We start from the raw sequence: 105,918 nt of genomic DNA on the forward strand, positions 1-105,918 counted from the left end.
ACCTGTATTATAGTGCTTAGGCTGATTGCAAAGTGAACTAATTATCTAAAAAAGTTTTCACATGTGAAAGTGTGCCAGACAGTTGGCAAATTAGTGTTAATGATAGCCATACATGTGTATACTTTTGCTAGGAGTGTGTTGGAAATTTGGTAATTGAGTGTTGTGCAGTGAATTGTGCCTACAGTTTTGCAAAGTGTGTGTTACAAAATTGCAAACTGAGTGCAAAGCAGTTTTTGTGCTTTTAGTTTTGCAAACTCAGTGAGTGGTTTTGCTATAAGTCTGAATAGTTTTAGAGATTGTGCTACAGGAATCACAGTTAGGGTTTAAGCATTCAGAAAAAACTGTAAAAAGTCACAGGTTTGATCAAAGTGTCATGGATTAATTGACGTATTGATCGGCTGAGGCAGCACTTCGGTTTGTGAAGGGAGGATTTATTCAGGCTCAGTCACGGTTGACTTGACTGACCTGTTTATTGAAGCCAGAGCTATTTTTAGCCTGGCTCACGGTGTGGAACTTAAGATTGGCCAGAATCTATCAGTCAGTAATCGAGGCAGCGACGTGCAGTACAGATGTCATGGTCTGTCACAGGCTGGCAGAGATAAAGTTAGAGATACAGAAAGGTCCTCGAGTTCCTGACATGCTGTGTGTTATTTCTCAGAAATGGCTCACTGGGGAGTTAACAACTAGTCTCACATTCACACAGAAATAGGCTTTATATAGCTAAAAATCAGAAGAAATACAACCACTTTGTTCCCTGAGAAAAAAAAGCTGTGTTCCTGTGTTAAAACATTTATTTGAGGCAGCGACGTGCAGTACAGTAATTTGTAAGTAAAAATGAGCATTATCAAGATTGCTCGATATCCCTAAACAGTGGCTGCATCTCCCGCTGACGTACAGCCTGTCAGAGAACCACTTACTGGAAACCAGTGACTCTGGAGGTCATCAAGTTTGGCCCAAGTGGACTTTTCACTTGACATTTTGTCCGTTTGTGTTTGCGTTATTGCCGTCATGATTTCTGTCTCAGCTTAAACATTATTTACTTCTCGCACACCTCTTGCGGCTAAATTACCCCTCAGTCTAAACATGGAATATTTCAGTAATGCTGAAAACTCTGAGGAGCAGCTTCTGGTTTTGCCTTGGCGAGCTGGGAAAAGCTGGGGTCAAAGAGCAGACTTTTGAGTCTTTATTGGAGCCGAAGAAACAGCTGGATACTGTGGAAATGTTCTGGTGAGTCATGTTGAAAGCATCGGTTATAGATGGACATGAATCCTTGATGCAATAAAACCATCTCACAGCTCCCAGCAGTGAATGTGAATGAAAAAGTTTGTTTGTTTTTTTTAAACCCCCAGCTGCTCTGCTGAAGTAGGTCAGTAGTCAACAAAAGCAGCTGTAGTCTGTCAGGAATTCACCTGATTCCATCTTAAAAGAAAATGGGCTGCACTATGTTTCTATGTCCGATGTCTTTTTTCTGGAATTGAAGTTTTTTTTTCAAATTGTAGTTTGAGCGTGGAACTTCATTATATGGCTAAACTAACAATTATTGTCCATTATTAATGAACCTGATCATTACTGCCTGTATAATTCAGGTAATAGACGATACAATTGTGATACGTGTTCATCAAAGCTGAAAACTGAACAAAAAAAAAAAGTTTGGTGAAGAAAACAGCTTGGATTTTTTTTAATGCTCTCCATGGTTCCCCCTTTTTAAATCTTGCCGGCTTAAAATTTAAGTTTCTACACAACTTTAATATCCCCCCCCCTTTAAAAAATGTAGTGGAGTAGTTTTACATACAATATTTTAAGCCAGGCCTCTGCAGCAGCCTTCAGGTATGTGGGTCCAGTGAGATATACCATTTCTTGGTTACTTTAGAGTGACATAATTAGCAAGGAGACAGGCAAAAAGATGTTGGCACTGAAGTACTGCTTTTATAATCTGTATTTTTTCCATGAATAGTTAGTGTAGCTATGAAACCTGGAAGCAGAGTACTTGCAAGATTACAAAAACAGAGAGAGAGGCGATACGTTGCAATGAGTGCACAGCATGCTGCTACAAGTGCACGAGATATAATTAGTTCTTTATTGTTTTATGCAATAAAGATAACTTCCCTTTTACTTTTGGCCTAAACCAGCCAAGCAGAGGTTTTAAAAATAAAAACAATAAAATAAAACGACACTCTTTTTGTTCATGTTCAGAGGATATTATGACTTGTATCCTAAAAGTTTTGCAGGGGTAAGGGGTTGCTTTAGGTAACAAAACCCACATTGTTTAAAGATCATTATATGGTACTTTCAGCTTCTCTGGTATTTCCCAATTGGTTGCGCCAGTGGATGGATCAGCATGTTGACTTTTGATCAGGACTTGGAACTGGCACAAGGAGTACACTAGCTTGTGGCTCCTGAGGCTGTGTTTGCGTATTCCTCTCTGTCACATTTAAGGTGAAAGTGCAAATAAACAAACTCATCTCAAGCCAATGCAGAGCTTTTCAGTATTCATCACAAATTCACTGGCTGACGTTTTAAATCCTTCATATATGCTTTTGTGGTTAGATTTCAGCATGTACAGAGAGATTTTCAGATTTATAGTAAATCAGGTAATAGATCATACTATACATTTCTTCTTTTAGCTGCTCTCTTTAGAAGTTGCCTGAGTTATTCATTCACCCTATCCCAAACATCCTCTGTCCAGCCAATGCTCTGCATGTCCTCCTTTACTACACCCATGAACCTTCTCTGTGGTTTTCCTCTTTTCCTCTTTTTTTTGCAGCTTCATCTTAAACACCCTTTGTCCAATATTTCCATCATCCCTCAACTGTGCATGACCAAGCCACCTTAGGCCTGCCTCTCTAACTTCGTCTCTAATCCGTTTGACCTGAGCTGTCCCCCTGGTGTGTTCATTTCTAATCTTGTCATTCCTAGTCACTCCCACCTAAAATCTTAGTATCTTCAGCGCTGCCTCCTGTCTTTGTGTCGGTGCCACTACTTCCAAACTACACATCATAGCAGGTCTCACGTCCATCTTGTAAACCTTTCCTTTCACTCTCGCTGCTGTCCTTCTGTCACAGATCCCCCCCTAACACTCGTCTCCTCTGACTCCACAAGGCAAACAGATAATTCTCTAAATATTTCCAAACTGTTATTGATTGTTAAGTAGCATTTTTTTTACATTTCATTTGTATCTCATTAAAAATTATTTTCTATAAGAGGTTTTTCTTTACTGAGAAGTAAACTCTTCACCTCTCTAATAGTGCCTGTAAATCCTGTAAAAACATTTTGCATGTGGATGTCTTGGGTTATTTATATTTTTTTATGATAAACAAAGTAAAAGGAAAAATTAAATAGTCAAAATCAAGTTTTTTTTCGTTTTTCCTTTTTTCTTGGTTCGCATGTAACGTTTTTTTTCTTGTAACTTAAATACCTGAAAGGTTTTTTTTTTAAAGTGAGATTATTTATCCTCCATTTCTTTTTCCCTAATGTGGGCATACATTTTTTCGCTGTGCTTCATTAAAGGCTGACGTTTTTTTTTTTGTAGCATTGGGGCTCAGTGTTCTCAGTTTCTCAGTGAGTCCACAGTATTTCATAAGGAGAATTAAAATGGGATTCATGCAGTCGGAGAGAGAGTGTGTGTGAGAGAGAGGTGGGATGGATGCGTGGAGGGGGGTGGGTTGGTGGGTGAGGGAGGCGTGGTGCTGAATGAACAGCTCCTCGGCTCATAAAGTAATCAGAGAGCTCCTCTGCTCCGTCAGAGCAGCACAGCCATGAGCCAGCCGAGTTCCCCGTCCTCAAGACCCGCTCTGACACTCCGCCTGTCCCCCTAACACACACCACACCACCATGAAGAGGCAAAACGTGAGGACCCTCGCCCTCATCATCTGCACCTTCACCTACCTGCTCGTGGGAGCCGCGATCTTCGACGCCCTGGAATCTCAGGAGGAGACGACCCAGAGGATGGAGCTGCACCTGAAGAAAGGGGAGCTGCTCCAGACATTCAACTTGTCCTCGGAGGACTTTGACGAGCTGGAAAAAGTGGTGCTGCAGCTGAAGCCGCACAAAGCCGGCATGCAGTGGAAATTCGCCGGCTCCTTTTACTTCGCCATCACTGTGATCACGACAATAGGTAAGAGAGCAACTTCTTAGATACTCTGCGGAAACTCGGACTTTAGTTTGACTCTCGGTTATTGCACAAAACGAAGAAAATTCGTCTCGACTATCAAATAAACCTGTGGAGCAGTTTTAGATTATTGGGAGTATAAAGACAAAACGCGATTGAATATGAGGGAGGAGGTACCCCGATTTAAGTAATTTTTGTCCAACACTGCTGATCACATTAAAATATGATCACTGCACAATGTCCTGGTCTAATCAGTGATAGCACAGATGAAAGAAACAGAGCATAAAATATCATGTTATTTAAAAACATATCAATGCAACAGGTTTATAATAAAATAGATACAGCCAAATCTGCCAGGAGACATGAAAACCGAGTATTTTAAGAGTATATGAAGGTAGCATGTGTGTGTGTGTGTGGGGTGGGTGTCTTTAACCATAAGGGTTTAAATAATTTATATTTGTTTTATTCATAGTTAGGGAAATATACTTAATGTGATTGCTACATTTCTGGAAGACTACTGAGGGGCAGGCTCATCCGAGAGTTGTGCCTCAATATCACCAGTCCTTATGAATACGTGTGTGAGGAAGGTGGGAGAACATTTGGAAAACTTCTGCTGTCAGGAAATACCAAAGGTAACGTAGGAGTGCTGTGCCTGAATCAAAAAAACAAAAACAAAAAAGTAACCAAAAAGTCAGGTTAGAGCTCACTGGGAAAGCAAGCTTTGGATGTTACATCAGCTGGAAGTGGCCACATTTATTTTGAGTTCCAGCATTATAGAGGATCATTTAAAAGTCAGATTTGAAGCCAATGAGTGCGTAAACGTTAAGTGCAAACTTCTCGCCAAAGAATTCTTTTGCTCACAACTTTGTCATTAGACATGAGCTTCAAAAATCTGAAAATCTCTCTGTACATGTTGAGACACAATATGAAGGATTTAAAACTTCAGCCAGTGAATTTGTGATGAATACTGAAAAGCTCTGCATTATTGGGACCTTCATTTGCATCTTCATTTGTGCTCAAATGCATTTCTCCTGTTCCGAAGGGTCCAAGGACAACACCACAAGCCTGGCAGCTCTTTACTCAATTTTTATCAGGCTTGAAAATTAGCCTGTTTGCTTTAGTGGTTTCACTGGAGGTCAGCTTTACTCATTTTCCTCCATAGCACTCTCCGTGCTTTACTCAGTCTGACATCATATCAGAAAAATGGAACTAAAAAAAAACAACTTTAATTACTGTAATGAATCAAATTGTCTTGTGATCTGAGGCCAGGTTTACATCAGCTCATTTTGCTTTTAAAAGAGTTATAACCATTTGTTTTATCATTATGCTCATAATAGCCATGAGAAAGTGCATCAGAGTGAAAGGAGGGGTGGTATTGATGCAAATACAGAGAATTATCACCAAATTTGCAGCTCCCTGCAGCTTTAGCACATCCTTCACTGTAAATCTGTCTATACAGTAGATTACGGCTGCAACAGGTAGCTCTACTCAGTGTAGGTTCTTTAAAATGCAATTATACCCATTGAGAATGATTGAATTCCCATTGAGATCACAATGACATCTTTTACAGGAGAGAAAAGTCGAGGTGGAAGTTGCATACAATCACAATCACTCTACAAAGTCTGGATTTCCAGGTTGTCAGTTCAGACAAAATATCCTCTGTACAAGGGGGAAAGTGAGAAAATGCTGGTTTCCCCACATAATTCACGCCATAAAACACACAGTTAGTAACTTGTGGATGACTATGGTAGGTCATTTAGCAGCTGATGAGTCACATACTTCCCCAGTGATTTGGTAGAGACATAAAACAATGATAAAAAGCAGGGAATGTTAAATAAGTTAAATATTTAGAAAAGTTAAAGCACTGTGCAACAAATTGTTGATCTTTTTTGATATTGCCTGAATTTTCAAAGAGTCTTTAAACAGTCCACTGTTCACAGACTTAATGCTTTTCCCTGACATACTGAAATAGCAGAAGTAATGGAGCAATTGATTAGCTTCTGTGTGAACCATGCGTGCACTTAAAGGCTGTTTTAAAACTGCACATTTTGCAATTAAGAAAAACAATTGTACTACCATAGTAAAAAATGGTTTGCATATTAATATATACCAATAAAATGTTTCATTAGATACTAATAATTCAAAAACCATATCCAATATAAGTCATAAACCATAGTTCTTAAACAGATAAGCTACCTCTGTTACTAGACAGCGAAAGTGGCAAATTCAGATTGTTTGCTCATAAAGTCATATTTTTATAGATTACACCACCTCATTTATTTCTATACATTTTTTAAAAAGGCTTCACTGTCTCCCTACATCACATTGTCCTTATCTGTCAGAAGCTGTTCTTATCTTCATCTCCTATCTGAGTCTTCCTCCTGTATTTAGTGGCCGGGGCAGCAATGACTATTGATCTGTGACTTGTAACCCTATCAGATGCAGGCAACTAATTGCACACTACCCCAGCCCCCGGGTGGCTGTAACTGCATTCTGTAATTGCGAGCCTCGAGGCTGCTACAAATACAGTGATTGGCGTTTCAGTCTGCCATTAAGTATTAATGACAACACCAGAGCCTCGCTGTTCCACTGGACTCCTGGCACATGAAATCAACAGTACGGACACTGTACTGTACACATAATATCACGCAGCCGTGGCTTATAGCAAAGTCCAAATATTGCTTCAGGATATGAGAGTGGAACGCCTAATTTGTTAAGCTGAAGCGTAAAAATAGACAAGAACCTCTTAATTCCTCGCTTATTCTTTGAATCTATAATTAAAGTCATTTTCAGAATGAGGCCTCAGGACTTTCCGCTCCAATGCAGGACACCCCCAAGGACCAGAGAGCTCAGTATGATGTGCAAACAGCTCAGTATCAAGAATAAAATGGGGAATTTTCCATGTCAACTGCCAGCTAGCACATGACAGAATCAGTCCCTGCAAGCCATAATGATAATTTAAGATAAATCAATGAGCCACAATATTAAAATCACTGAAAGGAGAAGGTAATAACAGGGATCATCTTGATACAATGTAATGTTGTGCTAAATACCCCAAATGACTTAAAAACATTTCAAAGACTTTGAGTAATTGACTCGTCTGTGAGATACACCTTTAAAAGCCCAGTACATTAAGTTCCCACCCTGACCTTCAGGAAAAAAAGGCCCTACAGTCAGAACACTCTTCAAGGTCCTACATCCAAGCCATGATTTAGCATCACAAGGGGGAATTGCACAGTATTAGACAGGTGGTTTTAATGTTTTGGCCGATCCATGTAACTGACAAAGGCAGGAGAAGCTACAGCCAGTAAGCACACATCGTTTTCTAAAAGAGAAAAGGGAAGGAAGAGGTTGGGGTGTATATTTACTAACCCAACTGTGGGAGTAATATGGAATCAATGTGGGATACACCTCTAAGGAAAAAAATTAATGAGCTTTGGGCAAGAAAATGCTCTCTAAATGCCACCTGGGGAGCGCCTCTGCACGATTTCGAACTGAGTATTATAAAATGTGGGGGTTCGCGGGGATCTGAAACAGAGTCATCTTCCCTGTATCCTCACCCCAGGGGTGAACTTCTTATCACTGCCACACCACAGGGCAAACCTTGAACTCTACCAGGCAGAGGACTGTTACATAACAGAAAGAAGGACAGGGGCATACAATTGGAGGTCATGAGAAGCAGTCGTGGGCAGATGGCCATCATATAATATGTTGACTTACACTATAGAAGTCTTTGTGTAACAAGCAATATGATATCACTGTATGATTACACAAGCCAAATTAAACGGTTGGTTCCCCGGAATTACGCTCACACATTCACTGAATTGACTTTCACTGAATCCAGACAGAATTCTGCAGAAAGAAAACAAATGATATTTATTGTTCTCACAAGTTTGAAAAACACATTTAAAAAGCAAAAATAAAAAACTAAGAATTTTTCTATTAGTGTTGTATGGAAGGCCATTTCCGCCACAAAAATAAAAGTATCCATAACTCGAAATTTTGACTTACTAATTAAAATTTTGAGAAAAGTAACTAGAAATTTCGAGTTAGCTCTGCCAATCAGTAATCTACGTGAATGACGTCATTTTCCTGTAACCCGGCAGGGTATGGTGCAGAGGAATGCACACTCAAAACCAGATCGCAACAAGTTGGCCCTTTCAAGAGTACATTTGCTGATAGTAACACCATGTGATTCAGCTAATAACACAAGGATTTCATTATTTGTGAAGCCCCGCTGAAAATACTCAGCAACTTGTGCATTCATGACTGGCTATAATACTGGTAGCTTAGCTGTAGCATTTGTAGCTGAGGGCTTCAGCTTCCAGGTACCAAGGAAATGACATCATTCACGTAGATTACTGATTGGCAGCGCTGAATCGAAATTTCAAGTAACTTTTCTCAACATTGATGTTTTTGGATGTTTGATAGAAATCACATTTGGTGTCACATATACAGTGAAAGCTGCTCACATCGCAGATGCACAAGATGTTCTTCAACACTGGTCCTGTGATGCACAGCAACAGACAGAGACCAATTTCTGCAAACTACAATCTTTTAATCAGCCTAATCAGGATGTTGTAGTGTCTAAATGGAACAGAAATGAAATCATCTGGCACCGAACCACAACAGCAGTCGCATCAAGGCACTTCATTCTGTAAGATAGTTCTCCTACAATAATAGAGAGAAAACCCAACAATCAGACAACCCACTTTGAGCAAACACCAGGCGACAGTGGGAATGAAAAAATACCTTTTAACAGAAAGAAATCTCCAGCAAAACCAGGTCCAGGTAGGTACTTTGCTGTGACTGGTCGTGGTAAAAAAGACAGCAAAAGTAAACAAAAAATCAACTGACCACACAGCTGAGTAAAAGCTGAGTAAAACAGGACGCATCTGACCCATCACTAGGTTCAGATTTTGTGACATCACTGGCACCTCACCCCTACTTATATGGTCTTTGAAACACCGTAATAAACTTTATAATAACTTCCCAAATAATGTTTATAGGTGCACAAAATACCATTAAGCTGCAATTTTTTTAAGTTTTAGAAGATTTTGTTTTTGTAAATTTGTAGCTTTACAAAGATCTAATATTTTCATGCAAACTAAATATTAACCAACTGATCAACATTATTTACCACAATTCCTTTTTAACACTATAAAACAAGCTGGTGCATTTTAATTTAATGCAGTTCTGAGTGTCAAGACAAACCTACAATTGAAATGAGACTTTTTTCCCCTTTGTTTTAACAACCCTAACACTAGCAACACCTTGGTGACATCACAGCCTGGAAACGCATCAGGCCCAGCTTTAAGGGCTTTCATTGCAGGAAGTAGTCATGCTGCTCTTTGCACCAGTCAGTGTTTATAAATCCAGACAGCTTCACAAAAGCTAACGCAAAGCTGGATAGCATAGTGGCGTGGACTGGGTTTAACTGGGGCCTTTCTGTGTGGAGTTTGCCCCATGACAGCTGGGATAGACCCTGATAAGGATAAGTGGAAGAGAATGAATGGATAATACAAGGCTAAATTGTAATTAGATTACATCCAAGATGTATTACAAAACTGCATTTTTTCACCTTCTTGTTCAGTTACATCCACCTAAAGCCTGCATAAAAGTGACTGGTCAGTGGAAGTGGAGCTACAGGCAAACTGCAAGGCTTCTTTTACCTCTACTTCCTGTCCTTTAAAATCTTGTCTCCTACCTACATATTCACGTGCATGACTTTATAGAGATTAACGGTATTGTTAATTCACCAATAACAATAACTTTTCTCTAGCCACTCTTTAACTACATACTGAAAAGAAAAATGTTGTTTTATATGTTCATAGAATAATTATTACAATATATTTAGATTAGCTGTCTTAAACACTTGGACCACCTAAAAGAAAAAGAAACAAGCCTTTTCTAAAACATGTCCTATAATGGTGTGCCGTCTCTGACCCAATGACAGCTTGGACAAGCTCAAGCCTTCTCATAAGCCTGAATTTAATCAGCAATCAGTGGAAGAAATCTTTCTTTGCAGTTGCTGCTTCCTCTCTCCAACACCATCATATAAATAACTACAATTTTCTGAGGTGATATAATCATGCAAAAAGTCTCATAAAAGACGGAAAATTCAACAGGAACATGTCCCAGTAACTCTGAATAAACCGCAGACCTCACTGTGAGTTATGGAGCTGGTTCTTACAGATGTAATACTCTCATTAAAAGCACACTCTTCAGTAGATCACTCACTAGAATGAGGAAAACATAACTGGAAAGAGAAGAAAAAAATATGCAGGACAGAAGAAAAATGCATGAACGAGCTAATTGAAAATGAATAAATAAAAACCATTTCAACTTCAAATTCTTGTTGATTGAAGTTTTTTTCCTCCCACATGTGTAATATCATATCATGTACCTCAAAAAAATAAAATAAAATAAAAAACCAAAACCTTGTTTGTACTGCTATGACTCACTTGGTCAAGCAGGCAACCCATACACCGTAAGGCTAGGTTTGAATCTCCACTGTCCTATCTCAAAAATAGTTAAAAAGACCCCCCCAAAATCAACATCTGTATTTTCTTTTCATGTCTTTCATTGGGCTATGTCCACTTCGGTCTGCAAACTATTTTCTGCAACTGTATTATTTAGGTGAATGATGCAAAAAGTTAGTTTTTATTTTGCATTTTCAGCAGAAAATTCAATATTTCAAAAGAGGAAAAAAACTAATAAAAAAATAAGCATCTCTTTTCCTCAGGATCATCTAATATCTAATCCCTGATGTCATTAACCTTCGCTTTGGGCTCATAAAAACATTTTTCTTTTGAATAGGATCTAAACCCACATGTTTATAGTTAGAAAACCATTACTTCAAAAAAAAAAGAGCATGTTTTGCTTGGACTTTTATGACAGTGAATCACCTCTTGTTAAATAGTTCTTGTATAAAGATCATTTGGCTGTTTGCCTATTGTTGATTCAGTAGACGTGAGCTCATTGTCTCAATAGAGACACATCATCATCTGTATTCTTTAAATCTTTAATCTTCTGAGGAGAAAGAAACTGAATCCAAATGTGTGCGGGACATGCTGTCTCTACTAGTCATTATAATCCCAAGATAAAGCCTTGGAGTGTTAAGGAGAATCCCCTAGTTTGTTTGCAGGACATACTCTGCCATCACATTAAAAGTGGCTTGGATCACAGTGCTGAAAGCCCTTCCAGCGCTGGTTTAGTTACTCTGTCACCAGCAGTACATCAGTTCTTGATGTGCTGGGCAGTTACCAAGTGCGTAAGCACATTAGTGTATGCATGTGACGTATGCTGCTGCTTAAAATGAGCAGGCGTGCTCAGCAAATCCTCTCTGGGTCAATGACTCTAATGTTTCTATATGTGGGCTGGAACTGAATAAAATATCGGATCATTTCTCTATCTCCATTGCTGGCAGCAGTTTGATTTGGCAGCAGGCACGAACCCGTCTTTTAGCTGTTGCATAATTACGCACGAGGGCACGTGTTGAATTATTAATACAATTAATTACTTACATTAGAATCACCATTATTATTCAGTCAGCTTAAGAGGTTAGTGCAGTAAGTGGTTGAGTGCACAAAGAACGTAACTCTCAGTGGATGTTCCTCGTGGGCGCACCGAGACGAATACTTCAGCTCTTCTCAGAGGAGAGCGGAGAAAGTGTCGGCTCTGGGAAGATAAAAGAAGGTGAAGAGACAAGTGAAAAGACATCAGCAAAGATAAAAACAATTATTTATGTATTTATTTATTTATTTTTGTTTGACAAATAGTAAACTTTAAAACAAATTTTTTTGTTAATTTTGAATTTTACTCCACGTTTCAGTCCAGAGGTGTTACCAAGAAATCATTTTCCACCTGTTTTCTTCCGGTTTTCTTATTCAGTGACAGTGGCTGGAGCCTGCCTACATGAGGCGCACAAATACCTACAACTTAAAAAAAATGATTGTACCATCTGCAAGGCTAATGACTCAAAAAGTCATTGGTGTTATGGCCGATGTGATCCCATCTTAGTGTTTGACATGTGCAGTTCCCACTCATTTTGTAGTGAAAGTTTTAACTGAATTCCTAAAACATCAATATGAGAATAGAAAACTGGATGCATATCTCCGTCCACTAGTGTTATGCAAGCTCCTTAAGGTCCAAACTCTCTGTGGGTGCCACTCATGGATGAATTAAGGAGAACTGGATACTAAAAATGGTGTCTGCTTGCTTGAATGAAAATTGTTCGCCTGGAGCCCAAAAAGTTTCCAGCTTTGAGGTTTGCTTGTGCAGCAAACTGCACATATGCATTAGTGTTTTCCCTCAGTGGCCCTGAGTGTGGGTTTCTGCTTCCTCTGCTGGCTTTACGTTATGACGCACTAGCATTTATATAGTGCTTTTGTAGTCTTACTGCCCACTAAAAGTGCTTTAGAATACAGGCCACATTTAGTCATACATTTCATTCATACTTTATTCTATAGTCATTAATGACTTCATCTACCTCACGTACTTAATGAAGTTAGTATGTGAGCTAATGATATCGTGAAAGAAACAACGTTTATGGGGGGAGAAAAAGAAGAGTAAAGATGCATACTGTATGAGTGTGAGGGAGGCTATACGGTAGTTGCCACATTACACCCTTCTGGTGTTTTCACTGGCCACAATTTTTACCCATGTCAACTAAACCAAGTCATAGAAATTCCTGGCCTGCATCTGCACATACCTGCAGACTTAGACATAGACAAAATTCAGGCAGTCCTGCTGCAGCAGATGTACAGTATAACATCCAACACCATGCAGGCTTTCTTTACGAACATTTGTGAAAGAAACGCTCATTCTAAACAACAACTAACTTCCAGTGTAGTACTGTAATAGGATGCCACCAGTGCAACAAGTCAGTTTGTGAAATTCTTCCATATCAGACATGAGTTTCCGACCTCCTTTGGCATTAACATCAGCACAAAAACTGTGCATCAGGAGCTTCATGGCATGGGCCGAGCAGCTGCTGTAGATGGCAACCATAGAAAATGGTTTGTGCAATTAAAAATAGGATGAATTATGAGTAATAACTTAATGACAAATATGCACAAGATGAGTATCTGCTATGCTTTTCTAGCACATGTGCATGTCGCACCAATTCAAATTCAAATTCAAATTCAAATTTTATTTGTCACGTACACAGTCATACACAGTACGATATGCAGTGAAATGCTTAGACAACTGGTTATGAATAAGATAGGAAATAAATATGAAAAATTAAAAAGGGTAAATTTAACTAGGAAGGAATAAAATATAAAAAATTAAGGTTAAAAATGAAATAACTGTACAACACAAATTAGAATGAAGGGTAAATTTAACTGGGAAAGAATAAGATAAAATATATAAGTTGAAAATAAAATAACTGTACAACAAAATACACAATACACAGTATAGAACTATATAAGAATGTATGATTTACCAATTTACCAGATGCCCATGACAAACTAACAAAATAACTCAATGACAAAATAAAGAATTTATTTTAAGTGTCAAAATTTATGCAAAATTCATTTTCATATGGATTTATATGCACAAACTGAATGCTTGACAAAAACACAATAAACATGTAGAGCACACAGTCTTCTGTGACAAGTCACGTGTCTAATCAGATTCAAGAAATCTGCAGCCTTTTTCATCCTTCAGGTCGCTTTGCACTTTATTAATAACTAATCAAGATCATGTGTTTTCTCTAAATTAAGGGGAAGAAGACACGTAAGATGACAGCTGTATTCCATATTAACACTTGAATTATTTTTAATGCTGTTGATACATAAATGATTTTTAATGAATCCTTGTTTTTTTTATTATTTCAAAATATCAACGTTGCTCTTATAATGAGAACTCCCGAAACACAGTTTTCAAATGAAAAATAGTCAAATATTATAAAACTCATTTACAGCAAATAAAGAAAGAATAGTTATAATCAACCAGAGTGGTTTTAGTTTACAGTTTAATTGAATTAGCGGTGAACTGATCCCGATGCTGCTGGGGAACAGCTGCTATCTTTTCGGAGATTTCGGGGATAAGGTAACTTTAACTCTTCTGTGCTTCTACAGAAGGTCCCCCAAACAGAACAAATTACCTTACATAACCCAGTGTTGCACTCTGAATGTTGGGCTCTGCCCTCCAAACCTATCATGCAGACACACTTGGATGTAATGTGACATACACCTTGAAAAAAAAAGACAACCCTTTCCACTTCTCATTTTTACAGGAGTGACATAATACCAGTGTGTTTCCATAGCACATACCAGTTCCAAGCCATAAAGATCACAGCAAAAAGTGTGTATATGCATGTTAGTAATAAAACAAATGATTAGACTGAGAGTCAGTCAGACAGTGTGTTCACAGGGTCGTCTTTGAAAGCCTGAAGAGTTGAACGGATGACTAAGCTTTCTTTGTTTTATTCGTCCAGCTCTGTGTCACTGAGGTTACAAGCAGATCACAAATCTGGAAAGGAAGACAGCTGAATAAGGCACACTGGTTAATGCAGATGATGGGGTCACTGAGGGAGACATCATCAAAAAAGGAGAAATATTACATAGAAGCCTCTGTGTAGGTTTTCAAATTGATATAATGTCAACTTTTGAGTCCTCCCACCTGATGGGTCTTTGTTTTCCAGTTTGTTTCAAGCAAAATCAGTTAAATAATCTCTATTATCTTAATTGGCCATGTTCTGATGCCTCCGTAAAGTCCCAATCACTGTGAACAGTGAGTTTAGCTGAAAAATACATTTTACTCTCACTTCCAGTCAAGCAAAGTTATGTAATATACTCCCAGACTCATACTTCCAGTAGTCTTAGTATGAACATATGATTAGAAACTGTAGTATCTCATTGAGCGGATGTGGCTCACTAATGCCGAGCTCATGTGACATACTGCAATGCACATAAAAATCCCACTGAAAGAGAGATAGCTCCTTTTAAATCCCCTCGTCTCCTTGTGGTGATGCTAAATATTGTTGTATTGATCTATAATGGACTTATGGTAATGATCGATGTTTTTCCTCAGGAAGCCGCAAACAATTGTGAGCTATAATAACATAAAGCTTGACTTCACTTTGTGGTCGCTGCTAATTATCTGCAATTACACGGTTATAAGTAAAGGGGTAGCTTCCCAAACAGGTTTTCTAAATAGAGATGAATGTAATGTTTTCCCTTTTGTCATGTGCTGGTGGAAGTGATGAATTGTCTGAACTCCCACAGAGTTGGTGTTCTTTTGGTTTACATCTGATGCCACCCATTGTTTGGATGGAAAGCTTTTAGAAGCCAGAGTGGCGGGCTGGTATTTATAATTCCGTTTCAATGATTTCATGTTGTTCTTTGCGTTACCATGTGACTTTTCCCCAAAATTCGCCCTGTAATTTATGATAGTGTATTTTGCATCCATGTTTAAAGCAAATCTGTCCTAACATTCTGCAGATTAAAGTGCACACTTTCTACTCATTTTCAGTTCCATGTTTTTTATTTGTGAACTCTACTGGAGTACAGTCAAGCGCTGTTCAGCATCTGTTTGTAACAAACTGTTTAACCTGTTCTCATTCTAAGCCAACCTTCTTCTGATTTGTCACCCTTTCAAAGAAAACATTTAAGCAGGATGTGGGTGGGGCTTCTGTGCTTACAGAAAGGACTGTGTTCCTCAGCCATGTGCCTGAAATCCATAATAGGAATACATACATATATATTATATATAATATAATATATGCGTTTTAGAGGAGCCTGAAGCCTGAGCCCTTTGGCTCACAGGGGCTTCTTGCACATATGTGTTTTGACCCACTCTTCTTCACAAGACTGCTTCAGCTCATTGAGGTTTGTGGCTAGTTTTTTATGCACAGTGCTCTTAAGGTCACACTACAGAATTTCAGTCAGGTCGAATTCTTTGACTTGGGCTAATGATATTGCAAAATCTATTGCTTCTTTTCTGTTTTTAGCCATTCTCTTGTACATTTGCTGTTGTGTTCGGGATCATTCTGATTTTCCATGACTCACTACTGGCTAAGTTTTGGCTGCGCGAAAGATGGCCTTTTTGACTCTTGAATACTTTGGTATACAGAGGAGTTTGTGGTTCCTTCAATGACTGCAAGGTGCCCTGGTCCTGTGGCTGCTATGCTATGTTTGGTTTTCCCAACATGTGATGCTGTGCATTATGGCCAACTATCTCCACTTTGGCTTGGTCTGTCTAAAGGACCTTTTTCCAGAAGTACTGTGATTTGTTTAGATGAGACTTTGGAAACTTAAGATGTGTTGCCATGTTCTTTTCAGAGAGGCAATCCTTCCAAACAAGCCGTACTTGTTGAGTCTTTTTCTAATTGTGCTGTTATGAACTTAAACATTTAAAATGCTAACTGCCCGTGGAGTCTGAGATGTAGCTTGTGGAGTTGTTGAAGAGTCTCTGAGCTTTGTAAAGTAAGACCTTGGGGTGAATTTACAGCAGTCCACTCCTGGGAAGAGTGGACTGCTGATACCAGCAAAGTCCGCAAAACTTCTGCCTTTATAGAGGTTATTAACTGCATCTGATTCGCAGCACCTGTCTGCTACTTGCCCACTTAATTCCTGTGGTCACAGTAAGTTTTCACTCGGCTCTATATACTCTCTTCTGTTTCATATGACTGTAGGTCTGTTTGACTGTTAGCTGACTTCTTTACTATTAAAGGTAAACCAACAATCAGTTGTCAGTCAAAGATCTCTTTTCTGCCTTCGCGATATTATTGGCTGATGTAACTTTAAATTAAATACGAAATATTCAGAAATTTTAGTCAAAGTGTTTGAAAGTTGGCCAAACTTTCTCTGTTATGAATTGGGTTAAGCAAGTAACCAGCTTTTTAATTATGATGGCAGCACGCCACATAAACGAACTTTTACAAGACATTTTGCATCTAAATTTCAATGTTTCAAATTAAAAATACAGCACTGTATGTTCTTTGCATTAGTAATGAAGATGCAAACCTTTACACTCAACCACAGGCACAAACTAAGTGCATAAATACTGAAAGATGCGCAGCTGTTACTGGCTGAGGCAGGTTGTTGCTGGTTTGGATCTGAAGGAGTTAGGTCTGAGAAAGTTGATAGAAGTCACTCTCATTGCTGTTGCTGCTGCTTCGTTCACATGACCAGCCAATGTTTACCTATTGTGCGTCTGCTTTATGCTCCACTGCCTCTATGGAAAGTTGAGTACTTGCCTGACTCTCTAAACAAAACATGACATTGTATTTTTTAGACTTTATATCCCAGCAGGAGCTGGCTGGAGTTTAACCAAATAAAATAGTACACAGTAGTGAGATCTCCCACTGATTCTGTTCCAGAGTATAAATATACAGGATACAGCATGAAATCTTTTCTATATTGGGGTAAACTGGCTGTGTTATGGTTTATTTGATCAGAAATATGAACTCTTTCCTGTGTTTTTTCTCCAAATGTAAGAATGCCTATAATCTCATATCCTGCAATATTGAATTATGAGCCTCTTTCACAACCCAGAGCTTTTAGTGAGCGCTGGGCACTGCTGCTCGATTAATGTCCTAATCCTTCCATTGGAAATTTGAGATTAACTGAGATGTGTCCTAGCTTCATCAGACACTAAATATGTATTACAACTCAACACTGTAACAATGTAAAGAAATATTTCAGGGTGCATTGGAAAGAATTTGTGGGATTATACTGTTTGTCTGTGACAGTTTTTAAAATAAATTCTAAATGTAAAATATTGTTGTTAGATTTGCTAATTAACTCTGTTGGGAATGTGATTTATTTTAGTTTGTCTGTTTTTTTGTTTCTTAAAGTCAGGGACATGAGAAAAGCCTAACTCAGACCTTTGTGGGGAAATCTACATTATAACTTAGGATGTCACCGGAAAACCCTCCAACCTTATGCTTTAATCTTCCACGTAGTCAGATCTGTACCTTCTCAGAACTCTAACTATACATCGGGTCCACGCAAGCTACAATGACTAAATGGCATGGAAGGTAACAGCGTAGGGTTAAAAAGTGTTTCGACTTATGTTGTAAAATATAATATGGATTTCCTGCAGAAGTCTAAATCAGGTTAAATGCCTGGAGTCAGTCTTGATCCAGATTTGCTCTGAATTCATGGTCAGATTCTTTACCATTGCGGGATAGAGCAAAAGTGGGCATGTGTATGTACCATATATCTTCAAATACACATGAAATTAAAATGAGAACTATAAGCAGAAATTTGTGTTTAATTAGTTTAAATCAAACTGTGATTTATCAGAGCCTCCATGTGGTTCTGAACGTAATAATCGGGTGAGGATCAAAACAACTGCTCCAAGACTATTTTGAGATTCCAGAGACACTCCAAAGCAGTTTGTTTATGGTAAGAATGCCATCTGACCTCAGTCAAACCCAACTACTAGCTGTACGCAGGAAGTTTGAGCTAAACACCTTCCCATAGCCAGGTGTGCTTAGCACGTGTGCTGCCTCCTCTGCACTTCACTGTCTTAGACTCAGTGTATCACAGTTTCTTAAATTTCATATCAAATTCATTGTCCACAACACATCACCTGGTTTCTAGGCTTTCATTAAGCTGAAGGACACAACAGCACTTTAGTCTTTGTCAGATTTGTTATCCCAACCTCTGGTCAGGCCCATGGCGCATCTGTTTATTGAAAACATATATCTGTGTTCCTGCGAGTCAGCTGTCTTCAAAAAGTGATGCATTTGTGTTATAATATTTCCTCTGAATGTCTTAAATATACCCCTGACAAATACTCTCCATATTAGAATTTACCCTTTTTAATTTTTCATATTTATTTCCTTTCTTATTCATAGCCTTTTCCTTTTTTGTTTTCTTTAGGTCACGAGCAGTTGTCCAAGCATTTCACTACATATCGTACTGTGTATGACTGTGTACGTGACAAATAAAAATTTGAATTTGAATTTGAATTTGAATAATTAAGGAAAGGAAAGCTAACGGTGAAATCAATAAAAACTAGAACGAAACGAAATCATTTCAAACCACAGAAACTAAACTGAACTAAAAACAAAACTGAAAGTCAAAACAACATAAGAATAAAAAGTAATTAGGAACTATAAAACTATAATAACTCTGGTTTTGCCAATGTTTGAATTCAATTACAGACCATAATGGCTTCTAGGAACAAGATACATCAGGCTTTGAATACACAGTCTGTGTTTGTCAGCTGGACCAATTCATTTTTTTGTCTTTTGGTCTTTCATGTTACTTAATGACAGTATTAAGAACTTGTCTTTTTTTCGTTATAAAAGACAGGGCTGCTGTTGGAAGATGAGATGTGTGAATCTCTGCACAGAGCAGACTGACTGCTTGTTAAAACTGTCACTGGGCTGCGTTCGCCGTGTTTCTCTTCTCGTGACCTGAAAAGGAAAGGTATTGGGAACTTGTGCAGACAGTTGGGTCGTAACTCCAGGTGCAATGCTGGCAATAATGCTGTGAATATTACACCTCTTTGTTTTTCTGACTGGGTATGCAATGTACAGTAGAGGCAAAATGTGTGTATTACAGTGTGCCCCCCACCCACCCAGCTGGGCTGGTTTTATTTGACCGATTGATTTGGTTTTAGGTTGTAGCACAATGTGATAAGATGCCTCTGCTTCTCTAACTTCTGTAACTGAATGCAATCATTTCAGCCAAGAAGACATCTCTGTGGTTTACTTTCTATACAACAGACAAACTTTGTCTGTTCTGGTCATCGAAGTTTGTGGATTTTTTGTTTTCGTAATCACTGATGTCCGAAAGCCATTAAAACGTTCAGTCACATATTTCCAGGTGGTATAACAGACATGTCTGAGCTAGCTGCAACCACACTCACTCATCGCTTCTGCCAGAACATGATAACGGTCCTTACATGACATAGAGATGGATGCACACTGCATACTGTTGAAAGAATCTGCATTTCTAGGTATCTGTGCAGTTATATAGACTTCATAAAAATTACTTGTAGGACAAATCTGCTATGTTCTGGTAGCATAATTTGTGCCATTTGGGCAGTTTAAACTTCAGATTTTTTTATTTGCTCTGCTACCCTTCTCTTAATGATTCTATAAGTGAGATTTAAAAATTTAATATGGCAGCACAGATCTATTGGGTATTAAAAAATAAAGCGGGGTAATGGGGTCTTTAGCAGAGAATGAATTCGTACTCCCTTTGTGTTTATAGTTATCCACAACATCATGCCAGGTTTATTCACATAAGTCTCTCAGTTTGAGCCTGTTTATAAAAAGTGTGAACATAAAACTGAACGCTTGATGAAAGGCTCCAGCCAAGAGAGTTTAGATTGCAATATAAAAAAAGAACAAAAACAGTATTTTATTCGTGTCATTTACCTCATTTATATGAAATCTTTTCATGTAGCTCTGTCTCTGCAGCTGTTCCACTGCCTTTTGTTTCTCCATCCGAGCTACTAAAAGCTATAAGCGAAGGGCAAAATATGGAGATTGTAGAAGACTTATAAGAAAAACAAATGTATTTAAGAACAAAAGAAATGAGATACATAATCAGCAAATCGGTGATGCAGTTAGTTTGTAGACTTACGTATGCTGTATAAGTAAACCAAGAAATAGAGTTCAAACAAAAAGTACATGGGACAGGGAGAGTAGTTGAATGCTTAGGACAGGATGTACTGGCGGTAAACCAGTGACAAAATTTACTCTCAACCAGGGGTGGGGCAACTCCAGACCTCAAGGGCTGGTGTCCTGCAGGTTTTAGATGTGTACTTGATCCAACACAGCTGATTTAAATGGCTAAATGACCTCATCAACATGTCTTGAAGTTCTTCAGAGGCCTGCTAATCATTTGATTCAGGTGTGTTGACCCAGGGTGAGATCTAAAACCTGCAGGACACCGGCCCTTGATGCCTGGAGTTCCCCAGTCCTGCTCTAATCCATCCACTCTCCTCATCTAGCCACAAAACTTAGGTTAATCTAGAGGCCTGGGAGCCATGCACAGTTAAACAAAGAGCAGAGGAGCGCAGCAAAACAGCCGTAAATACATATGATGATGGTTTGCTCAAGAATTAAATTTTAACCTTGCAACCTGAAAGTAATGATAAGCAGGGAGCTGGTAGAAGAGAATCTGGAGAGGTGGAGGTATGATCTGGAGAGAAGATTGAAAGTTAGTAGAAATAAACGCATATATGTGAATGAGAGGGATACGGGCATAACAGTCACAAGGAGTAGAGGTAGTGAAAATAGATAAGTTTAAAATACACTATATTGCCAAAAGTATTTGGGTGTACTTGAGTAACGTCCATCCATCCATCCATCCATCCATCCATCCATCCATCCATCCATCCATCCATCCATCCATCCATCCATCGTTTTCCGCTCTATCCGGGGCCGGGTTGCGGGGGCAGCAGCCTAAGCAGTCTAAGCAGTGAAGCCCAGACCTCCCTCTCCCCAGCCACCTCCTCTAGCTTATCCGGGGGAACACCTCGGCATTCCCAGGCCATCCGAGAGATATAATCTCTCCAGCGTGTCCTGGGTCTGCCCTGGGGTCTCCTCCAGGTGGGACATGTCCGGAACACCTCACCCAGGAGGCGCCAAGGAGGCATCCTTGTCAGATGCCCGAACCACCTCAACTGGCTCCTTTCGATGTGGAGCAGCAGCGGCTCTACTCCGAGCCCCTCCCGGATGGCTGAACTTCTCACCCTATCTCTAAGGGAGAGGCCAGCTACCCTTTGGAGGAAACTCATTTCCGCCGCTTCTATCCGCAATCTCGTTCTTTTGGTCACTACCCACAGCTCGTGGCCATAGGTGAGGTTAGGGACGTAGATCGACCGGTAAATTGAGAGCTTCGCTTTTGCGCTCAGCTCCCTCTTCACCACGACAGGTTGGTGCAGTGTCCGCATCACTGCGGCCGCAGCAACAATCCGTCTGTTGATCTCCGGCTCCCTTCTCCCATCACTCGCGAACAAGACCCTGAGATACTTGAACTCCTCCACTTGGGGCAGGAACTCATCCCCGACCCGGAGTGGGCGCTCCACCCTTTCCCATTCTTAATCCATAAGGTTTAATACGATGTTGGCCCAGCCTTTACAGCTACATCAGCTTCAACTTTTGTGGGAAAGTTTTCCACAAGGTTTAGCAGTGTGTTTATGGGAATTTTTGAACATTCTTCCAAAAGCACATTTGTGAGATGAGGTCAGATACTGATGTTGAACAAGAAAGTCTCTGCTCTAATTCATCCCAAAAGTGTTCTATTTGGTTAAAGTCAGAACGTTATTTCTTGACTGGACTTGTTGTGCAGGTGGCATCCTGTCACGGTACCACGCTGGAATTTATTGAGCTCCAGAGAGCAACCCAAGCACCGCTCCATTTTTTTAATCTGCCGCATCGCATTGAAGACACAAGTGTATGATTGTGTTGGTTTTTTAACACCATTTTAATTATATTCCAGCACAAACTTTGCAAATAACACTTGACAAAGTCTTGGCTTCCGATTTTGACGACTTCTCTTCCTGTGTCAGCGCTTATGCGGCAATATTGTCTGAGTGGCGATACCTATTGTTCAGGAGAATACCGCAGCAGCGGGTATAAATACATGTGACTGTGAGATCGAGGTTGCAGTGGTGAGCGAAGCGAACATTTGTGAGTATATTGGCACCTTAATAAGAAGACAGGACAAGACTTGAAATGAGCACATCAGAGGAACAGCTCAGGTTGAGCAGTCAGGAGAAAAAGGTCAGTGAGGCAAGATAGTAGGTTCATGGATGTAGTGAAGGAGGACATGTGGAGGGTATGTGTAACAGAGGATGTTGCTCGGGTTAGGGTGAGATGTAGGCAGATGATCTGCTGTGGAGATCTATGATGGAAGCAGCTGAAAGAAGACTATGATGGGAAAGTGGTGGCAAAAGCTGAGCTGATGTTATTGTCTTCAATTAATATAACCTTTCTAGCTGTTAATGAAATACAAAGGGAGGGAAAGATGCAGCTTGTTTGGTTTGAAATGCCAGAACTCTGTGGTGGCTGCTCTCTGCACCTTTAAATCTACTGTCATGTCGCTCAAAAGGGACACTCATTCATAAATTATGTAATGGGCACACAGAAAAAAATGGATGGATGTTATGTTTATTGTCTCTGTCACATGGTTAAATTCAAGGACAAAAATTATCTGATGCAATTGTAACCATAGATTTGGATTAAAAATGCATCGCAAAGAGCATGTCTGCCAACTCTCAAGCACATTACAAGCAAATGTTCCCTTTTCATTCCCACATCTGTCACGTAAAAACAAGCCTGGATACACACATCTGCAAGATGGTTTTTACAAAATCAGATATTAGCTCTACGGCATATTTTCAACCAAGCTACACGTTCATTATTTTAAGGGACCTTAAAAATAAAGATTTGTTGTTGTTGACTATTTTTAATTGGTGAGTTCTAGCAGGAGTCCCCACAGGCTACAAATTCAATTCAACAATACTGTATATCTTACAAAAGATTTGACCTCTCAGAAATTTGAATGCGGATGACGTCCAAGCTTTTGCAGTTCATAGGTTATGAGCATTAATTTCAGAAATCCATGCAAAGCATTTCACATGAGTTGTCTGATAGGACTTGCATTGTGTTTATTAAATTTTGCAGAAATGTGATGGATAGCACTGACAAAACGTTTGGACAGACACTTTCTCTCAACCATGCAGAAGAAGCAAAATATTACAGCTCGCGTTCGGCTGCAAATTGCCTGTTTATTTAGGACAGAAATGACTAAAATGCTGATGAGAAAATTTCATCCCATAGCTCATAATGGCCACTCTGGTATGAGTGTGCTGCGCGTGAACCCTCTATAACCCATTCCATAAACATTACTGTACAGAGCCATAGCTAGATGTAGGATATGATGCATGCAAAGCTAATTCAATCAAGAAATCAGGAGCAAAACAACATCAGAAAACCAGAAATGATCTACATCTAAACAAATATTTCACCATATCATTTGTAATTACCCTCTATAGCTCTAAAAGGTCTACATCACTATCACACGACCGCACTATAAATCTCCCAGAGAAACACAGTGCCATAAAATGCACCCCTCACACAGATTTCTCTGTGTAATGGTGGGAGTGTTCATGCCAGCTGAGCCCTGATTGTGTGCCCAAAGCAGTGAGCTGTCTCTCCCGGCACCCAGCGATGGTGGAGCCCAAGTAGCCTTAGCTATTTTTTCCCCCCTGGCCTCAGAACATACATGTGGCAAAAAAAGAAAGCTCTGTCCATATCACACATAGTAGGCTTCTCAGCTGTGCGCAGTGCGTCCAAACACTGATGTGAGCGCTGAGAAGTTAATACTGCATGTTTATGGTTCACACTAAAAATGAGAGCCATCCACGCCGTTCTTATCATAACAACCTGAAGTGATTTTTCTCACAATTCACTGGCTCCTGACGGCTCCAACTTCTCTGCATCCAGAGAGGGGGATTGTGTTGAACGCTTTGGTAACCCGGGTGTTGTATTAGTTTTACGCTACTCCAACTGGCTTTGAGCGCTGGAATGATTCAGTCCGACAGAGCCGAGCGACTGGAGCTCGCCTGGCTTATATACCGTCTCCCAGGGGAATTTGTTTTCCAATTTGTTTCCAGCATCTGTTTAATCTCTCAACAAGCCAACCTGGATGAAGTGGACTGTCACACACCGGGGCGTAATGATAATAACAATAACAGTGATAGGTGAGTCATGTTTACCCCCGAGGGCTGCGAATGAAACATGAGAATATGAGTACACATTTAATTTCCATTCAAACAAAAAAAACCAACGAGAAAAGAAAAAAAAAAAACCACAAAAGAAAACAAGTGTCCTGTGAGAACCGTGGGCTAAAACAACAGACTGCTATTTTCTCTGGACTAATCCTAATATCACAGCTGTCAGAGTGTTTGCTCCTTATCTACATGCTGGTTTGTGCTGGTGGAAAATGGTGCCAGGGCATTTACACCTTTGAACTATCAAGTTACCTGATTGGTGGACGACATGCACACTGACAACAGCGACATTCATACCAGCTTCTTAGCAGGTTGCTGTTCACCTGTCACAGTTTTCAGGCATTTTCACACCTATAGTTTGATAGCTCTGGTCTGGATCAGTTGATGAATTTCTAAAGCTTTTCCTATGGTTTGGTTTGTTTTCACACGGAGAAACAGCCAAGTGAAGTCCCTTCAAACCAATATGTCGCTAAAAAACCACATGAGAATAATCTGTCCGCTTATTGACCAAAGCGTGTCTGGAGCAGGAGCAACAAAAGTAAACACAATAAGAAGGTGCTGTGTTCTGGACTATTGGAGAGCATGGAGAATTTACATTCATTTCAATGCTAGTTGTTATAACTTCTGCTCTTCTATTCTACTTCTGTCAGTGCGCCCCAGGGCAGCTGTGGCTACAATGTAGCTTGCCATCCCCAGTGTGTGAATGGGTGGATGACTGAAAGTGTAAAGCGCTTTGGGTTCCTTAGGGACCAAGTAAAGCGCTATACAAATACAGGCCATTTACCATATATAGTCTGGGATACCTTGCTGCATCCCAGAATACAAAGCAAAGTTGTTTTTGTTTAGCTCAAACCCCTGACAGTTGGTCTGGACTGCGGTCAGACCACAAATGAAACACTCTGCAGTTTATTTGAAACCACACTTAAAGCACCTCCTCCAAAGAGCCTCCGTGTGGTCGTCTTGGTATGCGCCCAATCAAATATGGTGTTCACATCTGCGCAAACGAATCACACCAAGGGGGAAAATGAGCCAGAGTTTGGGTTAAATGGACTAAACACATCCTTAGACTGTTTTTGAGTCATCGCTTGTAGAATAACAAACACGAAAAGGTTTCAAATAAAGAATAAATAAATAAAATATAATAAATTGTTATTTAAAAAATGCATTTTGGCAGCACAGTTCTTCTGTTAAAAACAGTTTCAGAAGTATATCAAATAAGTGAAAATTCCTACACGTAATCCTAATCCTTGATAACTGTCTATATTATAATATTAATACAATATATTATAATATAGACAGTACAAACAGGGACGTTTTTTTTTTCATTTGCTGCTGAATTAGTTTTTTTTTGCAGTCTATTTTGCAATCATGTCTACAGGGTTTGGTTTTTGTATTTCTTTTTGAGCCTCTGCTTTAGTTTTATTACTTGGGTATTTCTTATCAGTTGTGATCACCTTTAGGTTGTTCCAGTGTTTCCTGTGTATTACATTGGGGTTTCTTTGCCTCTGTGTTTAGGGGCTTCCCTTTTATTTCCTGTTTTATTTTGATAGTCTGTCATGCTTGAGGTTTACTTCTTCATTGTGATTGTCCTGATTAGGTTCAGCTGTGTCTTGTTTCCCTTCTGTTTCCAATTGCCAATGAGGCATCAGTAATGCCCATTCCCCTTTGTCTTTGTAATAGTGTCTCTTTAGCCACCCCAGTGAAAGCTTTTTTCCTCCTCCAGCTGAAAAAAACTAAACATTTTTTGCAGTCAATAAGTGAAAATGTTGGGTTATATTTTTTAAAGTCTTAGATGAACCCTAACCATAACCCTCCTAAGGCAATATTTCAAGATAACTCTCTAACCAATTTTGAGACAATAACCTGAAATTTTGACTTATGGACAGCAAAAAAATAAAAGATTTTAGTGGTGTTAACAGCTTCCATATTCGCCTATATGCTACCTGTTCATTTCTGGAGTTTTGGTTTTCAATTAACTTGCATTATGGCTTTCAGTGATGTGGACTTTGCAGTCAGTCTAAGTAAAGTTCAGTTGTGTGTGACCAGTCTGTCTTTAAATTTGCAAACTCTGACAGCTTCTTTATTTTTGTTTCAGTATTGGACATGACTGCATTCTCAGTTTCTCATGGCTGCAGGGCACAGAAAAGTTGATAACAAATATTTTGTCATATTGTGTGGCGCAAATCAAAAACAGAAGCTGCTGTGTAGGTGCAGCGCTCACTGATCTTTTGTTCTAATAGAGAAGAAGCACGATAGACACATACCTGGGAGTTTATCACTACATTCAAAACAACAGTCTACTACAAAGCAAGTTTAACATTGTCAGAGTTTCTTTGTGTTAGCTTGCTTGACAGAATCCCAGTCAGAGATAACAGGTATCAAGTTGGTGGTTATCAACTTTCTTTGTTAACCCAGGTTTCCTGCTCGGGCTCTGTGTGTCCTCACATAAAATGACGCATTCTCCTTTTAAGCAAAATGCCAGAGGTGACAAAATTACAGACATTCTGTGCTTAAGTAGAAGTACAGATACCAGTGTTGAAAAATACTCCAGTGAAAGTTGAAGTGCTGATTCAAATTTTTTACTAAAGTAAACGTGAAAAAGTACAAGTTCTGAAATGTACTCACAGCAAGAAAGTAAAAAGTAGCTCTTTGGAGGATGTTTCTAACAGCTATTTTTGTGCAAAGCTTGCTGAACCTTGTTCTATGTTAATGTAATAATTAAATAATATCAGTAGAAGGGCATAAAGAATTTGAATACATTTGCTTAGCTTGAATTATTTATGTTGAACATGAGCAGAGAAAAAGAAGGAGAGTAAAAAAGCTGTATTTTCTTTGCCCCTAAACAGGAAAACAAGTACAGTCAGGAGTTAGAGTGGAATTCAGGGAGTGGGGGAACCCTAAAAACAGTTTTAATGGCTCAGCGTGGGGGAAGGAAGCACAGCTCACAATAATTTCTATTGAGAGCTCCAGTAGATTTTCTTAAGGTACAGACCTGCTGCCCTTTGCAGATTTAAACACCTGAATTCAACCAGATGTAAACAGATGTTTCATGAGTTGTCCTGGCTGGTTTCCATTCTCAATACCGACAGTACACTGTTTATGCTGTCTTTATACTAGATGGCCACTGTGCACCAGTCACACACTGGCCTTTACTTTAAATCCATCACAGTACTGCAATCTGTTTATCCTTCACTAACCTGCAGAGGATTTTTATGCATCCTTATAATAACACAGTTAGTCTACCTCAATTTGTTTTGCAGCACATTTCACAATATGAAAAAGACATGTCACATGTTTACACCCAAGATCTGATTTAAAAACCTCAAGCTTTAAATTTCCAGTTTATCAAATACGAGTCCTCACCACCTCTTCTTCCTTTACTGCCCTGTCTTTCTTATCTTTCTCCATCTCTGAATGAATTTAGCTGTTTCTTTTCTCTCCCTGTGAAATACAGCTAGCAACACACTGTGCGACAATCTTCACACAAGCAGTTTGTGTGTTTGCTGATGTTTGTTAAACTGGTAGAAACGTTGCATTTGGAATTACCTGCCAGTTAAAAAATATTACTCCCTTTATCTTTGCAGCTCCTTTTTCTTGCAAGATACTGAAGTACCTGAAACATAACTTAAAGACATTTGCCGTTTTTCTGCTGTGGTGCCAAATAAATAAAAGGAAAGAAAGCGGGTCTAATGGTAATTAATTAATATTAATAATTTTAATTTGATTAAATTTGATCATCACTGCTAAGTGGTGAAATAAACATATTTACACAAGGCAGTAAAACATATGAATGCATTTATATGATCGCTCAGTGCAGTCTGTTTATTTCTAAACTCTAAACTGCATACACATTGACATTAAAAATTACTCAGTGTTCAGCTCTTTTGCTATTGGATGGATAGCTATTCTTGGTGATAAATAACAAAGACTTGGGAGTAAATTATGATTAAACATAAAAAATGTATCCATTTTCTGCATCACCATCTGAATGCAAATTCCAGTAACAGTACAAAGCACAGTTTGCACTGCTGTAACTTTACGTCTGTGCTTCATTTGGTGGTCGCTTTCAACTGATAAACTACACTCTGAACATAGCCTGCTTATGTGTTTTTAAAGTGCTATATAAATAATCTATGATGATGATGATGCTTAGGATCAGGTTGTTCAGCATAAATTATCCTGGTGATTTTACCACGTAAAACGACACTCAGCTTGTGACAATAAAATGTAGAATTTAGGCTCAACGTACCTCCCTAATGCTTTAATCTCACTTTGTTGACACACTTCTTCTGGATGGTCTGCTTAGACCTGGTAGGGTCTAGGCTCGTAATACACTCTTTTGCATTCGTATTAGATAACAGCGATGCATGACTTTGTCGCACTAATGATTAACAAAGTCGGCCTTGCAACAAAAAATATAGCTGTTTTAAACATGGATGGTGCTGTGAGATGAAATTCAGCCCAACAAGACTGATTTCACTATCTAGTGACATGAAGAAGTATTCAGATTTAGTTGAATATTGCTATCTTTCAACACCAATACAACTCAGGATGACAGAAATATTTTCTGTTCTCTTCAAAACATTTACAAATCCGTGCTGAAAATCTAAACATAAGACTATGGTATGACTAAGTATTGGTAACTTTTAGCATAAACTTGTTAGAGATCAAAAAGATCATCATAAAATGACTGAAGGACTTTATTAAGGTGAAAAATCATAGTTTGTGGCACAGTGAATACTCTCTTACAGTTTTAGATGCTGTGCTGTCATCGTTGGATAAAACAAACAGTTATAGTTGCGTAGCAGATCAAACTAATTTTCTGTGATGGATTGAAATAAGAAAGAGGAACTGTTCTCGTGTGTGTAATGTTTAAATAATTCATTCATCAGCACTGGCTGTTTACTTTTTAATTCATTTTGTTCACATAATATATGCCCATTCTTGCTGTATCAGCCAAATATTTTATCAGCTGGACAGTTTGATTCTAATAAATATAAAGTGTAAACTGGAGTGAAAACTGGTTTTTGTTTAACGCACTGAGTTTGTTACAGTATAAGAATATAAGTCAAGACAGGATTTAAACCAAAAGTGGTGTTTTCTTCAAACTAGGATTCACGATAAGTAGTATTGACTGCCTGATGTATGGTATCAGGCAAAACATATTAAATGAAACACATGAAGTCTGGAGTCCAGCTCTCCAAGTAGGTTATCATGAATGCCACGGAGCGATTTGCAGATATTATGTGATCCAGCAGATTGAGAGGGGGTGGGGCACCCTGTCTCTTTGCTCCAGCCATATGGGCTGCCCGAGGCAGCAGTTACCTCACCAAGGTGACAAAGAGACCTGACAGTGAAAACTGGATAGTCATTCTGTAGCAGTTTTCCAAAGTTACTACACTTGCAGGATTTGATTAGGAACATTTATTGACATGTGATGCATTAGTGTACATTTTGCAAAGGCAGGTCAGTTCAAAGGGCTGAACACCCTTCTTGTTATAAGACCAGAAAACCTGGACGAGCAGGGACACTCGAGTGTATAAAATGATTGAATAATAAAGAAAAAACAACCAGAGCTGCCCCATTAGCACACTGTCAGCCTGACTTGACTTGATATTGAAAACCTGTGATATTAAAAGGTACACCTAACCTCTAACACACACATTATATTTGCCTGTCATCTTTAACTTAACAAGAACAAGTATAAAGAAATGCAGTACAAGCTCAGAAAATCCAATAAACATGCTGCACTTGAAAAAGACATTTGTTGCTGATAAAGACTTTTGTGCTCCCACAATTTTTATTGTTTGGCTTTTCCAGCCATTTCAATCGAGGTATTGAATCCCTGCTGCGAATGACAGCATGACTCTCTTATGAAAAACCATTAAGCCAAATGCTTTTTGCTCTTTTGTTCAGATTTATCTGTCAGTTTTGCACAAGAAATATAAAATAATCACAAGATAAACAGAACAACATACTGTCTTTGCAGAGGCACACAAGGAATAGTTAATTCTTTTTAGGGTTCATATAACACCTTAATAAGATCCATTACATGATTTAATTGCCTCTGGTCATTAAGTCAGGTGCCAGCATTAGTCTTGTGCATCACATGACACGACATATGATAGTTTTACAATGTGGCAATGAGCCTGGTCGACGGCTCAGCCAGGATGTTGATGGGCAATTGTGTCTCCAGCCGTTGTCTGACGACCACACATGCTCCTATCTCTGCGAGAGTGCTGTGATGCACCCACACATTCTCTCATGTGGGCTTGTGTTTGGAAATGCCTTTATCAAATTCCATTTTAAAAATGCCTCTTGAACTGCTGAGATCATCAGAGGACAGCAAATGGAAACCTGCTTACCTCTGACAAGTTAGTTTAACACAGGAGTCCTTTTCTCAAACTGCACCTTGTAAGTCACAAGAATGAAAAGTCAGACTCTTTTGCCATTGAACTGTACTGAAAATTAAAATAAAACGCAGCTAATGTTTGTTCTGATGCGTGCTTAATAAGGAAATCCTATAAGGTTGAGTCTGTTCAGCTGGATGTATGCTTTTCACTTGAATGAAAGATTTTTCTCCCAGTATAAACGCATCAGATGAACAGGATCAACTTTCTGGTAATTAAACTTTCTTTCCATCTGATATCGCTATTTATGTATATAGAGCGGCTTCTGAGTTGCACACATCATTGGGTGCCATTAAATTCTTGCAGAAGAAGTAAAGTTAACGACATGATGTGACTGTAGGGGCACCGGTTCTGTCTTAATCAATAAATCAAGCGTGTGGCATGGATATGTGTTTGGCATTTTTTCCTTGTGCCTATTAATCCTGTATCAAGCCCCCACACTACTGTTCTGGTCTTGGCTACTCGCATAAACTAAAAAAAAAAAACCCAAAAAGCACACTTTGAGACTTGACTAATCAATAGTTATAAACAGTGTATGGTTTAGGCATTAAAACTACTTGGGAAAGCCCACTGTGCAGGGTGGACCCCGACTCTCACTCTGTGGTAGCTGGGATAGGCTCAAGCCACCCTGCATATGGATAACTGGAAGAGAATGGATGGAACTAGCTTCTGTTCAGTATTCTTGTAAATCATAATAATGGTTCTGGAAAGACGACAGAGAGGTGGCCTACATAACCAAAAAAGGTTCACAATCCTTTAAAAAAGCCACCGGTCGGGACTGGGTCCGATGAACATGGGCACAGTTTAAGTTGTTTACGTAGCGAGACACGTGTCATTGCACCTCCTCGTGTTTCTATGGCCTCTTATTTAGTTCTGAGTTTTTCCATATTATCTTTTTGCTTTGAGTAAATTGATCTTTCTGTGTTATGTTCCAGACCGCCCCCCTCTCCGTCTGTCAGTTTAGGACAGCATCTGCTCCCTTTGAACAACTGAACCAGTTGAACATGAGCCAGAGCGAGCACGCGTATATCACTGGAATCAGGTGACAGAGGCAGGTACAGGCTGTAAAGACAGAGCAAATACAAGACTGAATTAACAGCTGAGGGGTCAGAATAAATAGATACAGAAGAGGATAAAGGAAAGTCATAAATGCAGAGTAAATAAATGTGAAAGGGTAAGCAATAGTCATGGAAACATGATCGCAAGACAAACAGCAGCTATTTTCTAACAGGGCATTCAGCTGAATAAAATAATACTGCTGTTCAAATAAACATAAATCGAAAGAAAAGTCAAATCATAGCAGTCTTGTTATGTATTTTGTTTAACACGCTGGACTAGACAAAGCCCCTCCAGTGTGTCAGGATCAACAACCATACAGTGTTGCTCAGGTTCTGCGGTACATCTGCTGCTTTAGCTGTCATCGCACGTGACAAACACAAAACACTTTTGGAGTCCAAATGGATCAAAAGGCATTTCATAGTGTGTGGATTATAGCAGTCATCTCCTCATTCACACTTGACCTAGTTCCTAGCCTAGATGTAAGTGTGTCTGTGCTTTTTATATATTCCACAGAAAATTGTCCTCGTCATCCTCGCCATCGACACCTGTGAGTAAATGTACCAAACCTGTGATTCCCAACCTTATTTGCATGTCAGGACAGTATATTGAACTAAAGTTTGTATTTCTGACCTGATGCGACCGCTTTAGAGGGGGATTTGATTATTTCAAAATATTATACCTCAACTGTTTGTGCATTATTGGTAGGTGTACTAGCGAATCCAGCTCAACCATTGCAGGGGATGGTCTTTCTTAATTAATACTGTATGAGCTATACTTAATGGCTTATGCCAAAGATCCAGTTACACAGGTCTAAAGACCAATCAGTGCCTGCAGTTTGTATGGAAGATCCTGACATGTTTGCATACAGTTACCAACTACTTTGCAACCAGTTTTACTGAAGCGGCAGCCAGAAACCTCCAGCAACCAGCCGGGGGATACTAATTGTTTTCCTATTAAACGGTGGCTCCACTGGAGTTTCTAAAACCCTGTTCTTACCTAAAATTGTGCCTCCTTGTGTTTTTTGCTGTCCTTTTATTAAATCTTATTTAGTTAAATTACATATTTGTTTATTTCACTAAAGCATTCAAAAAGGTTATAATCACATATTACTCTTTTTAAACATTACTAATTCATTATTCATTACTTTTATCTTTCCGGCTAGCCAATTATCCACTGCTCTTACTGCCCACTGAAAGTCACACTCTTAATTGCTACATATAAATCTACTTTCCAAGCCTTGAATAAAGCCTAGTCCTAGACTGAAGAAAACTGATGAAGACTGCCATTGAGCTCTAGGATTCGGCTAAATCTATGCCCGGGAAACTGAGCCATAACACTGAGGCATACCTCTCAATGTAAAGCTATTTTTACAGTTCTAATTGATATTTTATCAAATGGGTCGAGCTTTTCGACATTCTTCACTTCCTGGCTATGACTCGGCCCAGACTCATTCAGCAGTCAGATCGTGTCATTATTGTGTAAATCTCTGCTTGTTTTGGCTTAATGCGTCATTATTACCGGCATCGATGCTTTGCACGACCCAGAGAATTTGTATCTATTCCCAAAAGAAACTCTTTGAAATTCCCGTATCATATTACACAACATATTCTCCCTTTCTCCTGATTTTTTCACTCTCCCTGCCCACACAGGCACACTTTTAAAGCAGATAGCCCAAGTGGAGCACTTGAAACAGATGCGTCTGTTATTTGAGTTGACCTCCTAAAAGCGTAGAAAAGAAATCCCAACTCGAGCTCCTACATTAGCCACGACTACAAATTAGAGACTTCCTCCCACCTAAATTAAGACTTGAATGCGTCTGTACTTCTTTAATAGCCCTTTTTAAATTCACAACAATGCTTCAGAGGACACGATACAGGATAAAGTCATAATCTGTCTTACTTTTAAGTGATATTTCTTAACCTTGAATTTCTTCACTTCCCGTCATATTTCATCCCTACTGTCCTCTTCTGTCCTCCTCTCCGCTCTTACCTCCGTGTTGTGTACAGTGTTAGTGTATGTGAACCCATTTAAATACAGCTGTGTTGTGAGATTTAAACAAGTCCATATCCACTGTGTATCAGGTACATAAATCACATGATTTTTTTAATTAGCTAAGCCTCCCAGAGATCTCACACTCTGCTTGGAATGCCTTGCTTACTGACCTCATGGAAAACTGTGGCCTGCCAAGGTTTCCTCTCATATCCCCTAAAAAGGAACCTAAGGAGTACGTTTGGAAATAGACGCTGATAGGGGTTTTTTTTTCACAGTGAAAGCAAAACATATGACTTGGATGTTTGGACACACACAGACACAGCCACAGTGCTTTCTATTGTGGACAAAGGCGATTTGGCAGATAGCGGATGCTGCGGCTGTATGGCATGATAGTGAAAGGGTTTTACTACGAGACAGGTATATTTGGGGCACTGGCAGCCGAGTCGCAGCTCTCACATCTGACGCCTGGTCGCTTTGGTCTGAACGCTTGTGTTTGGGCCTCAGCTGTGTGCTGGATGAAAGCACATGCTCCCAGGCCCACACAGGGGTAACCAAGTTAAAGTGAACCCAGACAGACGCTCTGCCAATGCGCTGTCTCCTCTGGCGTTACATCAGATTGCCTGTGATGAATACATCCCGCATCACCCACTTTTTCTCGCTCGCTCTCAGCGGCTGGACAGGCTCCTCGTTCACTGTTGAAGCATGTAATGACAGCCTGATTGAAGAGATTATTCTCACTATTTCACAGTCAGCTGACAGCATCATCTGAATAATGTAGAAGCTGACAAATCTGACATCATTATCAGTATGTCAAAGTACAGCCTTGCAAAGAAATCTCAGTTAAAAGGCCAGTTCATTATGTTGTTGGGTGTTCTGAGATCTGACGCTACTACCAGTCAAAAAAGGCTATGATTTTTACAGCAATGGGGAACTATCGTCACCCGGGCAGGCGGGTGAGCATTAACTCAAGAACAAGGTGACATAGGAATTTCAAGTTGATGCCATAGGTGCACCAACAAGTAATCTTGGATGTTTTCAAATCTCAGTGACCCTGACTTCAAGATCAGAGGTCCAGTATTCTGAAAATCTTGACTTGAGGCCAGGGCAACGTAGGATTTTGAAACTGATACCATAAGTGTGTCTGCTAGGAAGCTGAGGGGTTCCAGTGGCTATCGCCAGTATTTTAATTTATTAGCTAGAGAAATACACTTGTTCATTCACACACTGACGGCAGTGATTTACACGACTAGTCATGTGTTGTACTGTACAAAGGAGCCAGGGACTCTATAGCTGCCAGTCAAAACTGTTATTTCCTGCTCTGCCTCTCCCATTTGCAGGATAGTGTTGGTTTTTTTTTTTGTTTTGTTTTTATAGGCACCTTTTTAAGCTCTCTTCATTGAGCATGTCCAGACAAATAACACCTGTTGATATGTTTTGGCTTGAGTTAAGGTTTATTTAAGGTTTAATGGGAACCCATCTATCGTCTGATGACTTTGCCTTGAGATGACAAACAGTGTTTTGAGGCTGTGGCCAGCAGATATCAGGGCCAAGACTTCATGTTCTCAGTTTACAAATTTTAAAAAGCTAATTAAAAACAAACAAACATTGAATTACTTTATTATTATTAATTAATTTTTTTAAACCAAGATTTCATTAATACAATTTTTAAACCAATAAATAAAGTGAAAAATGAAAATGTTGCATTTTTAGTTCTATAATTTCTTAAATACAAATGAAAAAGAAAAGTTTAATTACCAAAAAAATAACAAACGTTAGTACAGATTTAAATTATACAGTTGTTCATGATGTCGATTTGAGCTCAAAAATGTCTCTTTTTATAGTAAAATTTAGCGACCCCTAATTTAAGCTAACTAGTATTGAAAGCAAAGGAAATGTTTGTGGTCATTGGTAAAAAGAAACATTGAAAGAAATGATGTCACCACCCAATTCTCGTTGGGTTCTCATTGGCTCTGCTTTGCGAGTGACCATGATTGCTAAGCGGCATATCAAAGACTACGTTTGCGCAAATTAATTTCATGTTGTGTGGTCAAATGTTTGTGCATGTTGAATGTTTTTCCCCTTTTTTGTTGTGGTCAGTGCAGTACTCCTGACATTACTTTGATTTTTTCTTTAATATGACCTAAAATACACTGCCTCGTAATTATCATTGAACAATAAAAAACTTTAGACCACACATCAGCACAAATCCCTGTCCTAATGAGGACACACATACACATCTTTCTCTTAGTATTTAGGTATGAACACAAAGCTGACAACACAAGGCAAAGATGAAAACCAAGAGAGAGATACTTTAAAGTGATTGCCTAAGGGAGTCTACTTTAGGAACATGAACAAATAGAAATGGAGGATGCAGCCAGACTTCTCATCACTGACTTTGTTACCTGTTGAAGTTCAAGGTCTGGCTCCCGGGCTGGGGTCGGTATTCACTCAGCTTTAATATCACTCCAGGTTCTTGGCTAGCCTACAGCCAGCATGCTGTGCAGGTGCTTGCAAAGAGCTGAAGTTGTGTTAGCAGCATAAAGCAGTTGTTTCTGTCCTGGATGCAGTTTGCACTTTACCATCATGCTCTCTTCCTTTTGTGCAATAAATTAAAAGCATTGTCCATATCCACGTTGTAGACCGAACCACTATCCAGTTCCCAGTTCCCGTCTCTTGCGACTCCTGACTTAACACTGCGTGCATTAAATCAATATTGTTTGTGTGGAATACTACTTTTAAGTACTTGAGTTCAGCATTTAACTGTTGCTGTCATTATCTTTGGACAAGAGGGTTGGGATAATCAGCTGAAGCCAGTGCTAAAACCCTAGGTTGGTTAGCAAGATGGGTCTCTCATATAAATTGGGATGCTTTTTGGTCAAGATAAAGCACCCTAAAAAGCAAATATAGCCTTTTTGGAAAGACTGAACAGGTGATTTGGTTGACAATTAGTCCAATTATTAAATGCTTGACAAGTGAGAGATGTATGTGTCTGAGACGCCAATTTCACTGCAATTGTAACCCAACGCTCAGAATATCTGCTCCATTGTCTGTTTTACCAACACTCTCACTTGCAATTTGTCACATAAGGATGCCTGGTCAGAAACTCTTTTTTGTCACCCTTTAAAAGTTGACCCATGAAATTGCAAGAGAATTCCCTTTAACAAACAAACAAACAAACAAACCAATCATCAGGCATTTTTGTTTTTCAGGAAAAGTAAGTCCCACTGATAATGTAGAGGTCAAAAATCTAAGACATATGACACATGTGACACATTCACAATAACACTACTCGAAGCATTAATATCTGACAGCTATGGCTGCTGATCAAAGATTGGTATGTGAAACAATAATTTGCTAAATTAACATCAAGAAGTTTTTCAGAGGGTTTGAAGCAAATGATTAACACCATAAACCCATCAGGAGTTCATGAATCTTACTTGATTCATGATCTCAGTAAACATTTTCCTTCTGGACTCTTTATCATCAGAGGAGCCACCACTGAAGGCTATTAATACAATTAATGCAGGTTTTCTTCAGACCTTCTCTAAAGTCACTAGTCACTTTATTAGGTGCTCAACTGCTTGATAACATGAATATTCAATCAGCTGAACACATGGCAGCAAATTAATGCATTTATGTATGTTCAAATAGATCATCAAAGGTGATAAGGAGACTGTAATATGGCATAGTTGTTGGTGCCAGATGAATGGTCTGAGTATTTCTATTGGGATTTTCCCCACACAACCCTATTTTCTCCTAACTGTCTAAAAAGGAGAAAATATTCAGTGAGGAGCAGTTCTCTGGGTGAAAATGCCTTGTTGATGTCAGATGACAGAGGCTGATAACCAGACTGGTTCAAGCTGTTAGGAAGAAGATGGTAATTGGAATAACTACTTATTAAACCAAAGTATGCAGAAGAGCATGTCTGAATGTACCTGTTTAACCCTGAAGTTGCTGTTGTCTACTAAAAACAGGTAACTGAGGCTACGACTCAAACCGGCTCATCAAAATTGGACAACAGAAGACAGAAAAAAACATTCTGAAAACATTTCTGCTTTGACATTTGGATGGTAGGGTAAAAATTTGGTGTAAACAACATGAAAGCACAGTTCAGGCTGCTGCTGGTGGTATAATGATGTCAAGGATATTTTCTTGCCACACTTTGTACCATAGTACCAGCCAAACATCATTTTAACAGAATATTAGTCTTGTTGGTGACCATGTCCTTCCCGTGACCATGGCCACAGTGTACTCATCTTCTGGAATAAGGCACCATGTCACAAACACATTAGGTGAACATGACATTGAGTTCACTGTACTCAAATTGCCTTTATGGTCACCAGATCTCAATCCAATGGAGCACTTTTGGGATATGGAATGGGGTTAGGATTGGGACGATCAGGAAACGAATCTGTGTAATGCTATCGTGTCGTCCTTCTTGAGTCTGTGCTACAAAGAATTAAGACAGTTCTGACAGCAAAAGGCGGTTCAACTCAGTAATAGCAAGGTGTACATGATGTGTATAGCGTATATAATTTACTGTATGGGAGGAACAAATGGAATCTTAGAAACTGCGTCCACTTCACATCTTTATCTTGGCAATCAGGTTGGAGCTTAGAGGTGAATTTCTCCTCATTTTGTATAAAATTAAACATTTTCAGCATATGAGAACTCTAATTTTTCAGGTCACTGGAGTTACTTGAAGTCATCAACATGCCTGAATGTATTTCTTTGAAATCCATAACTCATTTCAAATAAATCAAGCAAGCGTGTTTCTGTTTTCCCAGTTCGTGATTACACTCACTCACTCACTGTAAATATTCCACTAAAACTGGTCTTAGAATTCCTGCCTTTCACACACACACGGACATTACGCAGCAGCTGTCAGCAAGGCCTTGTGGGTCAAAAGCCAAACGGAGTACTGGAGGGAGGTGGGAGGACCAGTGCTGAGCTGGAGTGCTTGTACTGTATAAACAATCGTGAGGTCGTCTGGAGTTTGAAGTGTCTGTGAATGACAATTAATGGGGGGGCTTTAGGTCCACATTTTAGATAAGAGTGGAATTGTATTTGTGGGAAATACAATGTCATAATGGCCTTTTAATGTGCCATCTTTAGGTGTTATTCTTCGAAAAGTTTGATGCTTACAAGTGGAGAAGACTTACAGTTTGTTGGGTCATACAATGATGTCTTTGGCCAGAGTCAACGAGAGATGAAAGCGGGCTGCGGGGAAGGCAAGCAGATTGGGCTGCTGCTCAAATACAGTCTGTACCAAGAGGATGACATGATGATGATGTGTTTATTTGCACACTTGTACAGAACATTCCCCAATCTGCTCAGCATTTCAGGGATGGTGTAAACGCAGATAAGGGTGACGTCACGCTGGGATGCCTCCTCTGGCCACCTGTACATTGAAGAACTAGGATGGCCATATACGGCTGAATATTGTGATTGTGTCCAACACCTCAGAGCACACTTCAGCTTTGCAGAAGGAATTTGTTTACAGATCACGACCGCATTACACACTGACAGCCATTCCCTCTCAGCGCAAATTATTACAACTCTTCTAGGTATGCTGCTTCAGTAGGTCTATAGAAACAGGTGGTTTTTGTATGCACATCCAAAGCTTTTTGCAGTTTTTTCCACTCATTCACTTTTGGGTAGTTCAACACATAGCTAGATAAGAGGCACTTCCTCCCCCCAGGACTCATGGGCTGGGTGTCAAACTACTCAGCCTTTTATGGTGCAACATGACACACGAGATAGGCGGGGCTAGAGTAATGCAAGGCATGTCAGGATATCATACTTGTAGCTAGCCCTCTGAGCATCTGCTGTGTTTAGCATGTTAGTCTATATATTTACAGCATGTTTCAAACTCCTTCCAAAATGCGCATCTTGTATAAATACTGTAATAGAATAGAATAGAATAGAATAGCCTTTATTGTCATTGTACAGAGTACAACGAAATTGGAGTGCCACTCCCTTGGTGCAAGTTTCAATAATAAATATAAATGTAAAATATAAAAAGTACAAAAAAAACAATCGTAAGTACTCAAACAATAGTATGTACAATATATACAGGATAGCAGCATTAATATAATGACAGTATGAATAGCAGCATAATATAATGACAGTGACGGTATGGAATAGGTTCAATTGTTTTTATGCTTATTTACTACGGTGATAGCTCTGGGAAAGAAGCTATCCCTGAATCTGTTTGTCCTGGTTTTATGTGACCTGTACCGTCAGCCTGACGGTAATAGTTCAAACAGTTGGTTGCTGGGGTGAGAGTGGTCCTTGATGATATTGCCAGCTCTGCTGAGGTACCGAGAGTTTGCAGTGACCTCCAGGCTGGGCAGAGAGCAGCCAGTGATCTTCTGGGCTGTGTTGATGACCCTCTGCACTTTCCTGTCTGCAGCTGAGCACCCTGCATACCATGTTGTTATGCCGTACGTTAGGATGCTCTCTATGGTGTAAAATGTCACCAGCAGCCTCTCCTCCAGGTTGTTCCTCCTGAGCACTCTCAGAAAGTGGAGACGCTGCTGGGCCTTTTTAACCACCGCTGTAGTATTTGCAGTCCAGGAGAGGTCATCAGATATCTGCACGCCCAGAAACCTCATGGAGTGTACCCTCTCCACACAGCTCCCGTGAATGTAAAGTGGGGCCGGGTCTGCTCTGCCCTTCCTGAAGTCCAAGATAAGTTCTTTAGTTTTCGTGGTGTTCAGTTGGAGGTTGTTAACTGAACACCACTCAGTCAGTCTGTTGACCTCATCTCTGTAGTCCGACTCATCCCCCCTTGAGATGAGTCCAACCACTGTGGTGTCATCCGCGAACTTTATGATGGTGTTTGAGAGATGGGTAGGGGAGCAGTCGGATGTGTAGAGCGTAAACAGGAGGGGACTCAAAACACATCCTTGTGGAGACCCGGTGCTGAGTGTGATGGTGCTGGACCGGTGGGGGCCGAGTCTGACAGACTGTGGTCTATTTGTCAGGAAGTCCTTGATCCAGAGGCAGATGGGGGTGGAGAGTCCCAGGTGAGACAGTTTCTGGACCAGGATCTCCGGGATGATATGATTGAATGCTGAGCTGAAGTCCAGAAAGAGCATTCTCACATAGCTTCCTCGGTGCTCCAGGTGACTCAGCGCAGTGTGGAGTGCTATGGTGATGGCGTCCTCGGTGGAACGATTTGTCCTGTAGGCAAATTGGTGGGGGTCCAGAGTGGGAGGCAGACCGGCCCTGATGTGCTGACAGACCAGTCTCTCAAAGCACTTCATCACTACAGGCGTAAGTGCAACAGGCCTGTAGTCATTTGGGCTGGCCACAGCTGTCTTCTTGGCGATGGGGATGATGGTGGAGGTTTTGAGGCAGGGCGGGACGGTGTTTGATGACAAGGAAAGGTTGAAGATTTTAGTGAAGACTCCGGTCAGTTCGTCAGCACATGCTCTGAGAACCTTTCCATGTATTCCATCAGGACCTGCCGCCTTCCTGGGATTCACTGACCTTAGAACACACCTCACTTGGTGCTCCCTAAGTGTTAGTGTGCCAGTGCTGGGGGCGGGTGGAAGTGGTGTGGCAGCTGAGGGCCTGGTCGTCTCAAAGCGGGCGAAGAAACGGTTTAGATCCTCAGCCAGTGAGGCATCAGTCCTAGATGTTGCCTGGTTATTGCTTCTGTAGTTGGTAATGTGATTGATCCCCTGCCACATTTTTCTGGGGTCGTTATCAGCAAAGTGATCTTCAATCCTCCTCCTATAGGCAGCCTTAGCTTTCCTGATGCCTCTACTCAGGTCTGCCCTGGCCGCCCTATACGCAGCCCTGTCCCCTGACTTGAAGGCATTGTTGCGGCTTTTTAGGAGGGATTGCACTTCGCTATTCATCCAGGGTTTTTGATTTGGAAACACCCTGACCCTTTTGTTGACGGTGACATTGTCAACACAGTTCCTGATGTACGAGAGTACAGTGTCCGTGTACTCCTGGAGGTTGTGGCTGGAGAATAAATCCCATACAGTTGTTGAGTTGTTAAGGCTTTGGTGTTACACTGTAAGTGTTTCCTCTCAGCCTCTTGTTCCCCCAAAAAATTAATTAAAAAAATATTTAATTTTGACTACAGTTATATAACCACACCTCATCTTTAAGAAGTAATTTTGGAAACCCTAGTAATCATTTTTCTTTTGGGAGGTGAAACAGAACCGAGATGACAGAAGACGATCTTAAAAGGGATCGTGTTGGCAGAATCTGACCGATCACAAACATGGGCGGGTCTGTTGGTAGCAGAGCAGCTAAATTTCACAAATGATTTTAAATTAGAGAAATATAATAGTAAAAAATATGAAAAAGTTAAACATACATACCGCTGCTGCAGCCAGATCAGCAGTTTTTATTATTTTACCTGCAGCCGCGCTAGTTTCATAACCTGAGAGTAATGAATAAATATAAAAGACAGAATTAAACTTTAGGCTTAAGGTAAATGCAAATTCAATACAAGGCTCAAAAGCACAAATCGCTGCTTTAGGATCATGTGTTTATACAACACAACAAATTGTTGTAAAACTGTTTGGAACCAACAAGAAAAAAACAACAACAATAATAAAGTTGCTTCTAATAACTTATATTTATTACTGAACCTGTTCTGGGAAGCACAAAGACTTTTAGATGCCCTTGATGGGTCTTTCAGGATCAGTGATGCCATTTTCCAGAGACCTGATTGCTCAGTAGGCAGTGATTTCATACCTGCTGATTTCTAATCGAGAGGGTGACCGCATCTAGAGCAGATTAGGTCTGCAGCATAAGTTACTATGACAATATACCCTGGCAGGAAGTGAACTGCTGTTGTAATACTAAAAATTGGATAGACAGAAATCATGCATCGTAGCGCGGGCCTCTGTGTACTCACAGTCTGTGAATGACATCGTCTTTTACATGACAGACATTAATGTTTTATTTTGGTTTCTGACCTTTGTTTATTTATTGTTACATATTTTACTAAATAGTTGTTTTAAATTTTATTTAAGTAAGATTTTTCTAACTTTTTAGATAACAATCTTTTATGCCACACAGTAAATAGGATAATATGCTAATTTTGTCAAAAATATTAGCTTAAAATCTGAAATAATTCTCATCACACTTATTAAATAGACCATTCAAATGCTGCACATGCCTCTAGAACACCTTAACATGCTACCCAGCAAACAGCATCGTTTCCTCACACTGAGAGCTTCTAATTTATTCAGTAATACAAAGAAAAGAAAACCAAACCCTCCAATCATTTCACCTTTGTCCCTCAGTCTTGTGTGAAACCATACACACACATACACAGAGAGAGACTGATGAGTGCACTACCAAGTTTGGTGCTGCCTGGGCTTCAGGATGCAGAGATGTTTAAGGACGTTATCAGTTGCCTACCCTAGAGAGTGTAGTGCTGCCACCAGCATCTAAGTTACAGACTCCATATCCTGAGATTTTGGATCTTTTTACATATATGGTCGCATATTGTGAATACACGTTACCTCTGTGGTGTATGCTGTGGATTAGTTGCATGCAGCCTATCCTTACAAATTACTGACAAAGAGCCCCTGATAAATGCACCACCTCTTTGAGAATCCCTTCCCATTAGGTGAGCTGATGAATAGGTTGTGCTCCTCGTCTTGCTGGCGAGAACAAATTGTGCCTGGTAATCAATGAAAATTTAATTGAGTGACAGAGAACTGGAGCCCTGGGAGCTGCATTTATGCCATTCTTTGATGTATTTTCAAAGCCCGTTTTGCCCCTGCCTAATTAATCAGCGTAATGAAGACTTTAGATGCAGTTGGGAAAGCGGTTAATGTTTTGTTTAAGGAGCAGGAAGGAACTGTATACACTGAATTGTTATCTGTAAAGGCAAACTAGAGTCATAAATGAGATATGACAACCAGCACCAGTTTTGTATTTGCATTGCTACAGATGAGCAGTGTTGGAAGGTATCAAACATTTAATTTGGAAAATCTGATCGAGGGTTAATATGGCACAGCACTGAATAAAGCTGTGCTCCCATCTGCTAAAGTGAATACGGATTAAAAACTGTGAAATGAATTACAGGGTAAAAAAAAGCCCAAAAGTATTACAGGCCAGGATTGAAATCTTGAAATGAAACCTCCAAATTACAAAATTTTGGCAAGGCTATCACAGGGGAATATTTCTCTCTGCAGAATGATTTGTTTTGCAGCACTTAAATTAGCACTATCCTGTTGCTAGAGGCATTAGCTTAAGCGACTGGCTGTAAATCCTGATTCTGCAATCAGAGGCAGCAGCGAGGAGGGTCTGAGTGTATGGTGCACCTGTGTTCTGCTGAAATTCATTAGCCTCCCATGCCAAATAAGTATTTAGAAAACTCTTATCTCCTTCCACAGTTATGCAATTTTCAGATTTTCTTTCACATGATAATTACAGGAATTGGGTTACGAGACAATCAGCCTCGGGATACGGCAAAAACCTTCAGTGCTGGTTTTCTATCATGCAACAATCCCAACACAAATTGAGAATCTGAGATAATTTTAGCGGGGGATTAGTGTCCCACCTCCCCCATGATCAATCCATCAAATATGCATAAACATTTGTGGCAATATCTTCATGACGACACTGCCAATTTGGTAAATGGCCTGTATTTGTATAGCGCTTTACTATCCCTAAGGACCCCAAAGCGCTTTACACATTCTGTCATCCACCCATTCACACACACATTCACACACTGGTGATGGCAAGCTACATTGTAGCCACAGCTGCCCTGGGGCGCACTGACAGAGGCGAATATGAAACTAGATCTTTTCTGGATTAATACTTCAGTTTCAGACAGTCAGGGGTTGTTCAAACAAAACCTCTTTATCTTCTATTGTTTTGTGACGGATGAGGCTGCACCTTTCCTCTGCCAGTCACTATAATCCATGCAAACAGAGCGAACAGCCCTGCTGCCTTCCCCTGCATGCCAGCACAAGCCGTGGAGACATCCTGTCTCATGATAACTTTGTCACTGTTTGGGGGCCTTTTCGAAGATGATTTTGTCATGTGCGACTCTTCACTCTCTCACATGGTGATAGGACTGCTGGCGGTGTTGCCTCCAGCTCCCGTGTGCGCCGGTGACGAGTGCCACTGTCACTCTGGTCATCCTCCTGTCTCGACAGGCCACATGCTCTTTGTGACAGCTCCAAACAGGCCTACAGCTCAACTTCTGTGCTCACCTGAGCATACACTGCCCTGCTTACTCCATGATGAATGATTAATCAGTGCATTTATTTATTTTTACTTACAGGTAAAAATCTTAAAAATCTTTCCCATTTTAAATTTGGCCATTCCTTTCACCGTCATCTCCCTAATGAGTTCTGCAGCATGTTCCAGTACTCCTATTTTTAGATCCCATCTTTTGGGAGTCCCAAATGTGACTGCTGCACGTGCATATTTGCGACATGTACGTCTATTATGTCAAAACAACAACCCTTCAACTGAAATTATATTTTGAGGAAAAAGAAAGAAGTCACATGGAGCCAAATGTTGTGAGCTAGTTGGATGGTGAGAAACCTACCCTACTCAGAATGCAGAAGTCAAGGAAGAATTTTAAGTGTAGAATATTTAAAATAACAAAAACTAAAAGCACGCAATGCTAACTGCCAGTCTACAGTAATAACATGTCCACAGGCATCACCGTCTTAAACGAAATGCTCAAGAAGCCATCGTAACAATGACTTTCTTGTCACTTTCCGCACTATTATTGCCTTTAACTGGATTTCCCAGTCCATTTTGCCACTTCCTCCTTGTTCCATTGGGGCTCCACCCTGGTGAGTCTCTGTGATGTATCGATCCCACTGTGCCAACTGCTACGCTGGACTCCTTTTATATTGGGTGACTGAGCAGGTGTAGGTCATTCGTTGAATTATGGAGATGCAGGTTGGAAGTAGTACAATTTCTTTTAATAAAAGCATGCAAATAAAAGAATAAGATAACCTTTATTCGTTCCACATGTGGGAAATTTGTTGTGTCGCAGCAGAAAGTGGACAGTGCAAAGACACAGTAGCAAAAATTAAGAAAAACACTGGAATAGGATAAGATAATAAGAATAAACAGAACAGAATAAAATACAACATTGTCAGAAAAAGACAACTGCGCTTAGGTTTTACTGCACATGTGTGGATGCGTGTATACAAAATATAAATAATCAAAATCAATATTAACGAAACCCACAACATAACATCACAGACAAGATAAAATATTAAAGTTCCTTCCACACTATGACAACACTCCTGACTTTTTCAGTGTGCTGTGAGTGACCACATAGTGACACGATGGCACAAGGCACAGCTAAGGTCATTCACAGCATATGGATGATACAAAACGCACATTCACAGTCTCACCTACAGGGATGCATTTTACCCTGCACAACCCTATCAATGTAAAAACAACAAACACGCTCCTGGTCAAAGCTGTGACCTGATGGCGCCTTCGCCAGGCTTGGACATTCCAGACTTTTCCACTGAAGACTGATGGTTGGTTAGTTTGTTGAAATCACATATGCACATGTGCTATGCTGCAGCACCTCAAAGAGGCTAGTGGCCACATTTAAATCAGGAATTATTTTTTATTTTTACGGGGAGAGCCACAAAACCCTGTGTGTCGCTAACACTTTAGAAAAAGAAACACACTCAGGGATTTCACCCCAACATCTTTTCTTGCACTGTGACTAATTATGTTAACTTTCAATGACTTCTTCTTCTTTTCTTCTCTACTAGCAGTGTGCGGGGCCTGAGGGGACAGTAATAAATAATTTCAAATGCAGAAGTAAGTTTGAGCTGCACCTTCTGAAATGAAAGTAATAATGAAAAATTTCCTTAGAAGGTTATGACTTTAATATATATGCATAAAAAGTAACACTGAGATGGAAGTTCGGAGGGATGGACTGACCATATGCATTTCTGATTAGCAGCATTTGTTGGAGAAAAAGCAAGTCAGTAGTCAGTTATTATAATAATGACAAATGCACATGACTGATTACAAAACTGTACAAACGTCTCATTTCATTACATTTTGATAGGAAGATGAGCCCGGGGATCGAACCGGCGACCTTCCGGTTACAGATACGCTTCCCAACCCCCTGAGCCACGGTCGCCCCTTTGTCAAAATTATCCCATACTACTTCAATAATGTTGAGGTCTGTGCTTTGGGGAGGCCAATCCATGACTGATAGTGTTACGTTGTGTGTGTTTTTTGTCCAGGGATCCTTTCACGGCACTGGCAGTGTGTTTGGGTTCATTACCATTTGACAAATGACAGATGTTTTCCACACAGTGCTGCATGGTGGATCAAAATCTGACAGTACTTTTCCGTGTTCATAATTTCAGAAATTTTCACATATGTCCAACACCACCAGCTGAAATGCAGCCAAAAATCCAAGACAAACTTCCACCGTATTTTAAAGATGGCTGTAGACCCTCACTGTTGTATCCTCCTTCATTGTTAACTAGAACTTTCACATTTCGTTTCATCACTACATAAGAAATGTTGCCACAGATTTTCAGTCCAGTTCTCTTGTATTTTGTCGGGTCTCTGCTGGACTTTCCTATTTATTCATAAGGTCCTAATTTTTAGATACTGTTCATCTGTTGTCAATAGTTTTTTGGGCCTCCCACTTTCACTGCCACGTCACTTTTCCAGTTTCCTCTGATTTCTAAGGACACATTGCACAGCAAGTGTGCCAAGTTTAGCTAGAAGCTCCCCAGCTCTTTGGGAATCACCCAAGGGGATTCCCAAAGAGCCGGGGAATCAGCTGGGTTATTGTTGTCATTTTTCATAGATTCAGCTAAAGCAATGGGAACAAATTGTGTTTTTACAGGTACAAAGATTGGGCTGAAAATGTAAAAAAAGAAAAAAAAGGAGCCAGTGTGCAAAGAAAAACTTTGAAAGACTTGACAGGAAAGCCTGGCTTCATGGAAGCAAAGTGTAAAGAAATTAAAGCTGACTCAAGACTTTTGAACAGTATATTGTAAGAACTGAATACAGCATGCAGGTATAGCAGTAAGGTTGAAACATGTTAGTGAAAAGAAAGATTTAAATATCCTCAAAGGAATGGAGCGTGACTGGAACAGAGAGTTAACAACTTACGTTGTGTCCTTTAAATGGTTTATAAAACAGCAACCAGTTTGCTTAGTTAGCTCTGTAATCGCTTACAGAAAGCAAGAGAAAAATGGTTCTAATAGGTAACATTACAAACTTAGTTTTTAAAAGATTAACATTATAGACGGCTGAAATAGAGAGCTAAATGTACTGAATAAATAGCTGGCCAGATAACATGGATAAACAGCTAAAAGTGCTGATTAAATGTTTAAAATCGTTAATTCAAATTATTAAACTGTTTAAGCAGTTTGCTAGAAGTAATGGCTGAAAGCAAATAACAGTCACGGAGAACAGCTGGAAAAATTATTGCAGGCCTAATGGATAAACTGTTGAAAGACCTAAAAGTAAATTATTTAACCATCCCAACCAATAAGTGATGGAATAATAGTACGTGTGCTGCACCAGGAATGCTAATTTTATTCAAGTTTAAAAGCACTCCCGTGCAGATATTAAGCTCAACCTAAGGTCATCATTTGTCCCGAGACTCAGTCTCTTACTTAGAAAAGACTGCAGTCAGAGGTAATTTCTCTGTCTTTGGAAAATGTGATAAATGTCTTTGTGGGGATGAGATTAAAAATAGGCAAAGCCACAAAGAAGCAAGATGTCCTCGCACTCGGAGAACAGGTCAGGTTTTTCCTTCTACTGAGAGATCCATCAGTCGTAATGACTCTCATTTTGGCGGCACAACTGGGAAAGCTTTAAACATATTTGGCACCAGACAGACAGATGGTTCAAACGCACGGATCAGCACGGCAAAAGAACCAGAGCCAGAAGAATTAAATCAACCCAGGAGTAATTACATTCAACTATTGGTCAGCCCGTTCCACTTCCCCAGCCTGTTGTTATCGGGGACGTCATCTTTCCGTCCCGGCGCGCAACAGGTCCTCGTATTGGGAACATATTTCACGCTGTAATGATGTTGCTTGCGAGGGAGTCATATCCTGCTGGGCAATAATAATGAGAAGATGATGTTATGACACAAAAGGCTGACAATTAACCTGAAAATACATCCTGAAATTTGGGAGCTCCATGCTCTGTATCTTTACAAAATCTCTGAGTCAGGCCATAAAGTAGGAGGTAGTGTGTGCTTGCAGGTCATTTCAGTGAGTACACATCTCCCTGACAGTATGTTTTTACAGTAAGTGGTTTATCAGCTGCTCTCTGTTTTATGGGGGATAAATTACAGGAAAATTTTCTCCCACTTTTTGATATATTTTGTGCCATAGATACTTTTTTGGGGGGCTTTGACTGTTAACGGCCACAATGCTAACGAGTTTCTATACCATGTGGGGCAAAAAGTGGTGTTATAGAAACAAACAAAAAGACCGGTATGTTCACACTACCCTACGGTGTCCTGTTTATTTGATCTGGAAAATGTTGAGTCCTAATTAGGTGCAAATGTACTCATTAGTTGAAGCCACTCTGCGGACACCGATTGTCAATGAATTATTCAAGCTCTCTCTCTCTCCTGTACACGACATCAATACTCGGCTCTTCCCGCCACACCGCTGTGCATTCTCATCTCCAATTGCATACTGCCGCTGTGAAATGAAGGGTTTTTGAATTCATCAGAAGAGCTGCTCAGAGAATACAAATCATTCATATCTTTCCTGCCTCCAGCCTTCTCTTCTCAGACCCCTGTCCTCTGCACTGCAGATTTAATTAGTTCTGCCCCAGTAACCCTGCTTCTTTCTCCCTTCTTCCCTCAGGTTATGGCCATGCAGCCCCGAGCACAGATGGAGGGAAGATGTTCTGCATGCTTTACGCCCTCCTGGGCATCCCTCTCACCTTGGTCATGTTCCAGAGCGTGGGTGAGCGGATCAACACCTTTGTCAGGTACCTGCTCCACCGCCTGAAGAAGTGCCTTGGAATGAGGCGCACTGAGGTCTCCATGGTCAACATGGTGACCATCGGTTTCATATCCTGCATGAGCACGTTATGTGTGGGCGCAGTGGCATTCTCCCACTTTGAGGGGTGGAGTTTCTTTCACGCCTTCTACTACTGCTTCATCACGCTCACTACCATCGGCTTTGGGGACTATGTGGCGCTGCAAAATGAGCACGCTCTGCAGAAGAAGCCGCAGTACGTGGCCTTCAGCTTCATCTACATCTTGACAGGTCTGGCCGTGATTGGAGCGTTCCTCAACTTAGCAGTGCTGCGCTTCATGACCATGAACGCCGAGGACGAGAAGAGGGATGCTGAACAGAGGGCTCTACTGGCACATAACGGTCAGGCAGGCGGACACATCAACTGCTCCGTAGATCCGGCCTCTCCTTCTTCCACGCATTCTGGGTTTGTCGGCGGAGGGAGTGCGATCGGAGGAAGCGGGGGAGGCGGAGCGGCAAGCCGGGGTCTGCGTAACGTTTACGCTGAGGTGCTTCATTTCCAGTCCATGTGCTCCTGTCTTTGGTACAAAAGTAGAGAGAAGCTGCAGTACTCCATACCTATGATCATCCCCCGCGACCTCTCCACTTCAGACACCTACATGGAGCAGGGAGAGGCTTTTTCCAATCCCCTTCACTCTAACGGCTGTGTATGCTGTCTGCAGCGCCACTCGGGCATCAGCTCAGTGTCCACGGGGTTGCACAGCATCAACACCTACAGAAGACTCAATAAACGCAGATGTTCCATCTAGAAACCCAGAGGACTTTGTGCATTTAGATGAAGTCCCACTTGAAGTGAGGGAGAGCCCTCCTACTGTGGTGCGAGATTAGTTGTGGACACCAAGGGAACTCTATTTGCATCCTGAAGAGATGTTGGACTCTAGACGTTTGCCTCTTTCTGGCACTGAAGAGGATGCATCCTTCAGACTCCAGCCATGTATTTAACTTCCATTAATTAAGCACAAACCATTTAGCGCTAACATTGTTACTGATGTTACAGAGAAATGACGCTAATGGTTGTTTTAGAAGCATTCGTTACACAACTATTGCTGTTAGAAGACAGGGGGGAAAAACCACGTGCATCTCTCTGCACCTCTGAATATCGAGTATCTTAATATTGAACTCAGTATTTTCTGTGCTCATGAGGTGGAACTTTGTTTGAATATGAAAAGGGACAAAATACACTGTGAGACACACTTAAGTAGGGTGTACTAACTGTATAAAATCCCTGCCAAGATATATTTTATTGAAACAAAAAACAACTTAAATCCACATTTTCCAAAATAAATCTTTGGTTGTAAGGAGTATGGTCACTTCAGTGAAATTAAAGCTTGTATATATTTGGACACTAGTAGGTGTTATTGAGGGAAAACCTATTTTTTCAGTGAACGTTTAAAAGATAATTGATCTCAGTGTCTCCTGTGTGTCTACAGTTCAAGTTTAAACCAAACTTTCTGCTCTGCTAACTACTTTATTTTCTCCATCCATGAGATTAAACCACCGTGTAGGTGCTTAAATGACTGAGAATGATTGAGCAGGTTTGCTGAAGAACATTTTGGGGATCAAACCTGCGACAGTGTCTTCAACCACTAAGGCCTCCCTGACAGCCCATTCAGACTTCACTGCAAAGCGCTGTGAATTTCTTTTGCAAAGTTTCTTCGTGTGCATCAAACTATCATGTACATGTTGCTTGTCATATGTTTTCATATAGAACAACTGTATTCCCATAGTCTAAATCAGAGCATGCAAGCTCACTTACGTGTAGTGGAAAGGCATTACTCAAAGCACCTTAGAGGACTGTCGTACACGCTTTCATACACTGGAGAACCATTTTTTTAATGGAGTCACATTATGTTGGCGATACACCCCAATTAACTCCTCCCACTTTACTACACAGAAATGTTGAATTCAGTACCGATGGCTGAGAATATCAGGCGTCCACCTCACTTACTGATGGCCTCACAGTTTGCACCTCATGCACTTATGGAGTCTTTGCTCCAGCCCCGTCTAAACGCACTTGGCTCAGCTAGCTGAGGCCTTTATGCAGTGCTCACTTTTGCTTCAGTCCTCTCTGAAAGAGTTTTCTTACATAATCTTTAGCTTATCATATTTTAGTTTAGTAGTTTTACTTTACAGAGTGTCACATTTCATCCTTTTTTTGTACTGGAATGTTCTCATTAACTGCAATATGCCTGTTAACATTGTTCAGCATCTCTTTTGAACCGAGTGATGAACAGTCAGCTTTGTGTGTTACTATACATTAACATTATGTTTTTTCTTTAACTATAATAAAACATGATTTAATTAACATGGCTCTCATTTATTACTCTTGGACAGTGTCTTAAATTTGATCTTGATGCTTTTGGTGTATTATTTTAATTTTTAATCATGATATTGGTGTCGATCCAATACCAAGTAAATATAGATAGTAGTGTTGATACCAGTACTGATACCTTTAACCTATAAAGGCAGCTTATATATGGGAGAGCAGTGTCTCGTGATTTTTGAGATGAATCATCATCACTTGAAAATTCTGCTAACACATTTCAATTACCAATAAATCCACACAACAAAACATACTTTCCAGCTTTACATTTATTTTGAAAATACATGTAACGCAATTTTTTTGTGTACAGCAGTAGAGGTATATTTTTTCATTGTATGGACTACACAGTCGCATCATCTCCATTCACTCCAATGAACCTTTTTCTATTTTTTGTTGCAGTAATGGCGGATCATGGAGCCTCATAATAGTTCAAATCAATGCATTCTATTCAAGAGCTCTGGTTAAGTGTCCAGACAAATCCTCACATATTTTACTGTATGTATACATATTGATGTAATCACATATACAGTTGTATCTGGTATGGTAATATAATAAATCAATATAGTTATAGATTTATAATTATCAAAATTTGACAGTTTGTTGTTTGCTGTTAAATACTGCCGTGACAAACCCAATTCTGAACGCTCGCTGACACAAGTGACTTACTCAGTGGCTCTGGGTGTAGCACCATATACCATTCTGACACCAAATTCACCATGTAACTGCCAGTGGCATCATTCAACAACCAATCACAACCAATTGGGGAATATATATTTGGTCACACCAGTGTCTAGGTTTGCGTTACTTTGGCCGAATAAAATGTAGTAGTTGAATATATTTATGTTGAAAAATATACCTTCATGAAAGGAAACAGAAAACTACATGAAAAATCAAGAAAGAGCAAGTTAGCAACAATGCTTTTATTCTAAATGACACCCATAGGATGGAAACGCGCTTAGAAAGACGTAAAAAAAATTGTTTAGCAGTTAAACATAAATGTAAACAACGTGGGATTTTAAATATTTAAAAATATGTAAATATTTTATAAGTGAGGAAACACATTCAGCATATTATTTTACAATTAAAGGATGGCGGTCTGTGTAAACATAATCTTTGTTTGTTTACAGGAAATCTCCCGCGATAATGTTAAATAATTTACCAGTTCAGATGATTTGTCTAAATGAAAACATAACCAAACCCTTTCCACCCTCTGAAGACAGATGTTACGTGTTGCTTTTCTTTGCTTTTGTATCAAGTTTTATAAAGTTGCTTAGAAATGTGCCCCTAACAATGCCACATAGTGACTTTTTTTTTTTTAGTTTTAAACATGACAAGCTGTCTTTTATTTTGAAAAATTAAAGCACTTTACCCAAAAAATATTACCCAATTTTTCTGCAATAAAAAAAAATTCTACACCCATCTGTGTGCATATGGTTAAATGTAACTCATAGCAAATGCTCAAATCATCCAGCATTAGAGCAACAAGAGACTCTGCTACACATACTCTGGTACAGCCTCCTGGGCAGCTACTGTATGCATGTTTTTCTACATTTATTCAGTATTCAGTGTGTTATAGATTGCAGGGGAAGTCAACACTCATTGTTCTTTGTACCTTCCAGGGATTTAATAATGAATGAGATGCCCTCAACAGTCACAGTGCAGATATTCATTGAGCTGAAAATTCCTAACAGCCCAACAGCCGTTTTTTCTAAACCCAAAGAGAAAATATTTTACATATTAAAGTTGCTTCAATGCAGAATGGCTTTAATAAAATATGTATTTAATGCATCATAAACAAAATGCATTAGCTTCAGGAAAAAAAAGGCCTTTAGTTCCTGTTTAAGTTAAAGAAATTATCTTTTTCTATCTTAATTTGTTTTCTAGTATTTTTGGTTGTCAAAGATTTTCCTACTTTTGTTTCTACTTTGTGTTTTATCTCAATTTTGGCTTTATGGGTATTCAGAAAATAAGAGTACATCCAGATTTTTTTAAACACCCTATGTAGACAAAGCCTCAAATTTTTAGACAAATCCATTATGTTTAATGAATAATAAATCTATGTGACCCATGTTGCAAAAACTCCCTGAAACTGTATTTGACTGCCACCAGTCCTTTCATCACGACTAACTTTTCAGCCGTGCAGGCTTCAGTGACATGTTACATAACCAAAGTTAGGATGGGGTGACTTGCAGTGTATTCATCCGTTTTGAAAATTATTATATAACTGTCACAGTCACACCTTCACAGCTGCAAACCGTAAACTCTTCCGCTCCACTTCCAAGGAGAAAGTGCACAGATGATCAGCCGAGATCTTCTTGTTGTTCGTTACTTTCCATCCTTTAACCCTGCAAGTACTGACCTGCAGCACTGCACTCAGCACCACTCTGCAGTTCAGCAGTTTCTCTATACCTTGTCTTTATGTTTACATCACAGCATAAAAACACAATCAAGAAGCTGCAGCTAATTTAGAGATGTAGAGGTTTTCTTTTCCTTGTTACATTCTTTTAAGATAATCTAAAGGGTATATAAAGGGGTTAACGTTTACTAAGCTGCTTTTAAGTCTCAATTTCTGGGTTCTTCCCTTCCCTCCACCTTCCATGTCACTGGTTGTGGTTCAAGTCCTGCAGGCAATGGATGCCTTCCAGGGCCTACATACATTGGCTCTCCATCCAGTATTATGTTACTGTCCTCACCCATAGACCACTTTGAGAATGCAACATTCTTTAAGACATAAGTAATACATTCAGATTATAGATACAGTGGGGCAAAAAAGTATTTAGTCAGCCACCGATTGTGCAAGTTCCCCCACCTAAAATGATCAAATCAAATCAAATCAAAATTTATTTATATAGCACATATTAAAAACAACAGTGTTGACCATAGTGCTTCACAGTCAATAAAAACATGAGACAGTTAAAACAAACAATAGAAGAGGACAACAAACAATAGGTAACAACGCAACAAGCTAAAACAGCCAACTAGACAGAATCAAAAGCCAAAGTAAAAAAATAAGTTTTAAGACGTAATTTAAAAGACTGGATAGACTCGGCAGTGCGAATATGAACGGGGAGGTTATTCCAGAGTCTGGGTGCCACGGATGCAAAGGCCCGGTCGCCTCTCGACTTCATTCGAGTCCTAGGTTGTGCTAGGAGCCTATGGTTGGATGATCTAAGTGCCCTGTTGGGATTGTATGAATTGAGTAAATCAGAAAGATAACTGGGTGCTAAATTATTCAAAATATTAAAAGTGAACAAAAGAATTTTAAAATCTATACGATATTTAACAGGGAGCCAATGTAATTTGGCTAAAATTGGAGTTATGTGTTCATGAATTCTCGTACCTGTTAAAAGACGCGCAGCTGCATTTTGAATTAACTGGAGCCGGCAAAGAGAGGAGTGTTGGAGGCCCAAGTAGAGGGAGTTACAGTAGTCCAATCTGGATGTAATAAATGCGTGGATAAGCTTTTCAAGATCTTTTAAATGATGACAGAGGTCAGTAATTTGCACCAGAGGTACACTTCAACTGTGAGAGACAGAATGTGAAAAAAAAAATCCATGAATCCACATGGTAGGATTTGTAAAGAATTTATTCGTAAATCAGGGTGGAAAATAAGTATTTGGTCAATAACAAAAATACAACTCAATACTTTGTAACATAACCTTTGTTGGCAATAACAGAGGTCAAACGTTTACTATAGGTCTTTACCAGGTTTGCACACACAGTAGCTGGTATTTTGGCCCATTCCTCCATGCAGATCTTCTCGAGAGCAGTGATGTTCTGGGGCTGTCGCCGAGCAACACGGACTTTCAACTCCCGCCACAGATTTTCTATGGGGTTGAGGTCTGGAGACTGGCTAGGCCACTCCAGGACTTTCAAATGCTTCTTACGGAGCCACTCCTTTGTTGCCCGGGCGGTGTGTTTTGGATCATTGTCATGTTGGAAGACCCAGCCTTGTTTCATCTTCAAAGTTCTCACTGATGGAAGGAGGTTTTGGCTCAAAATCTCACGATACATGGCCCCATTCATTCTGTCCTTAACACGGATCAGTCGTCCTGTCCCCTTGGCAGAAAAACAGCCCCATAGCATGATGTTTCCACCCCCATGCTTCACAGTAGGTATGGTGTTCTTGGGATGCAACTCAGTATTCTTCTCCCTCCAAACACGACGAGTTGAGTTTATACCAAAAAGTTCTACTTTGGTTTCATCTGACCACATGACATTCTCCCAATCCTCTGCTGTATCATCCACGTGCTCTCTGGCAAACTTCAGACGGGCCTGGACATGCACTGGCTTCAGCAGCGGAACACGTCTGGCACTGCGGGATTTGATTCCCTGCCGTTGTAGTGTGTTACTGATGGTGACCTTTGTTACTTTGGTCCCAGCTCTCTGCAGGTCATTCACCAGGTCCCCCCGTGTGGTTCTGGGATCTTTGCTCACCGTTCTCATGATCATTTTGACCCCACGGGATGAGATCTTGCGTGGAGCCCCAGATCGAGGGAGATTATCAGTGGTCTTGTATGTCTTCCATTTTCTGATGATTGCTCCCACAGTTGATTTTTTCACACCAAGCTGTTTGTCTATTGTAGATTCACTCTTCCCAGTCTGGTGCAGGTCTACAATACTTTTCCTGGTGTCCTTCGAAAGCTCTTTGGTCTTGGCCATGGCGGAGTTTGGAGTCTGACTGTTTGAGGCTGTGGACAGGTGTCTTTTATACAGATGATGAGTTCAAACAGGTGCCATTCATACAGGTAACGAGTGGGGGACAGAAAAGCTTCTTACAGAAGACGTTACAGGTCTGTGAGAGCCAGAGATTTTCCTTGTTTGAGGTGACCAAATACTTATTTTCCACCCTGATTTACGAATAAATTCTTTACAAATCCTACCATGTGGATTCATGGATTTTTTTTTCACATTCTGTCTCTCACAGTTGGAGTGTACCTCTGGTGCAAATTACTGACCTCTGTCATCATTTTAAGTGGGGGAACTTGCACAATCGGTGGCTGACTAAATACTTTTTTGCCCCACTGTACATTATGTAATTTTAAAAAAAGCTTGCAAAAAGAAACAATTTAAATAATAATTAATCCTGAGAATGTGTTAATGGTTCTCTTTCTTTTGGCTTCTCCCTTGAGGGGTCGCCACAGCAGATCATCTTCCTCCATCTCACCCTATTATTAGCATCCTCCTCTGTTACACCAACCCTCTGCATGCCCTCCTTCACTAGACCCATGGAAGTCCCGTTTCCTCCTGGCTGGCACCTCCATATTTACTATCCTTTGCCCATTACATCCACCATTCCTCCTCTCCGCATGTTCAAACCATCTCATCCTTGCCTACTTAAGTTTGTCTCCAAACTGCGTCATTGTGGACCCTTTTAAATTTGGGCAGATAACTGAATTTATGCCACGCTGACTCATACAACTCTTGGGGAAACGTGGATGTGGAAAGCATGAATTGGGAATAAAGTGAGAGCTTTTTCAACACCTTTTTTTGTGTATGTGTTTTCATTGTGTATTTGAGGCTCTTCATGAGATCATGGAACCATACTTGCTGGTCCTAGGTGTTCTCCACTCTTTGGGTGTAATTTATTTGTTTATCCAAGTGTTACGTCTCCTTGAGGGCAGGAGGTGATAACACAACAACTCTGGAAACCCGGTACAGGTGTTATAAAAAGTTTAATAGCAGTGCTCTCACAAAATAAGTAACCCAAATTCAAACAACAAATGTGGGGGAGAAAGGGACACCAAAAAGACAAAAACAAAACTTAGCTGAGGTATTATCCTACAAAAACAAAAACAGGGGGGAAAGACCCTAAACCTCAACTCAAAACCAGCTCAAAATTACATGGGTGGCACCAACCTACTTACCTAGTGTTTCTAACAAAAAGACTCTACGTGAGTAAGTGTATGGGGTCCCCAAACTTAGTCCACTTTACTCCCACCACAACTATCAAACAAAAGAAATACAGCCGAGGCACTTTACACATGTGCCAAACAATTCGAAGGAGGGAAGAGAGCCACGCCCAGCCACAGGTGAGTCTCCTTATCAAGGTGTGCCCTCCTGGTTTGTCCAATCAGGGTCTCCCTCATCTAATTAGTTGGAGATCCCCAAATTGACATCAGCCTGCAGTCTGCGTACCTAAGGGAATGGCAAACAAAAGGAGAGGAAAAGAAAACATGCAGCCTGCAGACACGTAACACCAAGCAAACAAAAAATATACATAATAAGGATTTAGATGTTTGTTTTTTTTAAATTACACCGATGATGTCTAGGTCTCAAAAACTCATGTAGGAGATATGATAGACTTGGCACAAACTGTGTTCTCTTAATAGGTGTGCAGGGATTTAATTACAATTGAGTTGACTGGCTGTACCAGAAACTGTACTGTACAGCCACTAAACTTTAACTGTGTTGTTTATTATAGACTGTACTTTCCGTCCATCATGTTTTATGGCTCAGCCCCACCAAGATAAGGTGGTTGCCAAGTGATTGCATTTAACTTTTTTGCTTTTAGCACCAATTACAAATAGTTGTGGTGACCAGCTGGTCACTCGGAGTCTGGGTGTGCAACAACCTTATCTTCTGTGAATTCAGCACAGATAATCACTGTATTATTACAAACTGATTGGGCATATTCATCAACTTGACTGATAGTGGACTGAGTCTACCTTATTGGAGTTTTATCGCTGTTTGACACACCAAAGTAGGTTTGAAGATGGCAGATAACTCAAAGGGATTGCAGCCCTGGTCCTCGTGTTTGAATCAAATATTTCAAGGGTAACAAGATCACAATTTCACTGCACACAGTTGCATTAATTTTATTTGTGTTGTTGGTCTCCAACCACTGTTTCCTGCTGTGACTGTAGCATTAATAATGAGCTCAGCTGGCCTTTCATAATTGCTTCATTTATTTCTCACAGTGCTGTGGTTGGGTCCATCATTGCTTCTTGAAGAATAAACAAGCAAAAATGTGCTACTGACGAGACAGTTTCTTAGCCTATCGTTTTCCATTTCCTCGTGTTTATCGTCCTCTATCATTCTTTATTGGCAACTGCTGCCTGACTGATTCATCTGAGAGAAGTCCAGCCCTCTTTATTTTTCCCCAAAAGTAATCATTTGTATTAATGATAAGATCCTATTACATATACAATTTGGAACGATGTGTCCTCCTTTTCGATTGAACTGTAAAATTTTCTTTTTCCCCCACACTGCTTCATAGGAATGTTTCTGGTTTGAAATCATTGTTAAAAAAGAAAGTCTAGCATAGGTTTACAAAATCTGCATGTAATGTTTGTGGTAATTTCCAAATTAACAAAAGAAATACTGACATTATGTCATTATGTTTTTGCTATGTATTTAATCATTGATGCATTTAACTAATTTATTTCTGCACTATTTGGTGAAATGGACCAACGCAATTCGGAGACAAATTTATGAACAAAACCCAATGAGTATTTTTGGGACTGTGGACACAATCAAAGAAAACTACAGAATATGACAGGAAGCGTCCACAGAGTTATGAGCTTTTCGAGGACACAAATACCATCTGACAGGCTGCAGTTCTTCATGGTTGGACGGCCAAGCTTCACAAAAAGAGCACAAGAAGACTTCAATCTGAGGTGATGCTAACATCAAGCCATTACTTACTTTCCATTACTTACGTTCATACTTTTGTGTTACATGAACATAACAAAAGGACGTATCCTTCTCACCTCAGATAACATTAACATTGTTAGAAATGAGCAGCATGTTAAGACAATACAGGTGGACTAAATATGTTACAGTGTAATTAGACAGTAGGTACAGAACAGTAATGGCCTTCTCTGCAAGGCTGCTCTACGCTGCACTCAAGAATATAATCGGCATGCTGTGAAATCCAGGCGCTGATTTTTGAAAGGAGCTGTCAGCAGAGAAAAAAACCATCAAACTGAAGCCATTTCTCAAAACATCTGAAGGCATTTGTACCTGAAAATTGGTCACGTTTTATATATTTTGTTGTCCAGCATTTATAAAAACGCTATTCCACATTATCACCTCCTTCCTTGTTCTCCCGCATTTGCTGTCACTATTGTCTCCTGAGATTGGCAACTTGTAGAATAAACTAAAATTATTCCAAAGAATAGCATCTGGATGAGTCCTTTTCAGGCATGGCAGAGCATATTCAAAGAAATAAATAAAAATGAAGAGGGCGTACGTTCACCACTAAATGTCTAGCATTCAGTTCCTCTCACATCTCAGTCGCATTGCATTGCACGAGGCCAACTCATTTTCACAGGAAGCTGAAAATACAGCCGTCTGCCAGGACCCTTATCTCACAAGTGGAAAATGCCATTAATGTCCTACTCCGCTCCCTGCTGTTAATCACATAGAGAGGAAATGTCTTCTTATGTGCAGAAAACCATCTCCTTTGACAAAAGCAGTAAGCTGTTGTGCATTACTGAATGACATGTCAACATTACAAATTACAGACACTTTCCTGTCCTTTTTAAATTTCTTGTCAGCCAGCGTGTGGTATTTAATGTTTTAAACACTTACAACTTTGGTGTCAGCTACCAAACAAGTTGACGGCTATATAGTACATGCATGGCATATGTTCAAGAGGACAGTGGGTGGTTAAAAGGATTTCAAGCTGAACCTGTTGGTGATAGTTTTTGTGCTCAAGCTGTTTATTTATTTAACAGTTGTTCATTTAATGGTCTAATTAGTATGTTGATGTGACATTTGACTTTTGATTGCCTCTTCTTTAAGAGGATGCAACCAGCTGCAAGGTGGCTTAGCTCAGTTTGGCATAAAAAACTGAAATAATGACATGCTCGTCATTGTCGTGAGTAAACAAGATAACTCTGGCTTGCTATTTCTCTTTCCTCCTTTCCTGATGAATCGTTGTTTCTTGGCAAATAAATAATTCTAAGAATCCATGTACAGATGTGCATGTGTGACCTATCTGTCAAAATCAGTCACAAGTAAGTGCCTCAAAAATCGCAGACAGAATTTAATGCTACACATTTTCAAAAAAGAAGAAAAAAAAAGAACTTTCTCTTTGAAGTCAAAACACATTGGCCAGTTTCATGCTCATTTTACACCTGAATCAGCAGGACAGCAGGGCTGGTTTGAAGCGGCTGTGATGTGATTTTTAGGTAAAGGGAAAATGGCATTCAGCTACAGGGATGCTAGGGAGGGTCACATCTTATGTGAAGGTCTGACATTAGTGCTGTTATATAACTATGACCCCTGGCTCTGCCACTGCTGAGTCTGGTACAGTCAACCCCCAACCTTCCTATCTTTGCAGAAATAATTCTGCTTGCACGACTTCTGTCATGAGCCCAGCTTTCTGTCCAGTCAAGCTCTTGGCACTATCTGGGATGTTCTTCTGATCGGTTGAAGCTGCAACTGAAACGGGAACAAGCAGGAGAATGGGGCAGAGCTTTCAGAGCAATATTACTGATTTCACTGCAGTGAAACCATAAAAGCTGCATGAACTATGATGCCTAGTCTGCACCCAGCATGGAGTGGTTACACTTTATGTAGGCTTGTTTAAGCGATTATGCCTAAAAGGATTACTTTTTGGAAAAATATTGCAAGGAAAAATATCCATCACAAACAAAAATACAACATACATTATAAATAAGTTCAGTTTGCTCATACAACATATGTGGTTGCCTGCACAATTCATTTTCTGGTCAGATTTCCTTGCATTACGTGTTAAGTTATTTTGTCTAATGTATCAACTTCCTTGTATGGACGCCAAAATTTGGATTTTCATCTTTGTTTTTGTCCAAAATATTCTGAGTGACAGCTATCGAACTTCCTGCTAACTAACCACTTAAATCCTCTTTTCTGTCGAACCCTGGATGGTACTCTTGATTGCATCACCTGGGAGAACAGCTATACTGATCACTTTATTAGAGTTAAACGAAGCTGGACTCGAGGTGCCTCTGCGGTTGTTTGCTTTTGGGAGCTGAAGGAGCATTTAGATCCGTGCTTGGCTAATTATATCATTCTTAACAAGCAGACAAGCCTATGTGTGTAGTCACAAATGAGACTTTTGCTGATTAAAGTATCTGGTGTCAGTGGCTCTGTGTGAAGTCAGACATAATATATGACTAATGAGGAGGTTTGCCAGAATGATTTGATAGAAGAGCTCTGCAGCAGCACGATCAAAAGAGACATTCACAGCCATGAAACATCAAAAACCATGCATCCGAGGAGACAGAAGGCTTTGCAATTAATAATATACCCTTATACCTGAAGCTAATAACTCAATGTCTCAATTCAAGACTGTGGCAGCAGGAAGAATTTTAAATCGGTTTTAGAGCATCTCATGTTTGTATGTTCTTCTCTAATTCGTTTTTGCAGGAGTCTGTGATTGGGACAGGTAGCGCCGGTTTCACTACTAATATTGTTAGAATTAATATCCAGCTTAATTTAAATTGGTCTTGATGTATGTTTTGTTCTCCTTACCTATTCTAATCTTTCTCCAGTGTCACAGTGCATTGAGATCAAAACTGAAAAAGCAACACCAGCTTTTACAACAGTGGACAACAGAGCTGCAGGGAATCTCTGTCATATGTCAACCTTGGAAACTCAACTCCACTTTGACAGCCAAAAATAAATAAATAAAAAGTTTGTGTATGTGTGTTTAACATCCTTGCCACATTTGATCACAGTTCTAATTTACACATTTTTGAATTAGGAGATAACTTCTGGTGTGGAAACCGAGAGAGTGCCAAGTAGGGACTTAACATCTAGCACATTCTTCAAGGTCAACAAAATCTGACATTCAGTGACAAGCGGAGCACCACATGCTAGAGCAACAGGGAAAACCTGCATGCAAACAAGCTGCTCTCAGCTCTGCCCTCAGGGAGATTGGTATAAATTCAGTCTTTTTTCCACTTTTGCTCTTTTTCACTTTTACCGTATGTAAATGGGTGAAATGGGTGTCATATCACAGCCTTCATAACATCATTTCAGTTGCGCCCTTTTCTCTAGAAAGCTCCACTGAGAGCCTTGGAAATGTTTCTGACTTCAGGATGGATTAAGATCAAATTTGCAGTGCTGCTCTTGTGTCACTTGTGATTAGGTGTCCTCCAAGAAGATCTGCAGGAAAATTGGCCAGGCCCTTCTGTACACTGAACAGCCCAGCCATGTTGTGAAGCACCTCATTGGTTAGATAATCAGTCCAGATATGAGCTGATGTGACTGAAATCCATACGCAGTGCTGATTTAATATCAGGAACAAAGAAAATATAACCTATTTCTAGGCAGTGAATAATGATGTACTAACTGCAATCACACATAATCCTGTTTTACAGCACTGTTAAGGATTACGAATAAAAACATCAAACCCATATGACACAATCATATTTTTATTACTTCATCAAAATGTCACAGTGTTAAATGGACACTCTGAGCCTTCAGCGTTTTTTATAAGGATTCAGATTTTGATGAAGCTTCCTATGACCATAGATATGAAACTTTTGCATTCAAAAAAGAGGATCTAAGCATCACCCTTTCAGCCACTGAAAACTCCCCCCCCCAAAAAAAAAAAAACAAACAAACAGAAAAACAAAAACAATCAGCAATATTAAAACTACTGAGAGGCATTGCACCCTAATCCCCGATAAGCCCCCACCAGTCACAAACCGATCATGACAAACAGGGGAGGCAACTTCATATTAAATTTTAAAAAAGAAGTGTGAGTTTATGAGTTTGAAATTGGTGAAATCGTGCAAAATCACAGTCCAAATATCAAACAAAATACCATGGCTGCCAAGCACCAGAAACTGGGCTCTTTTACTTTACTTTACTTTACTTTACTTTACTTTACTTTACTTTACTTTAAAATAATTGCCCAAGTGTTGCTGAAGTATGAAGTAGTCAAATTTACTTTAAAATGCACAAACAGCAGACAGACAGGGAGGAAGTTAGTAATTGAATTTTCTAATTTCCCACTGCAGATCAGAGAGGACTGTCAAGTGTTCTCATAAGAAGAGCCAATTAAAATCAAATAATGGATTCATAATACATGATTAGCCCAAAACAGCACCACACCTCTGAGTTCTTAATGTGAAGTGGATCTGATGCAAAATAAAGGCGAATAATACAAATCCAATCCCTCACGTGGAAACCAAAGGGTGGATTTTCTTCAAGTACTATTTGCTCAAGGGCCTCTTCAGGTCACTCAGGGACTTGAGAGAGCCCCGGTTCTGGCTACTAGAACAATGAGTACTGCTGGAGAGAGATTGCATAACCAGTGACATCTCTCAGTGGCTGATACATAATCACGACAACTGTCCTGCTGTGCTGCTGATACAACAGATATTAGAGAAGACGAGTGGACAGGCGAGACAGAGGGTCGCAGGTCAGGACTGTCTGTGTCAGAGATTTGGGGGTTTTTATTGTTATTTTAAAATATGCAGCATTTTATTAAAAAATGGCAAATGGCATTTTTTGCCATTAAAAATGTGCAAACCAAACAGTAAATTTGCTGTGAGAGAGGAAATGACACAACCTTTAGTTTGTGTGCCATTACAAAAACCATGAAATTACGTAAAGATTTTACTTCTAATTTGCATTGAACACACTTTAATGTAATCTGTCAGAACAGATAATATTAAAGCCTGTCCTCTATGATTTAGTCCTGGTTATGAAAGTGGCCAACTCAGATTATCGCAACTCGCCTTCAGACAAAGAATCTGTACCCACGGCCAAATATGGACGAATTTCTGATCTCACATGTGTTGCTGTTAGCCCTGCTCTAACATGCAAAAGCAGTGAATAATGCTTCAGACATTTAAGTAGGTTTAAATAGGCTTCCTAGAGTTCCAAAGTGGAAACTTAACCTTTGTTCTTGAATTAACTTCTGTGTTTATTTGACCTTTCACTCACTCATAAGATTTCTCATATGGAAAGAATGATATTTAAAAGCATGGCTCTGTCTGGAAGTCTTCTTCTGCACAATTCGAGGTATCTGTTGTATTTTCCATTCTCAGTATTCAACGCTCATGCAATAAATTTCAGTCCAATAAACTGATGTTTAAACAATGTCAGACTCTACAACACAACTAAAGCACAAGCCTAAACCCTTTTTTAGCGCAACTAACTACACTCAATAATAAGGAAAATGACACTGACATTTTTCTGAAAATAACTTAAATATGTTGAATTTAATTGGCCCAATCAGAATCATATATCATTTGTGGAAAACACCGAGTGAAACTTTGATGCTGATGTGCAGTCTTGTGCCTCCGTACAGATGGTACTTCATGAAAAGAGGAACCAACTGCATCAAATACAGTATCAAATACAAAAGTGGAAAAGTATTTTAGACCCACTACTAAAGAATAAACTCCATTGAAGTAGAAGTAGAAACACTGGCATGGTCTTTAGCTATTTAACCTAAAGTGAAAGTATGACTTTTACTAAGTAACTGAATCATAATTATTTATCACTGCTGGGAAGAGGATTTATTCTGGAAAACCTACTTTCAGTCTTTTTAAAATTGTACTTGAACTTTAGCATTTACAGTTTTTTCTGAATGCTTAAACCCTAACTGTGATTCCTGTAGCACAATCTCTAAAACTATTCAGACTTATAGCAAAACCACTCACTGAGTTTGCAAAACTAAAAGCACAAAAACTGCTTTGCACTCAGTTTGCAATTTTGTAACACACACTTTGCACAACTGTAGGCACAATTCACTGCACAACACTCAATTACCAAATTTCCAACACACTCCTAGCAAAAGTATACACATGTATGGCTATCATTAACACTAATTTGCCAACTGTCTGGCACACTTTCACATGTGAAAGCTTTTTTAGATAATTAGTTCACTTTGCAATCAGCCTAAGCACTATAATACAGGTAAGCTGTGTGTGCGGAGTACAATGGAGGGAGCAGAAAGAGTGAGAAGTAGAGGAGGCCGAGGAAGAGGACGTGGAGGTGAAGAAGTAGGATGAAGAGGACGACAAGGACAAGGAGGAGCAAGAGGATAATGAGGAGGGGGGAGAGGAAGATGAGGAGGGGGGAGAGGAAGGGTAGGAAGAGTAAGAAATAGAATTGCTGATGACATCAGAGCTACAATAGTGGACCATGTAATCAACCGTGGAATGACCCTGAGGGTAGCTGGCCAACGGGTCCAGCCTAACTCGAGCCGCTACACTGTAGCAAGTACCATAAGGACATCTTGAAATGAGAATCGGTTAGTACAGTCACTTCGCACAAAGATTTGTAGCACTGCCATATGCCAATGAGAAACACACCAATACCATTGATGTAAAAATACTGAAATTGTTACTTTACAGAATTGCTCGATGACCAGATGCTGGGGGCAGAGGCAGCATGTTCACTGCAGACCAAGTAACCCATATAGTCATTATGGCGATTGCAAATAATCCTATACTTGGAAATAAACACTTGTGTTTGTTTTGATGTGTTTGAATAAACACCAGTACTTGAAGTTTGGATCCCTCTATGCTTATGGATCTATGACAGAAGTATGAGCTCAAACTGACATAGCCTACCTTGTGCACAGAGAAAGCAAAAGCCAGATGTGTTTTGTATTCATACCATCAGTGTGCAGTTGGCGCATTGTGTGCTTAGTAGATGATGGCTTGTGTGTACTGTTTGATACGGAAACACCATTTTTACGAAGGTGTGAAGAGTTAATCTAGCTGTGTTTGCTTTTGCAAGAGAACTACAATGTTTTGATTATTGGGTGACAGGTTTTCTTATTTGTGTGAAGAGTTTTGCAAAATTAGCCAATAGTTACAAAAAATGTGCTTAAGCAATCAGAAAAAACTGTAACTGAGGCCTGTGAACATTGCACAGCCTGACCTTGATGTGAATTTGCTGGAAAGATTGTTCCATCATGTTAACGTGCACCTAAATCCAGACCAGACTGCCAAAACTTCTGCTTTCATAGAGGTGCTCACACTTCCTGATTATCAGTTTTTCAAGTGGAATTGATTAACATGGCGGCGAGATGGTATGGCGTGGACATTCTAAAACTGCCACAGCGTCTACAAAAAAGCATCGACTGAAATGGTGATTATGTAGAAAAATAAATAATTCTTCAACCTTTTAAATTATGTAAGTATTATAGAAAATAAATGTTTTTTTGAATTTCTAAATAAAAAATAGGAGACTTTACTTTTGGGATTGTCCCCGTAGTTTGTCACAAGGCTTTGTAGAGCAAAAACACAATACCTCAGTAAATTTATATTTTATTATCTTCAATTCTAGGTCCAGTACATCTCAACAACTGACTCAAGGCACTTTATATTGTAAACACCCTACAATGGCAAGAAAAAAACTCCAAACATCAGACAATCTCTAATGAGCAAGGACTGGGCAACAGGGGGAGGAAGAGCTCCCTTTTAGGAAGGAGAAGAGGAGAAGACACCTCCTGCAGAAAACTGCAAAAAGAAGAAGAAGAAAGAAATAAGTTGCTGAAGTTTTAAAGCTATTAGCAGAAAGTGGAGCAGAAGTAGAAAGCAGAACGATGTAGAAATAGTTAAAGTATCAATACATTCACATTACTTGAGTAAATGAAGTGAGAGGTGATGGACAAACAATAAAGTTTCATTATTGAAAAGTTAAAAAAATACTAAAGTAGTTTGTAGTTTACCAAGTGAATGTAGAGATGGTCTGAGTGGTAGTAATACTAATAATAAGAGAGGCATCCACTTTAACAGATCAAGTGATATTAAAAAAAAACACTAGCAGTTTCTATTTAATCTAAAAGTTTTAAAAGTATGTGTCAGGGTACCACTGCTCAGTAATTAAAAACAACAACTTGCAGTTCAGTCCACAATGACACATTTTTGCCTCATTTACATGTTTTAAACTGTGAAAGAGATGAAGAGGTCTGTCCTTTCCATCAAGCGTCATACAACAGGCTCTTCATGACTAAAGCTGAGTTAGTACTGTATGTCAGCAGCACACGAGTCGTGATGGTTTCCAGCTGATGTTCTTTCTAGTTCCACCTTACACTGAAAAAAAGGCCATGTTGGATTTACTTGATTCAATAGTGGACATTGGTTGCACACAAATGTTTTGCTTTGGCAGAAACTTAAACAACTGAGTTAAGCCAACACAACTTTTTCATATTCAGTAAACCTGTGCATTTTGTGTTCATAAAACGCGATTGAAACATGTTCAGATGAAGTAAGTTGAGCTCTTGGAATATTTTAATCCTTCACAATTATGTCATTTTATTTCAACACTATTCAATAACTTTTACCCCAATACTACTTGGTCACTTAAATACTACATGCTGTCTTCATATTACATAATGTTCAACAAAGTCTAAATCCTGGTTACCATAAAAATTGAATGGGTCTTCAACAACTACCATCCTTCTATCTTTATCCTGGTTGCAGGAGGGCTGGGAAATAACCCTGAAGTGATGGGTTACAAGGCAGGGTACACCATGGACAGCTGACCAGTCTATCACATAGAAACAAACAACCATTTACACTTACATTTACAGGTAATTTAGAATCACCAGTTAACCCTAACTCTAATAACTGCGGGAGGAAACCAGAATAGCCAGAGAGAAACCTGCAAACTAGCCAGAATGCGGATTTGAACACAGAACCTTCTTACTGTGAAGCAACAGCACTAACCACCATGCCAACAATCTAGGAAATGTAGGAAAGCTATGATTTCCTGTATTTGATGCAGAATTTTTTTGTTTTTGTAATAATACACAATAAATAGCAATAGCATGCGCGTGGTGTGTGTGTAGTTGCCTGCCTTTTATAACTCCAGTGATTTTCCTGCAGTTTGAAATCTTGTGCGATCTTGTGAATTTCATGAGTTTAGCAACTAACCACTCTTCCTAGATTGTATCAGGTCGTCTCAACAAGAACAAATTAAGTTGTTGAATTTCGTACAGATTCTTCATGATTTAATTACATTCATAGAAACATGAAATTATTGTGTTCAAATTACAAGTTAGACTTTTTTAATGTAACAACCACCCAATTTACTTTTTTGGTATACTAAAAAAAGTAGAGGTGGCTGCTCGACTTGACTGAGATGGATGCCTTCCTGAAACCACGATCTAAAGAGCGCGAGTCTGAAACCCGTGCAGTGTTGCGGGATTTAACATTGATATATTATTGACTTACTTCACTTCAACATGATATGAACAATTTAATCTAGCCTCTCTGCATATCATGTAGTTTCTACACTATGTAGTTACACTTAACTTTAAAGCATGAGGCAATTGTGTTAAATACACGCAAGATGCTTACGTAAATCCAAGTGCTGGCCAATCCCTTTTTTTCAGTGTAACAAACCGTTCATCCCAGACAGCGAGAGGACCCTGTGGGAATATCTCTGTCTGTGTTGGGAATAGCAGCTATTGTTGTTTTTAATGATTCACAATGATTCCTGGCCTGTTCCACGAAGGTCGAGAAAGAGCTGTCTAAGCCATTATGTTCAGCCGCACAGAAAGCAGTGCACATGCAGGGTTGTGTTTACACTTCATTCATCCAGGTGAGCTTTGTTTGAGGACTGTAAATGGATTCCAAGAGAGGCTGCGTAGATCCACTTCACCTGAGCCCACTGCATGTGAAGGAAGGCTCAAAGTTTAAACTACTTTCACCTGGGGAGGGCTCAGTCATTGCTTTATTTTTCCTGTTATAATTATTGGATTAGGTAACAGACAATAAAAACGATTGATACTGTCCCAGTAGACAAAATGACCTGGAGATAAATATAGCGTTTAATCTTTCTATTTCTGGTTTATTTCTGTCTCTTAAATGAGGTCACAGCCTGCATCACAACATATTCCTATAGCTCCATAAAGTAATGAGACCACTTATATATTCTGTCGGGCCCCTGATCAAACTAGTTCATTAGTCTACTTATTGACTGTGGCAAAATTGGTATGGATTTCCACAAGGTGATAGGGTTAAGGGATTGATTAAGTGATAGTGCTGAAAGAAAATGAAAACACAGACAAAAGCAAATAAATTCATTCATTCTGTTTCTGTATTGGATAATACACAAACAGTGGTACTGCTGATCCAATCTGTTGATTCAGTTAATTTAATCAATATGGCTCCAGCAGTCAATCTTTACAGTGTAAGTGCAGATACAATGCAAGTTGTTTTTTTCTGTGTTTTACATAAAAAGTTAAGACTTTTCTGTCCTTAAAACAACTGAAAAAGACACATTAGGCAGAAGATTACGCCTCCAGTCGCTTATTTTAAACAGCCAGCCCTTATCGTGTGCTAGGCCTTTTTCTTTTCCCGTTACAGTTCACAAAGACTTCAAAGAAACAGATTTTGCTGCCCTAAACTGTACATAGGAAACACCATAAACCAGCAGTGGGCGACGTTTTTCCTCAGAGGCCTGTACTTACTAAGATAAGGTAAGTGAAGGCCCAAGCTTTAAAACAACTTAAGTGAAACGTGATGCACATAGTGCTGAATTATGCTGAACTCCATGAATTTTGGCAGGTATAGCAGGTAAACCTGGGTCTTGGGGTTCTGTTTTCATTAGAGATACAGCTATATGCTTTTAGTGATATGCTTATTAATACATGAATAAATATATTCAAATATTACCCACTGGGCAGTTTTACTTAAATCTAGTTTAAGTTCTTGTTACAGTTTTTTTTAGCATCACTTTAAAACTAATGTGTTTAAGTGGGAAGTAGATTTTGTTTCTGCTGCAAATATGTTGTCCAGAGAGGATTTACCTCACCATGGCAACCAAGAAAAAAGTTTAGAAGAATGTGGAAAAGTGATTTTTCTGAACCCGAGTAGTTTTTATTGCCGAACCCTGACCAGGTAGCTGGGAGGTAGTATGATCATTGCTAACCCCATCTGCCTCCAAATACAGAACTTTTTACCCCCTTAAACGTAAAATGTATTAATTTCATGTGCATTGGCACAGATTAGTACATTATAGTCCATTCACATGAGAAACTATGTCCAAGGACATGAAAAAAATTTTATATTCATTCCCAGAACGATGAAAGAGTAGAGTAAAAGTCATGAAACTGCCATATCAGTTTGTGGTTTGAACCCTGCCATAAGCAGCTTCTTTGGTTTGTTTGTATTCAAGAAGTTTCCGTATTTGGATAACAGAGCGGAGTGGTGAATTCTCTCTAGCTTGGTTATCAAAGTGCATTCACAGAGTGTGGGTGTCACACAGTGACGCAGATTTCTCTGCTTTGAGTCCAGTTCAGAGAGTTGAACTTCTGAGATGTAGCAAAGACCTAGCGGGTACAGTCAGCTGTGTCTGCACCAACCTGTTGCCATCCTTATAGAAGCTACACCCTTAATCATTCATAATTTTAAGCCTTCATAGAATTTAAACAGGTGAATGACTTAAAGCTCATTCCCTGTAAAGTTGTTATGAAGATGTAATTTAGTTTTTTAGTTTATGTCTTGTACTACACTGTAAATACTGTAAATTTAGTTAAATTAAGTTTAGAACCAGCCTCAAGTGGTGAATCTAGGAAATTAAGTTTTTAGTGAGCTTCATCTTCAACCCTGCAGATTATTATTTTCAAGGTCAAGTTAGATTTTGTGACCTTTTGCAGTCAGGTATAGTGAGCAGTAAAACAGAGCACAGCCTAATTAATGGTTTGAAGATGTTAACATATTCTATGTTATAAAAAAGAAAGCCAAAAAGTTACAAAGAAAAGCAGCCGAACACCCAGGAAAAAGCAGGCAGATGAGAGATTACAGATCTTCCTTACTGAACTTTTGCGTAAGATTTCTAACAGAAATCAAAGTAAACACTGAACAGAAACAAATAACAATTACAGGCTGGAAAAACTCAAACATGTCCAGCATGGCATAATTTAATAACAGCATGGTGTAGGTTAAAGTAATTGCTTATATGTTTATTCATTTACTGTTAATTAATTTATGGCTGCCGAGTGCAAGGCTGTAACAGCTGCAAACTTGGACTCTGAAAGAGAGACACTTGTAGGACTTTTCGACCAGGCCACAGTAAGTTTTGAAAAATCAGCTACAACTCTAATACATTTGACGTAATAGAAATAAAGCAGTACAAATGCTATGCTCACGCATCGGGGCATGACAAAGCTCCATCACTACAGCGCGTGCCCCATTCAGTAAGCTTCTCAAAATAGCATCAGATTGGATTTTATTACCTGATCCAGCTACAGCGACCTCCAGGGTAGAAGAGGTTTAAGGGCAGGGACAGTTGTGACAGCCAATTTTGATTGCCTTGTTAACGAAGCGATGTTTTATGGTTAGTTATTTAGAAGGAAATACAATATCTGCTTCCATTGCTCCATTCATCGCTTTGCTACAATCAATGTGATGTTTTCAAATAAGGCATTAACAATGAAAAGCATCTGTGAGGTTTGCCACAGCTAGTACAGGAAGAGTATAAAACAACAGAGCCAGCCTCGCAAAGCATCAATTGAGTGTTTACATACAGTACATTAGGTGAACAACCAAGGTTGATACTGATTGATTTGTATCAAGACTTTTTTAAGTCAATAAATATTTCAGATAATTTAATGTAATTTAATATTAAGTTTGTTAGTAAGTATAAAGACTTTTTGGGTGATTTAAGTGATTCTAAACAGAGGTTAAAGTGACTTTCATGCTGTTTCCAAATTACAAGAATAATTTTATTACTTATTTTTGATTGCAAGATTAAAAGTCATCTTGTCACATAAAGCCTTATTATCATGCAACATAATTTTTTTTAAGTAAAAGGAAGACACATTGTCAACCTTGGACTCATCACAAACCTCATTAAAGAGGTTTATTACTTATTATGCTTCTTGAGATTCATACAAGTAATTATGGTTTCACTATATTAAATATCACATACACATCACAAAGCAAAGAAACCAACAATGTAATAAAATTATTGAAACGAAGGAGAAGAAAAGAACCGAACAAGAGTGAAACTAAAAGCAGTCACATCCTAATGATGGCAAGCCAGAGAAAAGATCAGGAAGTAAAGCTGAAGCAGGACACATGAGAAAGTTATCCTTCAAAGTAAAACAGGAAGTGACCAAAGTCAAAAACGCTAACAGTGAGACATGAAGACTAACACTGAATATGATGACAGAGAGAAGAAAACACAGAAGCTGTCAGAAGTTTTATTCATTTGAAAAAGTGATTTAAAATGAAATTTTGATATTTTATTTTATTTTTTATTTAAAATAATGCAAACTTTTTTCTTTTTTTCTTTCTTTTTTTTTTTTTTACAGTTTTTTTGTTTTGGCTTCAAATTCATTTTTTTTATTATTATTTTTTATATCTAATTTGCCATTTCACTATATTGACAGGTGAACATTGGTAATATACTGATATACATTAAGGTTAAAGCTCTATTAAGGTGCAATGGCATTTTAAGGTAGGGGATCCCATTTCAATAGAATATACAGTAATGACTGGGCGATTCTTAGATTTCTTTACAGAGTTCAGAGATCTTGCTGCTTTGCGAACTACCATCCAATCAGATAACACTCTTCGCTGTTGGTGGGGTAATTTTTCCCCCACCTTAGTGTATATCAATATGTTACAAACTTATTTGTTCTATAGTCCATCATGGGGTAATCAGAAACCATTTTTCTTAACTGTTGGTGCTAGCTCCTTCACGGGATCGGTGGCCATCTTCAAACAAAATGCTGATTTTTAACTTGTAACGAACGTGACACAGGAGCTGTCAATAATTAGTCTACACCCCTCCCCCTTGATGTACACCCACAGCACAAAGTTAGGGTCAAAAGACTGAAACTGAAAAAAAGGACCTGAAAATGTAACAAAGAGTTTGAACCCCCCCCCCCCCCCCCCCAATACTGAAACTAAAAAAAAAAAAAGAAAAGAAAGAAAGATAAATAATTTATTATGAAATACTTCATTTGAATAACATTTTTAGATGTTTTATTTTTAAATATCAAAACGCTGAATTTCACTTGCAAAAAACTTTTTCAAATTAAGAAAACTTGACGCTGATTATTTCCATTTTTGGGTGCTTCCCTTCTGTTGGGTCCTCAAGTTTCCACCTTTCATGTCATTGGCTGAGATCTAAGTCCTGCAGCTAATAGATGCCCTCCAGGGCCTATATAAGTGTCGTGTGTTTTGAAAGTGAGCTGTTAGCCTTTTGCTTTGTTTGTTTGTTAAGGTTCATGTTCCCGATTACCTTGCTTTTACTCATCACACTTGATCAATTTGCCCTTTGTTCCTCTGTCTTCTGTTACATTGACCAAAGGACGCTTGTAGGAGAGCTGCCAATCATTTTTCTCCTGTACTTTACTGGTTTCTTAGGGATTTGAGGTATATGTTTGTAGCTTTTCTTTTGCCTCAGTTAATCATTTGATGGTGTTGTATTTCAAGTTGGGTCTGTTTATGTATGTGTGCGTTGGCCTTGGCTCTCCTTGAAGCTAACTTGTACTTCATTGATAACATCCTGGCAATAAATCTTTTCAGACTCAAACAACCTCCTCATGTTTCTCCATCTAATACTATGCTACTCCCCTTATCCCTAGATCAATTTGTGGATGTAACACTCAGATTGACTTATTAATTAAATAAGAGTAATCAAATCAACAAATCAAACTGACAAATGAGGGCCTCTTTGACTCAGAGTTGATTTCCAATTAATGGACAACGGGGTTATTCGTTAATTGGGAGATTGAATGTTCGATCCCCAGCTCCTCCAGTTTGCACTGCAGTGCCCTGGGAACGATACTGAACCCCGGGCTGCCCTCATTTGCATTGCATAAATGTTAGATTCTTTTTAAAGTGCTAGGGTGAATGAGGCACATAGTGGAAAGTGCTCTGAGTGTTCAAATACAGCAGAAGCTCTGTATACAGTGGTGTGAAAAACTGTTTTCCCTGTTCCTTTATTACAGGTATGTTCTCATTGCCCAAGCAGTATAAAGAACTCTTTATTTTTTTCATTCACGGCAGCACTTGAGCAAATTTACGATAACTAAATGTTAAGTGGTAAGAGCCAAGAGGTTTTACTGCTGTCTGCAGAGAGAGGAGAGATGAGACACTTCACAGGGAGTCACTGAGGCGATGACTCCTTGTTCTCATCAGCTGTCTGGGAAGTCACCAAGAATTCTGTTTAGCACCCTTTAACACCGGAGGAGTGAAAGTATACCGAAAATATCCCTGCAGCAAATAGAAGCTGTGAAAGCTTGATTTTCTCAGGCTTTTGGTGTGAGTCATTCCAGTGAGGATTGTCCAAGTAACATTAAAAATGTGAATCTAGAGCCTCAAATGCTTAACTTTACTGTAAGTATTTTTTTTATTAAATGACACTGATCTTTTATTCAGAGGTTTAGAAAAGCCATAGATTGACCTAATATGGGACAGCATCCTCATGGAAAGTGGAATGCCTGTTCTAATTTTAATCAATGTGAGGCCACAAAGGGGGGGACACACTCTGGTCCCAGTTTGAGTTCTTAGATGGTCTGTCTGGTCTTTGACTCCACCTGCTGGTTATCCATGGTGCCTGCTCTGCTATGTTTAGGGACCCTAGAAAGCATTTGCCTTAAGTGCATTAGCTGGAAAGCAATGATGAATCAGATATGGTAACATGAGTGAAAAGAGGGGTTTTAGTTCAAATGATATGCTGCTTCACCACTATGTGATAAAGCTGCAGATATCAAGGACACTAGACTAGTATTTAACTCAAATATAGTATACTGGATGTGTTTAATGACTCAGCAGGATACTGTCTTTATAATAAATTGAGTTACCTTATACAGTTCCTCAAACTTTACACACAGTGCACTAAAATCTAGGAATGCACCACATGTTCTTATTTTTTATTGGTTTATTCTGGCTTTAGCAACAGGGAAACAGCAAAAACACTATGAAAAAAATGAGAAAAATGTTTTAAAGGTCACATTATATGCCTGTTAACAATCAGAGTGATAGACCAGATAAACACTGGTCACAGTTTTCAGTAAATGCCATATGAGTAGAAGTTAGTAACTGACAACAGTGAAAAGCTAATGTGTCAGTCCAGACTTGAGCCTAGAGATATGAAAATTCAATCATCTATATATCTTCCATAGCTCACCCTTCTAATCTGATCAAAGTCAAAGGTTGAGAGTATAACTGTTTTTTACTGTACTGTGTGCTTAGAGCCACCCCTAATTTCTGTATATTTTACTAGGAAAATGGCAAATACTGTAGGTGCAGTGATTTATTGAACTATGTGCAAACATACATGGAAGAATAAACAGTACATACAGCACAAACAGAGTTTGTACAATTTTAACAACCGTGAAAGTGAAATTACGACCACTTTTTTCTTTCTTTCTTTTTTCTCAACCTAGCTCGAGCTCTTTTAAGAAACTTTCATCTAATTTCTTCAGTAGTCTTCAGGAATAGTTCTCCATGTTTCTTGAAGGAAATTCAAAGCTCTTTTTTGGATGCTGGCTGCTTTTTGTTTCATTCTCTGTCAAGATGATCCCACAGTGCTCTGAGGAGGCCAGTTCACGACTGATACAATGTTGCACTGTGTGTTTTTCTATCAAGGCATGCTTCTACTGCACTGGCAGTGTTTTGGGGACCACTGTCAGGCTGAAAAATGAAGCTGTGGCCAATCAGATGTTTTTCAGATGTTGCATGGTGGATCAAACCCTGACAGTCATTTTCTGTGTACATAATTGACAATATCTCCAACACCACTAGCTGAAATGCAGCCCAAGCCATGACGCAGCCCCCACTGTGTTTAAGAGATGGCTGTAGATGTTTACTGTTACACATCTTTCCTGATCTACTCTGTACATATTGACAACAAGTTGAACAAATAAAATCTAATTTGGATTCATCACTCCATTAGGCCAGTTGCCACTGATTTTCACTTAAGTTCTTGTTTAATTTGGCATACCTCACCCTTTTCTCAAGGTTTAATGGCTTAATGACAGCCATCCTTCCACTGAAACCACGAATCAACTGATGGTCCAGATACATGTCTCAGATCCTGTGTCACGTCTTTCCTGGAGAATTTTCCTCCTTTCTTAACGTTATGACTTTCAGATTCTGTTTTGTGTTTTGGGCCTGCCAATTCTTTTGTCCTCCACTTGTCCAGTTGCCTTTAAAGGGACATGAAACGCTACACATATAAAGGTTAATTTACACCATTGAACCCTGCTCTCAAAAACTGACATAGAGTTAACACTCTCTGTGAAGCCAGATTTAAGAAATAAGTGCTTAACGTTTCAAAAAAACATGTTTAGCGCCATCTTCTGTCTGTAGGGAACGTGACGTCATGTCGTTGGTTGGTTGTGGCTGACTTACTTAATTTATATTAGATAACTAGGGACAGAATTGATTATTCAGAGGAAAATAACAATACTAAAACTAAAAATCTGTTTAAGGGGATCCCATTTGTGCTTCATTTATACATCCACTGAACCATCTCAAACTCTTAAAGTAGGCCTTTTCACTTTCATTTTTCATCATCAAAAGAAATGGGTTGCGTAATTTCCGACGAGTCCTGAAGGTAACACAGCTATAACTCTCGGCGGTCAGCTGACGATGAGCTGTCATGTGACGTTCATAGAGCGTGGCTGGGCAGAGTAGATCAAGCGGAGCGGGTAAACAACAGCGGTGTATTTCACCAAAACACAGCTCGGTGGTGTCCGTTTCCTGCTCGTCCCGGTCCATCCATCGTCCATCATGGCTTGGACAAAATACCAGCTGTTCCTCGCGGGACTAATGCTTACAACCGGCTCCATCAACACGCTGTCGGCCAAGTGAGTAGATTTAATTATGTTTTTCCCTACCGTGTCGTGTGTCTACAGTTACTGTAGCTGGAGCTTGGACCCAGGAACCGACCTGAACTACAGATTTAACATAAAATTTGAAGGGTGGTGGTGCCCAGTTAATTGTTTAGAGAAGTTAATAAATGTAGTTCGTTTATTGCATTTTCTTACAGATTGTTAACGTAGAGCTACCCCGTTAGCTAGTAACAATAGCGTCTCGTTTCCTTGTTAGCTTGTAAGCGGCTAACATTAACATATTTATCAAGCTGTGAGTTTGAATTATAACTAGACTTTCCTGTTTTCATGTGAAACTAAACTGTGGGGGGAACGGTGAGATCACTTATTTCCTTTCCAAGTAAAGGTCGGGCTTCTGTCTGCTTCAAAAAGGGGAATAAAAAGCAGTTCAACTCATTTAATTCATCGAGACATAAAAATAACGTCGTCACATAAAAATAACTTTGGTCTATTATGTCTTTGATTTACACGTGTTTCTTGCATTTGGTTCATGTTGTTTCAGCAGAAACTGCATGATACATATGATACACAGAAAACCTGCTGAGCAGCTGCACTCTCTGGTGTTTATTTAATTCTATTTTTCCTTGGGTGGTATGTAGTCTCTTTTGTATGTCTGTGAAGGTTCTCAGTCATCCAGGTCATCGTAGTCTAAGGAGCTTGGAAAGAAAACCGTCTGGACTTCTTTAAGTTGCTTGAAGCAACTTCAAGAACCTCAACCTCAAGCAACTTAAAGAAGTCCAGACACTTTTCTTTCCAAGCTCCTTAGAGTAGTCTCTTTTGGTTCCTGCTGATGAAGTAAATAATTCATGATTCATTTGAAATACAGAGTATTAACATTACATTTGTTTTAAATAATACTAGATATCAGTACATTAACATTACAGTCAACTCTTGTAGAAAAACTTTTAGATGTGAGGTATCAGTATTTCACTTGCTTATCATCAGACAGACAGTGTTTATCACATGACAAAACCCGAAAGCATTTGAAAGCAATGCAAATGCTTTATCTGCCACTGTAACCAAGGAGCACTGCAGCTGTGGCTTTATCACTAAATGTAGTTAAAACTAGTGTTACACCCCGGCCTAGGCAACCGGGGTGCAACGTAGAAAAACAAAGATAAGGAAAATAAAACCACGAAGGCTCTCCACCAAAATCCCAAAACGAAAATATCCCATGACGAAAGTATTAACAAACCCATTCACAACAGACTATTTATTTACAACAAAAACACCAAACTATTTACAACACGGGGGAGATCGCGACCATGACACACTGAAACACAGGGTTTAAATACATAGAGGGAGCAATCAGGAAATGGACCACAGGAGGGAAACACAGCTGGGGCAAATTAGACCTGACGAGACAAGGAAACGTAAACTGAACACACTAAGATAACACAGACTTTCAAAGTAAAACAGGAAATACATAAGTCATGCAAAACAAAACACTGACACACCGAAACGTAACATTTCCCCCTACCCATGCAAAACAAAACACTGACACACCGAAACGTAACACTAGACTATCATATATTTATATTTGCAACCTGTTATTGTTTTTGATCCTAGCTGGTTTTTAAAATATCAGAAAACAATAAAAAATGCTGCTTAAATATTTTAAAACTGCAAGATCTTTTAGTCTGTAGCCACATCAGCAAATGCCCAGCAACCCCCACCAAAAATAAATGTTTTTTAATATGTTATATGTTCATCCAGATGAAGCCCACAATCTGAAATCCACTGGTTTAGCGGGAAAGTTGTATATGTAAGTGTGGCTAGAGTTTTGACCTCCATACTGTGGAAGTGGTATAGAATGGAAAATTGTCCAGAAACCATAATTCTGCGTATTTTAGCTAAACATTTAGCAGCTGCTGTCTGCACTCTTGTTGTTGGTCTGATTTCCATCATTCAGCAGTCCATACGCTTTTCTATATTTAAAAAGAAAAACTGAATGCTGGATGATGGAAATCAATTTTCCTAATTTGATAATCAAAGTTGGGTTAATAAAGGTTTTATGTGACTTGAGAAGCTTTGTAAAAAATATCTACTACTGCTACTGAAAAGCAGCTCTCGACAGGATGCAAAGATTTATCTAAGAAATGCAACTGCATGACATTATTTGCTTTTGACTGTTTAGAGATCACTCTTCATTTTTAGATAACGTGTCCTCCTTGTCTGCTTAAACATTAAAACGTATACAGGAGATAAAAGTAATATGTCCACAGATTCAATTCAGCTTGTTTCAATTTTATTCATATAGCTCTAATCCACAACAACTCGAGATGTTGTCGTGATATTGTAAGGTACAGTTGATAAAATATTATAAAGAAACCCCAAAAATCAGACAACCCCCTATGATCAAGCACTTGGAAAATATGGGAAGTAAAAACTCCCTTTTAATAGGGAGAAAACTCGTAGTTCTTGGCTTGGGAGGGGAGCCATCTACTTCGACCAGTTGAGTGAGAGGGGAATGATGTAAAGAAAGCACAAGTGGGCCTGAAATCAAACCCTGTGGGACTCCACGTGCCACTGAGGACAAAGAGAACATTTGCTGAAACAGAAAACCTCGACTCTTTCAAATAAATCAACTTAATGTTGCAGTCTTTTTATCAGGACTGCCACAACCTGCTGAGTCACCCACTGGCTGCTAAATAATTAAATCACCAGATATATTTTTTTGTCCAGTAAAGACAATTAACCAATTTATAGATGTCTTTAAATTGACCTTTTTGCTCAAAATCCAATCATAATTAACCATGTTTATCCCGAAACACTGAATAATTGCTGTAAAATTCTGTTTTATTTTAACAAATTAAAAAATAAATATTCATTTTTATAATTTTTGCTACATCCGGCATTTTTGTGTATTTTATTAATGGTGCTCGCAGTAGTATACTGTTTGTGTATGTCAATTTATTAGGGGGAAAAAATCACACTGAAGATGTTGGAAGTCATCATCAAAAACAGGTGTATCAAATATAACATACTTGGCGTCACAGGGTGAAATAAAAACGTGCACGTTTCAGAATCAGTGATTGTTGGTAATTTAGCTTAGGTGACTAGATTATCATAATGAGTGCTGACTGCATTTAGGATCTCTTTTGCTGTCATGATAGGAAGAGGTTTGTCATCTCAGTGAAACAAAAGATTCAGCTTTTTCAACTTCTCCAATATTCTGGGACATCAGCTCTCTGCTTCCTGACACGCACTTCTTTGTCCTTTTGTGGGTTTTGTCAGCTGAACACATCTCAGTTCTGCTGCTAATTGCAGTTTGTGTCAAACAAAACGGGTCATGTAGTGTTACTTAAGAGACAACTCGACAACTACCTGGTCAAATTTCACAACATTCACCTGAAACCAGCAGCATCTCTGTGCTGCCTCGCTGCCTTAAAAGCCCCACAACTCGGATCAGTTACAGCTCGGAGGATGATAGTTTTCGTGCAACTTCCATCTACCCACCATGTAAAGATATTTAATCCAAAGCACACCAACCTTAAATAACAGGAAAAGCAAGAGCAGATTTAGATGAGCAGACAGATCCACTCAAGTTTCCTTTGCGTATTGATGAGCTCAGAGTTTTCAAGAAAGTGCTGTGTCGTCACTTTTAAAGACCACAGTCCTGCTTCGCGCTGTCACCGGGACGCTCACATGCCAGTCATGCTGTCAGACAGTAAAAAAATAAAGGTTTATGCAGACTTAAGCACTCATTAACTTCACGAGTGAAAAGACACGTCATTCAATCATTCTGTCGCCGTTCTTCATGTCAGCAGGCAGTGAAACAAGTGACCTGTAGGTGAAGTGGAATTATTTCATCACCACATGTTCAAACCAAAACCTGGCATAATGTGAAGGAATACTAAACAAGAAAATGTATTTTTAATTTTCTCTTAAAAAACCCCTCTGTTTCTTATGTGTTATTTCTGACTATATATTTTATTGTTTTAAAAATCTATAATTAAGCTGTAATAATCATGTTTGGGGTTGTTTTTTTTTTTTTCTGTGGCAGATGGGCTGATATGTTCAATGCGAAGGGTTGCCAGGAGGAACCAGAGCGTCCATTCTCTCACCCATTTCTACAGGTATGGTAATAAACTCTTAGTGACAGCTGAGCTCAGCACTTTGATCTCAGTTAAAGTTTTTTCATAATGTCTTGGTTCTTATTTTAAATTAAAGAAAATCTTTCCAATTTGTAATAATAATAATAATAATAATAATAATAATAATAATAATAATAATAATAATAATAATGGATTGAATTTATATAGCGCTTTTCTAGGCACCCAAAGCGCTTTACAATTCCACTATTCATTCACTCTCACATTCACACACTGGTGGAGGCAGCTACAGTTGTAGCCACAGCTGCCCCGGGGCAGACTGACAGAAGCGAGGCTGCCATATCGCGTCATCGGCCCCTCTGGCCAACACCAGTAGACGGTAGGGTAAAGTGTCTTGCCCAAGGACACAACGACCAGGACAGAGAGAGCAGGGGGATCGAACCGGCAACCTTCTGGTTACAGATGAGCTTCCCAATCCCCTGAGCCACGGTCGCCCCCATATTAACATATTTATTTCATATATGCAGAGAAATTAAACATTTTAAATTGTTTTTTTTTGTCTGTCAAGTGAAAAAGCTTCACCTACATGTCACAGCTGTATCTTTAAACTCAAAACCTCTTTGTGATTATGTAAGTCTCTAACAGTTTGCATGGAAGATGCCGACTTGTCTGCACACATTTGCAAACTGCGGTAGCGACACTATGAAAAGCATGATGCAAACTAAAAATGGACACTGCATCCTGAAATGCATCGGTTGCAGTGATAACGTCTAAGTTTCTGGTTTGCATAGTAATTTTTCTGGTGTTAGTACAGCTCAGGCGAGTGTTTGCAGATGAGTTGTCTTCCATTCAAATGAAAGGCAACTGCTGTTTTTGGTGTAACAGTCTCCTTCAGCTTCCAGAATCTGCTAACCAAGCACTTGGGGAATGTTGCAGACAGGTCTCTAGAGCTGTGCAACTGAGGCCTGACTTCATTTCACTGAACTTTTTACATTTTTGGTGGTTTTTCTTTGATAAAGAAACATGTCCATTCTTTTTGAGTGAATGAAGTGTAAACTAAGCGAACTGTTGCTATTTTTTTGCTTGTTTTTTAAATCTAATGAAGAGGATTTACATTTTTATTCTTGTTTCGGTTCTGCTAAAACTCCAAAAGAAGGTGCCAGAAATGATCTCCATACAGAAAAACCCAGGTGTATGTTTTGGGAGGTCAAGCAAGTGAAAACTGCTGCAAACCTTTTAAGATTCATCAGAAAACTTTTGAAAACAGAAAGATACATCTGGATTAATACAGTAACTCGTGAGTGTCTTTAGTTTTCTTTGCGGAATAACTGGAATAATTCATTCTGTCTGTCTCTCTCACTGTCCAGGCGGTGGGGATGTTTCTGGGCGAGTTCTGCTGTCTCGCAGCTTTCTACATCTTAATTTGCCACGACAAACGTCGACCAGAACCCAGGGTAAATCGTGGCCAGAGCTTCAACCCCTTCCTCTTCTTCCCTCCTGCCATGTGCGACATGATGGCCACCTCCATCATGTATGTTGGTAAGTGTCCACAGAATCTTTTTACAGGTCACCAGACCCTTCTCTTCCGTCTTGTTAAAACCGTTTTGTTTCACAGCTCTCAACATGACGAGCGCCTCAAGTTTCCAGATGCTCCGTGGAGCTGTCATCATCTTCACCGGTCTACTTTCTGTGGCATTTTTGGGGCGTCGCCTGGCACCTAATCAGTGGATCGGCATTTTTATCACCATTCTGGGGCTGGTGATAGTGGGCCTGGCTGACTTCATCAGCGGAAACAAAGACAGCTCACACAAACTCAGTGATGTGATCACTGGTAAGATGTTTTGTTTTCTTTGGGGTCTTTTTTTTTTTTTTTTTTTTTTTTTTAAACTCTTGATATGGATCTGATTTGTTTATTTGTTTGTTTGATATGATTGGATCGCAAAGTGTTTCAGTAAAAAAACCCTCACAGTTTTGCTTTGTTTTTGTTTTTTGTCTGACTGCAGGAGATCTTCTGATCATCATGGCTCAGATCATTGTGTCAGTGCAGATGGTCCTCGAGGAAAAGTTTGTCTACACACATGACGTTCATCCCCTCCGAGCTGTTGGAACTGAAGGTACGACAGTTATAAGGAGCTTTGTCCAGCTTACAACATCAGATCTCTACTGCTGGAGATGAACTTTTTTAGAGTGGATGTGTATCCTCTCAAACCACAAACCTACAAAAACGATTACATTCCTGAATTCTCAGTATTTACTGAATGTCAATAATGAGATGGGCAAAGGTCTTATACCTCATACAAACATCTAGAATAGACCTATGTTGTCAGATGAAGGCAGTGTCAAAAGTAGGTCTGTGGTGTGCTGTTGCTGGTTTGTCAGCCGTGGAGAAGGGCGATGTTATAACATACAAAGTGTTATAAGTGTTATAAGTTATAAGAGTGCTAAAAACAATCAAGTGTCTGTGCTGTTCATGCTGGTTTTTTTCTGTTGTTTTGCGGTTCTTCCGTTCCCGGTGAACTCTGCATTCAGCAGATCCATACGTCATCTGCACAGTTGGGGTTTTGGAGGACTGCACAGGAGTACCTGTGTCGTGGGTTTAAAAAAAAAAAAAAAAAAAAAAAAAGTCTTCGCTCACTGTCCTGACAGAGACGTGCACACAGACCTAACCTTTGTGGGACCGTAACTTATGTTTCAGAAACTCAGCTACACAACAGGCAGTGTGGCCTAACCTAGCATTTATACTGCTGTGTAATGTATCATTTGAAGTGCTGCATCAGATTTGAGACCACAAAGTTGTTTTAATATTTTTAAGCTTTCACCTGTTAAAAATTACAAGGAAAGGTTCTTTTTGCAATCTTGTTACACATGTAACAGTGCATTATGTATTTTTTTTTAACAGACCCTTTTTTTAAGAGTGTAGAGGGCACAAACTTCATACATGGTTACACAGCAGCATTAATCAATATTTTTACATAAATAGTGGATAACAATATATTTCTTCTACTGTGAATTGTTTCAGGCACAGTATGAAAAGCAGTTTATCACCAGATCCTGCTTTTCTCAGATTGGCGCATGTTAGCGTGTTTAAACTCATTGTTTTGGCTTTACACTTAAATTTCTTTTTCAAAATATTTGTTTCCAGGTTTCTTTGGCTTCTTTGTCCTGTCGCTGCTGCTCATCCCCATGTACTTCATCCCTGTTGGAAACTTCGCCAACAACCCTCGGCACGTCCTGGAGGACGCGCTGGATGCCTTCTGTCAGATCGGCCACCAGCCTCTCATCTTGCTGGCTCTGCTCGGCAACACAGTCAGCATCGCCTTTTTCAACTTTGCGGGGATCAGCGTAACTAAAGAGATCAGCGCCACCACCCGTATGGTGCTGGACAGCCTGCGTACGCTGGTCATCTGGGTGGTGAGCTTGGCATTGGGCTGGGAGCACTTTCACGGACTGCAGGTTTTGGGCTTCTTGGTGCTGCTGGTGGGTACCGCGCTCTACAACGGACTGCACCGCCCCCTGCTGGCCAGAATACCGTGCTGCGCTAGGTTCGCGAACGAAGAGGAGGGCGGCTCTGGAGAAAGAGAGAGACTGCTGAATGACGGCCAGGTGCAGACTGGTGACAACAGCTAAAACTTGGGGACACACTCGGCACAGACAGAGTCCCGGTTTAGTGGACGGTCTGCCAGAGACACTGGTGTCAGTTTACTTTAAAAAAATCAGGTGTTCACATCTCAGATTTAAACTGGTACACAATGCTGTAACAGGTGAGAGTGTGAAAAGCATATTAAAAATAAAAATGTTGACATTTTGTAGAAAAATATGCTTGTTTCTTTTCAAGATTAAGCTGAGATGATTAATACTTCTAGAACAGGAGGAAACGCTGGTTCTGTCCAATCCCAACTTCCAAGCTGAGAAACTGTCTTGTATATAACTTCCATAGTTACACAACATCATGACATCTGCTTCTGTCTTATTAATCTCCTCATCTAACATTCTGTAAGACACTGAACATGTTTATTTTACAAAGTGTGCAATTTTTCAATCAACGCGGCCAGTGCTTAGGAAGAGTGGCCTGAGATAGATTTTAAGGGATTATTTTAATTTTTTTATAACTGTTATATAAAAACAATTAAAAGCCAATGTCAGCATTTTTTTCCCGACCCTTTTAAATATGTTTATCTTTGAAAATGGAACTTTCAGTGCCAAAACGCTAAGCCACATCTTCATCCAAAATATACTGTCAGCATCACTTTGACTTTTTTGAAGAATGACGGACCACGCTCATGTGTCTCATTTCTTTTTTTGCCACTCATAGTGTTTTATAATTTTGCTGACTGCGCAGTTTGATTGCGACAAAATGATTCACACCCTTGTGACGACACTACAGAGGCATTAGTTTAACATATCCTTCGTAATCAAACTGCATGCCCGTTCTCCTCACCTCACTTTAGTTCTTTTCTGAATTTTGAATTTAAAAGAAGTGTCTTTATGTTCCTCTCTTAGTTTTATTTGTACTGATGGAGACGTCAAGACTGTACAATCGATTTGTATTCTGTATTGTAAATCCACTTCTCTGTTTAGTTATCCAAGGTGCTGACTGTAATGTTCAGTAAAAGAAAAAGGGAACTATTATCAATTCACGCTTTTATTCACAGGCAGCCGCCTTTCTGATGTGAAGGTTCGCTACTTTTCTTTTAATCAGTTGAAGTCAGACTGTGGGCTTGAGGCACAGACTCTTATGTCCAACATGGATGTTAATAAAATCACCGCGTGAAGCCTCAAACTGAGTGTTTTGGGTGTCGCTATGTCGATGTTGTGAAAGTGGATGTGATGAGCGGGAAGTGAATCCAACTGAGGGGGGGGGAAAAAGAAGCTAATAATAAATAAACTTTTGTTTTTTTTTTTTTTTTTTTTTACTGTGGGATTCAGGATTTTAGAGATAAACTGAAAGTTAGAAATGAGCCTGAAGTTATCAAGGTTGTTGGACCAGGTTTTTGTTTTTTTGTTTTTTTTAAAGAACATGGGTGAAAGAGGCCGTTTTGATGGGTAAAGGGACAGTAGCGGTGTTGAGGGAAGAGTTACTTGCCTCTCTTGGCTAAAGACAGTGCAGGAAGGTAGGAGAAGGGTATCCATTGAGCAGGTGGCTAGGTCATTGCAAACTGAACATCACCATATATTGAATAAAGCTTTAAACTAGGGACTGAGCCCATAAACTTACCAGGAATCTTTTTCCTGAAGTCATAGATTCGACAGATGACTATAAACTGGACTTATTTCTAGAATCAGAGGAGTTGCCCAAATTTAAGCCTATTCCTTCTGAGTTTTTCAGACCCAGAAGCTAATTCCAGATTTTTTTCCCGTTTCAATCATAAATTTGCTATTAGAGAAAATGGCACTAATGATCATGTACAATAAACAATAAAACACCAGTTTTTTACTGACCCATAACAAGCAGCTGAGTAACTCCTGTTTAAGATAATATAGTGAACATATTTCATCCAACCACAGCTTCTGGCACACATGACGACTCATTTCAGCACGATGACACACGGCACACACCTGACCTTCATTTGAATACTGTTCAAAATCTAACCCTCAAGTTTAGAAAAATGCATCATTAAAAAGCTTTAATCACACCAACACCAGCAGCTGACACCTGCTTTCACTTCCTGAGTCAAGTCAACAGCCCTTCTACGAGAGGTCAGAGGTTAAACTGAAAACCCCCCCAGAGATCTTTGTATGTGTAGCGGAACAGGAAGAAGGAAAATGTGTTAACAGACCACATGCACACGAAGAACAAGATAATGTTATTGTAGGTTTTGTTTAATAGACGACAGGTGTTCATTTTTGAAAAATATAAAATGATTGATTACTTTGATTTATTTAAGTAAATTTTATTTTTCTGTTTTTTATTTGTTGTAACCAAAATAACATAAAAATTTAGAGAAACTTTAAAACAAAAACAACTTTATACATGCTCGCTTTTTTTAAAGGAGTATCTAGCTTCAATCATGCAATTAACCAAAGTTTCCTGAAAAGTTTTCATGACATAAAAAGTAGTCCAGTGGACAACAGTGCCCTCCACAGTCAGCAGCTCTGAATCCAGAACTGAGCTGACAAATCAGGAGAACGGAGGTGATCACGATCGTTCCAACGAGGAGCAGAATCTAACATCATGTGGAGCGAAACCAAGAAACTGGGCTCATTAAAAGAGCAAAGAGAGGCTCTATTCATTGTTAAATGAAGGTGCATTCATGTAACAAAACAGGTAGAAATAGATCTTTGACTTTGAGAATTTTTTAATTATATTCTATTATATTCATTCTAGTCCAAAAGCTCAAGAGCACAATTTTAAGTATAAAACACCATCATTTGAATGTAGAAGCGATAATATACACTCAATGGCTACTTTGTTAGGTGCACCTGTTTAATTGTTTGTTAATGCAAATATCTCATCAGCCAATCACATCAGAGCAACTCATGCAAGCAAGCAGACAAAGTAAGGCAACCTGCTGAAGTTTAAACCGAACAGTAGAACTGGGAAGAAAATAAAGAAGATAAAGAGTATTTCAGAAAATGCTCATCAACGGCAACTTTCCTGTGTAACTAAAGCTAGATTTACAGAGAAAAGGTCAGAAAAAGAGAAAATATCCAGCTAGTTTCGCATGTCAATCCAATAGAGCACCTTTGACATGTGGTTGAACAGGAGAGTCACATCAAGTTCAGATTTCTTTAAGTTGTATTCTTCCTCTGAAGCAGTGTTCATCATACTCAAATGGATTTTATCAATCATGAAAGGCTTGTTTAAGTAAATCACTTTGAATTGTTGTTTTTGTATAAATAGGGCTTTATGGTTGCCTGATGGGATAATGGGAAACATGGCATCAGTACTAAGTTCATAAAGTGGCTTTCATGCTCTCCAGTGAAGACTAAACTGGAGGTTTTTAAGGAGGCGGTGTAAGGCAGCCTACTCTTTTACACTTTGTGGAAACTGGATTGGCTAAATCCACAATCAGGCAGGCCAAATATGACTACAGTACAGACCACACCACTAGATAATCAAACCATCAAATTCTGTTTATTCATAGAAAATTAACTTCATCTCAGATACAAAATATGCTAAATAATGAACACAAGCCTCTAGTCAGCAAAGGTCCTGTCCAAAGAATGCTGCTGTTTAGTGGTCTCAGACGGCAAGTACAGTCTCAAGGCCAAACACTCATGGCAGGCTGAGACATACCAGCATTTCACAGTAGACGATGGAAAAAAGACCCATTTACAGATGATGTGAAGTCTGAGATTTGTGGATGTAACAGAGGGGTGTATGTAAGGAGACTAACAGCAGAGAGAATGTTACCCACGGTGTATCAAACCCACAGTGAAATATGGTGGTGGGAACAGTCAAGTGTGGAGGTGTTCGCTCCGCTGGAGTTGGAAACAGGCACTAAAATGTGAATGGACTCCACCCTGACCAAAGAGAAGTGACTCCCAGTATTACAGATGTGATCCACGCTCTGGTTTACTATTTGTGAGAAATATTAAATTTAAGACTTTTGGAATACTTTTCACTTTGGCTTAAATTATTTTCCTAAAACTCTAACAAAGACCTGCTTTCTGTCCTTAAAAAATGGGGGCATGCAGCATGAGGAATACAGGCACACACACATGCGAACACATTCACTGCAGACCGGCAGTCTGTCTCAGCAAAGAAGAAACTGGCCGCTAGATGGCAGCATTTTGCTGAAAATAGAAGGCCGCTCTTCAACGTGTGTGGCTGCTTTCTGTCATTGCCTCCGACCCTGTCATTGCCTGCGTTATACTGTCTGCAGTACTGCGATACTCACATTCTAAAATAAATAACTGTAGTGTAATAGATATAGCTCCAACTATAAGAATTACAGCGACGGGTAACATCAGTAACCCTGAAAAATAAGCAGCCTACAATGAAACCTGTTAAATGTGTCGAGAAATCATTTAAAGGTAATCGATTAAGTTTAATTTATGTGAGGTTTTATTTCCTTGTAGGGGGGATAAACTAAAAGTCTGGACATGTTTTTATTTTCAGTAAGAGTAAATGAATTAGTTCGGAGCATTTTCTTTATTTTCTTTACAATACGCGAAACCAAATTCATATGAGAGAAACATGTTTACAGCTCGAACAGCTGGATAAAGACGTAGAAAAATACACTCCTGGGACAGCGTGGAAAATGATTTCCAGTAGCTGCTATTGTGGACTGACTTTTCCCAGTGTGATCTGTGTGTCCTCCCCAGAGACAAACCGAGCTACAAGTATAACAAAAGTAACAGATAGATAGATAGATAGATAGATAGATAGATAGATAGATAGATAGATAGATAGATAGATAGATAGATAGATAGATAGATAGATAGATAGATAGATAGATAGATAGATAGATAGATAGATAGATAGATAGATAGATAGATAGATAGATAGATAGATAGATAGACCTGCAACCTTATAATTAGTGCCTGTCATTTTAATCCAATTCACTTTAACTTTACTGACGCGGAAGCTGTTATTATCATATCTGAAGCAGACCAAACCTTTTCAGTCAACCAGCGTTAGAGAGCAGCGGGTTTGCCTGTATGAACTATTAAAAGCTCCAGGCTGAGCTGCTCTGCATCAAACCTTGTGCCCTCGGTGCATCTGCAGAAAGATCTCTATACAGTGTGTGACTTTTTAGGAACTTATTTTGCGCATTTTCCCCCACTTAATTGGAAAATGACATTTTTAAGCAGATCTGACTGCAATGGCCTGCTGGTTCATGCTCCTCGTGGCACCCCTCTGGAGAGCCAGCGAGCCTAATGGTTTGTTATTATGACCTTTTGTGTTTCTATTAGTAGGCTCCTCTCCTGCAGCCTTCAGCCCGCAGCTGCTTACAGTACGCGGGGTTTATACGTGTGTACATTTGCACACTGGGGCTGCAGAGGGCCCCGAATCTCTGTACAAGAAGCGACTTTAATCTGTTTTAATGTAAACAGACGGCTTTGCTCAAAGGCACAGAGTCACCATCTTATTTTAAAAGCCTCCATTAAAGCGTGGCCCTTAGGTTGTTTACAGCAGAGGCCGGACTGTGGTGAGTGTGATTAGTCTGCCACTCCAATGTCCAGCTAATGATCACTTAATGTGTCCAACTATGACTGCGCAGAGCAGAGAGTGAAAACCCAGATACCACAAAAGGAAACACGGTGCTGTAATGGGATTTACTCTCACAGGATCTCAGCATAACGGATTCATTTTCGGTACCTGCCATAATCCGTCTTTTTCTTCAGATAGTTATAAAAACACGTGGGCGATCAGCAGGTTATTGGACAAAAAAAGCTGCAGATTTCATGATTTCTAAAACTGACGTTTTAATTCAAAGCAGATGCGGCCAACTCTAGACTTTCACCGACAGCCAGAAAACCCCTAAAAAGTTTACCTTTTCCCATAATATGTATAAGGTATTTTCTGATTTTTTTTAATTTATTCTATTTTATTTATGTATCTTGCATTCATGTGGCAATGTGGCAACCATAATTCCTTGCTTTCTCGTCCTCACTCATATCAACATTGCAATAAATGGGGTATTAAAACGTGCAATAAAATTGACGTTTTCATGTAAAGTGGGTGAAGTGGATTGATGTATTATACATAACAGACATGGGATGCACATAAAAAACAGCAGCTACATGTGAGTTTGTCCTGTAATATTAAAAATGTTACTCACACGAGTAAAAATAGTTTATTCTCAGTTTATTCTCACTAAAAGCCTTTGTGACCTTTTAAATTTTGAGTGCTATATACTTAAATCCTGACAAATACCATATGTTTGGATTACTGGTACTATTGTAGCAGTAGTACCAGTACTGAACACTTTTCTTTCTTATTTGGTGTGTTTTTCTTTTGTTTTGCTAGTATAATAGGAATACTGGCAGCAAAAAACTAATTTTCCTCTAGCCATGGAAATGTAAAAATAATCTTAAATTCCGACTTTTTCTCCTAGCTTTTTGAAATTTGCTGTAAATGTTAAGTACAGAAACCAAACAGCAATTTTGAACAGAAAACAGTTTTAAAAAACTCTTTAAACACTCTTTAAATTAGTACAAAACACTTTATTGAGCAGAATAAAGTTTAAGGTGCAGAAAATCCAAAAATGCAGTATCCCAATATGAGAACGCTTGCTCTCAGGAGGCTCAAATAAGCAACAAAAATCATAAAACTATTTTTGTGACTGATTTGTTTTTTCATTTATTCTACAAAACTACACAGTGTCCTAATGTAAAACAACAACAGTGGCATCTTTAAGTGTTTTCTTTCTTCCCTTTTTCAAGCCAGCTGCAAATACTCGTCTGTTTATTCAAATACAGGGTTAGGTGTCTATCTGAGTGGAAGGTTTTATTTAAAGGACCGCAAAACATGAACAGCAATGAAAATCCTTTGTGTGTTAGTCTGTGGAGTGAAAAGTTTCAGCAGAACAGCATCAGTGTTCAAACATTTTTCCGTCTTAAAAATACTTTAAAAAAAAATCAAAAGTATATAAAACGTGTGTGGAATGTTTTCATCAGTGTACCAAATGGTATGTGTGGTGCACTGATATATGTGAATGATTGTGTACATGTGTATGTATTCATAACTGAAAACGCATATAAGCATGAATACATATATATTACAGTATAAGAAGGATTATTTATTTAATACAGGATAAATATGCATGATGTACTGTCAGTAAGTGTCTGTGTGTATGAATGATTCTATGTACAGATAAGTAGGTGTTGGTAAATTGTATACACACATGTGTATATGGGACATGAACCGGTTAATTGAAAAAAAAAAGAATATTGTAATTACTGTAAAGAGACGAAGGGATGGGATTAACATAAGTTTATCCTTCTTTCCATTCCTTTTCAAACAATCGGCTTCTTTATATACAAGAGATTAACGTGTAGAGTAATGCTTTATTTTTGAACGTGCAATTTATTGTTTCATTTAAAAATGTAAATAAATAAAAACAAAATGCACTTTGTTCTTTTGAATGCTTGGAATAAGCAAATTTACCACCTTAAAAAAATTAGCACGGCGCAATAACAGAGAGAGCGGTTTTTCATTGCTGTCACTGGGGGGAGCTACTCGACATACCTTCGTATGTCATTAATATTCCACATGTTGTCTGTGTAAATAATCACTATTTAACCCATAACCTGCTGATCACAGAGCGTGTAAAATTGTAAAAGGGTTTCATTTAATTACATAAATATTTATGATTAATGAATTTAATGATTAGTAATAACAATGGATATTTATATAAATTGCTTATTCGGAGTCAGAAATGAAAAAGGGCCTAAGTACATTTGCACGTGTTTATGTTTTTTTCTTTATTATATCTTACTTTATATTCCTTCTGCTAAATTATCTCATATCTAATGTCCTGTATCGGCATGAAATAAAACACACTGATATAACTTAAGCATTAAAACGGAGCTTACCCACGATTTATTCATGAGTAAAAATGATATGATGTGTTATAGAAATAAGCCACTTTGTGCCTAAAGAACGATTTTGTTTTTGTTCTCTTCTAAATGCGCTGTGGCACTTCTACTTTTGCTAGGTTAAAACCATCCTCAATACTGTTATCCATATATCCATAACCATGTTTACTATATGATCAAAAGTAGTCGTAATTGGACGAACAATCATCCGTGTTTCATTCAGTCAGTCATTCAAAAAGAAAAAAGAAAAAAAAAGCAGACTATGGTTGCTGTCACTTTGACATTTAACCTCCTGCGTGTAAATTAGAGACCATTCATTTCAACCTCGGACAGAGTTCAGCGTCTGAAATACACGGGATGTGTTCAGGGTCACACAAACGGGACGGGCTTGTTTTGAACTGACTTTAAACATATCCCTAAGTTCTTTTTTCTCTCTGTGGAAATGGTGGCAGTGTGCCATACAGAAGGCTGTGTACAATGGCCCAGGTCCCATTAAATCTGCGAAAGTTCCTTCCTGAGGCAAACATTGCCAGAAATAGTAATCTTGGCCTGAACTGGAGCCTTACGAGAGGGGAGCAATAATTCTCGGTGTAATAATGGAAATCGTTTAATTCTGTCCAGCAGCATGTGATCCTGCAGGGCTACGGTGCGAGGTGCTCATTCAGTTTTCCTCCGCCTGATAAGACTTCCTGAAAAACACACAGCGAGCAATCAGGCGACAACAATAGGCTCCGTCGGACGCTTTAAACTTCAGGTAGTCAACAGCGCAAGATTGCACGGCTTTGTTTTCCCCCCATAGCTAGCATGTGACTCATGAACGCTTTGAGATTTGGGGTTTCATGTTGTTTGTTTGAGCTCTGATTGCACTCTGCAGTTGATTGTTCAGCTAAACCCTCATTAGCGTTTTAATCTTCTAACATATTTTATTGGTCTTTTAATGGGCGGTGAGACCTCAGTCACGGGGGTGGGGGGGGGGGGGGGGGGGGTCCTCAATTTTCTTGGACTTTTTAAAATAAACTCAAAGGTTGGAGAGATTTTAGCCTGATGGAAGAAGTCTTCGAAACCTGTGATGTAGGAAAATCAAGAAATAGACACAATAATTTTGAAAAACCCTCCAATTACGAGTAAATGAACTCTGTGTTTATGAGCACAGAAGTATTACTAGCAGAACAGTAAAAAAGATTCATACTTTTTGGATATCTTCTACAGAAAAGCAACCCTTAAACTACCATATAATATGTTATGTAAAAACTGGTTATCTGTCAGAGTCCTGAAATCTAACAACAGCCACAAAAAGTACAGGTAAAATGACCGGCTGTACTTCAAAACTGGTACACTTTAAAATGGGGTCGGGGGGAGGGGGTGGGGGGGGGGGGGGGGCGAAGCTATGACGCCCGAGGGATGCCTCCGCACCAGTTCTGCAGCCGAAAAATGCGCACACCACCCTTAGAAGGATGAGAACACACCAAACCCAGTGCATGCACAGTGAAGTCAGTTCTAAAACCTTCACAGTAGGTGAGACCCAACGTGATTCCCCCAGCCCAGATTTCACTCAACCTCCCCCTACACTCACCCTCACTTGTTCTCTTCTGCCCCATAAAACCAAATGCACTACAAATATGATTTTTTAAAAGATACTAAAATTGCACGAACACGGTCACATTACAGTTATTTTTTACAGTTATTTTTGCATGTAATACACACGTATAGTGTATATGCAGGCACTGTAAATGTTTTGAGATCTATTTTTCCTGTATTTGTTTTTTTTATTATTAGAAAGTTCAAGTCAGAAAGGTTAGTTAGGTATTAAATATTACGATTATCATTTTTCATATCAATTCTAAGCCTGCAAAGAAGGCCAAACTCTAACTGTACAATAAAATAAAAATATCTCTGTCTCATACAGAAGGTTTGGAGTACAGTGCGTAACTGGGAAGGTGCACTAATCGTGGAATAAGCAGTCTTTACTTCCATTAAGGGCTTGACTAAAAGGTGACACACACGATATTTGGATGACATATTCTGTGTTCAGACTACTTCAGAAAACCCCAGTCACACTCATTCAAGTCTCATGCACTTACAGTCCCTTAACCAGAGCCAGGCACAATCGCTGGCTCTGTACCACCTGCCATCATTTATTCAGCCTCACCGAGGAAAGGAGCGATAAAGGTGAAGAATTAGTTCCACAAATCATCAGTAAAATCTGTGAAATCAGCATTTTTTTTCCTTCCAAAGATTTTTTTTCTTTTGGGGGTACCCTCGAAAGGTGAACACCGGTACTGTCACTTTAAGAACTTTAAAAATTGCTTAAATGAAAAGCTGTTTGGCACGAAAAGCCCTATGACCTGATGTCTTTAAAATCGTTAAAAACGTTGTTCTCTCCGTGCCTCCTTTTGCGTTGTATGCGCCGAATTCTTACTCTCATACTCACTTTCTGCAGTTTCTTACATTTTCCAGATTGGCTCATAAATGTGCGCCAGAACTTATATTTTCAAAGCAGGAGTGCTCTCCCGAGCTATGAAACTTGACTGGGCTAAAATGGGTTTGGTAGTTTCCACTCTCTCCCTGCCATTCACAGTTTGTGCAGTGACAAGCTGTGCGTAAAGGCCGATCTGAGGCCCTGTTTTCTTATAAACTTCCCACCGAAAAAGCTAATCAGCTGCACCTGAAATAACTCGAGGCGTGCTGCGTCTGCTACATCCTCTTCCCTGGATTGTTTTGACTGCACGGTGGAGGGCAAACGTTAAATGTCATTTCTAAATTTAACCCGGAAAAGTGTCACTCGAAAACATCATGATAGCGGGCAGTCAGGGTCATCGGCCCTTCCGCCCGCATGAATCAAGACTAAATGAATGCGAACTTCAGAAGCCATTGTTTCAACACATGCAAGAGAAACATGCAATCGGAGTCTTTGAGGAAGGAGGAGGGGGACCCGAAAACAGAATCAAGACAAGACAGTATCAGAGGAGAAGAAAGTGAAGGGCAGTTCATTTAAACTCAAAATGCAGACAGCGCAGACAGTCACACTTAGAAACACAGTATTATCAGATCAGAGATGCTAAAAATCGGTTTGTTTGTTTGTTGTTGTTGTTGTTTGTTTGTTTGGGTTGGGGTTTTTTTTGGGGGGGGGGGGGGGGGACCAAGCCAGGCTGCAGGATCATTTCTAAGCAAAGTCCCTGATTATAAAATCTTATTGGCCGGTGCCCAGCGTGTGTGCATCTTGAGGGGCCTTGCGGATGAAGTATCGCCTCTGAAGTTAATTGTGTTTTCGTTTTAGAGGGGAATAGATTTCCTCTGTTTATTATGAGCATGGGGACGGATTTGCGTCACCGTGCAACTTGCAGGTCGAGATAAAGTTGCACAAATATTGAAAAAGGGAAGTTCTAACAGTCATTATAAAGTTTCCCCCCCTCAGCTCCGGAAGAAATAAGGATTTCTGCTGTATCCTAAAATACTAAAACATGTTCTATTTTGGGGGCAAATCTAGCAGGCATATCCGCTCATTTAACACGAATCACAGCCCATCAAAAACAGGATGAGATGGAGCTAATAGAGACTCTCCTGGGCCCGGGGTTTTAACAGTTGACAGTTCATTATTAAATAGTGATTTTCGCATCACTGCGTGTTGCCCGTCTTTCGTTTTCATTGCAAACTTGTTTTGTTAAAAAAAAAGAAGACAAAAAACAGACCTATATTTAAAGTCCGCGTCAATTTCCACGAAGAAGAATCGAAATTAACGTGACAGTCCCTGTGCGTAATGACTGTTTTTGTATGTGGTGATATGAGTGAGGAGGAGGTTCTCTTTAAGTGATCAATCCATCATCTCAGGATCAAAATTGCTCCAACGAGCCCCGGTCGTGTGTGTGTGTGTGTGTGTGTGTGTGTGTGTGTGTGTGTGTGTGTGTGTGTGTGTGTGTGTGTGTGTGTGTGTGTGTGTGTGTGTGTGTGTGTGTGTGAAAGAGAGAGAGACTATGTTACACATCATCCTCATTTACAAGGGCGTGATGTGAGCAAATGCAAAACATCCATTGGCTCCGACAGCGACCAATCAGTGTCAGCGGAGAAACTTCAGAGTGGAACTGCAGGGTTAGGATTTCAGAGTTGAGAGAGCGATTTGGCACTTACACAAAGAGCACGATCATCTGTCCTCCTAAAACGCTACCCGTGCTTTTTTACATGCCTGTCCTTTTATACCCACTTCTGAGCAACAGCGCGACGCATTAGAAGCTCCGGGATGTACACGGCCGGGCTCAATCCGTTTTATGCATCAAACTTCAGCCTCTGGTCCGCGTACTGCGCGGGGGGCTTCGCTGTGGATACCATGAAGAAACCCTCGTTTTGCATCGCAGACATTTTGCAGGCTGGAGATGCGGAGAACATCTCGGGATCGTCGGCCCTCATGGTGCACATGGGACACCACCACCATCGCGCACAACAGGGGCACTCGGGCAACTCTCCGCTGCGCCCTTCTCCCGTTGCGCCGGAGCCGTACGGTGCCAGGGTGAATCCGGCGTCACCCTACCACAGACACGGACTACAACTAACATCAGTACCCAGAACGGCATTTAACTCCCAACAAGTCCCCCCGCCTTCAAGCAAAGACCTCAAATTTGGAATTGATCGGATACTGTCAACAGACTTTGATCCAAAATACAAAGAAAAGTCGTCACTAAGAGGTGAGCGGAGAGGTTTTTATCCCACTCAAGTTACATTTTAGAGGCGGTTAAACAACAAAACAGGGGTGTGTTTATTACCTTAAATATTTCTATCATACCACATAGCTGTACAAGAAGACAACACAAAATCACATCCAAAGCTTAGAAACTGAAACCAGAAGCAACCTGCTCCACTTTATAGCACTGACAGATTGGTGACAGAGTCCGGGCGCACATAGTCTCGCATTAACGAGTCCTGTGGGGAAATCTCCTCTCTTGCCCCCCCTAACAAGAGGTCAGAGGTCAGGATCAGCTTCAAACTTCAACAACGCAGCTGGAAGATTGTTACGCAGTACTTTAACCAAATCAAATCCGGGCTATAAAGTCAGAAAGGTCCCCCCCATCCCCCCAAACTTTATTTTAAACTTGACAATGTTTGCCCCCAGCAGAAAAGAGCAGAGGTGTAAGTGTGTGTCTCTGCGATAATTGTGTGCTGACTGAAGCCCCTCATCTCTCGCTCTCTATAACAGATCTCGCATCCATCGTTAGCTCGAACCGTCAGTCAGGCATCCACGTCCCCGTTCAGCCTTCAGCCAGCCAGTTCTTCTCCTCCATAGACCACGGGATGAGCGACGCGTCCTCCATGATGAGTTCACTAGGCAGCAGCAGCAGCAGACAATCAGGCCAGCATCAGTTTCAGGACACCTTCCCAGGTAGACATCACACTATAGGACTGTAGCAGACGGAAAAAAATCTAATATCTTTTTTTAATGTGTGACACACCTGCTGAGAATGTCCACTATGACTGTTGGAGTCTATTTTTTTTAACCTCATCGTGTTTTCTTTTCTTTTGTCCTTTTCTTTCTTTTTTCTCCATTTAGGTCCATACGCTGTCCTCACAAAAGACACGATGCCTCAGACGTACAAGAGGAAAAGGTCATGGTCCAGAGCAGTGTTTTCAAACCTGCAGAGGAAAGGACTGGAGAAAAGATTTGAAATACAGAAGTACGTCACCAAGCCAGACAGAAAGCAGCTGGCTGCCATGCTGGGACTGACAGACGCTCAGGTAAGATGCAGTGTTTACTCAGGAGGATGGGGCCTGCACTGGCCTGTTTTTGTCATTCTTCTTCTTCTTCTTCTTCTTCTTCTTCTTCTTCTTCTTCTTATTATTATTATTATTATTATTATTATTATTATTATTATTATTATTATTATTATTATTATTATTATTATTATTATCTCAGAGACAGATTTTGCAGATTAGTAATTTATTTTATCAACAGCTCACGTAAACCCGCTTTCATATATTTATTTTACGTAACCTAAGGTATCTTTTAAAGTAGAGAAGTCAAGGCAACAAGACATGAGGCATTTTAAATACACTCGAGTTATGAACCCATTTACCCCCATAAAATTGCCCAGTCAAAGTTTATGTTTAGCCTAATTCCCCTGCTCTAAAAGCTGACCTCTCTGCCCTCTAAATCATTGCACACACTGTAAAATACCCACAGTGTGCTTGTTTCTCATACTTCACTGTAGGCTAGTTAACCCAGCTGTTGCCAAACTCAGCGTCCTCACTTGCAGCCAGTGAAGAGGTCAGATGATTTTTGTGCCTCCCCACATTTGTAATTCTCCAAAAAGGTTGTTTTCAATCTTTTTTCTTCTTCATTTTTCTGTCTTTTTTTGGGCTCGTTTATATAAAGAACAAAGAAAAAAAAAGGAAATGAGTAACAAAGCTGAAATCCTAACAGGCTTTTACCTCCACCTCAGGCAGCATTGTGACTGTATGGTGCAATGTGATTGGCTAAGAGGCCTTCTGCCATATGCCAGATCTCACCCTATATTGGGCAACCTTTCGCCACGTTTCTTTTGTGTTTGCATTTCTTCACTTAGCGTCATTTAATCTCACCAAGCAACATTAATGCTAATAACTAAAATAGAAACAGATTCTCATATTTAATTAATCATATATTTTTATTATGTCACATTTGAGGATATATTTTATATGAGGGTTCCAACTTCTTGTCATCTGCAGAGGTTTTATAGCTTTTGCTTTTGCATTTGCATTTGTGGTGTTTATTGCTTTTGGACTGCTCCTTTGTACCAGTGGGATTCACCTGGTAAAGTGAAATGTTCCTGGGCAGTGGTTTGCCTTGAATTGTGTCGACTATTTTTCATTTTTAACAAGAGAGGAAAGAAAGAAAATATTGGGATTTTTTTTTCCTTGAACAAAAACTGTTTAACCCTTGAAATGCTGCTCCAGTTTGTGTGAAGGTTTAGGGGTTGTTTAGGGGAAGGGGAGTACAAGAATTTAACGCTTCCTGACTTAAATGTTTGCTTTCAGGTGAAGGTTTGGTTTCAGAACAGACGCATGAAGTGGAGACACTCCAAAGAAGCGCAGGCCCAGAAGGACAAGGAGAAGGACGAGAAGGGCGAGAAGAGTCTGTCTGAGTCCGGCGGCAGGGAGCCCAAAGAGCCGCTGGAGTCTGAGTGTGAGAGCGAAGGCGGGAGCGATTGTGAATCCGACGAGGCCGGGGAGGAAAGCGCTGATGGACACTTGGACATTTCTGAGCACAATAAGCCCAGCGTGATCATGAGCGGGAGCGCGCCGGCGAGCAGCACAGAGACGGTGGCCACAGTCACAGACACAGCGGCATCACAGGTGCTAATATGAGGACGTATTTAGGTCACGAACAATCATTAGAAGAATGAGAATTTATAAAAAAAAAAAATCTGACAGAAGAACGACAATATGTTCAGACGCCGGGGAAGCAGTATCACTTCCCGCTGCTGTGGTGGAGAAGTTAAGCTTGAAAGGTCGGTTTAATTCCTGGAAACACGTGACGCAAATAGACAGCTTTATTGCAAAATACACCCAGCATGCTGCAGATTATGGTGTGAATTTTACTAAATTTGATCTCTGTTTTGGCCTTATAATAAAACCACAGTGCACGTAAAGTTTAAAGAAAAAAGAAAAGAAACAAAAGGCAGACTTCCGGCCTCCTCCAGTGTCTGCTTACTGTCGTTTTCCTCTCAAGAGCTTCTGTGTGCATGATGTTTTCCTCATGCGAGGGAAATACGGGGTTGTGAATTTTATTTTGAGGTTATGAACCACTCGTTTCACGTTATGAATGAGATCTCAGAACATCACGCCAGTGTTCATGTTATATATATATATATATATATATATATATATATATATATATATATATATATATATATATATATATATATATATATATATGCTATTTTGTTAATCATTTGCACTGAAAATGTTGTAAATAAAATGTTTTCTTACCTTGAAAATCGTATTATTATTATTACTATCATAGCCACACTATTAACAAAGATATTCTGTGCGATGCATGCTTGGCTGTTTGCTTGTAAACAGTGCAACTAGAAAATTCAACTAACACAAACAGCAATAAATTTCAGAAAAATAATGTAGGTAACTTTTGTTACATTTATTTTTTTTATTTTCATGAAGGTTAATAGCAGCTGCTGTCCAAAAGAATAATCTGCGAAAATAAAAGACGATTAATATCAATATGTAGCTAATTTTTTATTATTATTTGGAAACACCAAACGAACTTATCATTGTTTAAACATTTTAAATGCAACATTAGTTTTAAAACATAATAATTTGTAAATCTACCGTAAATAAATGTTTGCCCTCGTGGACGCTGTTAATTCAGGCAGTGCCGAAAACGGGGGAGACACCCAGAGGATAATTTACAGTTTGTATACAGTTACTGGCTCCAGATAGCAGCGAGGACCCGGATTAGTATATTTTATGCATCCAGACAGATACAATCAACATCTATTCATAATCTCCCATCTGAAGTCACTATTCACACCAAATACAAATAAACGATGCCGCTCATAATCCAGCATCAAATGATATGTCAGTGACCCAGTGAAATGTCCCAGTTAGCCAATCACGAAGGCAACAGGGGAAAAAAATCAACATTGTTGCAGCCATATACAGAAAGCTGCACGTGCAGGGCAATGAAGTGAGCTAAAGGATGTTTAATAGCATGATGTCATGACACACTCCCCACTTTTACATGTCTATTATGTCTATCTGTGTCTGTAGGAGTAATTCTGTTTTATAAGGCACTCGTAAATCTTGACTAAAACGCAGTGACATCTCCTCAAACTCTTCATTCCTCATACTGCAGTTTTAAATACAATGTAAGTGTCATAACAAAGATCAATATTCATTTCTGAGTGGTCATCATAGCTGTCAGAGTCACGTAAAGCACTCTGTTACGAAAAAAGAAAACCCAAAAAACAATTGATGACTTCTCCAGAAAATTCCTCCTGTGTAAGTGTTTTCCAGGCCAGCTGCAGGCCAGCGTAATGGTTGTGTAAGATGACAGTTTGAGTCACACTGTTGTTTATTAATATGAGTATAAATATATTTAAGAGCTCCAGTGTCGTGCGTCTTGTACAGCAAGGATAATTTTTGCATTAATCTGAAGCAACCTGCCTCGGCTACTAGAAGGTCTGTTGATGGAAAATAAGCCTGAAGGAACTTTATGGGAAAACAAGCTAATAAATAAGCTTTGTACTGTTTTACAATGTTTCCTAAACTCCTAAACACCAGCACTGGAAGATGTATGAGGATTTATTGGAGTTAGTGCCACACAGTACTCCTAGGCAATGGGCATCCAGGATTTCACGAAAACTATTAATGAACTGAAAATTGCGTGTGTATATATATATATATATATATATATATATATATATATATATATATATATATATATATATATATATATATATATATATATATATATATATATATATATATTCTTGATTCAAAGGCATTTTATTTTATTTTGTTAACAATCTGTACAATCCTGCTATATTTCAAATATTGTGCTCCTGTGGTATTTCTATATTTACTTAAATCACAGATTTAAACAGGTGCAGCTTTCACTCGGGTTTAATCAATTCAGTCCAAGAACAACAATAAAGCTGATCACAGCGTGACTAGCTGGAACTATTTTCACTAAGTCAAGCCCCTTTCGAGATAAATATCATAGAGAGCTTCACAGTAAAATGCTAAAAAGATAAAGATTTTTTTTTTATTAATTATTTAAAAGAAATGTTGAAAAAATGAGCTTTTAGCAGCCATATAAAAGAGACTCCACAGTTTTTTTTATGCTGCACAGTCGCCAGTTCATGATCACATGACCTCAGGGACCTGCTGGGGATGTAGGGATGTAAAAGACTATATGATAATCTGTAACAGTATTCCTTATTCATTATAAAGTTACCATTAGTATGTGTGATAAATCCCAATTTTCAGACTATGACATAAATGTAGCTGAAGATAGCGCAAACATTTAAACATTTTTTTAGATTAAAATCTTCCAAACAGAATGAAAATGGGGTGGTGGCATGATTTGCAGTGATGCACAAATTAATCTCCACCCTTAATCCACTCAGGAAACTCAAAGTTCTTCGCTCATTCTTGTCATGTAATCAGCAACATCATAGTGAGTTACCCAAAAAACCTGGACCACCAGAAACTTTCTCAACTACGGAGTCCTCTCTCTTCTCCTCCGGAAAGAGCGCTGCCCCCCGAGAGACCTGGGGGTTTTCCGTTTTACTTTAGCATCTTGAATTTCACTTTCCTGCCGCCATGCCTGGCCGTACAGTATACCTGCTGCCTTTTATTTACCCCTAAGCTTGATTCAGCGTCGCTTCTCCTAAACTTGGCTTGGGACGGTAGAGAAGTAGATGGCACTCTTCATCTTCCTCTTCACTCTTAATTCTTGCTGGATGAGAAGTTGTCAGAGTTATGATAGTCAGTTTCCATGGAAGGCAGTAAAAGCTCCGGGCACTTTATCAAGCTAATATTAACTGTTAAACACTCGTGTATTAAATGTCTGGGTGGGTTGAGTCTCGAATTATCCTCAAAAAGCCATAAATTACATTAGTATTTGCAAATGTACAATAACAATAACAATCCGAACCCTTAACATAATACTGAGAGGCCTTGATTTGTGAACTGTCCTAAGAACTTTTATGAGCAGGATAGGAGAAAGTCCATCTGGCCTGTATTTAATGTCAGCCTTTCCGCCTCCATTAAAAGCTGTCCTATACGTCCCTCTTGACAGCCCCAGGACAGGGCAACCCATAAAACAAACCAACCTCGCAGATTTCAGCCAATATTTAACGCTTTGAAAAAGTAACTGTGTACAACAAATTACCTCAGTGAGAGCAGAGGAGGGGGTTTCTGTCAGCAGTGCTTGAGAGATTAACGTGACTAAAAGCCATGACGTCTCAAGTGCTTTGAGGCATTATCTGTGAAGTTGCTCGATAGGCTGATGGAGATTTCTCCCGCGTTGCTGTAACACATCAGACAAGGCCTTAGCGCCCATGGTGTTGCGTATGTCTCTACAAAGTAACAGAACAAGTGCTTATGAAACTGCCGCTGATAAAAGCTGCGTGCAAAAAAACATAAAGGTTTATGTTAGTAAGTCTGCTTCTTCCTCTTTTGGAAGATGATTTTGATAGCATCTTTAATTGTCATGGTGATAGGGATAAGGATCATGATGTAAACATTTCAAGAAAATGATCATGAATTTCTTCAACCAGCCTAGAAAGAAGAAGTGTTAAACTGGCACTTAACTGCTTAAACTTACACGTTAAGACCTTTCAAATGAGTTTATTGGATTATCATGCAAATGTTGCACTTTAATGGTGTAGCAGCAGAGTTTTAAGTCCTTTATTGTGGTTATTAAATAACAATGCATCATGTATTTTACAAGCTGAATATCTGGTTAAAGTGTGTTGGAAGGTTACAAAGGACACAGAGTGGTTCCTTTAGGGTGTTTATCTAAGGAGTGAACCGCATTTTATTTTATTTATCTGATAAAAGTCAGTTACTAATTTTAGTTACATTACCTACATTGATCCAGTTTAGTGGCTCATTGTTGTAGTGGTTTACACAACTGTCTAAGAAATGAGCATACAAGGAGACAAACATCCTTTCAGGGTTGCATCGAGAAGCGAATTTGGTATAAAAATATGCTGTTGGAGCCATAACTAAATGTATTGAATTTTGATGATCACTGGGTTTTTCATTTGTTTGGTTGTTATGGTGATTTGTAACTGGAGTCACGTGGGTGCTAGCGGCGACATTAAGAGGGCGTCGTCAGTCTGTCATTCACTGGTTTTGATTTTGACAGAGAGGAGGGCTGGGTAGCCGTAGTTTTTGTTGACCGCTGCACAGCGAGTTTCCCCTTGGTGCATGAGAGCCTGTGATGTTTTAAGAGTCTGAATCGGGAGCCGATCACATTACTCTGTAAACTTTCAAAGCACT

General features: G+C 39.4%; 3 protein-coding genes across 4 annotated transcripts; all 3 read left to right on the forward strand.

Moving 5' to 3' along the window:
* The first annotated feature begins 2,726 nt into the window (after window positions 1-2,726).
* Window positions 2,727-52,602, forward strand: kcnk3a (potassium channel, subfamily K, member 3a). Its single transcript, XM_026143329.2, has 2 exons — window positions 2,727-4,114; window positions 50,121-52,602. The coding sequence occupies exons 1-2, from the start codon at window positions 3,832-3,834 to the stop codon at window positions 51,044-51,046; spliced, it is 1,209 nt and encodes a 402-aa protein (XP_025999114.1). The 5' UTR covers window positions 2,727-3,831; the 3' UTR covers window positions 51,047-52,602.
* A 25,445-nt stretch (window positions 52,603-78,047) lies between these two features.
* On the forward strand, window positions 78,048-87,217 carry slc35f6 (solute carrier family 35 member F6). Its single transcript, XM_026143132.2, has 6 exons — window positions 78,048-78,358; window positions 82,389-82,461; window positions 83,805-83,976; window positions 84,053-84,268; window positions 84,441-84,551; window positions 85,580-87,217. Exons 1-6 carry the CDS (start codon window positions 78,282-78,284, stop codon window positions 86,062-86,064), a joined length of 1,134 nt encoding a protein of 377 aa, XP_025998917.1. The 5' UTR covers window positions 78,048-78,281; the 3' UTR covers window positions 86,065-87,217.
* Window positions 87,218-97,980: 10,763 nt separating this feature from the next.
* On the forward strand, window positions 97,981-101,565 carry hlx1 (H2.0-like homeo box 1 (Drosophila)). 2 transcript variants are annotated; one of them, XM_026142284.2, is made up of 4 exons: window positions 97,981-98,600; window positions 99,110-99,292; window positions 99,461-99,645; window positions 100,924-101,565. In XM_026142284.2, the coding sequence occupies exons 1-4, from the start codon at window positions 98,159-98,161 to the stop codon at window positions 101,251-101,253; spliced, it is 1,140 nt and encodes a 379-aa protein (XP_025998069.2). In that variant the 5' UTR covers window positions 97,981-98,158; the 3' UTR covers window positions 101,254-101,565. The 2 variants fall into 2 exon arrangements, with proteins under 2 accessions (XP_025998069.2, XP_025998070.2); XM_026142285.2 differs by lacking the exon at window positions 99,110-99,292.
* Window positions 101,566-105,918: the final 4,353 nt, after the last annotated feature.

The sequence above is a fragment of the Astatotilapia calliptera genome, chromosome 15 (assembly GCF_964374335.1).
Source record: "Astatotilapia calliptera chromosome 15, fAstCal68.1, whole genome shotgun sequence".
In the NCBI taxonomy this organism is placed as follows: domain Eukaryota; kingdom Metazoa; phylum Chordata; class Actinopteri; order Cichliformes; family Cichlidae; genus Astatotilapia; species Astatotilapia calliptera.

Excerpts from the sequence above, each read along its gene's own strand:
- kcnk3a (XM_026143329.2), top strand. The coding sequence starts at position 3,832 with ATGAAGAGGCAAAACGTGAGGACCCTCGCCCTCATCATCTGCACCTTC. Across the intron at positions 4,115-50,120 it reads CACTGTGATCACGACAATAG|GTTATGGCCATGCAGCCCCG; the intron begins GTAAGAGAGCAA and ends TTCTTCCCTCAG.
- slc35f6 (XM_026143132.2), top strand. The coding sequence starts at position 78,282 with ATGGCTTGGACAAAATACCAGCTGTTCCTCGCGGGACTAATGCTTACA. Across the intron at positions 82,462-83,804 it reads TCTCTCACCCATTTCTACAG|GCGGTGGGGATGTTTCTGGG; the intron begins GTATGGTAATAA and ends CTCACTGTCCAG. Across the intron at positions 84,552-85,579 it reads CCGAGCTGTTGGAACTGAAG|GTTTCTTTGGCTTCTTTGTC; the intron begins GTACGACAGTTA and ends ATTTGTTTCCAG.
- hlx1 (XM_026142284.2), top strand. The coding sequence starts at position 98,159 with ATGTACACGGCCGGGCTCAATCCGTTTTATGCATCAAACTTCAGCCTC. Across the intron at positions 98,601-99,109 it reads AGAAAAGTCGTCACTAAGAG|ATCTCGCATCCATCGTTAGC; the intron begins GTGAGCGGAGAG and ends TCTCTATAACAG. Across the intron at positions 99,646-100,923 it reads TGGGACTGACAGACGCTCAG|GTGAAGGTTTGGTTTCAGAA; the intron begins GTAAGATGCAGT and ends GTTTGCTTTCAG.